This window comes from Puma concolor, chromosome A2, assembly GCF_028749965.1.
Source record: "Puma concolor isolate L17-30 chromosome A2, mPumCon1.1.hap2, whole genome shotgun sequence".
Classification (NCBI taxonomy): domain Eukaryota; kingdom Metazoa; phylum Chordata; class Mammalia; order Carnivora; family Felidae; genus Puma; species Puma concolor.
Genome location: NC_141668.1, coordinates 43,895,943 through 44,040,121, shown reverse-complemented (window position 1 = coordinate 44,040,121; position 144,179 = coordinate 43,895,943). Strand labels below are relative to the sequence as shown.

Below are 144,179 nucleotides of genomic sequence, written 5' to 3'. Positions count from 1 at the left end.
CTTACTGTCAACAAGACCAATAACAAGGGTCAAAGCCCAAAATAGTCCGACCACAGAGGTGCTAGGCTTGCAAAGTCTGAGAGGGGCTATGTGCCAAGTATCTACTACATCAAGGAGCTGTAGGATCTAATAAGTACTAGAATATCCTGGAACATCTGCACGAGTCTGTGCCCTGAGCATGCAGGATCAAGAGAGAGGAACAAGAAGTTGAATAAAGGAGAGTGTATTAATATGGGGAATTCTCCAGGATCCAACATTAACATCATGGCAAGGATCCTGGAAATGGGGCTAATATGCTCCTGGAATAGCTATTGGATGCTTGAGAAAAAAATGATGGCCACCACTAAGTGAAGTATAAATGGCAGAACTGCCATGACAGACAGGGAGGAAATCATCTAAAGACTCTGAGAAATGGGCATGTTGGAACAGATATTTCATAAGGCCAGAAAATTCATCAACTGACAAATTTTGCAGGAGGGCCTAGAGAATGTACTGGTTGGTGAGTGTGTACTAGAATTATTAAGTAGCTCAGTGGTGGCTGTCTTCATAGACCAGAGCTTCCAGAAAAAGATGCTACTACAGAACTGGGCTTTGAAAGCAATGGGGATAATAAGATCCCAAAATAATAGAGGCCAGGTGGCACAATTACTACAACAAGCAGCAAGGTCAGAATGGAGACTGGACCAAGCATGATGGACGAGCAGAGAGATGGAGGTTGATAGAATACATTGGTCCTCAGGCAGAGATATTTGGGCAACCATTAACAAAAGGCAACTATTAACAAAAGTTAATATTAACATATTGTTAATATGTACGATCAAAAGAAATCCAGGATGAATGGTCAGAGCCTGTGGACAGCAGCCACAGAAAAATGCAAGATTCCTGGCTGTTCTCAGACCTGGAACCCATTGACTCAGTATGGGCCAAGTTCCCAGGAGGAACAGTTTTGCAAGTCTACAGCATGTGTACTCAGTGGTAATTTCCCTAGTCCTTTCCTATGGCTATTTATTCAGATAGCCATGCATTGAACAAAGGGGAATATGTATAAACTGTTGGATACCCTAGGGTCTTGATCTAGGGAGTTGACATTGATGCCTAAGAACCCAAAAGCAACTGTAGTCTGCCTGTTAGACTTGGAGTATATGGGAGCCAGATAATAACTGAAGCCCTAAACCTAGTCCAGCTAACAGTGGGATCACTGGCCCATGGTACCATTCAGTATTATTCTTCCAGTCTCTGAATGTATACTTGGCATCATCATTCTTGGAAGTTGACATAACCCCTGTTTTGTTGTGGGGGTGGGGTGGGTTTGCCATCCAAACTTCTACTTTCAAGCTTAGATCTTTGTTGCTCCATGAAGACCAGCTTAGACTCAAATCCATAGGCTCTTCCCAGTCTTAGCTGTTCTGAGTAACTGCTCAATCTATCTGGCTGTGGACCTGAGACCCCAACCCTGACTCTGGCCCACTCAACTGGACTCACCTGCCCCAGGAGACATTGTACACTTTTCAGCCCTATAGTCCAACCTTACTATACAAAGACAACCCAAACCTGGCATGGACATCTTCTGGCTTTGCTTAAAGAGATATTGGAATGTAAGAAATGATATTGTACCCTGAGATCAAGGCTGACGACATCAAGGAAACAATTCCTGGGCTCCACCCGTGAAAGTGAAAACAAAATAAACACATTCTAGACAATACACCAATAAAAAGCAGGGATAGACAGTTATTTGGAGAAGGGATGGAGAGCAAATTTACATATTATTATAAACAGCAATAAATAATGTGGGCTACAATTCATTTAACAACTACTATATGCCAAGAATGTTCACATTTGTTCTCTTATTTGATCCTAATGACAACCCTGTGAGGTGAACAGCATGCCCATTTTATCGGGAAGGAAACTGAGGCTTAGAGAGCTGAGATAAATGGCCCAGAGTCATAAACCTCATAGGCAGCAGAGTGAGAATCCCAGCCTCATCAGCTGACTGTGGTTCCAGCGCTATGCCTGTCACATCAAACTGTATCTGGGTTGCACAGGTTTGTGTCTCAAGCACCTTTGAGAAACTGCTTGGCTTCCAGCAAGTGGGCTTAAGAAAATATGCTTTTTCTTTCATGCTTTTGAAGACAGAATCAGTCATAAAGGGCATTCCTTTAAGACCTTCTGCTTTGAAGTGATAAAAGCTAGATTGAGGGAAGGCTCACAGGCCCCTGATCTGGGCTCACCCCTGCCCCTGGAGCCAGGAAATGTGATTTCTCCTGCCATCCCTTTCACTTACTGCACTTGCCCTGCTTCTTGGGTCTCCAGTGATTTTTTTTTTTCCTTAAGAAAAGAAGATAGCTTGGGTTAATTTCAAGTTCTCCACCATTTATCTGTGCTGAGCTGGAAGAGTGTTGAGTGGGAAAGGGTTTCATTGTCCACGAGGGCCTCACAGCTCTTCAACACCCACCACTTCTGCCTCATGTCAAAGGAAAGCAAATAGGTTTATTAAATAGCTGTCAAGCCGAATGAGCGAGTACCGAGAACACACAGAGGGGAGATTGGATTAGAGGTAGAGGACATGCCACACTAAACAAGGGCACAGATTTATGGCCTTGGCCATGCGGCCTTAGAAATGATGCCCAAGGTGGATATGTGTGAGGGGGGAGGCTGGGCAAAAGATATGAGGTACAGAGGGAATGACTGAGGCATGAGGTGCTTCCAAAAAGGCCGGGCGTTTCCTTTCCAGCACTTGGAGGACTAGGAAATGTGGTCTTTGACTTTCCAGCATCTTCAATAATGGAAGATCCAAGAAGAGGATTAGAATGATGGAGTGAGCCAGTTTGCAGCCTCTGCTGTTATTTGTTACTTATAAGCCAGTTTATGTGGGGGTTTCTGTTACTTGAAATTTATGCATCAAGTAGTGAATATGGATCATGTTTTGGAAATCTTAAAGAGCCTTGAATATCAGATGAAGGAGTCAGAGTTTAACGTTGAGGAATAAGGACTCTGAGTAGGAAACTGACATTAATGTCTTATGTTTCTTTTCCTTACATTTATTTTACAAAAATAATAATCTCATAAAAGCGACAAACTAAATAAACCCCAGCTCGGCAATTCTCGCAAACATGAGAGGTGATATCCCGACTGGGTAGCTAATTAAGATGGAAATAAACTCTAAGATTTAAGACATGTTACCAGATTGGAATTGGTAGGACCCTGTGGTTAGAATGCTTTTAATTCTTAGAATTCTTTTAATTGTATTAGAAATATCCAGGTGTTGATTTAGGCAAAATGGGGGCTTTATGATCAGGGTCCTGTGGTGTCTGACAGAACCCAGGGCAGGGGGCCTGGGGCTCAGAAGAGATTAGAGACAGTACTCTTTGTCCCTCCTCTTCCTTTCTTTCCTCTCATCTTCTTCACCCTCCTTTTATACCTAAAGCCTGGCTTCCTCTGCATTCGTATGTCCCACGGAGGAAAACAAGACCACTGCAGGCTTCTGAGTGTAGATGGCCCTCTCTCTTCCCCTCCCTCTAAATCCCCATGGAAGGGACTCTGTTTGGCCCAGCTGAGCCAATCGATTTGGAGGACGAGGGAAGGGCTGAGGTCCCATGTGCACCAGGTTTCCTTCTGTGGTTCCGGGAAGGGGATTGTGAAGTGCACCAGCCGAGTGGGCATCCATCCTCTCAAAACTTGGTGCCACCGAATGTGGCCAGGGGTGAGTTAGCAAGGGAGAAGGATGGTCAGTGGTGACAATGAGGCTCCGGGTCTGAGTGACCGAGAGCAGATAGCACCATTTCCTTGGATGGGAGGTTAGGGCTCCCACCCCTGACTGACTTGTGAACAGTTTGAATATCGAGTGATATGGGCTGGAGGAGAAGCAGCCGAGGACTGATATCACTGAGCCTGGCGTTGAAGGCTTTACCCACATTTGACGTGACCTGAAGAGAGACAGGGCCAATTTCGGGGCAATCGGGCACCTGTGAAATTAAGAAAATTCTGAGGCTTAGGGGAGCTTCTAGGGCCTCCCTAGAGTAAAGTGACCCTTTGGTCCCAGAATATAGGGCTGAGCCCCCAGACCAGACTCAAATATGGTGAGGGCAAGGCAGGGTCTATGGCGACTCGGGCTTCTCACGTGGCTACGTGCTGGCTTTGTGCTTTGGAGAATGAGTTGCCGCTAGCTGTGGCTGGACATGAAGATCTGAGATCTGAGGAAGTGAAATGACACCTCTAAGTTCAATCAGCTGAGACCAGCTCTCCTGTTTCACCTAGAACTGGATACTCTGACCGTTGGTCAACGTGTTTTCTATTGCTCCAAAGTAGAGTTTGAGAACACATTCTTCTGCTGAGTTCCCTAGTAAAGGGGATTTTTTCCAAGATGAATATCAGGTGATCGCCCCTTGCAGTCTGGGTTCTCCAAGTCTGGTCTCAAGTCAGTAACAGCAGCCTCCACTAGGAGCTTGTCACAAGTGCAGAAACCCAGGCCCTACCCCAGACGTCCTCAGTCAGAATATGCATTTTAACAAGCTGACTCAGGTGCACAGTGAAGTTTGAGAAGCACCGTTCTCTAAGATCCTAGTCTTTTCAGTTGCCCCGCTGTGGCAGAAAAGATCTACAGGCAAATAAATTTGGGAAGCACTGAATCCTATCCTATCCTTTTTATGCATTAACATATGAAATGCTTGAGAAAGTCCTAAGGTAAATTTCATTAACTTGGCTTAACAGTGTTTTCCTAAGGTTTATGTTATTTGTATGAGTAAGAATTGCTCATATCCCATGGATTTACTGTTTAACAAAACAGTTTGAGACAGGCTGTCACAGAATAAGGCTGGATAAAACCATAAATGTTTGTGTGTGTATTAAAAAATAGCTTAAATATGCAACAAAGATTGATCTGGTAACCAATTTTTTATCAAATATCTGCAGCTGATAGAGAGCACTGCTGCTTTGAGGGCACTGATATCAGAAAATAGAAAAAAAAAGAAGGTACTCAAGTAAAGGAAAACAAACAATCTGTGAGAAATGTGGGTGGCAATTTGATGTGGGCAGGTATGTTTGACCAAGAGGAAAAGGGATGGTAGCATAGATATGTTTCAGGGTGCCTGGGTGGCTCAGTCAGTTAAGTGTCCAACTTTGGCTCAGATCTTGATCTCTTGGTCTGTGAGTTCAAGCCCCGTATCGAGCCTGGAGCCTGCTTCAGATTCTGTGTCTCCATCTCTCTCTGCCCCTCCCCTGCTCATTCTCTCTCTCTCTCCCTCCCTCCCTCTCTCTCTCTCTCTCTCTCTCTCAATAAATAAACATTAAAAAAAATCTGTTTCATTAAATTGCAATTTTCTACCTCATAGCTTTTCACACAAGTGAAGCATCATGAAATGGGATCAGGGCCTATTCTGTATTTTGTGTATGATCTCATTTAATGTCTACAACAAACCTGTGAGATAGCAGTTAGTATTCCTATTTTACAGATGAAGAAACTGAGGCTCAGGTCATTTGCTAAGGGTCCCACAGCTAATGAGCAGGAATGCAAAATCATAGCTGATGACTCAGAAGCCCAGGCTCTTTAACTCGTACATGGTCTTGCACAGAAAACACAGCGGGAGGCCTGGGCCTCTGGGGGCACTGTCTGATCTCAGCCTGCAGTCCTGGGGAAAAGGTACGGGGATCAGGAGCATGGGACCTGTTGTTCTAGGTTGTCAATCCTCTTGTGATTGACACACCGGCACGGCTTCCTGCGTCTGTCTCTGCTCCTAAAGGGACTGCTCTGGGGTCTGGGACATCACACATCTGACCCGGCAATTTGTTTCCTGTGCTTTACCCTCCCCCTCACAGTCACCACCCACCCCCCAGATTAACAGAAAGGAGCTGTCGCAGCCAGCCACTCCCAACTGAATCAAGTAAAATAGATTATTGAACAAAGAAACGAATAGAGAGAATTGGGGGGATCGGGAAGGGGTCCACCGGCAAGTTGCCTGTTTATAAGTTGCAATTGCTGTTGCAATAATTGATTGCGGGGGGAAAGCCAGACCCAGTTTGGCCTAGTTTGGTGATCATTAAGTCAATTAGCTAATTTCCAAGGAAAACATTTGTCTCCAATGAGTAGAAAACAGAATAAACCACAGACTTAAATGCCTCCTTTCAGTGAACTTGGGTTGCAGGCCCAATCTGCAAACAGAAGGCAGCTGGGGAGAACCAGACCAGGCGTGCATGGGTAACAGCCAGAGTGAGAACAGTCATAACCAATATCCAGTCACGGCGCCATGTTACTGGTCAGGTTACTGTACATGTTTTAAAGCATTTTATCTGCACGTAAGCCCCATGGAGACAAGCACCGTTATTATCCCCATTTTACAGATGATAACACCAAGGTCCAGAAACTTCACATGATTTATGCTTAAGGTTGCACAGCTAGCAAGTATTAAACACCCAGGAGATAAATTCTGGACCCAGACCGTCCTAATTCAAGCCCTGCCCCGCCATAGTTTTCTTCCTGGGAAAACGAGAGGCTGTTACTAGATCTCTTTTTGCAAAACCTCAGCCTTTTCTTAATACTTTTGAAATTTGGGGCCAATTCTCATATAACCAACACTATTATTTTCTTAGAACTTTTTGTGAACCAACTCTCTTTGAAAATTTAAATAAGCATATCTAAAACAGAAACAGGTAGGTTGAAAACCAGTATCTGTTATCTTAAACAAAAGGTAATAATAACATTAAATATCATCAGAAAAAAATACTATTAGAGTCTGCGGCACAGATCCATTTCCTCCTTTTTAAAAAGAGAGGTGAACAAATGTTGCAGAGATGCTAGAGACCTATTAGCCTCGGTCCATAATTTTCCTCCTGTGTAAAATCACATGTATCGAAAGAGAACAGAACAGGAAATGCCTTACTCACAATTGTGCTTCAGGAAACACTGCGTTGCCTGTTTCTCAGCTCTATTCTCCACACCACAAAACTGAAATGAAATGCATGATAGAATGCTGGACCTCAGAAGCTTAAAGAGCCCTAGGTGAGCACAGAGCCTTCCGTGGCTCCCGCAGACCCCTGCTCAGGTGATCTATATGCTGATCTTTAAAGGGAGAAGCTGAGTGCCCCATCTTTATCCACTCAAGAGGGATTCCCACCCCCCACCCCCCCCCCAGCAAAGTGGCCCAAGCTCCAAAACATCCAATCTTGTGCTAGCAGTTGATGACCATATATCCAACCCACCTCTCCTTTCAGTCTCACGCGAGGACTGTACTCCACCCCTCCCACTTTGACGTAAGCCATGGCTATTCTACTTGCTTTGGCCAATGAAATGTGAGAGAAAATGATGTGTTTCTCCTCCTGGTGGAGGCACTTAAGAGCTGGTGCATGATCTCTCTTCCTCTGCTACGGTGAATCCTGGGGCCTCATGTGGAGACAGCCCATGATAGGATGATAAAGCCTCCATCAGCCTTGGTCCCTGAGTGACCCAGGGGATCCCCATCATCCCATCTCTCTACTGACCCACAAGTGCGTTCGTGTTGTTTCAAGCCACTATGACTGTGCTGTCCCTTGAGATCAAAACAGAGACCAGCCTGTTCTGACTGATTAAGAGACAAAGCTCTTACAATGGCCACCAGAGCTAAAAATCCAGAGCCTGATTATCTGGCAAGCTGTTTCTCTATGCTGAAAGTCCCATGTTGGTCATCATCACTGACTCTACACCACCAGTGGAGCTGGAAATCCGCTAATAACTCTGGTATCATTTAGAGCCACGGTCCTGGCAACTCTGCAGTTCATACTCTTTACTGAGACCTGGGATCCTGAGCCCCCGGTGCCACTGTCTCTGGGTATTGATTCCTGAACTTTCACCTGAATCAACAACAAGACCAATACTCCCTGTCTCTGTGTTACCTTCTGTTAAGTGTGGCCCATCAGCAAAGGTTCTTGGGCAGCAAAGGATCCTAGCATTTACAGATGAAATTCTTTGGATACACACACGCAGTCCCTTCCTCTAGATGTAAACACAACAGGCTGGCTGGGTCACATCTTCCATGCCATGTTCCAAATCCCCATGTCTTTTTTTTTTTAATGTTTATTTATTTTTGAGAGAGAGAGAGAGAGAGAGAGAGAGAGAGAGAGAGAGAGAGACAGTGTGAGTGGGGGAGGGGCAGAGAGAGGGAGACAGAATCCAAAGCAGGTTCTGCACTGTCAGCGCAAAGCCTGATGTGGAGCTCCAACCTACAAACCATGAAATCATGACCTGAGCCAAAGCGGGATGCTCAACCGACCAAGCCACCCAGGTGCGCCCCATGTCTTCAGCCTCTGGGGGCCATCCCCACTCATCAGACATATTTATATATGTCGAACCACAATGATCTTGTCCCCTGAAGTCTCTTCAGCTGCAATAAAGAATCAGTGGACATGAATGGACACTCGGAGGGAATGTCTGAGTGCCTGCCCTGGGCCATCCAGGATACCTTGTGTGTGGTGGCCCTGTGTATAGTTTCTCTGTATGTCTACTTCTTCCTCACAGACTGTAGCCTCCCTAAAGAAAAGACGTAGGTCTTTATTGCATTTGCAACTGTCTGATTATCTTTTGGTGCATGACAAGCCACCTCAAGCTTAGTGGTGTAAAGATAATTTTATTATGCTCATGGACTCTGGAGATCTTGAATTCATATAAGGCACACAGTAGGGCATCAGGAACTCTGAAGGCACTGAGAATTTTTACCCTCCTTGCAAGCTAACAAGCCAGTTTGGCACAGTTTCATGGATGCAGGTAGAAAATATGAAACTCCTGGGTCAGAGATGAAGAACTTTATTACTCACAGCTATACACGTAGTTTGACTAATTATTTTTGTGTGTTAGTCCCTTGAGGCCCAATTCCCACAGGGTGATAGGAAGAGGACAGGTGACACCAGCACACACAATAGGTTGCATTAGAGGAGAGGAATCCCAAGTGTAGGGAACCTGAATCTTTTATAATGGGAAGTAAGCATGTGGCCATAAGATACTATCTCTATTATAAGGGATACTTCTTGTTTTTCAAGGCTGTAAGCAAACCTGTGCTTTCCTTCAGAGGATGGTACAATCTCATTTTTCTGTTGTTTTTGGCCTTTTTTTTCTGAATAGGTGTCTTATAAAAGATAATCTGGAACAAAGGCCATCTGTGCTTCTGCTTACAAGATATGCAGAAATGCAAGACACCCATGGAGAACTGTCTCTCCACATGGCAATGCCTTTTTTTTCTGTTCCAAAATGTATTGAGCCTTAGCTGAGAATACTCACATGGCTGGAGGCTGGGATTATCTGGAGGCTTCTTCATTCACATGTCTGGTGGCTAGGCAGACTTAAAACCTGTGCTCACATGGGACTGTCAACTGGTACCACACTCCTTGTGGGTTAGGATTCTCACATCATGGCAGCTGGAGAGGGAGAGGAACATTCCAAGAGGGAGTATGTGAAGAACAATTGAATGAAGGGAACCCAAGGGAAATTGTATGGCCTTTCTAGCCTCAAGAGTCATGCGGCATTTCTCTGCCACCTTCTATTGACTATAAGCAAGTCACTAAGGGCAGCCCAGACTCAAAGGCAGGGTAGTTAACTGCTTGATGTGGGGAAGTACCAAGGTCACATTAGAGAAGAAATTATGGGATGGAATATTGTTGCAGCATCTTTGGAAAGCATACCCATGGAGTGTAGAACCAACCTGTCTGTGTTCATTGTGGAAATAAAAACACTCTGGTGTGTACAAAGAATCACCTTACATTGGTCGCTATTTATGCTGCATAGTGTAGTACAAAGAACCCAGCCTAAATGTCTGCAGCGCTGTGTTCTAGTTTCTGCTATAACCACTAAACTACCTGGCTGTGGCCTTGGGCAAGTCACTTATGTAACTGAGTCCTTGAGACCCCAGTGCCCTGGGAAAGCACCTGAAACATGAAAGGAACCTGTCCCTCTCACTTCACAGGATTGTTGTGAAAGTCACATGGAAGTCCTGTGAGGATCCTGCACTGTGCCAGGCAAATAGACGAGGAGTTCTAAGGATTATCTGATATGTGACTGTCCAGGACGTAGAGTGTCTGCAGACCATCTGCATCTGAGGCTCTCCTGGATCCTTACTGGGTGAGAGGCACACAGCTTCAAAATTAATAATGTAATCAAAGCCTTTTAATTCTTATAATCAAGTTACCCATGAAGAACGAAGGGAGCACCTGGCTTTCTTCCCTTTAAGGGCTAGGAAACAACGAAAGGATTAAGTGTACCATGAAATTGCTGTGGGACGTTCCTAACCAGGGACCTCCTCCACCTAATAAAAAGAAAAAGAGAGAGGAGGGAAAGGGAGAAAGAAAATGAAAGAGACACACACACAGAGGGAGAGAAACAGCAGATAAGATTGTGGATCAAGGCTCAAAGAAGAGGAAGAATAATTGGCTCTGAATGACAGAGACCAGTATCCTACCGCTGAATACAGTTGCCAACTACTGGGGACTCAGGAGTAGGTGCATGAAGCTTCCTGGGCACTCAAATGTCCCAATTTTGGGACTGGAGCTGAGAACAGAGGGGGAAATACTTCTAGTTTAGAACATCAGAAGGTCTTGAAATGTTGCACAGTAAAGTTGTGGAACATTTGCTATGAAGCAGGAACTTCATAATTCTGGGAGCTATTATTATTAAAAGGAAGAAACCAAGGTGCAGAGAGGAGAAGGAAATTGCCCCAGATTGCATGGCTTAGAAGGGATAAAAGCAAGACTTAAACTGAAGGCTATTTGGCTCCAAAGCCCAGCCCTTTCCACTGTTTCCCTTATTTCTCTGCCTCTTGGCAGAGATGGGAGTAGGAAAGAGAAAGGGGAGGGGAGTGTGTTGGGGTGGAAACTGGAGTAAGAAGAGGCCATCCTAGCTGTGCCAGCCAAGGACTTGTTGCCATGAGGCAGTCTGCCATGTCCTAGCATCGGCCAGATATTCACAGAGGAGGAGGCAAGAGACTGGGAGAGGGAAATCTGCCTGGCCATGGGGATAAAGGGCTGCTGTATTTTTATAGTCTGAGGATGATGCATTCTGGGCAAAGTGCTCTCTCTGGAGCACCTCTGGTCTCAGTTTACTCTTCCTGATGTATGCCACACTTCTCTGTTTACAGCTTGGATCAGAAGGTATTTCTCGAGTGCTTGTTATGTGCAAGACACTTGCTGTCCTCTGATGATATAGTGATGAATACGATTTCCTTGCCCTGAATGAGCATTCAATTTAATGGGAGAAGTGATCATTTCTGTTCAGATTGATTGACGCTCTTATAGAGGAAAGCATAAGAAAAACATCCAGGCTCACCAGGATGGAGCAACAGTCAAGGAAGGCTTCCTGGAGGATTTAAGTGCTTAGTAGAGTCTTGAAACACAATAGAGCAAAGGGTAGCATGAAAGAAGTCATGGTGGCATGGACAAAAAGTTTCGAGTCACCCGCTGCATTAGGTTTTCCTACTTCTTTCCTTATGTCCATTAGAACGTCTTTAGTTTCAAGTTGTATAAAACCCAACTCAGACAGTCTTAAATAAGAAATGGACAACTAAATCGCTGTAGGAATGAAAAGGGGGCCATAACTACAGAAAGAGCAAACACTTTCAAAATCTTTAAACATCTTAAGAGAAAGTCGGAGGAAGTCCCCAAGTTTCTGGAAAATATAAATTAAGGAAATTGACAATGGAATAGCAAATCTGAATATACCCTGAACTCTTAAAGAAACTAAATTAATAGGCAAAAATCTCCTTGGCCAAAAGTGCATCAGATGGTGTTACTAGAAAGTTTTATAAAACTTACAAGGGATAAGTAGCTCTTATTTTATACAAATAATACTGATAATCTTCCAATCAATGGGGCAAACCATATGATTCCTCCCATTAAGACAGGAAAAGCATATGATAAAATCCAACGGCTATGGTATGAAGCCTGTAGCAAACCATGAATTGAAGAGAACTTCCTTAACCCGTCAAGAACCAAGGACAAATATTAGACTTGATGGTGAAACATTAGACATAGTCGTTGTAAAGCTGAGCACAAACAAGGAGGCCGGTTATTACCTTTCCCCGCGCACATGGTACTGAAGGTTCAGCCATTTTTTTCTTAAAGATCTCAGAAATGAAATAAAGACACAAATTACCATTATTTGAGGAGAGTTACAAATATACTATTAGAATGAAGCTTTTAACAAAATTACTTGATGCAGGATCAACATACAACGATCAACAATATCCTTCTGTGCCTGAAACAAATTAGAAACTATGTTAGAAAAATGTATTGTACCAAAATAAACTATAATTTGGCTAGAATTAAATGTAATAAAGTTACAAAAATCTTCTATAAAGACATATGGGACATTATTGGATGGCATGAAAGAGAACTCCAATAAATGGAGAGGTATGGCCGTTTTATGGACAAGAAGAATCAGTATCATACAAATGTATGTTCTCTCTCAGGTTAATTTCTGAATGCAATGAAATTTCAACTAAAATACCAGTGTGTGTGTGTGTGTGTGTGTGTGTGTGTGTGTGTGTACGCACACGTGTATACATCTATGTCTATATATATACACATATATATACATATATGTTTTTCCCCCATAACATACCAGTTGAGCCTAAAAGTGATAAACACAGGGCCTAGAATATCCAGGCATTTTTGAAATAGAAGAAAATGTGGGAATTTTCCTTACAGAGATATCAAGCCTTTATAATATAAAGCCTTCAATGTGAAATTTGTATGGATTATACTAAAAAGCCAGAAACAGACCACCACAAATTCCTGGAAACATTTTCTATTAAAGATTTACCATTTATAAGTCACTGACTTATTCTATTCTATTCAGGGAATAGAATAAGATATTCTATTCAAGGAATATTGCTGGGCCAGTGGGTTATTCACACAAAAAGAAATTAGATCCTTACCTTAAATAATACACAAAAATAAATTCTAGGTTAAATTAAAGAACCAAATGTAAATTTTTGATATAGTTATAGAAGAGAATTTAAGAAAAAGTAAAAGGAAAGGAAACATTTTTAAAAATTTGATAAATTTCACTGCATTAAATTTAAATCTTTTTATATGGAAAAATAAACCATAAATATAATGAAAAGATATTATATTTATGTAAGGAAATAGGGATGAGAAATGATATTTGTATATATACAACCTTCAAAGACTAGTTTTTAATACAAACAAATCAGAAACAATTTAAAAGCTTAGTGTATTTTTATCTAACTAAATATTGGTGCATCCAAAAATGGTAAACTATTCAGTATTGATGTTTATTGCTACCAGTGCATTTTTTTCTATCTTTTAAAAAGAAGCATATAAAGCAGAAATCAGGATACTACCAGCTTGTGTACTTAAGGTGGGTGCCTGTAGCTGCCTTTGTGTGTGTGTGTGTGTGTGTGTGTGTGTGTGTGTGTGTGTGTGTGTGTGTCTAGGACCAGGTCTTCATTGAGTTTGAGGGACTTCAGGGCAACAAACACAGAAACTTTGCTCAGCATGGTGTCGGGAGTGGCAATGTCTCCAGAAGTGGGTGGGCTGCCCCTCAATCAATTGCAGAGGGAGAATGACTTCCTTGGTATGACACAGGGGTCCTTTGGCCTAGCAGATGTGCCTGCACTGGAAAAAGGCTGGAGTTAACCACTTTAGTTTGGGCTAAGATGCTTATTTTTGAAAGTTTTTCAGTATATTTGAAATATTTTATAGTTGAAAAAGCTTTAAAGGAGTTATAATGGAAAAGCCCCAATTTAAAATGACTCAAAATTTCAGAGGCTAGTAATAAACTTTCTAAGAAATGTATAAGATCTCTAAGAAGAAAACCAGAACACCTACCCAGGAGCTTAAAAGAAGATGGTTAAAATGAAATCTGAGGCTAAGTCCCGATATATAGAATAGATACTAGTATTTGTTGTGCAAACAGATAACAAAATCCATTTATCAAGCACATATTTATGCCAGACACCCCACAAACACTTCATGCACATTGTCTCATTTAATCCTCTGATAACTTGCAAAGCAAGGACTATCCCAGTTCCTGTTTTACATGTGAGAACACCATGGAATGTTTTAAAAAAAATTTTTTTTTAATGTTTATCTTTTTGAGAGACAGAGAGAGAGAGAGAGAGAGCAAGCAGGGGAGGAGCAGACAGAGGGAGACACAGAATCTGAAGCAGGCTCCAGGCTCTGAGCTGAGCTGTCAGCAGAGAGCCCGATGCAGGGCTTGAACTCATGGACTGCAAAATATAACCTCAGCCGAAGTCGGAGTCTTAACAGATTGAGTCACCCAGGCGCCCCCACCATGGAAGTTTGAGGTTCTCTGTTCCTGATCTGAGAACCAGGACGCCCTGGAGTCAGGTGTCTAGCCCAGGAATGCCTGGCCGCAGAACCTAGGATCTTTGTGGCACTGTAAAACCTGTCTCATTTAAGTGGAGTAGGGTCCTGGAACCCTGTCTCTTGACACCCCTTTGCTTGCTAGGAATGAGGAACTGCTTCTGCTAAGATGGAAAAACTGTACAGCTCTAGGCAAGTTTGGTTGGTTCATTGTTTCTTATATACTGTTCTAGCCTTTATTTATTTATTTATTTATTTATTTATTTATTTATTTATTTATTTATTTTTATTTTTTTTTTAAAGTTCCAGCCTGTGTCTGTGGTGCTAAGCAGCATAGGGGTGGCAGGAAGAAATAGGTGAGAGGGTCTCAAGGGGGAAAATGAGACAGAGGCAAAGAGGTGGGTCCTCCCTGCAGGGAATCCTTCTGGAGTTAATCCTTGAAGCCTTTGTGATTTGGTTTTGTAAGAAAGGTGATTCCCTGTCCCAAGCAAGAGGATAAGAAACTCTAGAAGCCAGCACACCCAGGTTCAAGTCTCATCTCTTCCACACAGTAATGTATGAGCTCAGGAAAGTTATTCAGCCTCTCTGGACCTCAGTTTCTTTATGCCCCCTAAAGGTTGTCAAGGTTAAATGACATAATGCAGAAATAGTGCACATGGTAAGCCCAAATTATGTCTCACCTATCAACACCAGTGTCACTGTGGTCATGTCACCATCATTTCTCAGAACCAAGAGGCCACCCCCAGAACCTCAACTCTCCAGCCTTCCTGTCACTTTGGCCACACAGCCTCAGCTCGGCCAAGGTCCCCTCAGCAGTGGCTTCCCGATAGACCAGGGCCCTGGGAAATGCCCACTCCATCAGCCCCTTGCTCCTAAAGTGCAGGACAGAGTTGTTTGTGGAAGCCTGAATGAGAGACTGATGACTCAAGATAAGATAGGCAATCAGCTTGGGCTCGCCACTGCAGACTTCTGGTCTACTTGTAAAATGAGTCTTGTCATTTATTTGACAGTCCCCAGGATTGCACAGAGTGGGAGGGACCAATAAAGCCAAGCCCCCAGCAGAGTATTCCTGATAGCCTCAAGTGTGGAGTTTGCTGTTTCTGGGCCCCCCAGACCTAAACAAGCCCATCACTGTCCTGGCTGTCTCCAAGCTCTCCATTCATTTCCACCAATGTTTGTTGAGTGACTACTATGAAGGAAGGGATCCGAGTGGTTTTCCTTTTTAGAGGCCAGCAAAATATTTTCACTTCAAATGAATTCCAAAATTTTAACTCAAAGCAGAAATGTCCAATTGGTGTTCCTCTAGCTGCCAGCTGCCCTTTACTCTTCTGTTGACTAAGTGGTCAGGAATGCAGCCTTGGCCAGCAAGGATCTGGGTTCGGAGGCTGACTCCACAGTCTGCGTGCTGTTTCAGTTCTGAGCCCAGTTTTGTCCTCATTCTGCTACCGCTTTACACAGGACTGGGATGGGTAAATGAGACGGTGCACAGAGCACCCAGGAATGCATGCGCCTCATTAAACTAATCCTAAGGGAAGTACCTGGTAAAGCAGAAGACCCTTCAGTCACTTTATATAGAGTGTTTTTATACATTAGGTCACCTCAGAATTCAGATACCCCAGCAACGAGGGGAGGGAGGCCCAGTCCAGTCATGGCATATGGCAGCCTGCCATGCCAGTGCATGGCTATGGCCTCTGCAGCCGGCTTTTTAGTGACTGTCTTCTCCACTTACCTATGCTTCAGGTGTGGTTCACCGAGCTCCGTATCCTGAGCACCTGGAACAGAATCTGTCACAAAGCTGGCACCTTGGTGAATATCCACTGAATGAGTGATTCAAAGAATGAATGATAAAGAACAGGAAAAAATGGGAGACAAAAACCAGAATCCCATTGTTTATTTGTTTGCTTTTCAAATATTTTAAGTAATCTCTACACCCAATATAGGACTCAAACTCACAACACAGAGATCAGGAGTCCCATGCTTTCCTGACTGAGCCATCCGGGCGATCCCAGAATCTTATTGTTTGTAACTGCCGCCCCTTCTTCAAGAGCTGATCAACAACACCTTCTCTTGTAGCTTTCCTGGCTCCCTCACCTTGTCCCACCCCTCCCACCTGTTCTTTCCTTCTCCCTCTCTCCCAACTCTCACTTTCCCACGATAGAATGCATTTGTCTCTTTTCTCTTGGAAAACTTACAGAGAGAACTAAAGGGGATGGCATCCACTAGGCATGGAAAACACAGCTGGGTAAATGCAGCATCCTCCCATTGCTGAGCCACAGCGGACTCGACTGGCAACAGAGTGCTCTCCCTGATGCCAGAGAAACAGAATGGCAGGAAGAGAGCATATGTCAGGGATGCAAGCCTGGGAGCAAAGGCTAGAGCCTAACTACAGAAAACACTGAAGAATGTTTAGAGAGAGAGGAGAGGTATCACTGTGGAGAGCCTGCTCTGAGCACGCAGGAGGCAGAGGCCATGAGCGACACTCCTGTACTGTACGAGTACTTCTAAAATTGCAGGAGTTGTTCAGGGATCTTGTGAGAAGTCCGATTCGGCTTGGTGAGGTCTGGGGTTGGACCTGAGATACTACACCTCCAACAAGCCCCCAGGTGATGCTGCTGCTGCTAGTTCAGGAACCACACTTTGAGTAGTGTGTCCAAAGGGATCCTCTGATTACTCCTCCCTGCCTCTCATCTTCTAGCCTCTGCCTGGGCACTGCCAGGCACAGGGCAGCCTCCTTCAGACAGTAGAAACTGAAGGGGGATTAGAAATACCAACAGCTCAACTTCAAACCTCCAGCATGATCCCAGAACCATGTCGGCTCCCACAGCATAGATGACGGTAGCCATTAATACCCTTTCTGAGGGGCGCCTGGGTGGCTCAACGGGCTAAGTGTCCAACTCTTGACTTCAGCTCAGGTCATAATCTCATGGGTCATGAGCCCAAGCTCCAAGTCAGGCCCTGTGCTGACAGTGTGGAGCCTGCTTGACATTCTTTCTCCCTCTTTCTCTCTCTCTCTCTCTCTCTCTCTCTCTTTCTCTCGCTCTCGCTCTCGCTCTCTGTCTCTCTGTCTCTCTCTACCCCGCACCCCAAACATTTTGTTTTGAGCTTTCCTCAAAGAATTCTCAAGTTCTATAGAATTTAACATCACTGACTATTGTCCTTTCTTAAACCTATGATTTAAGAGTGTGTCTGTAAGTATTTCTGACTCTTTCTACCCTCCTGCACCCCCAACATACTCAAACACTAGATATTGACCATTTGAGGAAGCTCAGTTCTTTATTCCCAAGGCTTTTAACTTGGTGCTTGGTAAATGCTTGTTGAATTAATTAACAGAGTTTGACTTTTTTTTTTTACTACTTGAACTAATCAAATTGGATTTTTCTCAAGGCAGTCAAATTTCTTTTGCATGACAGCACAGGTTTCGTGAGCTTGAATGGTTTTACTTAAGGTAAGTGGCGGGGAAGAGAAAGGAACCGAAACCGTGGTTCCTGGAACAAACTGTAATACTAGCTGCTCACAGTATGCAGTAAGTAGGATTGGATTAGCCTATTTAAAAAATCACAAAATTCTATTACTAGAAGATATCTTAGACCTTGCCTAAACCTGAGATGACAAATAGCTAGCATGAAGAGTGAGTTCTCTCTCTCCATTCCTGTGCCCAGGGCAGACATTAGTAATCAACCACATCACTTTTCCTGCTAAATATAGATGTGGCTTCAGAATCCTAAGTTTGAATCCAACATTGATCCAAATGTTGAACTCTTCATCTGCCTGCTGGTGAATGCTTATGCTTCTGAAGATGTCCATCTGAGCACGTCCTCACCAGGTTACCACCTGCTTTGTGTTCTCTTGTAACACTGCACACCTGATGTCCCTTTGCCTGCCAGAAATCACGGCTCAGCCTAAACTGACTTAGGCATAAGGTAAAGAGGCAGCATGCTCCATTGTGCGGAGAACCAGGAGGACAGGGAATGCATCTTGTTCCTTCATTCATTTGTTACCGGGTATTTATAAGACCAGGTCCTGGTTTGGCCTGTGTTCACCTCTCTGTCATAATCCCCTAATATGTATGTTTATCTTTCTGTGAATGATGGATGGATGAGTAGATAAATGTTTGATGATGCCTGACAGTTCTGAGCCAGGACACTCCTCTTCTTCCTCTTTCTATCCCCAAATAGGTTATTTTTTGTTCTTCTTTCTTCCTTTTCTATACTGAGCACACTCTATACACAAGCCTCACTTGCAAGGGGTCCCCAAGAGTAGCAATCCCTTCATCTCAAGGCACTTCTAGCCAAGTCTTTTTTTTTTGTAAGTTTATTTATTTATTATGAGAGAGAGGGGGGTGAGAGAGAGAGAGAGAGAGAGGAGAGAGACGGGAAGGGCAGAGAGAGAATCCCAAGCAGGCTCCACACAGTCAGCGCAGAGCCCGACGCGGGGCTTGAACCCACGAACCATGAGCTCATGACCTTAGAGTTGGATGCTTAACTGACTGAGCCATCTAGGCACCCCTGGGTGTGTCTTAATCTGTGCTTTCTAAACTCCATTCAGTCAACCTGATCATTTCTTTTTTTTTTTTTAATTTTTTAAAAATATTTATTTTTGAGAGAGAGAGAAAGAGAGCAAGGGAGGAGCAGAGAGAGAGGGAGACACACAGAATCCAAAACAGGCTCCAGGCTCTGAGCTATCAGCACAGAGCCCGACACAGGCTTGAACCCACAGATGGTGAGATCATGACCTGAGCTGAAGTCGGACGCTTAACCGACTGAGCCACCCAGGCGCCCCTCAACCTGATCATTTCTGTAGATGGAACTCATCTTTATGGGGACTCTCACTATTGTAATATTCTCTCATTTATTATTTATGTGAAATAGTCCTTTTACATAAACCGTCTTGTTTCATCTCGAGTACAGTTGGGCAGGGCAGTCATTGTGAGCCCATTTTATAGTGGAGGAAATAAAGGCTCAGAAAGGCCTTTTGATGTGCCCAAGATTACAAAGATTACACAGTTAAGTTGCAGAGTGGAGCACGCACCCAGTCGGCCTGACCCGCACATCTATACTCTCACAAAGTGGGCTGTGGCTGGTTGGGGTGTGCTCAAGTCATAGTAAACCGTGAGGTTGCACCAAGAGGCCAAGGCTTTCTGCATTTGTGATGATCTGTTTATAGAAGGAATCACTTCCCCAGGGCTAGTGAGGAGGGTGGTCTCTCAGCAATTTCTTCTGATGCCAGGAAGGCACAGCTCCTGGTTTTTGCTGTCCCTATTTGCCCAACATTGCTTTGGACGTCTCTAAGCCTTCCAGAGAGGAAGGGCTGGGCCAGTATGGAGTTGACAGGGTACCCCATCCCCTCCGGAAAGGGACAGGGGATTCCATTCAGGCTTCACCCAATTAGGGATTTCCCAAGGAGAGAGAGAGAGCAAGTGGGTGAGCAAGGGCATGTGAGCACACTTGGGCACTATCCTTCCTTGGCCCCACCTGCCCCACCCCTACCACCAGCACCAGAGGCAGCAGCTGCTGTGCCCCAGCAGGCTGCCCCTGGGGGCAAATCCCAGAATGACCCAGGCATTGCGTATCACCTCACCCTGGAACAACCCCCAGGCCTCCTCCAGTCTGTGGCCACCCTGGCTCCCCTGCTAAAGCTGCTGCACTAGGAAAGCCCCACTTTGTGTAATTGTTTAATTATCATGTCAATGTGGATTCATTAGCATGGCAGCTGTCATTGCAAATTGGGGGCAGTGGGGGCTCCCAGAGCCCCTAGGGTCAGCCTAATTGATGTAGTGAACAGAATACTATATTTACTCAACAATGGTTTGAGTTTCTCTTCTGACCTGGGAAGGGCATCCGTGCTTACCAGGAATCAATAGCAGCGGGATGTTCGTCCACAGCGATGGGGCAACAGCCATGAGCTTAACCCCTCCAGGCCTGCCCAGAGACTAGGCAGGCGTCCCATTGCAGTGAGAGGCTGGACACTTGTACTTCTCCCAGGGAAAGAAATGACACGTAGGACCAGAGTGCAGGAAAATATATTCCTCATTTAACACAAGTCTGTGACCAGGTTCTAGTTGATCCTAACTTCCACAGGGTCCTGACCTTGGATCACATCCACTCTGCATCCCTCCCAGCCAGTACAGGGTGCAGAACAACTTGGTGTTCAACACATGTTTGTGGAATGAGTAACAATTCTCCTTTTTTGAATGCTGACTGCCAGGCACTGCCCTTAGCATTTTCCTGGCATATCAACTCCTAATTCTCACAAGAACCCTCTGAGAGGCACTGTTCTGGTTATCTCTTGCTGTGTAGCTAACTACCCTACCCTTAGTGGTTGAAAACAGCAGTTTATTGTTATTGTAGCTCGTGATTCCCTGGGTCAGGAATGTGTACAAGGCACAGCGGTGATGGCTTATCTCTGCTCCATAACGCCTGTTGGAGGTGGTACAGTTAGAGGCTGCCCGGGCCTCTTTCTCCCATACTCCATTTAGTAATTGTGCAACCCTAGAAAACCCCCCTACATGTTTTAAAACCACCTTTCTATTTGCTAAGTAGGAATCATAAGGCCTTTCTTCATAGAATTAATGGTGACTTAAATGAGACAATATGGAAAAGCCTGTCAACCCAGAGCCAGGCACACTGTCAGTGTTCAATAAAGGTTCATTGAATATGAAACCTGAGCACCATTGGGATATACGGTGACAGACAGGAGGGCCTTTAGTTACCGAAATAAGTCTTGTCAAATGTAGTAAAACCCATATTTTAGTAGTCTATGCCATTTTAGATCAACTTTAAGGCTGTAGTTAATGCTGTAGGCATGATGGAATATGGAAAGCATAAAGTAAATGCACTTTCCTCATCTAAAAGATGGAAATGAAACCTATCTATTGTAAGATGAGTAAAAGTGGGCATTAAATGAGGTAAAATGTATAAAATGCCTAATGAGGAGCAAGGACTTGGTAATCACAGGTATGGGAGAGCTAGAAGTCTTTCCTCACCCAACATTACAGAACGTAGGCTGGAGAAAAAAACCCATGGATATAATCAACATAGGAAAAGCCTTGGGTTCATCCTTTAGTCTTCACCAAAAATTGCACTTATGGGTAAGTTCCATGAATGTAAATGTGAGGTGTTCTGACTCTAAATCTGAGAACATTAGGCAAGGAAAACAGGTGATGGCCAATGGATATGCAAGTGAACATTCTTCATGGTGCCATACATCAGTAATTATAATTTAAATTCTAGTTGGATATCACATAGTGAGCACATACAGTGTGCCAGGCACTGGGCAGCTCATTTAATCCTCATAGTAAATCAGTGGGGCAAATCCTATTACTATCCCCATTTTCCAGGAAGGCACAGAGAGATTTGGAAATGCCCAAGGTCACATGGCTAGTACATGGTGGAATGGGCCTGGCAGGCCCCCAGCCTGTGCTCCCAACCTCACTGCCTCTGAGTAACAGATCTCACCATGGTGACTTCTTTTAGGGAGATGACCCAGAGTGGAAAAACTAACACTATGCTAAGCCAGGAAGGTCTCCACATTGATGGAGCCAGACAGTCCTGGGTTTAAATCTCAGTCCCAGCTCTTATCATCCCCATGACCCTGGGTAAGAGACTGACTAATCTTCTCAAGACTCAGTCTCCTCATCAACAGAGTGGGGATACAAGTCAGAGTAATGCCCACCTTGTTCTGCTTCCGTGAAGACCATGCCTGGCACATAGTAGTTGGTTAATTTTTGTCAGTCTCCTTTTCTTTAAAACAGGATTCCAGTGAACTTTCAACCACATTGAAATCATCATGATAGATCTGGGAACTAAGAAACCCCAGAAGTCTGTCAGTGTGTGTCATCCACCTGAACCTCTGTTAGGTGCTTAATTACACGGAGACAGATATTTTGTACATTTCTTTTTTTTACAAAAATATGATTTTTCAGCTGTAGAAAAGTGTCCCTATGCTCTGGGTTTACTGTTGAGGTGAAAAAAAAAAAAATAAAGCTAAAATATTCCAGGAAGAAAAATACTAAGATTCAGACAAACACGTAAATTATGCCCACAATTTCAAATTCAATATTTCTTTTCCTCACATTCTCTAGCTTTATCTGTTAGTCTCTCCAAACTGCCTTTTCTTTTCATTAGACAACACTCTCTGCAAATTATTTCTAACTTTAGGTGATTTGCTGACCCTCAGTGACCAGTGTGTCCCTTTCCCCCACCTATAACACCCACTTTGCATCATAACCAAATGCACCCTCCCCATCGTTCCCCCACCTTCCACTGGGAATGATCTCTTTATCAATAATTCGACCCCTGGAAGCCCAGCGGGTGACTCTTTAGTGCCCCTGACACCAATGCAGATGGGGGCTTCGGATCCCCAGTGTAATCCCAGCCTGAAATGTTACCAGGAGCCCCACGGCTCTTCAATTACCTCCCTTGGCCTGTCAAGACCACAGCATCTCAAATTCAGTTAGCTGGTCTTTGGGTCTCAGCCAAGGCCCAGCCTCTGCTTCTAATGACAGCCAGCTGAGGGGACACTGAGAGGGGCTAAATTCAATTTGCAGCCCTTCTAATGAGATTAGGGGAGCAGGGTTTTTTATTTTCTCCAAAGTTTGCCATGGGCAGGATGAATGATGGCCTAGGGATGAGCTGTCAACGTCAACAAAGGCCCTGAGCTGGGAGGAGGGGGATGGGAGACAAGGATGGGAGAGAGAGGGAGAGATTTTCCAGACAGAGCCAAGGAGCCCTGAGTGAGTCGCCCAGCAGGTGACTATGTCTGGTTGGCAGAGTGTCACTCTGCAGACAGGACGCAAAGTCAAGAATGATCTAGAGGAAAGGCGAATGTCAACTGCAGGCAATATTCCCAAGTAGGATCTCTTTTTTTCTCTGATTCTGAATTCTTTCCCACCTATTCTGACTTTCTAAAGTCACTAAGTAAATGGTATTTAAAAAACAAAATAAGTCAACTAAGATGCATCGTCTTAGATACAGAAGCAAGGCCCCCACTGGTCTACTGCCTGGAACAGCTCAGCCCAGCACTACTCTCAGACCTAGGGGACCTGCAAGTCTCCCAGCCAAAGAGCAATCACTGAACTAGAGTCTGGAGCCAGCGAGGACCTCAGATGCCCACACTGTTGTTGTGGCTGGTGGTAAAGAGCTGGGAGGTACTTTATCTGATGCGAGTAACTTTAGGGTGAAGCATAATGCACGAAATGTGTCTAATGAGTGTTTCAGTTAGTACCTGCCTCTGAGTAGCTTCAGCTCAGATGCTAGGGTAGAAGAAATAGGGCAAGACATTCTTCTGGGTCAAAGTGAGAAAGATGGAGGTAAAGCTCTTTGGGGAATATGAAGCGGAAGAGGTCCTTGTGTTGGAAGAAACCAAGGAAACTTTGTTTTTAGGAGGTGACCTTGACCTATGCCTCGAAGGAGGATAGGATCTAAAAAGGCTGAAAGCAGAGACTAAGTTGACCGTTGTCGCTGAAGGTCTCCATGCTTCTACTTGCAGGCCCGGCCATGCCCTGTTCCTAGCTCACTCCTGGTGGGAACTGCAACAGTCCTGCCACCCCCGGCCTGGATCTCAGGCTGTGAATGTTGATTTGTTAACTGCACTTCCTTATAGTCCCTCAGAGATGCTCCATACATACAACGGAGCTCCTGCCCAGCTACTTGTCCCACACACAAACCCTCCACTGATGCAGCAATCCTGCACTAGACCCTGGCTGTGGCCCTGACACCTTGAGTTGCTTGGCTTTACCAGTTCTTTCCCAGAGGCAGGAGTTGGGAATCACATATCTTGTTTCTTGTCCCCTAGCCACTGCCTCAAGTTGTGTTCCTGGTAGACCAATGACCATTATGGCCCTTTCTGTACTCCCCTTGAATATGGAAGCCAGCCTAGACCCAGGCCTTTACTCAGCTTCAAAACAGGTCAACATGAATCAAAATGCCTTATAGGCACACATTAGTATTTATCAGCGGAATTGGGCTCGTGGGTAAGATGAAAGTTGAGTAGGCTTGAGCATGGGAGCATTTAGACACGTAGTTACCAGCAGGAAGGCATTCTCCTTAAAGAGGAAAGCTCAGAGCCAGGATCATGTTGTTTGTGTTCAGAGAATGATAGTTTCTCTCCTCTGGTGAACTCCTTGTGCCGGAGTTTTGACCTCTATTACCCAGAAGGCCCACAGCCAGCTCTTCAGGGCCTCTGGCCACTTGGGAGCCCCAGTTATGGGCTCCTTGGTTTGCCCACTCAGAGAAAGGTACTGATGATGTCCACAGACCAGGGCAGTTATTCTGCTGGTACTACAGTCTGACCTTGGCCATCAGCCAGATGAACCAGAGGAATCCTACAAATTCCAGAACCCAGGGGTGTGTCACAGCCAGAACCTCTGAGAATATCCTGCATACAAAACAAAACACAAAACCCCGTCAGGGCCTGTAAAGGATTATGTTGGATGGCTGCGCCAGGCTAAACTGGATTATTAATCCAACCTACCACCTCACAAACCCAACGCTGGTAAGAAAGACAACTTTGGATGCTGGGGTTATGAGCCCAGAAGAGCTCTCAGTTCTATGGTTAGCCACAGCTTCTTTATTAATGTTCTTTTTATGCCGTGAGTCATTTCTGTATTGTTTCTCGTATTCTAATTATTATTAAAATTCCTTGTGAATAGACCATTCTCTCCTAGAGGGGTTTTGTGCTATGAAATGATAGAGGCATCAGAAATTTAAGGCCAAGGTCCGGGACCTCTCCAGCTCTTCTCCACTCCACCTTGGAAGACAGCCTGCTTGGGGTCAATGAGGAAGTCTTGCTCTAAAAGGTGCTGTCTGGGAGCACTGCATGGGCTCCTGAGGAGCACCTGTGGCATTTTGATAAACTTTTAGCCTATGCCCTCCCCCCCATATCAGGCTATGATTGAGATTGGAGTGTCCATCAATAGATGAATGGATAAAGATGTGAGATTTCTTGCCGCCTACAAATTAAATTTTGCTTTCTTCTTCTCTTCCTTCCTAGTCTCTTCTATTTGCTGCACAGAGTTCAGTTACACTCTGGTGTGGTCATGAGAGTTTCCAATGCAAAAGCTCACCCCAGTGTCTGCTGGGCTTGCTAAAAACACCCCTCGGGCCTGCCCCTCCCGGGGCAATGCCAGACCAGGGGGATGGAGCCCTGGGTCTCTTCACTTTGCGCCACATTATCACAGAAAGGTGGATTAGAAGTTATCTCCGCTCTGCTTTCTCTCAGAGCTCCTTGGCAACACAGCCACCTCGATATAAATACACACCAGAAACGTGCACAGGCTCATACTCAGAATCAAGGCCTTCGGAGCCCAGGGGCAGATACCGCCAGGGAGCAAGGACGTCAGGAAATCCCCAGGACACGATGGAGTGCCAGCCTTGCCACTTCAAGGTCAAATATGGCACCCATCAAATAAAACGCCTATGATCCTGATAATTCTCTGGCACCCCATCCCAAATGCTGGAGATCCTTCGTCTCTCTGGAGAGTCAAATATTTCATCGTCGAAGCTTCTTTCACATTCTTTACAATTAAACTAAGGGCCGGATTATCTTTCCTGTCTTTGTTCTTCTAACACTTTTTTTTACCCTGGTGTTGCTAATACAGCCCATTCAGGCCAGAAAGAATTCCGTTGTTTTTGATTATTAGTTGTACCAAATTCCAGTGTTTCTGATCATTGGTTGTCTGAAGATCTAAAAGGAAAGAGTGGAATCTTTCAAGGCGTCAAGATTTAAATCGAACAAGATGATGTTGTGCTTTGGGGTGTAATAATGTGTAACATTTCAGGACTGAACTAATGAAAGGAAATCATAAGCCAGTCCTTTCCCAGCCCATTGTTAGCTCTAGTGTCTAAAGTAACTTTAAATTTTCAGGTGACCAGGGCACACAAGTTCTCACAGCTAGCAGGGGGTCAGAAGCATACCATGACAGTTCCTTCCACTGGCCCTGTTCTAGGTGGGACCACACGAAATTGACGGAACCACCAGAAACCTGACTCGGGCATTTGCAGCATACGCAGGAGACACACGCACCAGCTGAAAGGACGGGGAGAAGGGCCCTCTTGCTTGGAAGCCCAGGAGGAAATTTCCCCTGTGTCTCTCATATATATGATAGTCCTCTTAAGATTTAGTTATGAGGCTCTGTCAGACATTTCAAACTACAGAGGGGCTGGAAAGAAAATACAATAAAGAGATCAGAGACCTATAATGCCAGGCCAAAGAAAAGAACCAGAAGGAGCAAGACGTGTTCATTGTAAATATTTTAAAACTGCATTCTTATCTTGGTTTGGTGGTGTGCACTGTCTTGTCTCTGATAATTGTAAATATTTAATGTGCTATAGCTCCATCTCCTTACTGATAGAGGAAAGATGAATAAATCCACATGCGCAGGACGTGTATTCTCCCTCGCGGTGCAGACTGCCAGAGAGTGAGCGCCCCAGGAGGGGCCGCTGTGGATGGCTGTGCAAGCTGTGCCTTGTACAAGGGCAGTGGGGGGCGGGTACTGAAAGACAAGCCCCGCCCACTAGCTCTGGAGTCACTGGGTCAGGTCTCATCAAAGGGCCCCTTTGCGCAACGCTGGGGGTGTTTTTCTGCAGTTCACAGTTTACTAGCGTGAGGGGGGATTAAGCAGAGCTGCTGGGAAAAGTGCTCATATTTATTAAAAAAAAAAATCTAGAAAGCTTTTAAGTATCAGTATGCTTTTCTCTAAAATAAAAGTAGTCATCTTCATTCTGTTTTCCCTTGTTTATTCCCTTAACATCTTAAGCCCTGTCTTGATACTTGGTTTTCCTCCCAAACTGACAAAAAGAAGCTTCCAGAAGCAACCATCTACTAAAAGGGGAAGGAAGGTGGGGCCGTGAGGAGAGGAGGTGGCTTCAGAAGCCCTGGTTCTATGGAAACCTGTCCTAGCTGCCATCCTGCCCCTGACACCTGACTTGATTTGCCCCAGCGGATGACCTGATCTCCATGTGTCTTTGGCTTCTCCAGCCTTCCCACTATTCCATGCTTGCTCAGTTCTGACCTCACCTCTTGGTTGTTTCATGCCAGGGCCTATGGATGCTTCAGCTCTACCACTGGGGCTGACCTCACCTGCCTTCCCAGGTGATAGCAGAAGAGTACATGGAGGAAACCCTAGAGAGTCTAACCTTCAGGGTTACTCTGACCCCCTTGACCTTGTGAAGATGAAACCTGGGAAATATCCCTGCCAATCAGCTTGCATCTTGGGGTTGTAACAAATGAAGGAAGACATCTTGGGTAGCTCTGGGAGGCACACGGCGTGCAGAGGGGAGGTCGCAGCCATGCTTAGGAAAGCAGGCTCTGAGGCCGGAAGGTCTGAATTCCAACCCAGCTTCACAGGGACCTCTGGCTGCCTCCCTGTCCTCATCTCTAAAGAGGGAGTAGCGAGAAGTGGAAGCCTCATTGGGCTGACCTCAGGATTAACGGTTAGGCTCCCAACTCATAAAGTTGCTTAGAGCAATACTTGGAAGACTAAGTGGTCAGTGTGTGTTGACTACTATGATTATTATTTCCAAAGGCTGAGAGAGCCAGGGCACGGTAGAGCCCGGAGGGGCTTTATTGCCCAGAAGAAGGCTGGAGGTAAATAAATGGCTTTTTAAATCTGGACATTAAGATGTTCAGTTTCCATGTCAGGGAGCCCCTGGGGCATAGTAGGCAAACACAACACACACAAGCACCACGCACACACAGGTATACACACACGGGCACACACAGGTTCATCCATGCTGCCACATGCACACGCAGATACACACTTGCATAGCACGAGGGGCAGCCTGGGGCAGAATCTCCAATCAAGTTTCTGTGGATGGCGGCAGGCTTTACTTGGCTTACCTACCATCCACCTGATGCCTGGCCTAGATGCCAAGGTGCCATGGTACAGACTGTGGGATGTGCCAGTGTCAGGTCTTCACAGATGGTTGTGATCCTGCAGAGACATCTGAGAATTCCAACATGTCTAGCCCTTCAACCTTCCCCTTTCCCCCAGAAGTTTCAGGGGATTCTGCGGGTCATCGTTAAAGGTTTTAGGTTGGGGGGTCCGGCTGCCAATACCCACAGATGGAGACAGGTGGTGAGGTCATTGCTGATGGCATGTTCCCCAGAGAGACCGTAGGAATGTCAGAGCACCTTGGCCTGGTACAAGTGGGTGCCTGAAAATGAGCTGCTGAATAAATGACAAAATAATAATAATAATAAATCCCAGTTCAGCCATTTATTGGCTGATAGCCTTGAATAAATTGCACACCCTTTCTTTTTTTTAGCACCCTCATGAGTAAAATAGAGATAAACATACCTACCCATAGGGCCGCGCGAAGATTAACTATTACACCAAACCAGAGGCTCAGTATACAATGTTGTGTTTCCAGTGGTGGTCTCAATATACAATGGACCCAGGGCAGTCCAAGCAAGGATGGTCTCTTTGGGATGGACACCTGGGGACTCTGCACTTGAACAGGGAGCCAAGAAGACTGGTGCCTGAGAAAGAGTCCTGTGCTGAAGATGTTTCTAGTTAAGAAAAGCCATTTTATCCATTTCCCTCTGTGGGGAGGACACAGTGCAATTCTCCCACCTTAGGAGGCTCCGTCAGAGCGGGAAGCTGCATTTCACAGCTCAGGCCTCCTGGCTAGTAAGGCATGTGCAATCCTTCCAGGGTGCCCTTTGGGAGGTGGGAATCTCCCTGAGCTTTTGCTGTCTTTATCAGTTTTATGGCCTCTTTCTGCTTTGCTCATTGAGTTAGTCTTCAGGGAGAAGGGTCTAGGCCAGAGAGCAGAGAAAGCAAGAAGCAAATGTGTCTGGAGCCAGGTCCCAACATTAACTGAACATACCAGAGACAGGGATAAATGACAGTAAAGCCAAACAGGGTCCCTTCTTGGGCTTGTCTGGTTAAAATTCTAGGAAAGTCTCTCACAGTCTGATTTTGTAGATACTCCAAGGCATTTCAAAATATTTCAGTGGCATAAAATATTAGGATATACTGAGATCTATCTATCTATCTATCTGTCATCTATCTAATATACCCACCTGTCTATCTACCACAAATTCATTTAAATTCACTATAACAAACACCCATGGACACAATGTTAGTAGCATATATTTGGATGCAGGCTATGTCAGAAAATCATGATAGTGAGCTTCAGGTCCCAGAAGGGTGGAAATCATTGTACCAGACAATTATTTAATGTCCCTCTTTGGATCTGAAGATCATAAATATTCTTCCCACAATTTCCAGCTGTGTTTCTCAAGTGGATGTGGGGAATTACTCTACAGTCATTAATTTATCTTTTTTGTGTGTGGATCGGAAGGTCATTTAATATTTTTCCAACATCTCCCAACACCTTTCTTATATGAAATGGGGATTCTTCTCCTCTTTACAGTTCTTTCTCTCCTTTCATTCTGGGCTCTCTCCCCATACCTAGAGATATGCACTCATTCATTTATCACCCATTCAGCTAATATATATACTACAAGCATATTAGAAATTGTGCTGGGGTAGGGCAAGCGCCTGGGTGGCTCAGGCGGTTAAGGATCCACCTTTGGTTCAGGTCATGATCTCACAGTTCATGGGTTCTAACCTATGTCAGGCTGTGAGCTGTCAGCCTGCTTCAGATTCTCGTCTCCCTCTCTCTTTCTGCCCCTCCCCCACTGTGTGCACTCTCTCTCTCTCTCTTTTTCAAAAATAAATAAATAAACATTAAAAAAAAAAGAAATTGTGCTGGGAACTAGGCATGTACACTGAACATGATAGACACAGTTTCTGCTTTCATCAAGCTCAGCCCAGTGGAGAGACAGAAAATGTGTAAAACTTACATGAATAAGGATGTAATTATGAGGCAGATGCTGTCGTGTGTCGTCCAGATCCCCCCTCAGGACAGCAGAAATCGTTCTCCAACCGCTGAGAGCTCTGCCAGAACATAGTCCTCAGCTGAACCCTTTTCCAGATTTCCTTAACTGAAGAGAACTGCCTCACCCGGGATCCTGCCCCCTTCCCAGGGTAGCCCCATATCCAGTGCCTTTGACCCAATGTCTACTCTGGACAACTCTGAAGGGCCATCCCAGCTTCTGAGCTCCCCAGATGCGCAAACTCACCTCAACTGCATCTTCCTCTTCCCATGGAATTGTTGACCTATGAAAGAGCCAAAGTTGCATTAGCAACCCATGTTCCTTCCTCCACCAATTGTGAGAAAATAGGGCATCTGAGAGCAAAACAGTTAAGAGGACTGGCAATGGCCTGGGATACTCTGGAGGATGGCAGTCTCCAGAAGTAGGGATAGCTAGGGTGACGATGGCAAGAACCTTGGAAGCATTCTTGGGGGTGTGACTTTTTCATACTCTGGTGTTTCAGAGTATTATAGAGCTAGAAAAAAAGAAGGCCTTCTCAGTAGGGCAATGACGTATTGGTAAAGCCTGAGAAATACTGGAAGCTAGGTTGAAAGCTAGGTTGAAAGGTGAACACCAATTCACCTTTCAACCATAGAATGAAGAACAGGAACCAACCATCACTGGTGGATAAAGCACAGAACCAAGGGCAAGCCACACATGTTCTCTGTTGGCAACACTGAGCTCAAACTGCCCTCAGCTTTTTGAAAATGAGTAATGCTTTTGAACAGCTTAGTGGTAATAGCTATTAGAATCTAAAATGAAATACATACTAAGGATTATAAAAGAAAATAAAATATATTCTTGATATGCAAGAGATGAATCACTGGGGTCTACTCCTGAAGCCAAGACTATACTGCATGTTAACTAACTTGAATTTAAATTAAAAAAATGAAATGAAATAAAATAAAGTAACTGAAAATGAAGGAAAAATCAAGGATGTATAAAACCAGGATGTATAAAATCACAAAAGAGTAAGTCAGATTTAAGATGAATCAAATGACAACAATAAATGCATGTAGGTTAAGCTTATCAAATAATAGGTCAATAGGTTCATTCAGTGTGGAAAAATCCATTTAAACTTGAGAAACAAACACATAAATACAGTAAGAAAAACTTCACTGAAAAGGATAGCATATGATTACCACCAAACAGAAAGTAGTAGTCACAGCTTAATTGTGAGCAGTCAAAAGGACCAGGGGAGAAGTTCCTGGAGTCTTTCCTTCTTCTGTCCATTTACTAGCTTCCTTTCCCCATCGCCACTTTCTGAAGATGGATTTGAAGGAGAAAAACTAAGTTAGAGAACTGCATTTCACATGGAACGGGATATTGTAAGACCTCATGTGTCCAGAACATACTGTGACACATCATTTGAGGCAAGGAGGAGACAGGCACCGGGACAAAGAGAATAGGACAAGGTGGCTGAGAGAGATCCGTTAGGGAAGAAGAAAAGAGGGGCGCCTGGGTGGCGCAGTCGGTTAAGCGTCCGACTTCAGCCAGGTCACGATCTCGTGGTCCGTGAGTTTGAGCCCCGCGTCGGGCTCTGGGCTGATGGCTCGGAGCCTGGAGCCTGTTTCCGATTCTGTGTCTCTCTCTCTCTGCCCCTCCCCCGTTCATGCTCTGTCTCTCTCTGTCCCAAAAATAAATAAATGTTGAGGGAAAAAAAAAAAAAAGAAGAAGAAAAGAGTGCTCACGGGCTCTGTTTTGTAACAGGAGATTACCATAACTCTCTTTTAAATATTTGAAAGACACAGAAGTTAAATGAATTCCAAACTTAAACTTTTTTCCCTTTAAAAAAAAAATGAAATACAGTTAGGGGCCAGACTTTCTTTTCAATGTCAAAAATTTCCAGAAGTTAAAACACACACGCGCATGCACGCGTGCATGCACACACACACAAAGAAACAGCTACAGGTCATACTCTTGACCACAAAGTAGTAAACCAGAAATTAAAGGCAATTAGTTAAATCAAATCCCCAACTACTGACAAACTGTAAACATTTTTTTCTGAAATTCTTTTCTCAGAGAGAAAATAAAATAGTAACATAAATTATTTAGAAAACAGAACCTATAAGAATAGGCCATACACTCTGCAGTGACATTGCGGAGCCTGCTTTGGATTCTCTCTCTCTCCTTCTCTCTCTGCTCCTCCTCCACTCACCTGCGTCTCTCTGTAAAGAAAAAGAAAAAAAAAAAAGAATATGCCATACAAAATGTATGGGATTTGGCCAAAACCATAATGAGAAGAATACTCGTAGTGCCAATTTTTAAAATGTTTAAGCAGAAAGAACGAAAATAAAATAATAATGAATTTGAATCATAAAGCCAAAACATTTAAAAATATAGAAAAAGAGAAAAACATTTTACACAGATAGGAACAGAAATTAATGACTTAAAAAAATAAAATTGAGAAATGAGTTGATTCTTTGACAAGAACAACAAACATAGCCAAATATCAAACAATGATAATTTAAGAAAAGTGACAAATATACAATATTAAGTATAAGAAAAAGAATATAATTACAGATTTTCTAGGTGCAAGCATAGACTTGATCATACTATACAACTGGTTGACCATTTGGAAAGCATAGAGCTACATTCTTAGCATACCAAACCCAAAATTAACTCCAGATGGATTAAAGTGCAAAAATAAAGTACATATAAATATTTATACTTATTTACAGTAGACAGGTACTTTATAAATATAACACCAAAAGCAGCAACCATAAAGGATAATTGATCAATTACATCACATTAAAAAACCCAAAACTCTAATACAGGAAAAAAAACAACTAAAAAGCAAATGACAAATTGGGAAAATATTTCTAATATATGTGACAAAATATTAGTGACTTTAATGCATAAAACATATGAATGTGATAAAAAAAATAATAGGAAAATTAATTAAATAACAGTCTTAAAAGTCAAATGTATAAATTTGAAATATTTAGAGTTTTTTAGTTGTTAACAGATATGTCCATTTTAAAATGAGACATATTTTTCAACTATTGAATTAGAAAACATTGAAAGAGTAATATTACCTTCTGATATACACTTTTTGGGATGCAATTGGGTTATGTATCAAAAAGTTTTGAAAGCGTGTACACACTTCTAGTGGAATCCCACCTCTAGGAAGCTATCCTAAGGAAATAATCTGACCAAGGTGTAACTATTTAGTTATAATGATTTTTGCTCTGTGTTTTTGAAAATCATATCCCCAAATTGGGAACAATATTAATTCTTAGCAATGGTAAGATGGGGGTGGGGGATAGAGTTAGTTATGGACCCTCTGTTGATGGACTGCTGTGTAACCCATGAAAAATAATGGGGTGCATTTATATTTATTAATCCTGAAAGATGCCATTAATATGTTTGGCAAAAGAGTAAATTACAGTACAAACAGTAATATCCAATTCTTGTTTTAAAATATGTATATGTATGTATATAGAGGGAGACACGACATACAATACATGTCTATTCTTCAGACATTTCCATTACTGGCTGGTAGGACTGGGGATTACTTTGTTGATTTTTTTTTTTAATTTTACACCCTACAATATGTTTTCTTATTTTAAAAAAGAGTGAGAGAAAAGAGAAAGAACATTAAATAAAGCCAATTACATGTTGTTAAAGCACAGGCATTAGCTATGGTAGAGCTTATATACTTCTTCCATTGTATTCTTCTACCCTTTTATTTTTTTTTTACATCTCTCAGTTTCCATATTAGTTTTATATCTCTAGCCCTTATTCCCTCGAGGACAAGGCACTTATTGTCTTTGCATGCCCAGCACTTGGCCCAGTGTCTTATATACTGTAGACATCATTAAATGTTAGTATTTCAAAGAAGGAAGAAAGAAGGGCAGGGTGGGAGAAAAGGAAGGAGGGAGAAAATGGCAGGGAAAAAGAGGGGAAGGGAGGAAGAGGAGAGGAAAGGAGGGGAGGGAGCAAGGAAAGAGGGAAGGAAAAGGGGAAAGAAGGGGGAGGAGAGATGGGAAGAAAGAAGGAAAGGAAGGAAGGCTGGGGGAAGAGGGGAAGATCATGTGGCTATAGGTGTCATTTCTGCACAAATGTACTTTCACCTCCTGGAGATGGAACCAAGATCCCAACCAGAGCTGCCTCCTCTGCCCAGTCCACATGTCTGCACGTTGCTCTGTTTCAAGTGACCTGTGGTGCTGTTGGCTCTACCAGTCTTTCAGAGCTCAAACCAGTGGGATCCAGTCTAAGAAAACCTTTTCCCACAAGGTATGAGTGCCCTTTGCAGATGTTTGCTAACATATCAACAGCTGGAGCACTACATCACACAGTTCCTCAATCATTAGCAGACATTACCTAATTGATAAGGGTGTCCCTCTAAGCACAGCAGCCTGTTCCCAGTTCTATGTGACACACAATCAAACTCTGTTCCCTTTCCCTGTGACATCAACATTCTTGGCCGGGCCATTGGAGGAGAACTTCTTTCCATCCAAGATAAACTGAAATCTTGGGCCAGAACCATCCCCCGAGGATCCCCATAGCCACATTCTCCCACCCACTCCCATCTTCCTGGTCCACGTAGAGTTCCAATTCTAGCCATGAGGCTGCTCTTCGGGCCTCATTGACATTGACCCCAGTGCAGCTGTAGCTCTTCAACAGTTCCCTGTGACAGCAGGAAACAGATTGGAGGCACCAGGCGCTTGGTGTCAGTGGACGTACACGCATGGACCCCTGAGGCTGGGAACATCCCTGCCGCTCCCTTTCTCTGTGGTGCCTCCACACAGTTGTGCATCAACACTGAAAATGTCCATCTGGTCTTTCCTGGCAGTAGGTTCCTGATGATAACATATTTCCTTAATAGCACTCGGGAATGGCCTGTGAACCCAAGAAGCGATGGGTCTTGGCCACCTATGACCAGCTCCGGCCAAGGCACAGAGAGAAAACACAAAGCAGAGCCCAAATTACAGGGAAAGCCTCTGAAATGTGGCCCTAAACAAGCCCACCTTCTGCTACTTCTTATGCCTATTGAATGACCCTCTAGGTCATGTTTGGCTAGCAAAGCATATCTTGTAAGCGCTATAATCCCTATCTGGGTTGCAAAAAAAAAAAAAAGCATATATATATATATATATATATATATATATATATATATATATGCTACTAAATCGGTCCCTGGCCCCTGAGATTAAAAGAAAGGCTTAAAATAAGTAGGAGAGAGATGAACAGAAGTTTGGTTTTGGGTTTTTTAAGGGGGGGGGGGTGGTGAGGGGAGGTTTAAATAAATGAAATGTCAATTTATCTTATTTTTGTGTTTTGGCCTAATGGGGACTTTGGAGCCAAATAGACCCAAGTTCAAACGTTGGCTCTTCCACTTACTAGCTTACAACTTTGGGCAAATTGATCTCTCTCACCTTTAATTTTCACCAGTGGTTCTTGTAAGGATTCAGTAAGAAAATGTACATAAATCCCTAGCCTGGAGTAAGTGCAAATTTTTTTTTTTTTTTTTTTACTCAATGCATGTGAAGAGTTTTTTAAGTCAATGCCTTGGAGGTATGTGTCTAGATTGCCAATTTTTCCTTTGGTCGGATTGGCATTGCATTATCTTCCCAGACCCTAGTAAATTGTGAGGTTATTAGCAGGGTTGTCTATAATCAAAAGGGAATTCTAGCAGAGCAAAGTCCTCAAAATCACCTCACCCAGCACAAGGCCTTTTACAGATGAGGTGCCTGAGGCCTAGGAAGGGAAAGTGGGGATAAAATTGATGCTGGGGTCCTGACCCCACGCCCAGTCTTGTGTCATTCATCCCTGGCACAAGCTGGGGGCAGGAGGAAGTAGGGGACACAGTCCTGCAACCAACTATTGGGATCAGGCTGTCTTGCATCCCAACTTCTAGAGCAGTAGTACAAGCCTCTTGAGGCTCCAGAAAAATTTCTCCACGCTTCCCCAGTTTCCTGTTCTCATCAAGGTTCGGTCTCCACTGGAGCATTCAGCCTAAGATTTTTGCTAAATTATCACTCTGTGGAAAGCTGTGTGGGTGTGGATTGAACTCCCATGTCCTTTGACTTGGAGTGGATGCCACACCCTGGCCAGCTAGGGGCCTGGGGGTGAAATCTGAGCCCCAGCTGGTTAATGGGTTCAACAGTCACGTCACCATGCTTGCTCCAGGAGGGTGTCTGGGAGAGCCTATTGGAACCTGGGCACCGGTGGGGGAGTAGAAGGGTCAGGAATCAGCTCTATCAGTGGTCCAGAGAGTCCAAGCCAGTCTCCAGCCCCCTAAGTGTAGAGTGCTGGCGGGGCCCTGGGCTTATCCACCTCCTTTTGGCCTTTGCTCTGACTCTGGTCTCCATCCCTGGGAGGCCTCGGGCAGTCATGGCCCTCCCTCTGGTCTCTGTCTCCCCTTCTAGGTGGAGAGGAAGGCTGCAAGGGCCTCTTTCAGCCCCAGTGTCACGGAATGCTATCCACACTGGCCTCTCTCTCCCTCCCTGCTTTGCAGGCCTCTTCCCCAGGCCTCTGCAGCCCTGAACTGCAACCGAAGCAGACAGCACAGGGTGCCCCTCACTCCCTCACCCCCACCCTTTTAAGAATTTGCATCTCCAGAGGGAAGGGTGCGGTGCACAATTTCACTTTGATTCACCTGAGCACAGACTGCCAACTTTCCCAGTCACCGGAACATTTCAGAGACCAGACTACGTAAACTGTTATTTCCATATCTCATTCTCTTGAAGAGAACACAGCCCATAGCTCCACAGAGAGTAAACACACACAGTCTAATCTTTCTCCTCGTTGGGACAGTTTGTTGAAATTGGTGAAATGATGCAGACCCCACCGAAATGGTTTGATAAGAGCTGTAAGTCTGGCTTTGTGATTATTAAACAGAGGGACCATAGCTCGACTACACCACTCCTAAGTTTAAAAAGAGCCCTCTCTCTTACCTGAATCTTACTTCCCCACCACGTATACATATGGCTTATACACATGTAGAGCTCCAATGTCTACCTGGGCATGTGCACATACGTACATTCAACTTTCTGTTCCTTGAGGAAGGTGCCTGTGCCTCTGGAGCGAGAGAAAATGCTACCTCAATTTTATAATTGCTCATTGGGTTCTTAGCGACATTATGAAAGAGGAACCACAGGCTGAGTGATTCATCCTGTACAAGAATAATGCTGAAAAAAAATAGTTAATGCAGTTTTGGATATATGCACAGATTTCCTTTCTTAGAGCAAGGGTCAGCAAACTGCAGACCACAGGCCTCTTTTTGCATGGCTAAGATATCACATTTACATTTTGAATGGTTGGGAAAAAAATCAAAAAAGGAGTACATTTTATACACATGAAATTCAAACTGCAGTGTCCATAAATAAATCTTTATTGGAACACACCTCAGCCATTCATTTATGTATTGGCTATGGCTGTTTTGGGGCACACGTGAGCCTGAAAACTGAAAAGATTCAATATCCGGATGTTTTCAGAAAATGTTTGCTGATCCCTAAGCTAGAGAATTTTTAGAAGTCTTTTTTTTTTTTTTTCTTTTCTTTTCCCAAAATTTTCTTATACCATTTCACAGATGGATGAGCTGGGAATCTGAGCGAGCATAAGACTTTAAAGAATGTTCTCAATGTGATTGAGCCCAAGAGAAGCAGACTTCTCACCCCCGTGAGGTAGGGTTCCTTTCTAATCCCTCTACCATGCACTGTTCTTCAGAAGCTGTCCCCCCACGGAAGGGCTGTTGAAATGCCCATTAAGAAAAATTGATTCTGAAGTGTGACATCATGTCCTTGAAGATACATGGTATCATGACAGGACATGATACAATGTCCTGTGCAAAAATAAATTGTATTGTCAGAGCCCCGGTTGCTTCGGGAGGCAAGATATGGCTGTGAAAACGAAATCGTAATTTATGAAACTGGTGTTTGTGGAAGGAATGTTTAGCATTGAGAACTCTTCTCTTTACAGTGAACATCACAGCCTGTGTTAGATGCTCCGTGACCACTTGCTTGCCTCCTTTGTTCTTTTACTGGCAACACCTCAGAGGGACTGAGTTTCCCATGGCTATCTTATTTTAGGCTTTTGCTTTCACCCAGTGATACGTTCAAGGAGGTCACTTTCAAATTCAACTTCTTATATACCATTAAAGCAGTACCAGGTTGAGAATTCCCAGAACGTCTCTCTCTCTTTTTTTTTTAAATCCATATTTAATGAAAACACTGTAGGATTATGAAATCATCTAATTCATTTAAGTGTTGTAGGAAGTTTCAGAGGAAATAATGCACAGCCATACCCTACATGCCACAGCAGAGATGGCCAAAAAATAGGCAGGGGGAGAAATGGTTTGCCCCTTCTTGGGATGAAAGGTATAAATTCTATGATGGTTCATAAGTGATGTTTGTTCCAGACCCAAATTATGTGTGCTGTTTTCACAGACAACACCCTAATCTTGACCCCAGATGCCTTTTTCCAGCTCAGAATCAGCCTCAAGAAAATGGAAGGAAGAAACACATAGGCCGGTCAGAGACACACAGGTGCTTTCTCTTCTGGCTGACTTTGGGCAACTACACCAAGGCAAAGACAGAGGAACCAAGGATTATAGGGACCAGGGCCCAAAGCAGCTATGGGTCTCTGTGAGCTACAAGGAATAAGCAGATGGAAGTCGATCTATCAGGCACTGGGAGGGGGTGCCTGAGTGTCCCTGTCTCTGTCTCATGTCCTAAGAAAACCGCCTCCAGCCGCTGCCATCCAATGCACCTCATATCTCATTTAATATATATTCATGTTGAACAATTAAAAAGAGATTCCAAGTTAACTGCTGTTTATTGAGTGCTTGCTCTGTGGCAGGCACTACTGTAGCAAATCCCTGGGACCTTATCTTATGTAATTCTCACAGCAGCCCTCGGTGATGGTCACCGGCATATCCACAGTGTAAAGATGAGGAACCAAGGCCCACAGAGGTTAACTATTTTGTACCAAATGGCGCAGCTATAAACTCTAGGAACCCCAAGACAATCCTGGTCTGCTGGTTTTTGCGAACCATCCCTACCTTCTCAATGAAATGCATCAGACTGAAACCACCATTGGAAGAGTTAGGGTTCCACACAAGGAAGAATTTCCCAAGAGCCAATGATATGAAACATTAGAACATAAGGAAGGGCCTTGTGGAATCTCATCAGAAAGACTCTGAGATGATCTATCTTGCTCGTCCATGGTGGACATCAACTTTTGAGTTGAACGAAGCTTTCTAGAAGTGAGTATTTCAAAATCCTTAACATCCTGAACCCATTTAGCAAGTTATGACCAGATTAACAATTTGGGGGCTCTCATTAGCCATCGGACCTAAGCAAAAACGCCCCCAAATATTCAGTGGGCAGTTGCACTGGTCCCATCCTGTCTGGATCCGGCTGCTACGCAAGAGAAGTTTAAGAGGGCTAAACTGCGGAACCCTGCCCAGCTATTACACTTCACACTTGCTTTCTCTCTCTGTCTCTGATGTTAATGGCTCTCTTTTCACCTTTTAACCACGTGTCTGTAGCCTCTGCTTGTTAATGGCTTTTGGGCATCCTGTGGCACAGTGTATCCCTATGCGGTCCCACAGAGACTCCTGCCAGCCTTTCTCCTTGGTAAGCGGTTGCTTACAACTTGTAAATCAGCACATTAGCCACAGTGAAATGTCTGCCGAAGAACTTTCCGAACAGCCTGCGAGCATGGGTTACAATGAGGGACGGTGGCAGGATGCTTCCAGGGCAGAGGCAGAATCAGCTTGTGGCCCAGAGTCGAGTCCAATCCCAAGCAACATTTGAAGAGGCCATCCTTCAAGGCGAGGCCACTCAGCACTTGGAGCACGGGGAGAGGGCACATCTATCCAGAAGAAATCAGGGAGAAAATAAAGAGATTGCTGCTAGGCATTTTCCTTCAGGACTCCTGGCTGGGTACCTACTCTTTAACGCTGAAACCTCAAATACCAGTTTGTTTGGAAAGTTTCTGCTCTACTTTTGAATTTTTGCCCAGAGCGTTTTGTTTTGTTGTTTTGTTTCATTTTGAGAATAGATTGCTGCACCTTCACAGAACACCAAGCCTCACACCTCCTTGCCCTGTGGGTATAGGAAGGAGGTGAGGAAATCCTGAACTCCTCATGCCATCCTGGAAAGCACAGACTGTGCACAGGCTTCAGTTATTGCAAGGTGACTTTCCCAGGCTTTGGGGCCTGGGACCTAGCATTAACTGGCCCCACCATTAGAGACATTCAAAATTGGACTGGGCTACCTTGAGGGGAGGGGGGATGAACTTCTCACCACTGGGAAGGTATTGTGGAGACAGTGTGACTTCCCGGCAGATTTTTTTTTTTTTTCAACGTTTTTATTTATTTTTGGGACAGAGAGAGACAGAGCATGAACGGGGGAGGGGCAGAGAGAGAGGGAGACACAGAATCGGAAACAGGCTCCAGGCTCTGAGCCATCAGCCCAGAGCCTGACGCGGGGCTCGAACTCACGGACCGCGAGATCGTGACCTGGCTGAAGTCGGACGCTTAACCGACTGCGCCACCCAGGTGCCCCCCGGCAGATTTTTGAGAGAGGGAATTTCTGTATTGGGTGAGCAGCCCAATGCCCCAGATGTTTCCTGAGAGTACCATTATTCCTGTGGGCAATAGGAAGGTGGTGCGGGTGCCGCAGGCCGCTTGCTCGCGGTCATTTGACTGGTTTGTACTAATGTTCCACGGTTGGAAGAAAGACTTAAACACCACCGTCTAGGACTGGAGGGGATGAAATTTCCATATGTTGCAGTCCTCAGCCCTGCAGTGTGATTATTGCTCCTCCCACGCACTACCATATAGTCATTGGGGGAAAATCAAAAAAACATGGCCCTGCAGAGGAAAGGGTCTGTCCAAAGATGGACAAAAATCTCCTCTCTTTGACAATTAAAGAAAACTCCTGTCTAGTAGGTTTTTTTTTTAACAAAGCAAATAGCCTGCTTCATAGCACCAACTTCCATTTGTAGAGACATCCAGTTATTCTCACTCGGGTTGGCAAAATTCAAGAGTCTGCCCACGAAGCCCCTGCTTGCCAGCAGCAGGGGGCACAAACATGCATTTCTACCAATGTGTATCTCAATATATTTAACAGATACTCGATAAACACTATGGAGTAAATGACATGGATTTCTCTTTCAGTAATAGATTTGACACACCAGATTCCTTTTTAACTGTTCAGAAGGGCGGGCCACAAGACACGCCGCATGGAAAGGACCCCAGCCCAGGTGACAGCTTAGGCAGTTCTGCAGATATTACTCTGAAAGTTCAGGTCCCCGGCGCCTGGGGGGCTCAGTCGGTTAAGCGTCCAATTTCAGCTGAGGGCATGATCTCATGGTTTGTGAGTTGGAGCCCTGCATCAGGTTCCATGCTGACAGCTCAGAGCCTGGAACCTGCTTCGGATTTTGTGTCTCCCTCTCTGTCTTCCCCTCCCCCATTTGTGTGCTCTCTCTCTCTCTCTCTCTCTCAAAAATAAACATTAAAAGTTCAGGTCCGTACTGTATTTTATTTGAACTATCATTGAAACTGGGATTTTTAAAAATTTTTTAATTTATTTTTGAGAGAAAGACAAAGTGTGAGTGGGGGAGGGGCAGAGAGAGAGGGAGACACAGAATCCGAAGCAGGCTCCAGGCTCTGAACTGTCAGCACAGAGCCTGACGTGGGGCTCAAACTCACAAACCATGAGATCGTGACCCGAGACGAAGTCAGACGCTCAACTGACTGAGCCACCCAGGCACCCCTAAATCGGGATGTTTTTGAGAATGAAAGGATTAATAATTACCCTGGAATGTCACGTGTAAACTGGCATTGTCCCCTGCAAAGTGGATAGTCAGTCATCTTTCTCAGAACTCACTTAACCTGTGACTGTCACACATCAATCATAAGAAAGTAAATGGTGCAAGCCAAAAACAATGTTGGAGGTCATTTGTCTTCAAGTCTCTTACTTTATAGAAGAGGGCACTTGGGCCAGAGAGCTTAAAAGACTTTGCCCAAGGCCGGAGTTTGGCGGTGGCACACTTGGGCTAGAAGCCAGGTCTGTCTGTCCCCCATTCAGGGCACACATGCTGCTTATCGTGTGTTCCTCTAAGTGCAATGCAGAACACTCACTTAAGACCTGCCCAGCAAAGGAAAGTCACCAAAGTTCTTACTTGTGTCACACCAAACAGAACATGAGTACTCATAAGAGTGCGTGCCATCAACTTCCTAGGTGATTTTAGATAAAATACCTAATCCTTCTGCATCCTGCTTCCTGACTTGGAAAATCAGGAGAAATAACTGGCCACTATCTATCACCACATGTAGTTAGGAGGAATAAGAGGTAAATGTAAATAAAAAAGCACATGGAATCCTTGGGGGTAAGGGGAAATTATACACATCCACGTAGAGCAGTAGGTATTCTCATACTGTAAAACTATACCCAATATCCTGATGGACGAGCCACTTAATAGTACTCTTGTGTCCGGAATGTGATCAAGTGATCTCAAATACCTAACTTGTGAAGCAAGAGCAATTTATTGAAGGGAAGGATGTGAGGGGAAACAGGGGGAGGGGGACAAACACAGAATAGTGAAAAGACTTATTCAATGCAATTTTGATTTCCCTAAATGAACACCAGAAGATTGCAGAAGAAATAGACAACATAGTTCATTTTGAAAAATTTGCAGAAAAATTTAACATAGCCTTTTTATACCCCCAAATTCCACTGTGACCATTTTACCCAAATGGAAAAACTCAACGAACTAAAATATCCCTGAGATGCTATTCGTATTGATGAAAAATATTGGGCAATGGCTTTGGCTTAACGCACTTATCTTCCACATGCCAACCTGGCAATCAGCCGCTGTGGTCCCAGAGTGATGGACCATTATGTAAATGCCGGTGGAATTTGCTTCTCAAAGTATGGATTGCTCTGTGCCTTCCAAATCAATTTCCTCCAGTGAGGACAAGTCCTCTGTAAACTTTCCAGGTATTGCTGTGTGTGGAATGTGTACAGCTTTCGGAATAAGACTTCCATCTGGAGCGTCTCCTGGCTCCTGGCATCCCAAAGTAGGGGGTTTAAGCAAAGTGACACATCCCGAGAAAGCTAAGCGTTGGGAGCATAAAGAGCAGCTTGGTGTATGGGCTTCAGGTGCTCAATGTCAGCGCCATTTTATGGGCATCTCCTCTGAACATATGGTGGTGAGTGTGTGTGAGAAGGTGACAGAGAACATGGCGGTGGGGGGGGGGGGTGGTGGTCATACGCAGGCAGCTCATTTTCATTTCATCAAGGACAAAAACTGATGATGAATTACGAAATTGCAATTTTATACCCAAACTGGAGCCGATGGGTTGCTGTTTGTGGCTGCTTTTCTTTAAGGAAGACAGCAATCCATTTAAAGCATGTCCTCCTTACTGAAACCCAAAAACTGAAAATGCGAGGGCAACATCTCTTGGGCTACTTATGACTTATAATAAAATCATATCGTGTGGCAAATAATGCTGTGGATTTCCTTGAACCCGGAAGTCTGACTCCACAGGTGAGAGGTTTATGGCAACCGAAAGCAAGAGGACTTTCCATTGCTAGTTCCTTAAAAATTACCAAGAGTGATGGGGCCTCTGGGTGGCTCAGTTGGTTAAGTGTCCAACTTCGGCTCAGGTCATGATCTTGCGCTTTGTGGGTTTAAGGCCTACGTCGGGCTCTGTGCTGACAGCCCGGAGCCTGGAGCCTGCTTTGGATTCTGTGTCTCCCTGTCTCTCTGCACCTCCCCTGCTTGCACTCTCTCTTTTCTCTCTCTGAAAAATAAATAAACATAAAAAAAAATACCAAGAGTGAAGCTGTTTTCAAGCTTGTGGAAAGGAAAGTCTTGTCTTTCTTCTAATTTGAGGCTTTTCATGCAGGGGGTAGGGGTTTGGACAATAAGAATATGAAAATAAAAGTGTGCCTTGGGACCAGCATTCTCAGCTGATCAGGGTTAGAGCTGTCAGTAAAGAAGGAAATGTGGTCAAATTAAGAAAATGGATTTTAAGAAAGGGGAATTCAACAGGCTTAAGGGATTCATTGAAAAGCCTCCACAGAAAGGAGATCAAGGGTCAGCTAGGGGCCTGGAGACGACCAGGTGTTCTTGCATGAAAACAATTCCCCAAAGTTCTTGCATTGTTGTCATTCACCAAAAAAAAAAAAAAAAAAAAAAAAAAAAAAAGATGTAGAAGGTGGAAGGCAGTCCATTGAGTAAACAGGACTTTCAAGGGATGGAGATGCACACTGAAGGGGCCAAGAAATTGTAAAACAGACTTGTTCCCGGGGAGGACGACAAAGAAATCAGAAAAACGTGTTCAAGGAAGTCAGGAAATCTGAAGCAGGAGATGAGATATAAATTTTCAGGGGGCACAAGAGGAGAGTAAAGGGAAATGCTGTCCCTTTATTAGCTGGAAGAGAAAAGGAAGAGGTAACCATTGCCCCTCTCCAAAATGTTGGATCTGGAAGTCTCATTGAGCCTGTGAGGTAACCTGAAAATAAGAACTAAGAATGGGCTTTCCTTAGAAGTTTTACACTTTTCTAAGTATCCTGTGTCATCTTATTTGAGCCACCTTACAAGCCAAGGGCCAGATATGGAAGGGGAATGACCAGACGGAGAAAAGGCATGGGCAGGTGGGATGCCAACATTCCCTTCAGTTCATCAGTGCAATTTGACTTGCGTGATCTGAGGACTTGTGACCCAGGCCACCAAGAGAACTGCCCAGGGCCCTGCCAGGTGGGAAGAAGGACAAACCATGGTGAGCTGGTGAAGTAAGCCATCTTTAGGCTCAGTCAGAAAACTCCTGACAAGCCAAAAACAATGCTAAATTACCTTGCAAGCACTGAGAAGTAAGCAGGGAATGGAGGAACATTCCTTACTCGTGCATTCATTCATTTATTCATTCATTCAACAAATATTTTATGAGCGCCCTACTGTGTGCCAGATGCTGTTCTAAACGTGATGACAACAACATAGTGTCATGAAAGGAAGCTTTCTGTAGGACCAATCGAATTAACCTTCATATGATAGCCTTGATATTTGTATTGGAACTCATCCTTGCGATTGGTCTTGACTTTGCAAATTTTCCAATGGTGCCTCATATATCATAGCTCTCCATAAATGGAGGGAGACTGTGTGGGCTCCTGCCCAGAGAATGTCCGCACATAATGAATGCATCAACCCACACGATGAAAAGGATCAGGCCTTACATCTCATTTGCTCCTCTAACAACTCTGTTCAATAGTCAGGCCAGGAGTTTAAATAAGGAGATGGGATTCAGAGAGGTCAGATACTGTGCCCATGAGCCTGCAGCTGGGGTGTAATGAAACTGGACTTGGTACCAAGTCATGCTGTGTTATGAAGTTCTTCCAGGATGGATTTTTATTGCTGTTTCATAGGATGAAGAAGACAAACACACTAATGTACAGACCACAAAAGGCCAAATGTGAGGGTATCAGAGCCTCTGGGATTAGAGCCACTAAATCAAACACAGAATGCCCAGTAAAATTTGAATTTCAAATATGTCCCAAATACTGTCCTTTTTTGTTTTGTTTTGTGTTTTGTGGCTAAATTGGCAACCCTTCCTGGGATCCACTGCTACACCACACACCAGATTCCTGGGGCCCTTGCCACACACTTCTTTTGGAGCAAGTATCAATCTCTCCTGAGACGGAAGGGGCTGTTTCCTTCCATTACACCTTGGGCTTGCTGCCCTCTTTAAAGGAGGGTTTTAGTCTGCTGCTGAAACAGATAAGCAGAGAAACTGGACGAGCAGAGAAACTGGAATCCTAATAAGACAAACAGCGACAGCTGCCACGTGCGGAACTCTGACTTGTGCTTCAATCCGCAGGATAGCGCTAAGGGTTACCTATCATTTTCTCCCTTTTATGCTCCAGTATTGAATTGATAAACTGAGGCCCACACAGATGAAGGGTGAGGGGCTGAGATTTAAACTCGTACAGATGACACTGTCTGTGTTCTTCTCATTATGCTCCCAATGAAATAACATGCATTTTCCAGAAATTGGACCTGAGCTGCTTGTACAGTATTTCCTAACAACTTCCCGCCATGAGACTCCCACAAGAGGCAAGGCTACCTCGTAGTAGGAGGACATGTGAAGAGGCCCAGGAGGGCTGTTAAGATTTGACAAGCAATGGAAAGGTGTCAAAATGACAAATGCTGTCTTGTCCCAGGAACCAGAATTTCCCTTTGGGGAGCAATCTAATGAAATAAAACTTCCACCTTGCTGGGCTGTCGCAACTGTTAACATCTCCCCAGGGAGATCCACTCTCCCACACTCCGTGGGGGATACTGTCCTCCCCAGGGGGTTCTTGATTCGGGGCCTCACTCTTCTGCCCAGCTGCATTTCCATCCATTCTCATCAGCGCCCCCAGGAATCACAATGAAACACTTGGCCTGACCCATGCACGTTTGGTGAGGGAGCAAACCAACATGGTTTTCTCGAGTGCGTGTGTTAGTGGGGAAAGAAGGGAGAGGAATAGAGGTTTCTGGTCCTTTTTCATTATCTGTTGCGTATGATAACACAAAGCAAAGGGTTATGTGCTTTTGATTCTCTGACTGTACATTCTTGACCATCCATCCTGCTGCTTGAAGTATCCCCTCCAGAGAGAAGCCACTTGCATTGCACCTCTAGCATTCATGAAATGGAGTGAAGAAGGGGGTATATTCAAAGTCAGACTCATCACAGGCCAAGCCTCCCTTCCCTGCCCACAAGTCTGTCCATCGCTCTCTCTAAAAGGCTTTCTGTGATCCATACAAATTCAATTTGCAACTCACAATAGAATGGCCACATAGAACCAATGGATAGGCTGGGATAAAAATTAAATATATGGATCACCTTCAAGTGGGGAACATTTCTCTCTTAGCCAAGGGTTGAAGGCCAAGACCAAATATTTCAAAGGTGTTCTGATCATACCTGAAAACAGTAGGTGTGTTGTAGAAGAACGAGGCAAACTCATCAGCAGCCCAGAGACGAGAATGAAATCGTGACACTGAGCCAAATATATAGACATAGAGACATGCCATCTGAAAAGGAAACAATGACAAAAATGCACCTGTGTGCTATTCCACCTAGGTGGACCCCACACATAAATTTTTATTCAAAAATATATCATTGTTCTGTATTGGGCTAGACTTCCAGTTGGGTAAGTCTCACATTATCAAGAGTTGGCTCCGTGTGGAGTTTTGTAGGCACGATCTCATTTAATCCTCAGAGCACCCAGAATTTGCTCTTCCCTCTGCCTGACACTTTCCCCCAGAAAACAACACGGTACATGGTGGTCCCTCTGCTTTGTGCAGGTCTCGGCCCAGGCAGCACCTGTTCGGAAAGGTCTTCCTTCCTGGGCCACCCCGTGTGAACCAGCACCTCCTTTACCCTCCACCTCCTTACCCTGCTTTATTTCTCTTCTTGGCACTCATTTTATATGTGTCCTTGTCTCCCCAGCATTCACATGGGCAAGATCAGACTGAAAGCAGCATCAAGGATGACTCTGAGAGGAAAACAGCTCAACTCAAAAAGGAGGCATTCAGTTCGGTGCGTGTACGTGTGCGTAAGGAGAAAACTGGGCCCTTCGCCATTTGCATCCGTGTTAGTGCTGGTTTATGGAGCTATACTCAGGAAGCTGGTTTTGTCTGTTTTCTTGCACACAGAGAATAGTTCACGATGTACAAGCAACACCACATTCTCCCTGGAACCTTACAATACTTTCCTCTTGCAGGTAGGCCAGCGTTGTCTGTTTTACAGATGACGAAGCTGAGGTGGGGTAGTCTGGAGGGCTTGTGAAGTGTTCTGACGTTAGGGAGAGGAGGAAGGGGGCCCAAGGGAACCACTCTGGTGCCTCACACGCAGGGAGCAGCTCTACGGTGAGGAAGGTGTGTTCCTAGGCTGGTAGCAGACCAGTGAAGACAAGAGGCAACTGGCCCAGCGCACCTCTTCTCACTGCACCCCAAGGGGCAGACATGTGGGCACCGGAGGCGGTGAGAGGAATCTGACTCCCAGCCCCACAGCGTTGTTGCCGTGTGGCCCTGGGCTTGTTCTGTCACTTTGTCCCTGCGAGCCTCAGTCTACTCACCTGTAAATGGGACTGGTGATGTCTGTCTTGCAGGGGTTGTTGTGAAGATCAGAAATAAGCGATATGGCATGCCTCACATGCTGCCTGGCCTGGCGCCCAGCAAAAAATGTCACAAATCCAGAACCTGCTACTAATCATCACGAATGCAAGGTAAAATCTTGCTGGCTGAGTTTTCAGATAAGAGGTATTTTAAACGTGTAGTTTCAGTGTTCTTTGATTTTTTTTATTTTTAATTTTTTTTAAATGTTTATTCATTTTTGAGAGAGAGAGAGAGAGAGAGAGAGAGAGAGCGTGAGTGAGAGAGGGGCAGAGAGAGAGGGAGACACAGAGTCCAAGGCAGGCTCCAGGCTCCGAGCTGTCAGCACAGAGCCCGATGTGGGGCTCAAACCCACAAACCGGGAGATTAAGACCTGAGCCAAACTCGGTTGCTCAACCAACGGAACCACCCAGGTGCCCCATGGCGTTCTTTGATTCTTAAACTTGGAGCTACGTCCACTACTTTGTGAGCTTCCCTGCAGGGTCCTGCCTTATTCGTCACTGCTCCAGAGCCTAGCATTGAGCATGGCTGAGCTTGCCACGGGGTCCGTGCTACAGAAATACCATAATAAATACGATGCTTTACTTTGAAGGGTTGCAGCGTATGCAGGTAGTGCGAAGTGATGGAAGGATTATCTAGAGGTGGGCAGAAAGTGGTATTATGGGACATGGATGTGTGTTTCGTCACATGCATAGTATAGGTTTGAGAGTTGTACATGTGTGTGATTGTGTGTTCCTACACAGCTCATTTCAACTGGAGGCAGTTTTCTGCTTTGCCTAGTGTTTCTCGTGGACAAAATGCTATGCTCAAATTGTCCCCCGGTATTTCAATTGCAGCGGAAGAAATTTGTGCTTTCAAAACAAGTGCCACGGCAGAACTGACTGTAGCATTCAAACAGGCTGTGACCCAAATGCTTGCCCGGATCTTTTTATACAAGGACATGTCCCCCATTACATCCACACTGTCATGGAATAGATGTTTTTCCTATTTCACCGGGATTTTGACATTGCCTTCAAAGTCCTTCCAAAAGACACGAGAAAGGATAGTTTGCTCATAGTCTACCTCTTTGAGAACCACTACTTTGTGTCCTCATTAAACTCCGCTTGATTTTCTCTACACCATCCTGGCCTTCTTTAAGGCCCATGATTTGCCTTTGTCATCTGGCCTCACCTTCTGCCAAAAAGAACTAGCTATGAACTTGAAAAATGAAAGACAAAAATTCCATATCGTCTGAAAGTTGGCCATTTCTCTTTCATAGCTCTCCTCTGCACCGTACTTAGAGAGAGGCACCCCCTCTGGGTGGGTGTAACCTTGTGACAGGGTGCTCTGTTGGGCGCATCTCTGCCTCCCCTCAGATAGCCCTCAGGCCAGGTGCCCTTGTGCAGAGGACGCAGCCCAGCTAGGTTTCCTGGCCACCCTGACTCTCCCTTGGGCTGAGCTGGTCACAAGTGCTCTGGTTCCACAGTATCGGGTGCTGGACCTGGGGACTCCAGCTGAGGCCCAGAGCAGTTAAATGCCTTGCTAGCAATCACATGCTAGCAAGTGACAGGGCTACTTTTACAAACTAGAGAACCAAGCAGGGAGGAAGAGGCCGCTGGCTCTGAGCTGCACCCCTGGAAGTGAACTGAGGGGTCTAACAGCATTGTTTACCCTCTCAAACCCCACTCGTTTTATAGCAGAGCAGCGACGTACATGTGAGAGTAGAGTCCACATCAGAACAAAATCTACACAAAGCTTAAAACGCCAGGGCCTTTTCCTGAGTGAGAAAAGCATCGATTCTGTGTGAAAGCAACAGGGACCATTGCCAAAGGTGTGTAACATGGAACCAAAACTACCTGGTTTCACTCGCCTGTTTTCAAAAGGAGGCAGAATATGACGGGGATTTGCCTCCACTCTCCAGCCCCCTTCACTCCCAGGGAGCAGTCACTTGGAGCTCGGTGCAGACTTGGAGCCAAGTGGGGGCCCTGATCTCGTCGGGCCTCTTCACAAGTGGGGCCATTGATACAGGTGGATCAAGTTAAGGACCTGAGGATTACTCTGCTGTTTTCTCTCAGCTGCAAATGGTGCCCGGATGAATGGCAGCCAGGTCAAGGAGCCGGGAGTCTGGGGCAGAAACGCACAGGGAGGGGGCACGTTCTTCAGCCTTCCACCAAAGTTATCTTTTTCCTTTAAGAGGAGAGAAATTGTATAACAAAACAGGAGAGAATGAGGTGGGGGAGGGAGAAGGAATATGATGGGGGTGGGGAGGAAGCAAGGAAGAGAAAGAAGAAATGTCTTTTTCTAATGCATGAAGTTGAGAGAACATGAATTGGACAGTAAATATGTTAGTGTTTACCTGAAAGGTGGTTATCTTTTTAGTGTCAGGGAAAACAAAGATAGGTTTGGAATGGAAAACCCCATTGACCCTTACTTAGCCATCAATCCTATCCATCACGGCCCACGCTCCCCTCCTGTCCATGATTACTCCTCACACAAGCAGGCCAAGAGCATCTGGATGTCTCGAGGGCCATGCACAGAGCAGGGTCGCCTGGGAATGGCTGCAGCCCGCAGTTCTTCCTTCCTTGGAGCAAAGCAAGGCGTGCTGAGGGGAGAGTGGATAGGGTTACAAGCGGGAGCCGAAGATGCCAGCGTTGGCTTGAGCTCTGAGCTGTGCGGTTGTCCTCTGGGGTCAATGCCATGGCACATCTATTCTGGAAATCGCTCCCAGTGAAGGGGTGAAGTGGGGCGAGGGAAAGCCCGGGGAGTGAAGGTGGCAGCTGGTTAGCACAGTCGGACACAGTCTCTGAAGCATTCCCAGGAAAACACCCACAGACACCGGAGAGAGTAGAAAATGCCCCTCAACACCAACAAGCAAGAGCGACGGGTGTTCATTTCAGGATGTTTCTACAGAATCAAGAAAAACTCATACAGATTTAACCTAATGAAACAGACTATTTAAAAAGAAAATGATACATTATGTCTTTCCCTAGTGTCTGTTCCTAACTCAGAAAAGACAGGTCTGAATCAACCACCAAATTCCAGCGCATCCTTTTCCCTTCATCTGAGGATCTGACAGTCACCAGAGTCCACGTCCCTGGTGGCCCTGCCTTCCCCTCCCCACCACAATTCTACAGGTACAGCAGCCCTGCTGTTCAATGAAGGAGCAGAGAAGCAAAAGGGATCTTCCCATAATGCAAATCATGCGTGATACCTCTCATGTTGTCCCCAGCAGTGTTTCCTAGACCTCCCCCTTTTATTTTTTTTAAACTTTTTTTTTAATGTTCATTATTTTTGAGAGAAAGAGAGAGAGAGAGAGAGAGAGAGAGAGAGCGCACAAGTGGGGGAGGGGCAGGGAGAGAGAGGGAGACCCAGAATCCGAAGCAGGTCCAGGCTCTGAACTGTCAGCACAGAGCCCCACGAGGGGCTCGAACTCACTAACCATGAGATCATGACCTGAGCCGAAGTTGGAGCCACCCAGGTGCCCCGTAAACTGTACCCTTTCAAAGGCAGGAAACTTCCCACTTGAAACGACTGAATGAGCCTGCATGAATATCATGAGCAAATGCATGATTTCCACTTGGACCCCCATAGTGGACTTCTATAGTGGATTCCCATTATTACTTTCAGGAATTACTAACGGAACAAGATCTGCAAATAGGAGATCCGAGCTTAGAGGAGTAAGTCCACTTCCTCTATTTGACCCCATAATTTTTGCTGTATTCATCTTCTGTCCCTCATACAGGATAACAAAACTATCTCTTTTTCTGTATTTATTAAATGCCAGGGGTTTCAAAGACATTCTCTCTCATCCAAATTTCAAAACAAACATAAAAAGGCAAGCATTATTGCCACTTTAAAGGCACAGACACTGAGGTCAATGGTGCCCCCACGCCTCAAATCCCGTCCACTCTGACAATCCACTCTGCCTTCACCACCTCTGAGACTATAAGTCCCAAATCTCTGTTTCTTACTCCCTCACCCCTTTGCGCGTTGTCTTTCTCCGTTTGGAGCCCCATTCCCCCTAGAGAGCCAAGCATCACTCTTTCCTCATTTAGTGCTGCATTCTCGGGGGAGCCTTCCCAGACCCCTTCTCCCCAACTACTTTCTTCGTCTTCACAGCCCTTCATCTCCCCGCTAGTTTTGAACACCATGACTGTAATGGTTTGTTTTAGCTCCTTCCGCTCCATGGTGTGAGCTCCATGGTGGTTTTAGCTCCTTCCGCTCCATGGTGGTGATCCGCACCCAGGATTTTTGCAGTTGTGGGTCGATGAAAACGCACTTGAAGTGGCCTTGTAAAGCACTACAAGAAAATGAGGGGCAGGGGCTTCTTTTAAGGCGCTGAGTTTGGGCTGACTTGTTTTACAGCAACAGACAACCAGAACAATGCCTGCCTCAGAGGACAGTTGTGAAGATCTAATGCTCAGAGATGGGCTGAACATAGTAACAGCTCAGTTAATACGGTGAATTAATTTATAACTATTCGTATCTTTCTAACATTGCTGTTTTCTTGGTAATATCTAACTGGAGAAGGGGTAATTGCCTATGTTTTTAGAAGTGTGCCATTTCGAATGTAGGTCACCAATCAATCAAATTAAAACAGAGGAGCTTCCTCCCATCTCCAACCTCTCTCTGGAAACTTGACAGGAAGCCTCTTAATGTCTGTTATTTGGAATCAGATGAAAGTGCTCACAATGCAATCTATGTGTGTAATGCCAGCAAAATCTGAGTTTCTGATGAAGAGTCATCATCACTTGGCCATTTCTGTCCTCAAAAAAAATTTTTTTTAAGTATAAAGAGAAGATACAGAGCCAGAACTTAAACAGAAGGGACTATCAACACCATCATATTTTAAAAATGTGTCTGAGGTCAGATATTCTGTGTTCTTTCTATTAGCTCTTTCCACACCATCCAGTCCTCCAGGATGGTAAAACTCCACTCTGTGCAGGTCACAGATTGATTCAGAGGAGACACTTCAATCAAAGTCACAATCCATTGGTCAACCAAAGAAAAGCTGTGATTCTCTGTCTCATTAGTCAAATTACTTCCCCTCTCCCATACTCTTAATTGGAAATTAAATGCAGCTTTTTAAGACATTGACACAAAGTTTAGAAGTGATTAATTCCTGGCTGTATTTGCAGACCTGCGCACATAAATTTAAACACACAATGAATACTGCTTAAATTGAAAAAGGCTCAATTTAATTTAACACATTTATTGAATACCCAATACGTGTTAGGTGCCGGTAATAGGGTGACAAAACATGGGCCATGAAAGTATCCCAGTTGTCCAATAAACTACATCGAAAATCTATTTAAAATTCAAAGCAACAATTTATGCTGGGTCCCAGTGCTTATGTAACTTGGGAGAAGGTTATTACGAGGGCTTTTACATTTTTCAATATTTTTAAGTATTGCAATAAATACATGTTAAATGAAGGACTGAAAGTTGTCATTCATGTTTGTTAGTTGACTAAAGTTGATTATAGCATAGATTGTGTCTCTGTTGACACATCCTTTAACAAGGCCATCGAAGTTTAACTTATGATCGTCATCTGATTTGTGGATAGTTAGTACTTCAAAATTGTGTTTGCTGATAAAACTTTGTCCTGGGACTCATTGATGGATTCTTTTTAACACCCTTTCATTTTGCTAAGAGCCCTGAATAAAGCAGTTAAGTAACTCAATCGTGAGTTTGAGAGCAGAAATATCAACACTTCCATAAGCTTTTAGCTTCTTGGTCGTGATGGACACACGGTGTCATTGGCCATTTTGGTCGTTCTATAAATAGACCCCACTGTAAACAGAAATATATGCATGCTTCAAAGCTGCCACATAAAATAGAAATCATTAAAACCAATGTAATAGGCTTTTTAAAATATAAGAGTGAGACATGTGCCTGGAAGTTCTGGGCTTCAAGACTTTCTGTTCTCTGCTGACAACTGAGGGGTGCTTGAAGCTCCTTTGGCCCCAGAAGCTGCCGTGTGATCCATGTGTGGCTCGTGCAGGAGGATGTTTCCACACACTCTCTTCCGTGTCATCACATAGGCCCACGCTTCTGGATCAAGAGGCGCACACCACAAGGGGTGAAGTTAGCCTGTCTCCCCGTTTCTCCCTATTTGAAGGCGAAGGATTAAAAAAAAACAAAAACCTACCGAAGAAGAATGTTCTCTCTCCCTTTTTGGCAGAGTAGTTGCTCTCCATCCAGCATCTTGAGAGTCTCGGACTCTAAGTGAATGGATCAAAAGCAAAAACGATTAAACTTCTCTGACAGGTGTTGGTATTGCCTGTGGCTTCCTAAATCTGAATCTGTCTCCCTTCCACTTCTCATACCTCAGCATCCTTCCAGATTTCCTCAGGCTTCTCAGCTCCTTGGTGGTCTATTTTGACATCTGCTCACCCTTATCTCGAATCATTTTAGCTGATCGACGTTTCCCTGGAAAAGTTGTCTAACAGATCTTTTTAAACTCCTTTAACAACTACCAAGTACTTAGGAAATTATCTTGGTGGGCCGGGAGAGTGACAGGCCCAAGACTTCCAGAAAGAGGATCACCATGGATGCATGTTCCCACACTTGACTATCTCCTGCATCAAATGGTACATGATCTTTAAACCTTTTATTTCGGCTACAAGGGGTACAGCATATAGGAGGATAGGCTCTGCTGTCCGAGAGACCTGTGTTTGAACCCATTTCCGGACCTCCGTAGTAGTGCAGCTTTTGAAAAGTCACAACTTCCTCATCTGAGAAATAGAGATAACACCATGAACTTCTCAGGGTTGGGAAGGAGATAGAGTCCACGCTTGTGCCCTACCCGGCACCGGGCACAAGGTTGGTGGATCAGGTGCTCCATGAGCATTAAGTCCCTTCCCCCAGCTACTTCCTTCTGGGAACGGGAGGTGAGCAGAGAGTGTCAGAAATGGCCTGACACACTCAATCATGCACCTGTCAGTGCAGCTCCATGGCTCTATCTCTAAGGGACTCTTTCCCAATGTTTCCTTTCATCTTCCTCCATTCCTCCTCCTGCCACACAGCACACTGTCAGAGTGTCTTCACCCCCACACCTCAGCCCAGACGCGAACACACATCCACAACCCTGACCTCTTCCCACAGATGTCCCTACACGGGACCTTATCGAAGGAGAAAGCCAAACCAACCAATTAAGACCTCCCCTAATGCCGGCCGGAGAAGAAAAAGGTAAAACAAACATCAAGCTCCACAGCAAATGGAAGGACTCAGTCTATGCTCGAAGATGCTAATCTAAATCAAGAAATAATCCAGCATAAGAAGGTAGAAAGGACCTTTTAATTCAGAAAAGCATTTAGAATTCTGGGAGAGTGATTTTTTTTAAAGAAATATCAGAAGCAAGAGATACTTTCCATTCTGTTAGATATGAAAAATGATGCAGACTAAAGACACAGAAAAATAAAGAACTAACAACTTTTTTTCCTCTAAGAAAAGTCACAGTAGAGCAACTGATTCTGTCTTTTCATCTTGATGCCCTTTCTAAAAATTCACATCTTGAAACTGAGGCAAGCCAATTCCAGAAAATAGAAAAACCTAATTTGATGTCCTTCCAGAAAAGTAGAAATTAAGTTCTGGGGTAATGATAGCAGCAAACGTTTGTTGAATGCTTATAACGTTGGGAGGCAAAGGATCCTGTTATAAGCATTTTATGTGCATCATTTTATTACACTCTCACTAACCATATGAAGATAGTTAGTATTAGCCCAATCTTACAGATGAGGAAATGGAGGCACGGAGGGGCTGAATAACTTGCTCATGGGCACGTGAGTTGTAAATAATGGAGCTAGGATTTGAAGTGAGGAGTTGGGCTCCAGAACCCACACTGAGCCAGGCTGCCATGCACAGAGACGGGGAGTGCCCTCTATGCCCTCCAGAGCACCCAATCCTTACCTCAGAGCTGGCAGTTCCCAGGGAGACAGTGCTTCTAGGCCACGTTGTCAGGCAACGTAAAGAAGCAAGTGTTGATGGCATCATTGGAGAGCCAGTGAGGTGAAGACATTCTTCTTTCTGCTGGGACCCACTTGTCTAGAGAAGGAAGAAAAAATGTCAAGACTTGGAGATGTCTGAATGCTTGCTTTTTGCACTGAATGCTTGTTTGAAAAGTGTGGGGTTTTTTGTTTTTGTTGTTTTAATGTTTATTTATTTTTAGAGAGAAAGAGAGAAAGACAGAAAGGGAGGGGCAGAAAGAGAGGGAGGGACAGAATCCCAAGCAGGTTCCACATTGTCAGCACAGAGCCGAATGTGGGTCTCAATCCCACAACCTAGAGATCATGGCCTGAGCTAAATCAAGAGTCATATGCTTAATCAACTGAGCCACCCAGGTGCCCAGAAAAGTGTTTTTTGTTTTGTTTTGTTTTGTTTTTTTTTATTGTGGCAGCTCTCTGTGGTTACAAGATCAAGATAACACTTGGAAAGAAAAGCAGTAAAAGCTCCTGATCCAAAAACACACAGCTGGTTTCTTCATTCCTGTTTAGCTCTACTGAGGGGATCTACTAATAATTGAAAATAATAATTAATAATATAGAACATAATAATTATCTAACATATTGGATTGATAGCATAGTAGAATAATAATTAAAAATAATTGATCATTGAAAACCAGCTGAGGAAACATTAGGAGAGACGAGGTAGAAAAAGCAATGCATCAAACAGATAGCTGAATTCTTTTTTTTTTTTTTTTAATTTTTTTTTTTTCAACGTTTATTTATTTTTGGGACAGAGAGAGACAGAGCATGAACGGGGGAGGGGCAGAGAGAGAGGGAGACACAGAATCGGAAACAGGCTCCAGGCTCTGAGCCATCAGCCCAGAGCCCGATGCGGGGCTCGAACTCATGGACCGCGAGATCGTGACCTGGCTGAAGTCGGACGCTTAACCGACTGCGCCACCCAGGCGCCCCTTTTTTCTTTTTTTTTTTTTTTTTTAATTTTTTTTTTTTTTTTTTTTTTTAGATAGCTGAATTCTAAAATGCTGTAGGTTAGGGGCACCTGGGTGGTTCAATTGGTTAAGTGCCCGACTCTTGGTTTCAGCTCAGGTCATGATCTCACAGTTCGTGAATTCAAACCCTGCACTGGGCTCAGCACTAATGGTGCGGAGTCTGCTTGGGATTCTCTGTCTCTCACTCTCTCTCTCTCTCTCTCTCTGTCCCCCTGCCCCTTCCTCCCTATCTTTCTCAAAAATAAATAAACAAGCCAAAACAAACAAACAACTAAATAAAATGTTGTAGGTTAAAAGTCTAAAACCAAATTTAAAAGTCACTTTATTATGGGGGTGCCTGGGTGACTCAGTCAGTTAAGTGTCTGACTCTTGGTTTCGGCTCAGGTCATGATCTTGCGGTTTTGTGATCCAAGCCCCGAGTTGGGCTCTGCACTGGCAGCCGGAAGCCTGCTGGGGATTCTCTCTCTCCCTCTCTCTCTCTCCCCCTCCCCCACTTGTGCTGTCTCTGTCTCTCTCAAAATAAATAAATAAACTTAAAGAAATTTAAAAGTCACTATATTATGCAGAATTTAACAAATTTCCCAAGCTAGCCAAATAATTTTGGAAATACTAGTTCAACAATACTTACTGATAACTCCATTGGATTGCTGTGTTTGATGCCTTGAAGATAAAGATAAAGAAGTGACACTTCCTTTCCTCAAGCATTGGTGCAGAGAGCAGTCAACACCCCAAAAATGCAAGGCACAGTGCATTTAGTTATGTGAATATAAAACAAAAGAAAAAGAAAAACACAAAAAAATAAGCAGAACTAAATCAAAAGACGGAATTAGGGGAATAAATTATTTTGTCTGTAGTCAGGAAAAGCTTGCCAGGATCCTGGCTAGATTTCGTTGGATGAGTGATTTTCTGCACAGGTAAAATGGTAGGGATTGGGTGGGGGAAGAGTACTGTGGAGAAACAGAGCAAGGTGAGCAAAGCCTGGTGCAGAAGGAAAACAATTCATGTTCTGGATTTGCTAGAAGGAAGAGTGTGGAAGGGAGATGGTGGTAGGGATATGAGAAAACGTTTGAGGGGGTGACAGGAAGAGAAGTTGGCTGGGGGTTACTGTACTAGTTCTAATGGAAGATAAGGAACAGTTAGACTAAGCTGGTCTCAGTAGCAATGAAGAGAAAAGAGAGCAGATTTATTGGAGAGACAATTAGGAATTGATAGTGACAGGACTTGGAAGTAACTGTGAGACTGAGGGAGAAAGGGAGACACTTGAAGGCTGCATCAGAGGTCTTGGGTGCAGGTGACTGGAAGGAAGATGGCGGCTGAGACGGTCTGTGGATGACCATGAGCCTGAGGACCAGGTCTTGCAGAAGAGAGGCCAGGAATAGGTGAGGAGTCCATCTAGAAAGGGCTAGGTTTGATCCAGTGGCTGAGAGCTTACAGCTGTTCTCTGCCATTAAAGTATTTCCTCAAAAATGAAAAAAGGGAATCCACAGTGGTGGCAGACTTTAAGGTGGCTCCCATGACCTCCAACCCGCAGTGTTCATACCTGTATAATCCCTTCCCTTTGAGCAGGGGCAGGACCTGTGACTTGCTTCTAACCAGTAGAATATGGCAGAGGGGATGGATATCACTCCCAATGACTATGTTATTTTATAAAAGACCGTCTTGCTAATGGAGTCTATGGCTGGAGATTCTCCTTGCTGGCCCAATGGAGTAAGTGGCCATGTGGAGGGATTGCAGGCATCCTTGTCTAGGAGTTGAGAATGCCCTCCCTCTGACAGCCAGCAAGAACCCAGGTCCCTCAGTTCTAGGGCTGCAAGGAAATGAATTCTGCCCCAACAACTTGAATGAACTTAGAAGTGGATTCTTTCCTAGTCAAGCATTCAGATGAAAATAGAGCCCAGTCAGTGTCCTGATTGCAGGGTTGTGAGACCCCAAGCAGAAAGCCCAACTCAGCCATGCCCAGCTTCCTTCACAAATTTATGTGTCACCCTTGCACAGGGACCATGCTAATCTTCTCTGTATCGTTCCAATTTTAGTACATGTGCTGCCGAAGCAAGCATAGCCGTGCCCAGCTTCCTGACCCATGGAAACTGTGAACTAGAATATGTGTGCTGTTTTAATCCACTGACTTGGTGGTAATCTGCTACGGTAGCCACGGGAAACTAATATAGTCACACTGTGGGAAGGACCCAGAGGGGTTTTGAGGACTTGGAGGAAACAAGGGAAAAGGGAAAAAATAGAAGCAGGTCAAGGAGGCCACTGCTGAGGTGACAGAAGAAGGTTGGCTCAGGGCACTGCCCAGTTTGGGGCCCATGGGGAGCCACACACAGGCTCACATTTCAGCTGGTCTACCTCTGGGGACCTTGGGCTTCTCACAAAATAAAGACCATCTCATATTGTCCCTGAAATTTGTGCAGGTGGGGAAGGGGTTCCAAATGCTGACATGCCCTGTGGGGTGGCATGTCTGCCTCCCAGAGGAGATGCTATCCCACGGCAGAGACAAAAACTAGGCCCTGGGGCAGCATAAACCACTCGGCCGGAGGCAGGCCAGACCTGCCTCTGTTCTGCATAGCAGACACAGGCCACTGGCTCTCCTCTGCTTCCAGGAAGCCCTCCCTGTTGTCTTACAGAGCTGTGTCGTTCATGGGTCTACAAGGAGAGAAAACTCTTCTATTCCTCCCTTGTCTTTCCCCCTTCTTGTACTCAGAACTCATACTACTTTCGACTATTCAGATATAATTCAGTGCTATTTTAGGTAAAATTTTGAGGGGAACCGAATCATACTTATACCCAGAAATACACCCCCCACACACCCCCACACACACGGACAGAGAATGCGAATGTGCATTACAGAATAACTGGGTCCTGTCTGTAAGTTCTTGTGTGAAAGATAATCATTACTTAAAGTAATTTGCTTAAAACCCTGCCTTGATTGCTTGTTATTACATGAAAGCCTGGTAAGGAACCCAAGATTTGCTCAGAAATGTAAAATGCAGAAGGTCCAAATCTTAGTGACCGACAGCCACTAGGAACCCTTACGGAAGCAAAAGAGTTCTGTCTCAGTAGCAATGAAGAGAAAAGCTCCTGAGAGCTTACGTAAGAGGTTAAATAAGAGTGAAAGCTCCTGTTTCGGGGGAGGAAATAAGGAGGAACTTATAATACTTATAATATGGCAGGCCCCCTGCCAAGCACCCAGTGCACTTTATCTCATGCAATCCTCACAATGACAACATGATAGAATAAATATTATCATCTGCAGTTGAAGGAAAGAAGGAGAAACTTGGGCTTGGGCAGGTCAGAGTGAGTGCCCAGCTGGACAGCTCCAAACCGAGGCCTCTCTCCACCACACTGGAAGACAGCAGGGCCAACAAGACTCCGACTGTGTTCATTCTTCTCTTCCCCAACTTCAATACACAAATCCTGAAGATAGAGTCAAAACCCCCATGGCCACAAGAAAACTTTCCTTGGTTTTTGAAAGATCAGAGACTGTGCGGCAAGCAGTGTGCACGCACACTGAGAACCAGCTATGCCTGCAGCCCAGCACCTTCAGGAGTGCCCACCAATACAGAACCTCCCCCAACAAGACACGGGCCCTGTGCTAGTGGAGATGGAGGCCGAAGTTGGGTCTGTCTCGTTCACCACGGCAAACTCAGTGCTGAGCACAGGCAATGTTTGTTAAACAACTGAATGAGTAAATGGATGGATAGATACATAAATGGATGGATGGATAGACAGACAGGTGGACAGAAGGAAAGGAATTGATTAATGGATGGATGAATGGATGTAAAAAAAAAAAACACAACTCAAGAGAGGGAGACAAACAAGTTTAGCTCATTCATTCATTCATTCATTCATTCATTCATTCTGAGAGAGACAGAGAAGGCATGAGTGGGGGAAAGAGAGAGAGAGAGAGAGAGAAAATCCCAAGCAGGCTCTGTACTGTCATTGCAAAGCCTGATATGGGGCTCGAACTCACGAACTGCGAGATCATGACCTGAGCTGATATCAGATGCTTAACTGACTAAGCCACCCAGGCACCCCAAGGTCAGCTCCTTTTAAATCACACTCTTCCTTTCTGGTCAGTCACCCCTGGGCATCCTAGACTTAAAAAGCAATATCAGTAAGGAATGGTTTCCCCCGTTATTGTTACCACCTCTAGCCAAGATGAATTTTAAAAATGAAAGGAGGGGTGCCTGGGTAGCTCAATCAGTTGAGCTTTTGACTCTTGATCTTGGCTCAAGTGATGACCTCGAGGTTTGTGGGATCAGGCCCTGAGTCGCTGTCAGCACAGAGCCTGTTTGGAATTTTCTCTCTCCCACTTTCTCTGCCCCTCCTCTGCTCACACATGCTCTCTCTGTCTCCCTCTCTCTCTCTCTCTCTCTCTCTCAAAATAAATAAACTTAAAAAAAATAAAAGTGAAAGTAGACAAAGGATGTTTATTTTATGAAGCATTAGTCAAAGGGTTTTTTTTAAAAAACCGCCCAACTGAAAGACAGACATCATTCCTGTCATGTTGAATTCCTCAGACAGGGCCTCACATACTTAGCCCCTGAATACGCATGTAGGGAGCTTGAGAAAAAGGCACATTGCAAGAGGTAAGCACAGAACCTTGCCATGGTCCTGCCTGAATACTAACAAATTAATAAATTAAGCCAAGCCAGGCCTGCAAAATGCCTAGCTAGACATCCAAATACCATGGCTCCGAGCCTCTCAGCCTTATCTGCATTCTTGAAGTTTAACCCAGGCCACTGGCAAGCTGGCTCCCAACAACTGATCTCGATACTGAGATAGCAAATGGGGTAATAACCCCAAGCCTGCTCCCTGGATATGGAGTGCGCAGAGTGTGCAGTTCCAAGCATGAACATTTTCCTGCCCTCTTGCATGGAGCTGTGACCACGTCCTGCCACGTCTCCTGTCTACCAAATGCATCCCTCCAAGGCCAAAGAAGCTGGAAAACAGGGAAGCAGGGGACATCATTAGCGAAAAAGGTTTCTTTGTTGTGAAGTCCCTTTGGGTAGGGACGTCTGCCAAACTGGCCACATGAAGCTGGGGATCAGCCATGGTGCTCAAGAGGGAAGCAAACAACGATATACAAAATTTTTTCCACTAGTCTTGATCCTTAGAGAAATCTCTTTCCAGATGTGGTTTTTCATCAGCTTCCTACTGAGAGACCTCAAGGCGCCTAAGCCACCTTCTGTACCATATGGATCATCTAATACAAACAGTGTCTAATGATAGCAACTCTCAGTTATCCAGAAGCTATTAATTTAGCGTGTGGGTTAGCCAGAACCTCAGCTTCCTCTTCCCCTCCGCTTCTTGCCTGGTTTGCACTGCCCTCCAGCTGCTCCCCAGAGGTGCCCCAAGCAAGGCTCAGTAGGCTGACTTTCTGTTGGCATCTGTGGGATTCTAAAAACTCAATGTCAGAACAGATCTTATCCCATTATCCATTCAAATCCTTTCATTTTCCAGATGAGGAAAATGAGGCACAGACGAGGGAAGTTAGTGGCTGAACTGGATCTCTTAATTTTTTAGTGTTTCTTTATTTATTTTGAGAGGGAGGGAGGGAGGGAGGGAGGAAGGAAGGAAAGGGGAGAGAGAGAGAGAGGGAGAGAGAGAGAGAGACAGAGAGAACAATCAGGGAGGGGCAGAGAGAGAGGGAAAGAGAGAATCCCAAACAGGCTCCATGTCAGTACAGAGCCCACTTCAGGGCTCGATCCCACAAACCTTGAGGTCGTGACCTGAGCTGAAATTAAGAGTCACACACTCAACTGACTGAGCCACCCAGGTGCCCCTGAACTCGATTTATAGTTCCCTTTCATGCCTAGCTCCAGCTGAAAACATAATTGGGGTAAGAAAGGTGAAAACAGTGGTAACCAGGAAGTTTGGGGACTCATGTCTTCTTCATTCATCTATTCTTCACCCAGTATCTCCCCACTTCCTATGTCAAGTTGAAAGATACAGGCCTGGGATGAGAATAGAAAATAGATTTTGTCTTGCAGAGCAAAGCTGATCAGTTGTCAGTGACTGCCTGGAGAGCTGTATGGAGAAGGACATGGAATGGTCAGTGATGTCCTTCTTGGACAAAGGAGTGGAGAAGTACCAATAGCCACTGACTTGGACGTGAAGACCACCGTAATCTGGTCTCATTTTACTCATCTAACCTCATTTCTCCCATCTCCCAAACAAGGTCCTCTCCTGGGGTCAGAATCTGGCTCCACCTTCCCACTGAACCACATCTGTGTCTTCCCTATGTCTGTTTTTTTTTCTTTTGTGTTCTCCTGCTCATGATTCTCTCCATTCATTGAATCAAATCACAACACCCATTTCTCTGCAGAGACTTCCCGACTACCACAGCCCACACAGAAATCATCCACATTGTGACAGACCACCCAACTTAGCGTTTAATTACAGTCTTGCTCTGGGTTAGTTCCTTTGTGCCAGTCTTTTCTCCCCAACTAGGTACCCCCAAGAATAGGGGGGGATGCAGTAAGTTTTCAATCATTGACATTAGAATCAATGTGAATAGCATGTATAGTTTTAATTTTCAAATGTACGTGTGTATTTTATGACAGTGAGACAAAAAGCAGGATTTGGGGACATCCTCTCCATTTCTTCTTTCCTTCTCATTCATTCAGCCATGACCTCCTTCTAAACTCAATCATAGTGACATTCAAACAAAAGCAACATTTCCTAAAACTCAAACCCGGTGCACGCCTAAGCAAATTAGTTTGATATAAATTCTTGGCATTTTAATAAGTCAAGGGGAGAGATTATTAAGCCTTCCAAGTACAGTCTTTACTCAAGCTAAGCAGATGTTAACTGTCATTTATTCTAGGATTTAGTCCTCAGAACTTAGCAAGGAAGTCAGATATAGATAATATCCCTAAAACATTTTTGCTTTAGGTCTTTATCCAAAAATGTTGATAATTTCTTCCCCTTAGCAAAACCCACACATTTTTCTTAACAAAAAAAGAAAACACGACAATTATCACCGTATTCTTTTGCATAAAAATAATACTAAACTGATGGATCATTTATATAGTGGCCATCTCTAAGAAACTCAGGAATTTGTGTGAGAGCTTTGGGACAGGAAAAATAAAAATTCAGCATCTTTTACTATCTATTAAGGCCTTCTCATGTATTTTTCTAATTTCTTTTCAGGTTAAAACATTCATGTTTCCCACTAGAACTGGTTGGTAGAGAACTGAAGTCCCTTCCTCTCCACTGCCCACCAACATTCCTTCATTTTCCATTTTGAGTGAAAATGTCAACAGAACCTTTAAGCTGTTTTCCTAGACATGACCTATGCTCCTTGAAATAAGTAGGAAGCTCCCTTCAAACAAACCATGGTAAATCACCCAGCATCTCCACTGCCCTGGGCTTGGGTACGTTTCTCATGTAAACTCAGCTTTTTAGGGTTCAAAAATCTTAGCTTATTTTAGAGAGAGAGAGAGAGCAAGTGAGGGAGAGGGATAGAGAGAATTTTTTAAGTTTATTTATTTATTTTGAGAGAGAGTGAGTGAGCCTGTACAAGTGAGCGGGGGAGGGGCAGGGAGAGAGAATCCCAGGCAGGCTCTGCACTGTCAATAGAGTCCAGTGAGATACTCGAACTCATGAACCACGAGATTATGACCTGAGCTGAAGTCGTATGTGTAACCACCTGAGCCTCGCAGGCACCCCAGAGAGAGAAACTTAAGCAGGTTCCACGCTCACCACGGAGCCCAGTGTGGGTTCGATCCCACGACCCTGGGATCATGACCTGGGCCGAAATCAAGAGTCGGACACTGAATTGCCTGACCAACTCAGGTGTCCCTCAAAATCTTAGTTTTGAGCGATGGGCCGGTTCAGCCTGTCCACATCATGAACAGCCGGGGAGAAGAAAGGAAGGCCTCTCACACTGGGCCAGAACTGAGGAGCCTGATGGAGGACTTGTCTGCACACACCCACCACCCACAGCCCAGGGACACACGAGGGACCCAGGCTCCCTGGAGGTGGTGGGGGCAGGGCATTTGAGGAAAAGGCCAAGAAGTCAGGACTCTGAGCCCACCTTGCCCCAAAGTCAGAGCTCCCATGCTTTAGTCTACACTGTGGTACACGCCCAAGTTCTGAGTGACTGGATTACGTTAAAAGGTCCTTCTGCTTTTAAAGATGGTGCAACTAGTGACCTAATGAATGCCTCATTGCCTTAGAATTCCAGGGTACCCAAGGTACTGAAAGCACCTTTTAACCTTGGGAGCAGTAAGATATGGAAGATATAGAAACTAGGAACAAAGATTATCTGTGTCACTTTTTCTCCAAAAGATTAAAAAAAAAAAAAAGTATGAGGGTAAAACTTTAACGAACATTTGCTGAGAAGTCTGTTTAACAACATAGTCTTACAGATTTTTGTTTTCCAGAGTCTGATAATTTCAGAGACAAACATTTTTGGAATCAATGGAAACTTCTTATCATACCAGGTAAGAGCACTGAAAACAAATAAAAGTCAAAGCACAAAAACCTTTCCTAGCCACCATCACCATCATCTCACTTCTAAAAAGGGAATATTTAGCACCAAAGACACGAGGAGGACATAAAATCAGAAAAGAGGACAGTCCTTGAAATGAAAGAGATTTAGTTCCCTGAAAAGTGCAGCACATGGCCCCTTTCTTGCCATGGTCAGGTGGAAATGCCATCAGGGCCGGGTCCCTGGAACCTATCCTTCTAGGGTGGTGGGAGATTCACAGAGGAGGGAGAAGACCTGGGTCACAGAGGCCCACGTGTGTTTCCCAGACCCTTTTCCCTCTCCTGTGACTGGCTGGAGGATCTCTGAGTGTCTGAATGTCTGGAGCCTTGCTCGCTCATTCTGTCAAGTCTGGCCGGAGTCTGGGAGCCAGCGTGGCAGTGTTTGTGGAGCCAAAGTGGAGATTAAGTCATGTTTTAGAGGTGACCTCTGTCCACCCTTTCTGCAGTCATCCCCTCCCCTCTGGGCCTCACTCCCCAGCAACTCCCCACCTAGATGCTTTTGTCCTAGATGAGCCCCTCCCTGCTAACACAAGACCCAACACGGTCTGGTCCGCACACCCACCATCACCTTCCGACCCCCCACCCACCCCCACGGTTGCCTTCTCCTCAAATGGACCTGGTCTTTGTTGTTGTAATTAGGTTATCTCTGCCTTAGGGACCTAAGGGACAGTCCCCAGCAGCTCTGGCTGGAAAGGCAGGTCGCATAATCCCTGTTATCAAGAGGCTTGTCATTTAGCATGTAGATCAACTAATTCTTTCGATACCAGGGGAGCAATTGTGCATCTTAATATTGATTTTTTTTGAGATACAATCGCCTACATTCCTGAGTCAGACTCACTTACTGAAGCTAAAAGGTTCCACTTACTATATTATGAAACTACCCCCACCCCCATCACACACTCCATCCCAATTTAATGTTACAAAATTGGACAAATCTGAAAGGCTTTGTGTTTTTCCACTTGGTCCAATTTCAGAATGAGCATCCAATCAGAAAAAATAATCCTGGCTCTTCTAAGACAGCACGTGTTTGTCTTTGGGGTAGGGGGGGCATATTCTGCCATTCCTCACTGCCCACCCAACTGGCGCACACTTCCTGTGCTCCCCAAACTTTGCAGTGCAGTGATGTTGGGCCCTTAATTTAATGAAGCCAGCTTATCAGATTTCTATGTTTCATGATGAATTGGGAAGCTGGGCTTTCAAATTAAGCCGGGGGCATTTTCTTATTAAATACCCTTCCAGGGCAGTGAGAGGCAGAGAAAGAAAAATCTGAGCTACCGCCTCAAGAAAAAGTGCTACCTCCTCAAAGGCCAAAGATGCACTCAGATTTGGGACAGGCAGAGTTGTAGATTCCATATTATGAAAGAGTATGAGGCAAAGCAAGTAGCAGCCAAGAGCAATATAAAATTTGTTCTATCCAGAAAGTTCAATGTCCCTGAACACAAGGGTGCCTGCTGCAATAGAGCACATCATCACCATTGGAATCCCAATCAACGAGGACTCTTTCCACCACTTACTAAGGATCAGCCATGGGTTTGGCACTGTGTTGCAGAGTGTGCTGTATCTTTTACGCACATGGTCCCGCTTCATCCTCACAGCAAGCTTGTGAGGTGTGTTCTATTAATCATTTCCATCTTACAGATAAAACTACCGAGGCCAGGAAAGTTTATGCGAGTTGCTCAAATTCCTGAAACCAACAAGTAGCAGAGGCAGTTTCCAACCCAAGGCTGCCCAACTCCTAAACTTGTAGGCCTACTACAAAACTGCTCTTCATGTTCTGCGAGTTACTAAGGGGTGCCTTCATTTATTCCACTAGCTGTGCGTTCATTTGGAGATGATTGCTCATCTTCCAGGTCCTAGGCACCAAGGAGAGAAAAGAACATAGAGTGCAGGACAGGAGACAGAGAAAAGTAAACAAATACTGTACCATCAAATAAAGTGATGCCTTTCTTCCATCGGGAGGGACTTTGGAGAGGGTCTTAAAGATTTCATAGGAGATTTTAGAGTATATGTTGTTTTCTTTTGAAATTCCATGTAAATGATTAGATGCTTAAGAGAGAATGGGGAAAGAACTGAGCTAAGAGAGTCTCATAAGTCCGTTCTGTACACAAGCGAATGTGGTCATGTTACTTCCCTTTGTATTTATGTGAAATCTTCTATCTTGTGGGCTCTATGTGCATATTGATGTTTTACTGACTGCGAAGTGAAATTAAATCTTCAACCAGGAGAGCAAATGTAGCAGACTTCAAAAAAAAATCTCAGCAGAGATCTGCATTGCACTGGGAACAAGATATTAACATATGACTTCTTTGTAGTTACTCTGTGCTTAAGGAAGGAAGAGTTATATTTACTTTTTTTAAGTGTATTTATTTATTTTGAGAGAGATTGAGAGAGAGAGACAGACAGACAGAGGCAGAAAGAGGGAGGGAGAGAATCTGTCAGTGCAGAGCCCAACGCAGGGCTCAATCTCACAAACTGAGAGATCACGACCTGAGCCGAAATCAAGAGTCAAAGGCTTAATCCATTGAGCCACCCAGACACCCAAGTTATTTACTTTTTGTTGTGTAATCATAATGTAGTGTGTGGTTAAGCACTGTTATAGATTTCTGTCCTAAAAGTTCTTTTATTGCATTGGTTTTCCTTACTTCTCTCTCATACTATTGAATGGCCCAGTCTTTGTGGAACAACTCAAGGGCCTAGTTCAGTGTCTGGACCACAGGAGGTGCTCAAGAAATGTCTGTTAAAATAGAAAATTGAATGCATGAATTAATTTCAATGCCTGTACAACTTCTCCTAGAAACAAATGCTATACCCATTGTAGTGTGGGTACATACTATGACCATATCATACTTTCTGGAACACTCCTGATTTGAAATATTCTCTTGTCCTCACCAACCATCAAAATGGCCATTTTAATATTTGAGCATCATCTATCAGCTTACTCCATGTGCCCCAAAACAATTACCAAGATTATTTGTCAGAATCATGTGTCTCATTGCTCTTTTTGGGAAACAAGGTTGCCACAATAACAGATAAACTATGTTCTTGAATGAGAAGGTAGACACCATTAGGGGGTGTGAAAGTGAAGAGCCATAAGTACAATCCATCAATTTGGGTTCTAAGAGTTTTTGGTGTTCTCATTAAGTAAAAAGAATACATGATAAAATTTATTCATTTATTAGCAAACACTATCAAATGTTCTGAGAATACTGAACATGTGTTATGTAAAGTTTTGGTGAGAATCTGATGGAAAATACTTGACTTGTCAGTCTTGTTGATCACTACATTTATATTCGTCGAACATGAATTCTGTTATTTTAGAGGCTTAGATGTTAAAGCACAATATAGTAGTACTAAGGGAGAACTCCAGGCCTATACCAGACATTTGTCATATTCTTACCGGCCCATCAACTTTGAAATGACCTCCCGTTACTAACTGAAATACCTATGTTTCCCAGTATAGAAGTTAGAACTGAAGTGACTTAGCCTTTTTGCAGCTAGAATACAGCATGTGACCCAAGTGCCCACCAATCAAGGACATTTGGGAGAGACTTCCTTCCAAAAGATCCTGTTGCACAAATGGCTTCAAAATAGGTGGAAGAAGCTGGTGCCGTAAAAGTGAATCTCAGGTGCTTAGTGCTCGGCAGTGGCAGAGTCAGTGACTTCCTGGCAGGCCACTCTGTCTGCAGGGTTTGGGTATTGCTTCTGAAGGGGGGTTTCCAGCTCCTTCCTCTAGCCTTCCCCCCCAGGTTCTGTGAGTTTCCTCGTATCCTTCAATAAATCCTTCTTCTGCTGAAACGTGTTCAATGAACACATTGCTTCGCAAGTAGGACCAGGGATTGTTACAAAAGATGACATCTGATCATGAAAATAATCTTGACATTCACAGTGAGTACATCATCTGGGAAGTCCAGGCTGATCTCTGAGTGTGTCTGTGCGTGCCTGAACAATGGAGTGTGAAGTCAAACTAGTTTAATCAGACAGAAATCCTGGCATCTGTTTGTTGGAATATGATTATGGGGGTTTTTGTTGTTGTTGTTGTTGTTGTTGTTGTTGTTGTTGTTGAATATATTACTATTACTTACTCAAACTGCTTGGAAGATAGTCCTGAGTTTCCTGTTAATTACAAAAACATTGATTTGGAATAAGCAAATGGTTATACATCTGTAAAACCTTTGTATGAGTTTGCTTGGGCTGCTATAACAATATACCCCAGTCGGGGTGGCTTAGACAACAGAAATTTATTTTCTCACAGTTTTGGAAGCCAGAAGTCCAAGATCAAGCCCAAGATTAGGAGTCACCAGGTTTAGTTTCTTCTGAGGCTTCTCTCATCAGCTTGAAGATGGCCTCCATCTCTGTGTCCTCGCATGGTGTGTCCCCTGTGCACATGTGTGCTAATCTCTTGTGATAAGGACAGCAGCCATATTGGATCAGCGCCCATACATATGAACTCATTTTACGTTAATTACCTCTTTAATGGCCCTATCTCCAAATACAGTCACATCCTGAAGCCCTGGTTGTTAGGATTTAAGCATACGAATTTGTGGGGGAAGAGGACACATTTCAGCTCATCACACTTATGTTCATCTAAATTGTTTAAATCTAAGGCTGATTTGGGGAAGCTAATTCAAAAAGGTACCACTACTTCTGTTTAGTTTAACATATATATTTATAGCAGAATAATACGTTGGTTATTACATAAAAACTCCATTTTAGAAAGCAAGGTTAGACCTCTGTTTCCCCAAACCCTCCCCCCTCCATCCTTCAAAGTTTACTTTTTAAGAAATTAAAGTAAAAATGTCTAAACAGCATTTAAAATCTGATCTTTTCCACAGAGTTGTCCTCACTCTTCAATCCCCCACTAAAATCCTACTTTTACACAAGGTCTCCCCTGATCTTCCCCAGCTGGAGGAGCTCTCTTCAGGACTCTGAGAGTACCAATTAAAAGGCAGAGATTGGTGGAATGGACAAAAATTATAATGTAATTAGGTGCTGTCTTATAAGAGAGATACTCTCGATTCAAAGACACAGATAGTTTGAATGTGAAAGATGGAAAAAAATTAAGCAAAAGAGAACTGGAGTGGATATCCTAATATCAGACAAAATGGACTTTAATACAAAATTGTCACGAGAGACAAAGAAGGACATTTCGCAATGATAAAAGGATAAATCCATCAAGAAGACAGTAACAAACATTTAGGCACTTAACCATCGAAGCCAAATTATATGAAGTAAAAACTATCAAAACTGAAGAAGAAATAGACAATTCAACAATAATAGTTGAAGACTTTGATACCCTGCTTTCAATTAAGAGTAGAAAAACTACACAGGAGACCAATAACAAACCAGAAGAGTTGAACCACATTACAAACCAAATGGACTTAAGGGACATCTATAGAACCCTCAAACCATTAACCACAGACTATACATTTCTTCTCAATGTAAATAGAAAATGCTCCATGAGACATCATACATTAGGCCATAAAGTAAGTCTCAATAAATTTTAAATGACTGAACCACACAAACTATGTTTTCTCATCTAATGGAATGAAAATATAAAGGAATAACAGGAGGACTTTGGGGAATTAAAAAATATGTGGAAATTAACACACTCCTCAATAACCAATGAGTCAAAGAAGAAAGTACAACAGAAATTGGAAGATATTTCAGTTAGTAGTGTATTTAGGGCTGCTCTTCCAAAACTAAGCTATTGTGCTAGAAAACTGCCCATTGTATTCATCAAAAGAAAAATCCAGTAGAATGTTACTTGCCGATTGTCTGGCAATATGCGAAAATCATGAATGAATCAGAATTTCTGTCCTAACAAATCCCTCTGGTTCTGCTTTGAATCATCCTGTCTCCATTTCTTTCATTAATGGATGGAGAAGAAATGCCATGAATGAGAAGTGGCAGCTTGCACTTTGAGAATGATTATAACACCCTTAATACTTACTCCCTAGAAGCTGTCAAAAAAAAAAGTTTGGCATTAAATACAACCTAATATTCACAATGAAGAAGAGCAATTATCTATAATCCTATTTTCGTATCTATTATAAAGGCTACCTTTGTGTCTTCTCCAAGACAATCTGCATTTATTAATGCTGTGACCAGACACGTGTAAGCAACAGTATGAGTTTACTTTACAGTTTACTTTACAGGAGGGTTTGGCCTTCACAGTTGCATTCTACGCTAGGAATCCAGTCTCCTCCAGCTCTAGTAAGAGCTGGATAAATTCCGGGCCCTTCCTAAAATAACAATGATTACTCTTCACAAAAGAATCACCAACAAAGACTACACTTGAGAAGATTTAGATTGTCTTCCCCACGCTGCACATATAGCAATGCTCCGCTTTTTAGACCTGATATAGCGACACTACAGATGAATATTTTGGTTAATTAGTACAGGTTTATCAAATTCTTTGATAATCTTGGATGGAAAAGTAAAGCAACTCAAAGATTCAGTCCAGACTAAATAGTGTAGCCTAATAGATCAAAAGCCTGCAAGAAACCAAGCTGTGGAAAAGTAATAACGTAAATAAAAATGTGATTTCAATCCCTGCTTGGCGACTGTCCTCGCTCTGGCCACGAAGGCTCAGTGCCATCAGATGCATTAATGCTGAGACACTGGTCACTCCGCGGGGAGGGGGAGATGGTGAAAGCTTTTTTGCCTGTAGATTGAGGGGAACTACTTATAAGCCTGAAATGCATTTGGCTTATGCATCAGACATCAGTTACTGAAGAAGCAGAGGCGATGAACTTCCTTTAGCATTGACCTGACCTGAGGGGATAAAGGCATGCCAACGTGCTGAGTTACTTCAACAATGCAGAGACATCCAATGTCAAAATGCCACAGGGCTGTGCGGTGTTCCAAAGCTGGAACCGGGTTTCCATGAGACTATTTTAAGGTGGTGGGATTTCTGAAGTGTCTGCAGAGGTGCAGGCCTCCCCTCCCCTGCACCCCCACCACTCTCATTGTTGGAAGAGCAGAGTAACCTTTGTCCTAGGAAACAATGACGGACTATCCCCAAAGCCCAATGCATATAAACAGTGCTAGCTTCACATGGTGGTCTGGAGACCGAGCAAGGTATAGGAGGTAATGAAGAAGACATTTGCAAGGAATTTCTGTTCTCCTCTTCTCTCTTTCTATCCTCCTGCTAAGCCATTTTCAACTGCTGACCCCCCAGCAGGGTTTAGGACTTTGGCTGGAGAACAGCATAGGAATGAGCATCTGAAATCTAGGATTCGAAGCCCTTTGTTCGGAGTTGGAAATCTTCCTGGAGCAGGGAACCTTAATAGCATAGATTAAGAGCTAGGGCATTGGAGTCTGACATCCTGGTTTCAGATTCTCATCTGTCACTTAATAGCTGTGCAAACTTGTGAAAGGTGCTTAACTTCTCTGAGTCTCGTTCCCTCATCTGTCTACGAAGGGGACTTAATAGTAATATCCGCCAGAATAAATTAGGACCTGCAAGTACCGGGAAACCTGAGATAACAGTGGTTTTAACGAGATAGAAGTCTATCTCTCTCTCTCATGTAACACGGCAGTCCAGGCCTGCTGTGGAGACTCCACACAATGAAGAAATCAGGTCTTCCATCGAGTTGCTCCACGTTCTTCATGGTGGCTTCCATTCTAGTCCAAGATGGATGCTGCAGCCCCAGCCCTCACACTCATATTCCACGCAGAGCAAGCAGGCAAAGAGAAAAGAAGGGAATGGTCTTCCCCTCTAGGGACATGACCCTTAACTTTTTTTTGTCCTGAACTTAATCACAGGACCACACCTGGCTGCAAGAGAGCCTGGGAAATGTGGTCTTTATTCTGGATGGGCATGTGCCCCACTGCAATTGGGAAAGTCTGTTCCTGAGAGGAAAGAATAATAGTGGGGGATGCATAGGATTCTCTGCTCCCCAACCTATCAAGCTATTGTGAGGATTCAGATAATGCTGGTAAAGTGCTTTGCACAGAGACCGGGCCAAAGGAAGTGCCCCATGAATGGCTGGGACCGCTGCCATCCCTCATCCATTCAGAACACCAGCGTTTGGTCCTAGGTTGCCAGGAGGGAACTGCAACTGTGGGAAGGTGGGCAGAAGCGGGACACGTACAGATGCTATTTGCGGAGCATGGAAGGTGCACTGGGCTCTCAGGCAGCAGGGCCAGGAATGGGGTGAGGTGAGAGTGAGTGCCTCACCACGGAGGCAAAATTTAGGGGTGCCAAAGAATCAGCATTCAAGAAAAGTAATGTTTTAAGGCAGTGTTTTAAAAGTAACATGAATGCAAAAAATCCACAATAAATATCAAACATTTAAGGAAATAGGGGGTCCAACACCACGCTTGTACAACTCCCCTCACCTGCTTTACCCTGATCAGAGCCTGTCCCTCCTGACAGCCTCTCTTCAGGTGTGAGAGAATTCCAGAGTTTAAGGGGGATCACTTTCAAACCTTGGAGATATATCTGCAAAATAATAGGACCTGACAAAATATAAAATCCCTAAGGCATGTGGATATCTTTACTCCATACATTAGTTTTAAAGAAAAACAATACTCTTTTTTAAATTGAAAAAAATCCATACCACCTAAGTCACGAGAAAGTTAAAAGCACAATCAAAATTGTACCCCTACAACAGAACCTTAATATTTTTTTTTAATTTTTTTTTAACATTTATTTTTTGAGAAAGAGAGAGACAGAGCATGAACAGGGGAGGGGCAGAGAGAGAGGGAGACACAGAATCTGAAACGGGCTCCAGGCTCTGAGCTGTCAGCACAGAGCCCAACGCGGGGCTCGAACTCACGGATCGTGAGATCCTGACCTGAGCCGAAGTCGGCCGCTCAACCGACTGAGCCACCCAGGCACCCCCAGAACCTTAATATTTTAATGTCTATCTTCTCAACTTTCTAAAAGCCATGGGTATACGTATATATTTTTTTCATTTAAAATTGAGCCATTCAGTATGTACTACAACCGGCATTTACATCTAACAATAGTTTGTATTATTACATATTCTTCTACAATAGAACTTCTTATGGGTCATCCCATTGTGTGTGTATAGCAAATTAGAGTGTGTCCAACTTTTCTACTCTTATAAATAGTTCTGTAGGGGCACCTGGGTGGCTCAGTTCCTTGAGTGTTTAACTCTTGGTTTCATCTCAGGTCATGATCTCACTGTTCCTGGGATCGAACCCTGAATCTGGCTCCTTGCTGTCAGCGTGGAGCCTGCCTGGGATTCTCTCTCTGTCTCTCTCTCTCTCTCTGTCTCTCTCTCTCTCTCTCTCTGCCCCTCTCCCACTTGTGTGCTCTCAAAATAAATAAAGAAGCTTTAAAAAAATATCTCTGTAATAAATATCCTGATAGTTAAGTTGTTTTCACAGTTATGTGTTTATTTGCTTGGTAAAAATTCCTAGGGGCGCCTGGGTGGCTCAGTCGGTTAAGCGGCCGACTTCGGCTCAGGTCACGATCTCAGGGTCCGTGAGTTCGAGCCCCGCATCGGGCTCTGTGCTGACAGCTCAGAGCCTGGAGCCTGTTTCAGATTCTGTGTCTCCCTCTCTCTCTGCCCCTCCCCTGTTCAAGCTCTGTCTCTCTCTGTCTCAAAAATAAATAAATGTTAAAAAAAAATTAAAAAAAAAAATTCCTAGAAGAGGAACTCCTCTTGAAGGAAGGTAATCCTTCTCAAGGTTGCCAAATGGCCTTCCAGAAAGTTTCTACCCCTTCATACTCCTCCCAGAAGCACATAAGAGTACGTGTCCCATACTCTCAACAACATTGAATATAACCAATTTTTTAACATCTCTACCATTGAAAGAGTGAAGAGTTAAAATAAAATATTTTATTTACATTTCTTTCATTGCTAATGGAAGTCAAGACTTTTTTCAGTTTGTATTAGTATTTGCATTTTTTAAGATAAATTACTTGAGGAGGTAAGGTCTGTCACAGCAGGGATTTTTGTGTATGCCCCCAAGGATCTACACCAGTTCCTGACAAAGAATAAGTGCTCAGTTAATATTTTTTATGAAGGGAAGTGCCTAACAATTTGCAAGAGTTCTTTATCTATCAAAGGAATGAATACTTAGGATGGGTTTCAAATATTTTTCTTAATTTATCATGCACCTGTCAGTTTTATTTATTGTGTTCTCTGCAAGTTTTTTAAAAATCGAATTAATTGATGTTTTTCCTCATGTTTTCTCTCTGTGTCAGGATATTACACCAAGAACATGTGTGCTGGCATATTTGATTTTTTTTAGTTTTTCCAGGCAGGCTATTATCTTCTGCAAAGTATATAATATATATATATATATATATATATATATATATATATATATATATATATGTATATATATCTTTTACTCTTTACCATGTTTATGCCTCATTTATTTTTCTCATCTTATTGCCTTTAAGTTCCAGAAAACTGCTTAATAATAAGGTGATAGTAAGTATCTTTGTCTTATTTTTTGATGTGAAAGTAAATGCTTCTTTATTTGTATGCTATTAACATCAAGATACTAATTTCATAATGCCTACTTCAGTTAAATTTTTTTGTTTCCCTTTAAGAGAATTTTTTAAATCAGGAATAAATTTTAGGTTTTTTCAAATGTTTTTGACACCAATATTTTTTTCTATTTTGCTATTTGAGCACTAAAATTTTTCCTTGTTCTGGTAATATGATTAACCATATTAATAAATATCCCAAAATTATATCCATCTTATATTTCAAGAGTAAGCACACTTGGACATAGTGTATTTAAAAAAAAAAAAAAACAGCTCCAGTTTTGACTTGCTAATATTTCATATGGGATTATTACATTTATACAGTTATACATTTAGTTGATTATCTCTTTTTGAGGTTCTAGTATGTCAAGTCTGGTATCAGGGTTATACTAATTTTCTAAAATAAATTGTGGAACTTTCATTTCCCTCTCTTTTAATAGTTTTAATAGCATAGGAACTATGTGCTCCTTGAAAATATGAAGGAACTTGCCAATAAATTTTCCTGGATACAGTACTTTAACGGTGGGTCTTCAACGATGCCTTTTTTTTTTTTATCTTTTCTATGCTTTTTGTTCTATGTAGACTTTCAACTTCTTTTACACAAACATGACCATCTGTTTTCAGTTTTAAAAATGGATTGAATCAGGATTTTGAAATTTATCAACGTAGAGATATACATTGTATTTTCTTAAAACTTTTCATAATCTCTTTTATAGCTTTGCCCAAATCCACTTCTTGTGATTAATATTGTATATTGGATTTTTTATTTTAGGGGTTCTCTTTTTTCTCTCCTTTTGTTTTCCTTACACTTGTGAGGAGTTTGCTGACTTAACTGGTCCTATTGAAGGAATGGATTTTGAATTTATTATCATTTCTCTACTTTTCTAATTAATTAATTTTGCATTAAACTTTATGCTACCTTTCTCCTGCTTCCCCTATATTTCTCTCTCTTTCTGGATTGAGCTAAATGCTTAGATTATTTTTGGTGCTGTTTTTAATAAACACACTTGGGACTACTTGAATGTAGCTGCATTAGTCAGTTTTTGCTAGGTTATGCTGCAGGGAGAAATAATCCCCAAATCTCATCAGTTTAAACATCTAGGGTTTATTCTCTTTTACATTACATGTCCTTTGAATGCTGGCTGCAGCTTTAGTCTTTTTTGTTCTGAGACGCAAGCCAAAGAAGCCACCTCATATGTGGGACATGCTTTTCTTACTGTAGAAGAAAAAGAGCAGTGGCTGAGGCACACCTGGGGTCTTAAAGCTTCTGCTTGAACCAGACACAGGTTACTCCCATTCACATTCTAATGGCCTAGCAAAGTCAAATGGTGCTGGTGGGGGTAGGTAAGGTGGCAAATCCCTATCACAGGGAGATCAGCAAATAATTGTCCTAGACTTTGAGAGGTAATACTCTTATTGTTATTTTTTAAAGTAGTCTACAACTATGGTTTTTACTTTTTTTCCAGAGTGTTTCATACTGTGTTATGAGAAAACAAGTGTTTGCTGTGACCGCACAGAACAAAGACAACTAATCCAATCTAAAGGTTAGAGATAGGGTGCCTGGGTGGCTCAGTCAGTTAAGCATCTGACTCCAGCTCAGGTCATGATCTCATGGTTCATGGGTTCGAGCCCTGTATCAGGCTCTGTGCTGACAGCTCAGAGCCTGGAGCCTGCTTCAGATTCTGTATCTCCCTCTCTCTCTGCCCCTCCCTTGCTTGCACTCTATCTCTCTCAAAAATAAATAAACATTTTTTAAAAAAAGAAAAACATTATAAATAAATAAATAAATAAATAAATAAATAAATAAATAAATAAAGGTTAGAGAGCTTCCTGATAGAGCAATGGTAGCTGTTGGCCTAATAGAGAAGAACCACTGGAGTTTCAGGACTAAAGGGAGGTTGGGTGTAGGGTGGGGGGAATCTCTTTCAATTATCTGATCAGATGCCAGTATACAATTTTTGATTGTGAACCTGAACTGTGTCTGTCCACACTGCTAAAATATTATCTTCAAAAAGTTAAAAACATGACTTCTATGCAAATATAAGAGGAATATGTGTTAAAGATTTTGTTTGACCCCTTAATGGGAGAATCTGTAAGATGTTAAGACTATTTCTCTTTTCTTAAGACTTTTTTTTAATGTTTTATTTATTTTTAAGAGACAGAGAGAGTGTGAGTGGGGGCAGGGGGCAGAGAGAGAGAAAAAAAGAGGATCCAAAGTGGGCTCTGTGCTGACAGCAGTAAGCCTGATGCCGGGCTCATGAACCATGAGATCATGACCTGAACCCAAGTCAGAGGCTCAACCGACTGAGCCACCCAGGCGCCCCTTAAGACTATTTCAATGGAGAATCTGAAGAACAGAGATATCTAAAGGCAGTCAAGAATGCCTACATAAATTTGCTAATAGATGCAAACTGGTTAATATCTGAAAGAGCAATAAAATGCACATCATATATCATGCATTTTTATATATGCAGTGTTTGGGGTTATCTTTTCTATATCTACTGGATGAAATTCATTTGCTTTGCTGTGAACAAGAGCCATTTGCATTACTATCAAGTTTTCTACATGTTAACTGTTATCCCTGTGGTTGGAAAGTAGCCTAATCAATAGAAAGCCAGTAAAAAGTGCACACCTTATAGGACATGTTAGCTAATGCCCAGTAAGCCACTAAAAGCACACTCAGTCGTCTCTTTGCTCATCTTGAAGTTTGAACAAGTTTTCTTGATAATACCTTTATAAATTGTGAAAAAAAATTAACATTGTTTTCCAACAAAGTAATTAACTCTGCTGAGTGGATCAGATATGTGTGAGCCCACTACATGGTCTTGAAACATGTATCTCCACCTCCCTGCCTAGGTCCAGGTCCGGCCTATATGTTAATAATCTCTACTATGTGTCCTGGGAAGGTCATTTGGGTTTACTCTCACTATCAAGGGTAACACATTCAGCAAATTCTTAAGCTCTTGTCATCTCCCCAGCAGCCTTTTGTGGTCCTTTAACAGTCTGCTGGGCTGAGCAGGAAGAGACAGGTTGCTCTGGGCAGTGTTCGACAGCACAGCTCTTTGTCTCTCGTTGTCAGCCAGCCCTGTCACTACATTGTTCTCTGGGCGGCATGCCTTTGATGGACTATCTGCCCCTCATGGCTCAACACTCTGAGCAGCATTTGGAGAAACAGCAGTCCTACATTGTTCCTTCTGGTACAGAATAATCCCATTATAATAGGATGCACTATCAACTCAGTTCCAATATTTGTTGAGAACACAGTGAGGGAGTCACAAAGATGTAAAGCCGTGCTCCCGTTCTCAAAGAGTTGTCTGTCTGCTGGGGAGACGCCACACACAAGAACAAATGCTAGCTAGAACAGCCCCGCAAGGAGGCCACAACCAAACCCCTACTCTGCTGCTTGTGCAATCTTGGACAAGGATTTTTTTTTAAAACATCATTCCTGAAGTATAATTTATATACCATTACCCATTGTGAGTATAGCGTTTGATAAAATTATTTTTAGTAACTTTACAGAGCATGCAAACATCACTTCAGTCCAATCTTAGAACATTTCCATCATCCCCAGAAGTTTACCTATGATCACTTTCAGTCAATCCTCATTGTCAGCCCAGACCCAGGCAACCACTGATCTGTTTTCTGTTTCTACAGATTTGCCCTTTCTAGAAATTTCTGAAGTGGAATCATACAATATGTGCTCATTGGTGCATGACTTCTTTTACTTGGCATCATATTTTTGAGCTCCATCCATGTTGTAGCACGTATTAGTGTGTATTCATTCCTTTTGATTGCTGAATTGTATTCCATTTTATGGATTTCCACATTTGGTTATCCATTCACTAGTGGATGGATATTTGGATTGGGCCTATTATGTATAGTTCTTCTATGAACACTCGCCTATAAATCTTTATGTCGATATAGGATCCTTGGAGTAGATTTTGGGGGTTTACGTATCTGTTTAACTTCTTAAGAAACTACCAAACTCATATACCAAGTGGTTGCACCATTTTGCATTCCCACCAGCAATGCATGAGGCTTCTACTTTCTTCCCATCCCCATAAGTACTTGCTATCATCTGTCTTTTCAATTATAACCATCCGAGTGGGTGGGGATGGCATCTCGTTGTGGTTTTGATTTGCATTCTCCTAATGGCTAATGATGCTAAAGGTATCTCCATGTGCTGAATAGCCATTCACATATCTTCTTGGGCAAAATGTCTATTCAAATCTGGCCTATTTTTAATTGAGTTATTTATCTTCTTACTGTTGAGTTGTAAGAGTTGTTTACATACTCTGGATACAAATTCCATGTCAGATATATGATGTGCAAATATTTTCTCCCAGTCTGTGGCTTGTCTTCTCATTTTCTTAATGGATAAATTATTTAAGCTACTGTAATCTAGCTTCAATTTTTGCATATGTTTGTGGGGAATATTAACAATATCTATTCTCAGGATTGTTGAAAGGATTACAAGAGGTAAAATATGTAAAAGATGCTTAGCCTAGACTTTGGAGATTATTAGGAGGCTTGCTGAATGTTCATTGAATAATCTGAATATAAGAAAGTGTGTGAAAAGTGCCAAACTGCAGGTAGCTGAGTGCTTCGCTTGTTCAGGGAGCAAAGAAATCAAGCAACAGCTGAAGGCCACGGTCCCACAGTGGGAGTAACACCTTGAGATATGTGTTGCGGGATGAGAAAATCGGGACACAGGAAGGTAGTCCAGGATAGGGAAACGGCCAAGAGCAGCACAGAGGCATGAGTAAGCAAAGCCGGTGAAGATGGCAGAAGGGAAACCAATTTGCTGCAGATTGTGATCCTCAGACAGAACCAAGTATTGCTAAAGCCTGGTGTTATCAAGTTACCATGTAAAGTAGGCATTTCATCCAGTTCTCTAACACTCGAGTTAGAAAAATGTGATTGCTCCGTTTTGAAAGGGGGAAATCAAAGAAAGAGCAAAAATATTTTAGCCAATGTAAAATTATGTCACCAATCCTGGAGAAGACTGAAATGAGGTGGGGACACTGTGGGGCCTGACAAGGCTGGGGAGGAGACGGGGCCCATGAGAGAGCACCCAGGCCAGCTGTCCTGGCTGTGGACTCCTGGGGGCATGGGCCACCACACCATCTTGAAACCTGGGCCAGTTTCAAACTGACATCAAATTATCTTGGAGTCAGCAACCAAACAGATTCGAGAGCCAGGGCCACCAAACGCAGGAAATCGTGTCTATCATGAGAAGAGGGTAAACCCAAAATGTCAGGAAATAAGAAGAGCTGATATCTATTTGAGCTCACTATATACTAGGGACTGGATCGACTTTTTGCATAAATTCTCTCATTAAATTTTAGCTATTCCCCGTGCAGCAGGTAGTATTACTGTCCCCATTTTATAGATGAGGAAACCAAGACTCGATGAGGTTAAGAAACCTGATGGAGCTGGACGCCTAACTTGGGCAATCTGACCCAAGCCCTTGCTCGTAAACACGGTCTATGCTGTGCCTTCAGTGGGGCTCACATCAATGTCGGTTTCTCTGAGTATTGTAAGCCAGCACAGGGCCTACTATATATGCGAGTACCTAAGAGGTGTGTATGGCAGGGACCAAAGCCAAAGTAACCCCTAGCATCACAGAATGAAGCTGATCACTGTACACATGAGGCATGATGAAGAAAACCCACAGGTATCGATGATTAAACATGAGGTGGAATGCAGGGCCTAATAGGAGTTAAGTGTGCTTTTAAAAACTTTTTTTTTTCAGTTTATTTATTTTGAGAGAGAGAGAGTGCACAAGCAGAGGAGGGGCAGAAAAAGAGGGAGACAATCAGAAGTAGGCTCTGCACGCTCAGCACAGAGCCCAATATGGGGCTCGAACCCACGAACCATGAGATCATGACTTGAGCCGAAATCAAGAGTCGGACGCTTAACTGACTGAGCCACCCAGGGGCCCCTAGGAGTTACATATTTTAAGTGATTTATTGAATATATTTATTTATTTAATGATTTATTTGATATATTTAAATGATTTGCAAATCATCTACTCTTACCTATCAATTAGAGCAGTTCCAAGCTTTTCCCTCTGTAATAATAACTTCACTCCATCCCACTTCATTTCACTTGACCTTGTGGAGCCAGTCCCATAACTGGCCCTCTGAGGCTTGTGCATGATCCAGTGTCCACCACAGGAGTGGGTTCGACGAGAGAACCATCACACATGCAGCTGCCCAGGATGGGTGGAAAACTGCTTCTCCAGCCTGCACTGGCCCCCACAGCATGGCAGTGCAATGTCAGACTACATCAGCCTCTTGCTGGCTGCATCATGGGCGATGGGCTTAACCCTTCCGGCCTCAATTTCATCTTCTTTAAAATGTAAATAATAACAGTTTCTACCCAAAGAAAGCCATAGTGCTGCAGGGACATTTAAATAAAATACAGCCTGTAAAGTCATAAGCATAGGAATAAGTCAGTCAGAGAAAGACAAATACCATATGATTTCACTCACATGTGGAATTTAAGAAACAAAACAGATGAACAAATGGGAAGGAGGGGAAAAAGACAGGAGAGGGAAACAAACCACAAGAGATTCTTAACGATAGAGAACAAACTGAGGATTGACAAACTGGAGGTGAGTGGGAGATGGGCTAGATGGGTGATGGGTACTAAGGAGAGCACTTGTGATGAGCACTGGGTGTTGTATGTAAGTGATGAACCACTGAATTCCACTCCTGAAGCCAATATTGCACTGTATGTTAACCAACTACAATCTAAACTAAAGAAAAATAAAATAAAATACATATTTTATAAGAAAGAAAGAAAGAAAGAAAGAAAGAAAGAAAGAAAGAAAGAAAGAAAAAGAAAAAGAAAGAAAATCCTCAAAAAAATGTTGGTCTTATCATTTGACTTTCCCAGGTGCTAGTTCCAAAGCCCATATCAGGTGGGGGTGTCTCTTCTCCAAATGTGTCACATCCTTCCTGTGCAATCCCAGGCTGGATACGCAGGATACCAATAGGGCCGATTTGCCAGTCTTATCCTATGCTGAGAAAGAATGGATGAACTTTCTGAAGATAAGGCATCCCTAATTCCCTTCCTTCCTCTGTAATTCTCCACCCCCCTCTTTTTTTCCCTTTCAGCCTAGTAGACAAAAAAATGAGTGTCCTGGCGTCTTGCCAAATGTAGCAGGAAGTTATGAATGAGGATTGCACAGGACAGTTGACTCTCTCCAGAGATAGGCTCCAAATTAATCCTGAAGGCTGGGCAGTAACCACAGGAAACTTGGAGCCATGAGGCCACCACTTAACACTTACATATCTCTGTCTATCCTGGAGTCTTAGGCAAACAATAGCTTAATCCACTAAAGGACTGGGGGAAGTATTATTAGTCATGGACTATCTGAGATCAACCTTTCGGAACGTACACTTGGGACCAGAATCTGGAATCAGGGCCTCTGGTGGGAGTAGGATCCTTATGTGAGTCTTTGAGGAATATCACAGCAAATTTCCAACAACTGGTTAATGTCTACCAGTGCTTAGCAAATTAGGCCTATGTTGAAGTGTCAATGCCCAAGGGACTGATTTATTGAACTACCCTAATTAGGATTTTGTATCACATCAAAGGAGCATTAAAGAAAAAAGTGTTGGCTTCTGAGACTAAGGAGTACAAATACGCACGGTCTGTCTCTGCCAGGCTTGACAAATGCCATTCTGACACTGCAGTGGGCCCCAGTGGAACAGCAGCCATCAATTAAATGAAAACATTAACCCAACTCCTGGAGCAACCACATTGTAACCTTGTCCCCCATGACAACTTTCTCCTTTGCTAGTCTTTCGTCTCTTTTAGAGGCTCAAAACTAGCTCAGAGTCAAGGCTGGGAAAGCCTCCGGATCGAAGAACTACCCAAGACAACCTGCCATTAAGGATTTGGAAATAAGCTGAGACAATTAATCAGCTCCCGGAATTATTGCCGTCCTCTCTCTACCGCTACTACTGTGTTTCAAAGATGCATCTTTCATTTGAAATCTCCTTAACCACAAATGAAACCAGCTTTCCCCATAGTCACATCTTGCCAAGCAAGCCAGTTTCACTGTTAAGAGTATAGTGCCATATTATTTCTATCCAAGCTTAAACCCCACCACTGTCAATTCACTCTCTGTAATCTTGAATAACATACTCAATCTTTCTGCTTTGGTTTCTTCATCTGTAGAGGAAAAATTACTGAAAATACATACCCTATGGGGTTGCATGGAGGATTAGAAATCTATGTCAAGTGTCTGGTACATAATTAGAACTTGATGAGCACAGTGATTGTTATTACCCTCATATGATTAGGATAAAAGGAGACCCGGATGACTGAGAGTACCTAAGAAATATTGACAAACAAGTCTTTACAGAAGGGCCTTCTCATAATCAAGACAGAGAATGCCTCGGGGTACCTGGGTGGCTTAGTTGAGGGTCCAACTTCAGCTCAGGTCATGATCTCATAGTTGGTGGGTTTGAGCCCCAAGTCAGGCTCTGTGATGACAGCTCAGAGCCTGGAGCCTGCTTCAGATTCTGTACCTCTCTCTCTCTCTCTCTCTCTCTCTCTCTCTCTCTCTCCCTCTCTCTCTTCCCTACCCCTGCTTGTACTCTCTCTGTCTCTCTCTCAAAAAAATTAAACATTGAAAATAATTTTTTAAAAGACAGAGAATGCCTCTCATAATAATAAGATGCCTATGTCAAGGTATACTTAGGTCTCCCCAGATGCAAAACATTCCACAACCCCAGTAGGATTCTATGCTTAGCTAATTGTCTGAGTTTCCCTTTTGGTTGACATTGAAGAATATAATGCATGAAAGAGAAGCAGTCACCTACTACAAGTAACAGAATTCAGGTCTGGAGCAGGAAATATGTGGGATACACCTGGAGCTTTTTATCATATGAGACAGCAACAAAGCTATCAGAGTCTATTGGGATCAAGCCAAAAGGACTCAGGGGCTGTCTCATCAGAGAGGTTCCCATTGGCCAAAGATGGGGCAAACTGAGCAGCAAATAGGATAATAACTGCTGCAATGGATTGAAATAAATTAAATGTGTTCTAGGGAATGAATTCATTATTTTTTTAAATTGGCAAATAAAAGGAAAGACTCAAACACTTATTTTACCTTTCCAACGTGAACTCTATTTGAGAGTAATCAAATCATTGATGAGTGGTTTCTCTTTATAGAGTTTCCAGCTAATAAATGAGGAGGGGTAATAGAAAATCACCATTTTGCAACACTAATGAATTAATTTACTTGGCAATGATCATCACAATATCATAAAAAGAGAGGCAATCAAACATTTTATGCCTCCTGATGAAAGTACATAGCACCATCTCTACAGTGGTCTTACCCAAAATACCACATTTTAATCTGATCAAACTCTAGATCTAAATACTAATTTTCTGGCAATTCAGAGCCAGAAAAACATGCTAAATGGCACTGTGGGGGTTATAGTCAGCAAAGTCTAGACTATGAGAACCTCTACAGGACAAATGGTTGGTTTCATCAACAAACAAAGTGAAAGGTAAAGAGAGAGATGAAGGAGAAACCTATAAATTAAAAAGCAACACACGCCGAAAACACCAGATGGTGGTGAAGATGGGGAGCAACAGGAACTCTCATTCATTGCTGGTGGGAATGCAAAATAGAAAGTGCTTGGCATTTTCTCATTAAAGCAAACAGACCCTTACCATTGCAGTCTAGCAATCATACTCCTCAGTATTTACCCAGATGAATCTAAAACTTCTGTCCACACAAAAAACTGCAGATAGATATTTAGTGCCAAGTTATTCATACTTGCCAAAACTTAGAAGCAACCAAGATGTCCTTCAGTATGCAAATGAATAAATTGTTGTACATCCAAATGATAGAATACTATTCGAGACTAAAAAGAAATGAGCTAACAAGCCATGAAAAGAACCCTAAATGCATATTACTAAGTGAAAGAAGCCAGTCTGTAAAGGCTACATACTATAGGATTCCAACTATGAGATATTCTAGAAAAGACAAAAGTATGGAGACAGTACAAAAGGTAAGTGGTTGACAGGCATTAGTGGGGAGGGAAAGTAGAATAGACAGAACACAGAGGATTTTCAAGGCAGTAAAATTGTATCTGTATGATATTATAATGTACTTATAACTGTATGATACTAACTAAGAGGGATACTCGCCATTATGTATTTGCCAAGACCCATAGAAGGCACAACACCAAGAGTGAAACTAATGTAAACCCTGTTCTTTGGGTGATAATGATGTATCAATGCAGGTTCATCAATTGTTACAAATGTACCACTCCGGTGCAGGAGGTTGACAGAGGGGGAGTTTGTTGAGTGTGTGAGGACAGAGGGTATATGGGAAGTCTACTTTCCATTCAATTTTGATGTGAACCCCAAACTGCTCTAAAAAATGAAGTGTATTTTTTTAAGAAAGCAACACATGTGAAAAGTCAACCAACTGCAATGTATAAACCTTATTTGCATCTTAATATGAACAAACTACAAATGGCAGAGTATGGGTGGAGAGAAGGAGAGGAAAAATAAGTAGATATTGAAAGATATTAAGGAATTATTGTAATAATTTTTTTTTTTTAATTTTTTTTCAACGTTTTTTTTATTTATTTTTGGGACAGAGAGAGACAGAGCATGAACGGGGGAGGGGCAGAGAGAGAGGGAGACACAGAATCAGAAACAGGCTCCAGGCTCCGAGCCATCAGCCCAGAGCCTGACGCGGGGCTCGAACTCACGGACCGCGAGATCGTGACCTGGCTGAAGTCGGACGCTTAACCGACTGCGCCACCCAGGCGCCCCTATTGTAATAATTTTTAGAGGTGATAATGTAGTGTGATTATGTTTGAAAAATAGTTCTTCTCCATATACTAAATACTGAAATGTATATATAATAATGTGAAGTCTGGGTTTTGCTTTAAAATATTCTAGTAGGACAGCAAGTGAGTAAGAATATGCATAAAACAGGATTGGATAGGTGATGGGTAAATACAGTTCATTATACTATTCTTCTGACTGCTATTTATACTTGAAATTTTCCATAATAAAAAGAAAAAGGACAGTACCAATTGGGATACCAGGCACAGCCCCATGACAACACATTTGCTGTGATATGAACACACGGACAAAGCTCTTAAACTTTTATCACCAAAGAGGAGGTCCACACAGTAAGCCAGTTAAGTCATTGCAATCTGGGAACGTCTAAAAAATTAAAGTAAACCTTATTAATTATCCCACATTACTGGCTCCTGGACCCATTAGGTCCTCTGTGGTTGACATGTTTAATGGGAATTTTAAAAGTTATGTAATAAAAATAAATAAATAAATAATAAAAATTCTCTGCAAGGGCTATTTAAAAATCAAGTACCATGGAGATCATCTCTTGATATTGGTCTCCCAAAGGGAAAGAAAAATGAACATTTGCTGAGTCTCTTCTCTGTGCCAGGCACTAGGCTTGCTTCATCTCCTTTATTACATAGAAGAGCCTGGGAAGGTAGGAATTAATAGTTCCCATTTTGAGGTAGGGAACTGAAGCTCAGAGAAGTGAAAGAGGCCCTTCGACACTAGAAGGGTGGTAAGTGGCTGAGCCAGGATTTGAACCTTGGCCATCTGGGTACATACTGTTAATCTCCACTCTGTATTTTCTTAGTGGATTCAACCTAGGTTGACTTTTAGCCATCACTTAGGGATACGACAAACCTTTCTGATTTTAGGTGTCAAATACAACCTTTTCTTTTTTCTTTTCTTTTCTTTTCTTCTTTTCTTTTCTTTTCTTTTCTTTTCTTTTCTTTTCTTCTTTTCTTTTCTCCTTCCTTCCTTCCTTCCTTCCTTCCTTCCTTCCTTCCTTCCTTCCTTCCTTCCTTCCTTCCTTCCTTCCTTCTTCAAAGTCTGTCCACAGTCAGGTATCAAAGTCTGGGTTGTTGAGTAAAAGGCTAGGGATGTATGGGGTGGGGAGTGTGGAGGGGTAGGATGCTGAGATTGGCCTGAGAAGCAGATTCAGGGATATATAGAGAGTTGTATCAATGACCAGGGATCAAATGAAAGCCTCACACCGGACACCCATCCAAACAAGAGGCCTCTATGAAGAGCTGGGCAGGACCAAGGTATGGGGCTAGAGGATAGAGCCAAGGCCATCAGCTAGAAGAAGAGAACTACAAGAAGGAGAGTTGGGGAGGAATCTGAGCTGATTCCCTGAGCCAACTGGCACAGAATCACGGGTGCCTCTTGGATCTTGACCTGGGGCTTTGGAGGCCTGCTCAGATAAACCCTGTTTTTCATGGCATTGCCCACTCACGTTTCTCCCTTAATATGATGCCCACTGTGTCACGATTTTTCTGAAATACACACTTCTCTCTAGGTCATTTGGTGCTTTGTTCCCATAGAACTGGACATATTTAAGTGTTGGGAGAAGCCTCAGGCAGTGTGTAGTTCAGAGGTTTTAAACTATTTTCAGTCATCTATGCAGCTACTTCAAATCATCCTACAGATCATGGGCCCAAGAGGTGGTCTTCTCTTTTTGTGCCCCATTAATGTAAACATTAATGCTTTAGATTTCATCCAAGTCAACAGTTATGAAATGTCTACCTGTGTTTTAAACCTCTGAGCCCAGCATGATTAGAATTTCAGACTGAGCCAGAATACATAGCTAAAAATGTGTTTTCCCTCTCTCCTAAAGCATAGACTTCTCAGAATTTGAATATAAGCTGGCTCTGCAAGAATGCTTTATGCATCCTCTCCCAAAAGTTCTAAAAGAGTTTATGAAAGCTGCCAATGCCAATGTTACACACAATGGCTTGTACAGTGTATCATTTTCTAGGTTGGATGAACCAGACCTTCTGATTCTATTAGAGCAAATTTGGGTGAAACAGTAATACTATTACTAAGAGTAAAACTCCAAAGCTGCTATATTATAAATACTGTTTGTGATTTATTGCATGTACTTGCTATTTTAGGGGACTTGGTACTCAGTAGGAACACAATTAGAGCAAATACCTTCAGGATGCATTGTTTCGTAAAGGATGAAAATAGCATACAGATTGGTTTCTCTTTCGAACTTTTTTTTTTTTTTTTTTTTTTGGGACAGAGAGAGACAGAGCATGAACGGGGGAGGGGCAGAGAGAGAGAGGGAGACACAGAATCGGAAACAGGCTCTAGGCTCCGAGCCATCAGCCCAGAGCCTGACGCGGGGCTCGAACTCACGGACCGCGAGCTCGTGACCTGGCTGAAGTCGGACGCTTAACCGACTGCGCCACCCAGGCGCCCCTGGGTTTCTCTTTCGAAAGTGATATAGGTAGCAAAACATCTTCTTCCAGGGTTCTGATTGTGGTCTGAGCTTCTCTGGGGCCTGTCTACTAGAAGCCCCATCTAAACCAGCCACCAAGAGGGAAACAGTTTAATATTCACCCTCTAGCAACTTGAGTCTATGCTTGCAGGTGACAAGGGGTTTCAGCAAAGATTGGGAGACTCCAATGCAGAATTCATGCTCTTAAGCAGTAAGACTGAGAAGGTACGAGAACCCACCTTCCTTCTTTCCCATCGTCTTTTGCCTCCTCACTGACACCCCATGGAGACAAAAGCTTCACGAGGAACTTACTGCAGTAGTTGATCTCTCGCAAGTGAACGTTTAGCAGGTTTAGCAGAACAGTCATTGGCTATCAATGCCTTACCCTAGGAACTCGCCACAGCCACCATAAGTCAGTCTGTGAATCAGCCCTTTTGAAGTTCACAGGCCCTTTGTGGAGGAGAGAGAGCTCTTTTCAGGCACTTGACCCTATCGTCTCAGCCTACAGTCAGAACTTGCTCAGGCAATAGGAGCAAACAAAGTCAGGACGGATTTTAGCAACAACACTGAAATCCTATAATCCTATTTCACAGCTTCAAAATGTCACCATCATGGACCCGGAGCAAGTGATCAATATGTTAACATTCATGACCCTAAATTAATCTTCTAAGGACTTCCTACCACTGCTCAGACCTCACAGAATCACCCTCTCCTTGCCCTCAGAGTCTAGGGCTGGAAGAAGAAACACAGAGGATGCAGACTTCCACTACTGTAGTCAGGAAGCCACCCAACTAACATGCCATCACCTCTGTCCCTCTTAATTCCTTTGGAAGCAGGCAGAAAGATTCTGTATTCCCCATCATACAAAGAAACTGAGGCACGGAGAGGTAATATTATTTGTCCACATTCCTACAGCTAATAGAGCTGAGACCACCTCCCTGGTCTCTGACACTTAGACCTTTGTTCTTTCCATTATCCATTAAAGCAACATAGATGCAAGTCCTTACTGTCACCTGTCGTTATTATCCTTTAGTCTTCCGAAAGGGATCTCTACTAAAACCTTGCCAAGTAGTGGCAGTACAAGGTCATTCCCCCATCAGAAGGTCATCTGCTAATCATTTCCCTTCTTTCCTCCCAAGTTCCTGTTTACTGTGCCCCTGTCCTTCCCCTACTTCCCATCTGTCACCACGACCTGCCTCGGGCTACCTTTCCCTGGCAGACATGCGGTGTCCCCTCTCCTGCCAGGGTGCTCAGGAGGGAGGAGGCATCCTTGGAGAGTCTCACCTCTGGTAGATCTGTCAAAGTAAGAGAAATTGGGAAATCACAGGAAAAGGGAACTTTGGGCAACGGCAGCTATCTTATCTCTCCCATCCTTGGAAGAGAGAAGGAGATTTCCGGCTTCTACAAACAACCAAGCTCTAGGAGGAGGCTTCTTTTACATACACTTTGCAGGGATGACTTAAGTAAGTCTTGACGACTCTCTTTCCCTGGAGACTAGACTAAAAGTATTGTTTAGAAATCTAATATATGGTTTATTTACTCAATTTGTGCTGAGCTCCACAGTTCCTTCAGGCCAGCCTCACCAGCCCATTACTCTATTAATGCTCCATTACTGAAATTAGTGCTGTAATTGGAGGGGGAAGGGCTGAGGAAGGGGGCACTCCTTAAAGGCACAGGTCTCATTTAATCACATCACGCACAGAGGCACGGAACTGGGGTGGGGGCCACATGAGCCGCTGGGCCAAAGTGACGCCTTACCAGCAAGGCAGCAGGCAATGGACATTGGCACCGCACCTGCCAGTCAGCATGCAGCACCTGTGTGAGGCCCGGTGGGGGTGGAGGGAGCTAAGACCTTTGCTCTTGCAGCAACTCCACGGGCTTTGATGCTTTAGTCTCAGTTCATCCTCAAACCCGCAGACCCGAACACACCACTCAGTCCCAACTCCACCCCTGATCCCCCACTCTTAGCAGGGGCGGTGAAGGCCATCTTTCTTGAGCTTCCTTCCATTGCTTCCCACCTCTTTACTTCAACACACCTGCCCACTCTCCCTCCTTTTTGCTTCCCCTTGCCTAAACGAACCCCCTCCCAACCACCTCCCACTCACCGCCACTGTACCTTCAGTCCGGGCCATGCTCACTTCCTCTAAGAACCATACCAGAAACCCTACACTCTTGCACTCCCTTTCAATGAATGAATTCATTTCTCTCCTTGCCTCTTAGCCCTCACCTCCTACTCACTTCTCCGCACTCTGGGATCTGAACTGCACCTTCTCACATCACACTGAGGTGGCTTTATTTAAAGGTCACTGGCCGTCTAATCGGAAAGCCGTTCCTCAATTCTTATCCTCCGTGGGACAGATGTCCCACAGATGTGTAGCATCTGAAATTTGCCAAACATCCACTTTCTGGAATGAACTTTCCCTCTGGCACCTGTGAATAATGGTTCCTCCAAATTCTTCTGTTCTTTCTGACAGAACACTCTCTTTCTACAGTTGTAGTTCTTGACATTTTTTTTTTAATTTTTTTTTTAATGTTTATTTATTTTTGAGACTGAGAGAGACAGAGCACGAATGGGGGAGGGGCAGAGAGAGAGGGAGACACAGAATCAGAAGCAGGCTCCAGGCTCTGAGCCATCAGCCCAGAGCCCGACGCGGGGCTCGAACTCACTGACTGTGAGGTCGTAACCTGAGCCGAAGTCGGACGCCCAACCGACTGAGCCACCCAGGCGCCCCTTGACATTTTTTAAAGAGTTACAGGTTGTTTTGAGAATCTAATAAACACACACACACACACACACATCCATTCGTGGGCCCTATAAAAGTCTGGAAATGCCAGGTTAACTACCTCTGCTCCTTACTTTCTTTCTTGGTGATCTTGACAATTCTTATTTTTAAAATTATGCAATTTGGACAATTTTCACATCTAAGCCTCCAACCTTGGTCTCTTTACCAATTCCATACCTGCATTTTGAGCTGCTTGATAGATACCCCACAGGGACCTCAAACACATCTTCCTTCCATATCCTGCTTTACTCTTGCCTATTTCTGTTGGTGGCTGGGTGACATCTCTGTGGTTGTGCAGACTAGAAAACTTGCGGTCATCATTAAGCCTTCTGATTTTCCTAAACCCGTCCCCAGGCCCATCAGACACCAAGTCCTGCTGATTTTTCCTCTACCTCATGGCCATTCCTCTCTCCTCCACCCCTCTGGCACCACCTCAGTTTGGCTTCATCCTCACAACTGATCTCCATACCTCCAGGCTGCCCCATCCACCCATATCACACCACCGCTGTGATACAGAGACTTAGAACTCACAGACTCCCGGTCTGGGACGTGGCAGGGATCCTGTAGGGGTGGTCCAGTCCAGCCCACTCTCTCCTTGTCGGTCTCTGTGACATCTGGAGAGTGGCTGTACAGCATTTACTTGAATATCTCTGATGAAGAGAAATTGACTTCATCATTAAATAGATCATTTACCTCTGGTCAATTCCAGTCACAGAAGGTTTCATCCTTACATTAAGCTAAAATCTACCTCCCTCGCGTCACTTTCAGCCCTTTAGTGATTCTCTCCGCCTACAGAAGTTCCCATCTCTTTACCTTAGCACATAAACCCGTTCACAATGAGGCCCAAATCTCCCCAGTGACAAAGATTGGCTGCAGAGTGGCCTGCACAGCTAGTGACTACATTTCCCAGCCTACCCTGCAGCCAGCCGTGGCCAGTGACTAAATTCTTGCTAACTGACAGTAAGCAAAAATGATCACACTTCCCAGTGTGAGCCATTCAAACATCGAGCACACATTTCTCTAGCCTGTCATCCTCTCCCCCGAAGCTGGAACGTGGAGCCTGCCCCAATCACAAAGACAGAGCAACACCCCCGGGGAGGACAGAGCGATCAGGCAAGGAACCCGAGTCCCCAAACAACCACCCAGAGCACCACTCCCCTGGCCACTTGGACCACTCCCCCCATGACTATTACCTGAGAGAGAAGTAAGCTTGCACATCCTCTAAGCCACTGAATTTTGTTAAAGAAACCTAGCCTTGACTCTGAATAAGCTCATCACTTCCTCCTCAAAATCTGTGTCGCAACCACACTGAACTTCTCACCATGTCCAAATATAGCATGTCTTTCTGCACACGTTTCACTGTTCATACCTCTGCCGGGAATTCTCTTCCCCACTTTTTGTACCAGGTGAGCCCCACTCATCCTTCAAGACCCAACTCAAGTGTCATCTCATCTATGCAACCTCCAATGTGTAGCCTCTGTCCCCCAAGAATTTAGTAGCATATATCTCAGTAAAGCCCTTCCCTCATTTTTAACATTTAGGAATGCTTTGGCTACTAGTAACAAAAAGATTTAACTACCTCTGGCTCAAACTCCTATTTCCTTAATAGGAAGTCAGGTGACAGATGGTCCCAGGTTTGCTTTTAATGGTTCAATGATGCCATCCAAGACTCAATTACCAATATCTCTACTTTGTCATCCACAGTTGTTGTCTATAGCTCTCCAAGTCTTCCTCTGAAGTCTTACTGGCCAGAACTGAGTCCCATATCCACCCCTAGGGCTGGTCACTGAAAAAGAGCATTGGACTTGCAGTGACTGATTTGGACCCACCCTAACTGATCCACTATGGCACAGCAGGTTAAATGGGAATACAATTGGAGTTCTATTAGCAAGAAAGAAGGGAGAATGCTATTCGTTAAGCACGTAAGCAACTAATTATACTGCCATGATACAGAATTATACTCTATCAGTTTATTTGTCTGACTAGGAGTTCCTTAAAAAAAAGAGAGATTGTGTCTGTTCACCTTGAAGTCATCTGTATCTCTCACAATAAAGATGTTTAAAGATGTTTTCAAAGCATACATGAAGAAGCCCAAATCTTCTGATTCTTTCCCTGATTTCCCAGGTGCTTAGCATTCTTGTCAGGGCAAAAAGTTGGCTTGATAGCCTCTGTCAGAAAAGGATAAAGCTGAGGAGATTCATTGGCACTTCACCTTCATGTGAAACTCAGACAACTGACGTGGACCATTCCCAAGAAGCCTAGATTATTTTAAGGGTGTGTGGGTGAAAGACTATTAGTGTCTCACATCTCTGTACCCTTATTTGCTGCTGTTGAAGCCAGAGACAAAAGTGCTAAAATATAGCTGCAAAGGCAGGTCTCAGGGCATTTGTGGCCAAGTCAAAGTTGGAAGATAAGAAATCCCACAAGATTGTTCTTGTAAAGCGTAAGGCTACGTCTTGGACAGTCTCAAGGTTTGTGGAGATGTGGTTGCCCTTCAGGGTCCTCTCTGGGTCAGGGGAGAGCTCAGAGCCACACCTTCTCTGGGCAGAGCGACATCTTCCACTGCCCAGGAGAAACTACTGCTAATGATTTTCCAAACACGGCACTTCTAAGTGCTCTGTGCTGTTCTCTGGTGGGAGCACAGCTTGTAGGAAGGTGGTGGGTAGTTGTGAGGACCAGACGGGATCAAGCATGTTGAAAGTGCTACATAAGGTGAGATTTGCGAAATGAGTCCCTAGAACAGTGTCAGCCCTGCAGATGTTAATAAATGTTAAGGATTCATTGCTAGAGGATCAGACAGTCCTTAATATTTCCAACCCTGGGAATCAAGAGAGTGGATAGGCAGTCCACCATAAATAGAGTTCAAATGTTTGATCTTAACTTACATATTCACCAAGGTGTAAGATGCAAGTTTTAGAGCTTTCTTCTATCCCCCTGATGAGAGTGGATGTCCAACTGAAATAACTGCAAAGTATGAGAGGAAGAGCATGAGTTTTGTGATTTTTCTCTGCAATCAACAGGTCAATTAATCAAGAAAATAGGAGTATTCTGTTGCAACCATTGATTGGTGGCTGGCTTAAACAATTGAATAGAATTTACCTGATTAATACAATGCACAGTTTTAGATCTATGACATTATTTAATTCAATTCTTTTGTTTAATACATGAAGAAACTGAGACTCCCAAGGAATTAAAAGACTGACCCAAAGACACCAGTCTTTCAAAGTAAAGGATTAGGTTTCCTGATTCTCAGATCTGTGATCTTTCCTGTCCCTAGACTGTCCCACTATTCTCTCTGTTGTGGATCTAAAGACCTCCAGCTCTGCAGGTACTGTTAGCTATTAATTATACTAGAGGCTTTGGCCATTCTAACAGGAGCCATTGGTGATCTACAGTCAGATGCAGGTGGCACTTTAAGGCTGTTTCTTGCATCAAGATCTTCCCATGTGTTCCAATTAAAGCAACAAATTCGTGTAAACCTGATGGCAGGTGGTGCAACCAAATCTGAAGATTTTAGGAGGCGGGCAGATTGTCCTAAGCTTCCACAAGCTCATGATATTCATGATTCCAGAGGGCTCAAACATGCTCACTAGAGTCCCACCCCTTGATTTGCCCTATTGAGAGAGAAACCAAACGTGGTCAGCACTAGGCACCAAGAATGTGCAAAATAGAGTTCCCTGGTGGGGCTTGAATACCTACCTTCTCCTCAAGCTGGACCTCTCCAACCAGGAGTTTTAGAGTCTTCCATTCTATATCCATTCTTTATTCATTCATCAAACTGATATTTACTGGGACCTAATTGTAGCAAGTACAGTGTAAGGATACAGAAGCAGTTAAGCCATGGTCTCTTCCCTGGAGAAACATGTTCCGTAGTTTGGAAATAGGCCTGGGAACAGCTTGTTCTGGCTCCAAGGGGTAAGTGCTGCGGTTTTCACGTGTGCACAGGGAAGGATGCCCCTCCTTCTGCCATAGAGTTATTTGCATTGGTGTTTATCTGGTAAACACCAGCAGGGTAAGCAGGGTAAGCATTCCAGGCAGCATTCCAGGCAGCAGGAACAGCATGTGCAAAGGCACAGAAGCATGCAAAAAGGATATTTGTTGGATTAGGCATATCCAGCTCTTTAGCTATTCAATCCATGTCTCATAAATTGAGAGGCTCACTGGAAAATGGGAGGGCTGACATCAGATCCTACAGTGAGCTTCAGAAGTCCCATGTCTGTATGGTCAAGACTTTAGCACTTTGCTGTGCCCACCTCTGCTATCCATTCCATTACCATCAACCCATGAGGACAGAAGATAGTGACAGAGTCAACTTTGATCAGATTATGAAATGGGTAATGTTTGATTTGTTTCTTTGTTCCGTCTCTTCTGCTCCTTTCCCCAGCCACCAGGTGTCCTGGAATCTCCTTTTTCCTCCTATCTCCCCCTCCTCTGATGCCCAATGTTGGCAAATTCAATTCAACTCGAGCCCTCTGTTCCCCCACTCAGGTATTTGAATGGAAGCCCTGCATTCCATTGGAATAAATGTATGCATCTCCTTCTATGAGAGTTTGAAAACCAAATTCTAACCTAGGAACTAGGGTAAAAAAAAATGCAGGGGATAAAATATGTGTATATGTAATCACAAAATCTGACTGGACTTAAAGCCTAAGAGTCATGATTTAGTCAAACATTTCTAAGTATATATTGAAACGATCGTATTGTTTTTTATTTTTGACGCATCGATTATGAAATTACTCCATTGATTATGAAATGTGCAATAATATGAAACTATTTTACATGTCTAAAATTAGACTAATGTTTGTATGATGGCAAAGCCTTTTAATAATTTGTCAAATCCAATTGGTTAGCATTTTATTTGGGATGTTTATACCTCTTGTCTTGGGGTGGAAGCCCTAATCTGAAGGTAGGCTATATTGAATATTTGGTTTTGGTTTCTTCTTCTGAGGCACGTATAATTCTCAGTTTGCAGTACACTCCTAAGTCTCGAGATCTGGTACTTACCACCATTTTGATCTTTTCACCATTTTCCTCTTTGTAAAGGAAGTTTCTCAAGTTGGTCTCCCACGTTACTGGTATCATCTTCTGCAAGATCTCTTTTACTCTCCATCGTCAGTTGAGTTTTCATTCTGCTACTACATTTGGAATTTCCCTGCATTCTTATTTCAGCCAACTACTTTTAGCTGATCCTGTTTCATAGAAGAACACTGCAAGAAGGTTTGCTCTATGATTCTCTTCTTTTTATAATAGGACAGTCTTTTTAGAACCACGAATCATCAGGTAAAGTCTCCCATACTTTGCAAAACCTTCCCAGAGGCCCCTTAGCGATCTTTTCTCTTCATTCATCCATGAAAGGAGAAATTGCTGTCTAAGCCTGGAATGTCCAGCAGCCCCCATCACTGCACATTCTGGTGCTTTAGCGGCCCTGCTAAGGTACGGAGCTAAGAACCAGCCACTAGGTCAACGCACCTGTGGGCCTTTGCTGTGAGCAAAGGCTGCTAGGCTGAAGTTAGATCTTCCTTGTGCAACCAGCAGGTTCTCTAAATAAATATAGGTTTAATTTCTGTTGTATACAGTTTAGAACATGGAAGATGACACTCCATCCTTATCCAGAACTGTGTCCAGGGCTCTTGTGACTCTCCCCTGCTTCCAGTGCTTCTCTTCAGGCATCTGAGTGAGCCACGATGCACTGTGCTTCCACTAGCTCTCCTGTGCCTTGTGGCAAGTGTGGCTTTTGAACGGATGCAGGTAGAGATCATCTGAAGACAGTGGTGAGGGGCAGGGAGTGGTGGGGGCATCCTGGGGAGAGACAGGACTCCTGCATCTCTGCCAGCTATGAAAGTAGTGGAGGACAGCCTGATTCTCTAATCGTTTTCCCTGTGGCTTGATGACCTAGGCATCAGTAGGAAGCTCCTTAGACTATTCCATCTTCTGCCTTTGGATTTGGGTTGTTTTTAAAAAAAAAAAAATTTTTTTTAATGTTTATTTATTTTTGACAGAGACAGAATGCGAGTGGGTTAGGGGCAGAGAGAGAGGGAGACACAGAATCTGAAACAGGCTCCAGGCTCTGAGCTGTCAGCACAGAGCCCGACGCAGGGCTTGAACTCACGAGCTGTGAGATCATGACCTGAGCCGAAGTCGGACACTCAACCAACTGAGCCACCCAGGTGCCCCGGATTTGGGTTGTTTTAATCAGAGAATGTGTGCTCCAAAATTATTTCTCAATTCTCTCCTATCGGTGAGGTCATCAATAACAATTATCCCCAGAATTTAACATATGACCTGTCTTATATTTTTGTTAAAGAAGCATTATATGCTTGTTTGTTTGCATTTTCATGAGTTTTACACTGCCATTTGCCGGGAGGGGGTGGGGGTGGAATATACCAGGCAGCATATACCTTGTTAAATCAGAAATCCTTACTTCTGATTTCTACATTTTACTGGGTTTTCTTAATTTTCTCCCTAACCATGTAGCCATCATAAATATTAAAAATTGTACAGAGCTTTAACAGAGTGATCATTTTAGACTATGAAGGTATGTAAGATAGTGCCCCCACACTAAATGACCCTAATCTGTTGCGCTTTTAAAAATCCTTTTGTTTTCTTTCTCTTTTCTCCGGAATCTTTCAGTAAGGCTGTCTTTTCTTCTCTGTTCTCTCTCTAGGACCACCCTGCCCTTCCCAAAGTGAAGCCTCTAAAGTATTCTGTCTGGAAAGGACTATGCTTCTTACTGAAGAGTCATAAAATCTCAAATTGGAAGAACATTTTTAAAAGGTCCAAACCAGTCACTGATGCTAATCTGGAGACCCCTCTAACTCTCTCCCCACCTGCCACCCACCCCTACATACTCATCAAGGGGTCATCTGTCCTCTGCTTGAACACCAAGCAGTGGTCAGGAACACCACCAGTTCCCTGAACACCACCAGTGGTCAGGAACTCATGACCCCTCTTGGTGCACTCAGTTCCCTCTCTGGGCAGCTCACATTGTTAGAAAGTCATTTCTTATGTTGAGCTGCAATGTAATGTTTCTCCTTTGCTCCCCTGCCGTGATCCTGGTTCTCCCACGTAAGGACTCAGAGCACAAGTCTGCCATCATTCCCACATGCGTGCCTGTTGGGGAACTGAATGCAGATTCCTCGCCACTCCCCCACCCGATCTCTCTCTTCTCTGAGATAAACACGTTCAGTTCCTTCAACCCCGCCTGTGATTCTTTGGAAATACTTAGTGGACTCACGTGGCGTTCTCAGTTCCTTTAATGAGAAGCACGAGCACCAAGTTCTCATAACCACCAAACGTAGAGGTGCCGGGGAGAGAATACTCATCGACTGGAGAATACCCATCACTGTCAAAGGGCAAGGCAGGCCTCCCCACAGAAGGTGGGCCAGAAGTGTTCATCCAGAGCTGGAGCTGCCATGGTCAGTAAGATGAGATGGTCATCCAGTTGGAAAACTAGAGAAAAGGCTAATGAAGAAGTGAATTCCAAAGGTGTAGACACAGTAAAGGGAAACCACGGGGAAGGTGCCATCCCGGGAGCTGTTAGCAGGGGGACAGGTCACCATCCCTAGGCCTGAAGGAGGAAGAAGAGGGAGTGGTGACTGTAGAACACAGTGCAGAATCTATTCGTGGTAAAAGTGGTCTATTACTTAGTTTAAAAAATAGGAACACTGATAAAAATTCTATCGCTTGTATTTTAACCCCCCACTTTTAGGTATGAATTGGTCTCTATTAAACTGCTAAGAACTCCATTAGCTTTAATTAATCATCACGCAAGGAACGAACTAAGTAATCAGGATGGCCGAAGTGGAAGCATGAAGAGAAGTGCATTCTGAGACTTCTCTTAAAGGGGCCCGTGAGCAAGTGCCAAACCCTTTCAAACACGGGACCTCACCGCCCCCCTCCCTGCTCCCAGAGGTGGCAATTCTATGTCCCTGTTTGGCTCAGGTCTAAAGCACACTCTGGCCGGGAGGCGGCTGGCACCGGCCCAGGCATGAATCCGTGCCTACCCCTCGAGGCCCCACTTCTAACAGGTCACCCGGGTCTGTGTTGTCACCTTGAAACATTCAAGAGAGTTGTGAGCTTCAGAAGGTGAGACGTGTGGGGCTGGGGGCAGGGAAGGCCAGCCCTGGAGGGTGGCTGGAGAGCTTTTGACAGCCCAGAGCAGAGCCCAGGGTCCTATTCCTGACGACGTGAGCCCCCAGGCAGGCGCCGAGTGGATAAGAGTGTAGACAGTGAGGCCGGCCGTGATGCTTGCCAGCACCTGCAGATAGCAGGCAAATAATTGGCACATGTTTAAAAAAAAAATTAAAAAGCTATTGGATGTGAGTATTTTCTAACAGTGTCTGGCGGGAGTGCCCGGGAGGAATTTAATCAGCAAGAGTTGTTTAAACGGGGCTCCGCACACGGGCCCTGGCGAGGCTCGTAATGAACTCCGTATCATGTGCCACTCCTGTCTGCTGGGGACATTCAATTTGTTAATTCTGCAGCTGGTGAGAGAGGTCAGATAGGAAAGTGACGATTGTTTTCTGACGTTCCAGCCCCTGCTCACATCTTTCTAATTAATCCTTTTAGGAGCCACGGGTAGATTAAGAAGGAGAAAAAGTGCAGGGAGCAAGCGTGAGAGAAATTGATGGAAAGACAGCCGCTGCCCTTCTCTCCCCAAATGGGATGGGATGTGAGGGCGGGGGATGAGGAGAGAAAAGGCAGGGGTTGGCCAGCCGCCCTGGTGCTCTTCTCACTCAAAGGGAAATCAGATGCTAGGAAGAGATGGAGCCCACAAGGGCCATCAGGTGGTCTCCTGTGGTGACTGTTTGAAACAAGGGCCACAGAAGGAAGGGCCCTTGGCCTCCATCACTGGGTCTTGGACTGACCACAGCCATCAGGGGCCACGGAGGTGTGAGGCTTCCCAAGCGAGTGGACCGCCACGCAGGGTGGGAGTGTGACTCGCGGTTAAAGTCCCATGGTCACTGGGATTTTGTAAGAATGTCCCCTGGGTGCCACGAGGCCCTGTTTGGTGTCTCCAGGTTGTTCTTGCCTGCCTGCGTCGAGATGCTGCTGGTGTGCATTTGTCTTCTGTTTGCCCTTCCAGATCCAGTCCCCTTCTCTCCACCCTGCTCTCTGTCTCAGAAGCAGAGCCCCCTGGACCCATCCATGGGCACCATGGTCCCTGGCAGGAGGAGCACAGGAGGTTGCCTTAGGCTGGCCAGGTTGGGGCAGGGAGGCCTGTGCCTCACCAGCTCTCCTTGCAAGCTTCTGCACCCTCTCTCCTACTGCTGACGGCTATGCTACTCCCAGCCTGGGTTCATGCACTTTCCCCTCTACTTCCCCTGAACCCACCCATAGCTTTGTAATTCATGTCTCTGTAAATACACACCCCTCAAATTATCCTAAGAGGATCCTTTGTTCCCAATGGGACATTGACACTAGTGCCTGATGGGTAAGGCAAACCTGAGCATGCATCTGACCTCTTCCTCAGGTAAGAACATGAGAAAGTTACTTCCCTCCCTAAGCCTGGATTAACATCTGTAAAATGGGAACAGTGATACCAACCCACAGCGTTATGAAATAACCAGAATTAAACACCTACTAGTTGCTATGTTAATGCCCATTTCTTTGCTTACAAAAGTCTCCAGTTTAGGAGAACCACAAAACAGTAAAGGGTGTGAAATAAAAGAATACAAGAAACAGTTGAGTCATTATCAAACCCAAAATATTTACCTACTTCTCCTACCAGAGTGACTCCAGCCAGGTGGTGCTATTTGACATAGGATTCCCCTCTCCTGGTTGACGGAGAGCCCTGCATAGAGCTGTCCATCCACAGCAGGCTTCAGCCATGAAGCATGGATGTCCCCTCATCCCACAGGCTCCTCGAATCCTCAGTTCTTCCACTCATGCTGATACATTCATTCTTCAGACATGTGCTGGGTCATCTTTTATGTGCCAGGCTCTATGCTAGGTCCTAGGGAATCAGAGGTGAATCAGACACAGCACCAGACTTCAAGATGCTCACAACTAACTGGTAGACAGGTTCTAAATCATTCATTTTGATCAAATGCCATCAGGTATCAAAGTGAAAATGATTAATTCTGCTGTGTGTGAGTGTGAGTGAGTGTGAGTGTGAGTGTGTGTGTGTGTGTGTGTATTTGTTAAGAGAGAAGGGTCTATGAAGATTCCTCTAGGGCCTTGAAAGATGAGGCCTTGAAAGAGGAGTTTCCCAGAAAATAAAGAGGAGCTCTGCAGGCAGTGGGAACAGCATGTGCGAAGGCCTGGAAGTAGGAGAGTACACAGGGCTCCACAGTGGCTGGAGCACAAGATCTGAAGTCCTGAGAGCAGAGGGATTCAGCTGGAAATGAAGACTGGCTCGGAGGCAGGAAGGAGCTGAAAACCGCCCTCAGAAATCTGGCTTCGATTTAGGAGACAAAGCAGGAGTAGCAAAAATTCTTTATTCTAAGCATTTTGGAAAGAAAACTCTGGCATGAACTCTGTGTGCATTTTTTGTAATCAGCTGCATTCTGACAGCAAGGTCCTATTCCACTGGACAGGCAGAAAAAGGATTCATAGCCATCATGGAGATTTCCTCTTTCCCTGGCTGCCCCGAGGACGATGCCCTGTTCCCAGAGACTTGCACTAAGACAACTCTAGGGAACCCCACAAAGCCATCCCCTTGAAGTCTGTCCACCTCCCCCAGGACTGCCATAATGGGAGTGGATCCCACATCACTTGTGCAAACTCACTAGCCAGAGACCATTCCCCAGGCTCGTGGGAGGAGGGGGGGTGAGGGGGGGGAGCAACTTTCTTTTGTCCATCTCTGGCCCTCAGAATCTTTTCCTCTCTCCCATCAACCTCCTCCCAGATACATAGCCTAATATGCCATAAATGTTTACAAAATACAGGAGGAATCATAGACTTTGAGCAGCTTTTGTTTATACTGTCCTGCAAAAATTCCCTAAGGCAAGGAAATGATAAGGGCCTGACAACTTGCTTGAAATGTAGAAGCGAAATCCATGGAAAGCAAACACAAATGAGTATGTCCATGAAGCAGATGTTTTTGAAAGGACTTGGACACTCATTACTAAGTAGAACACTCCACATTCCGAGGTTATGTGTATTGAAGTAATTATCCAAATAATTTGGTTCCCCAAGTGCTTTTGGCAAAATCATTCAGATAACTGAGACAATGGTGGGAATATTTAATTTGAAATTTAGAGCGAATTCATAATCATCACACCTAAAATAGTCTCTACTAGACAGTGAACTTCTTCGGGGCAGAACTACTAACTGTAATGGTCCTGAACTTCAGAGTTGGGTTTTCCTCTCTGAACTACAGAACTGTGAGCAAATTATTTTAATCCCTTGAGCCCCTTCTCTCGTCAGTAAAATAGGGCTCACCTTACGGCATTATGAGGACACAGGCAGAGAGTAGGCATCCAATAAGTGCTGACTGGAGAGTTGGATGGATGGAAGGACTTATGGACAGGAAGACAGATGGACATCTACACCCTTTGATGCATGTTTTCAATCATGACCCCAGCGCAAACTTTGCATCTTGGAATAACATCTGCGCAAACTTTGCATCTTGGAATAACATCTAAGCATTTTGTGAGCTCTTAGTCAAGAATTTTTTTAAATGTTTATTTATTTTTGAAAGAGAGACAGAGTGTGATCAGGGGAGGGGAAGAGAGAGAGGGAGATAGAGTCCGAAGCAGGCTCCAGGCTCTGAGCTGTCAGCACAGAGCCCGACGTGGGGCTCGAACCCACGAGCTGTGAGATCATGACCTGAGCCAAAGTCGGAAGCTTAACCGACTGAGCCACCCAGGCGCCCCAGTTAAGTGTAACTTCTAAAGTAGGATCTAAACTGAGGTCTCTGTCTTGCCTATGCAGATTATTGCACATAAAAAGAAATACTGAGGGTGGAGAGAGAGGAGGTGGGGGTCAATTACCTCTTTATCAGGTGTAAGGACAGCACATTCTTCCATTCATTAGCACCCACTTGTGCCTGCCAAGAGAAAGCCAATCAGCTGCCATTTGCCTGGGGCACAAATAGAAGAGGTGACCCAGAGACAGAAGATTGGGTGTAGCAGTAGAGAGAGCCAAGGAAGAAAGTTTAGACCTGCTGACCTCCAGGCAGGGGCTGGTTGTCCTGGTCTCAGAGATACAAACACGCGACCCCCGCTGGCCCTTGCAGGGTAGTCTGAAGAAGCTGGCAAATCATTCGGGTTATTACTAATTATAATAAAGTTGCTTTGCAGGCAATGAAGTACTTCTCTGAAGTGGCAGAGAAGAAAATCTACCCAATATACTGGCCAGGTAAGCATTGTGATTGTTCTAAGCAAGGAGTAGCCGCCTCCAGGGCTCACAGGTGGATGAGTGAAGCAAAAGAGAAATAAGACGATGAGGGGGGGCCTACTGTGATAAACAGTACAGCCTAAACACACAGGCTCCAGGCTATCAGGTTTCCCCCTTTTTTTTTTCAAGTAAGCCTGAAATTTGGGTATATGTGTGAAATGTCCCAATTTTAAATGTCGATTATGAATTCAAAATCTATCAAGACCCCGTGTAGGTCAAATGAAAACATGTCTGAAGGCCTTCAACGGCCCTCAGACTGCCAGTGTCTCCATCAGATCCTAAATCTAGGCATGAGACGGAGTAGCGATGTTAAGGGTCAAAGCCAGAATCAATATCAAGAATCATAGTGGAAGATGGCAGGCACCTGGTAAAAAGAACACCACAGCCAGGAGCCAAGTCTGGAATTAGCAAAGCACATGAGATAATAAGGGATGAGGTCTTGAGGCAAGGTTTTGTGAGGGATGATTTAATTCTGGCAGATTGTACCTGGTTGGCAAGAAGCTGTGCCCACATTGCACATTTCCAGTTACCCTGCAGACAGAGTCAAATTCATTGCACCGTGTAGAAGAGGGCAATGAATTTCCACTTTGTAAATGGTAGTAATTATGTGGAGGTTACATCATTAGAAACAATGTAATGATGATCATTTTTATGTATTTAGATTTTATCATTTTTCTATTTCCTGAGAGTACATATTCAGAAGTGAAATTATTGTTGCATTTGACTTATACTCTAAATTGATTTCCAGAAGGGCAGTATTCACTAAATAGTTCTTATGCTCCTTTGTAATTAGTTTGGGGTCATGTGACTAGCTCTGGCCAATGGGCTTTGAGCAGAAATGGCGCTTATCCAAGATACCTAAGGGAGACCATGCTTTCCATACCTCCTTTCCATCTGCCAAGGTGATGCTAAAAGCCATCCATTGATATAGTACTATGGACCTCTGAGTCACCAGATGGAGAAAAGCCACAATAAACAGTCACTCGGCTTTGCATATGTGAGAAATAAGCTTTTGTGTTAAGCCACTGAGATTTTCAAGTTACTTGTTCAAGCAGTGTGGTCTAATCATCCTGATTAATATATACCACTTTCTAATGTCATCAGCAACAAGTATAAATATCATTTCTACTGTATCTCTAACATTTGGCATCACCATTAAAAACATTCATTTTAGCTTATGTAAGGGATGAAGTATGATTTCTCACTTTCTTTTAATTTTGCATTTCTGAGATCATTTGTAAGGTAGAATACTTTTCATGTTTATTCATTTGCTATAATTCCTATTCTATAAATTGTCAATTGCCATTTGATGTCACCTAATTCTGTTGATTTTAATGCTTTTATTACTTTTTAAACTTTAGATGAGCCCTTTATATGAAAAAGAGATAATCCTTTGTCAATAAAATTGATTGAACATACTTTCCAGTGTGTTTTGTCTTTTTATTTTATCATTCTAATGGCAGTTAAAATTGTTGCAGTTAAATCAGTTATACTTTTTACTTGTGAACTTTTTCTATTATTTTATGTTATTTTATTTTTTTAAGTAGGCTTAACATCCAGCATGGAGCCCAAGCAGGACTTGAACTCATGACCCTGAGGTCAAGACCAGGGCTAATATCAGGAGTCAGGCGCTTAACCAACTGAGCCACCCAGGTGCTCCTCTATTACTTCTAAATTTAAAAATTCTTCCTCCACAGAGTTCTAATAAATATTTAACTCAAAATTTTAACTCTTTATATTTTAAAATAAGTCCATCTTGAATTTACTTTGGTTCATAATAAAAATGATGATCTAAATAGTACTTTATTACAAAATGCCAGTCAACTATCCCACACATTTATATGTAATGTTGGTCCTTTTTCCAAATTCATTTATATTTTTAATTTTTTTTAATGTTTATTTATTTTTGAGACAGAGAGAAACACAGAGTGCAAGTGTGGGAGGGGCAGAAAGAGAGGGAGACACAGAATCTGAACCAGGCTCCAGGCTCAAAGCTGTCAGCCCAGAGCCCGACATGGAGCTCAAACCCATGGACCATGAGATCATGACCTGATCCAAAGTCGGACGCTTAACCAACTGAGCCACCCAGGCACCCCACAAATTAATTTATAATGCCTATTTTATCAAATACTTAATGTAAACATAAAAGACTACTTCTCTGTTATTCTATTCCATTGATGTATTTACTGTTGAATCAGTGCCACCAAGTTTAAATTGTTATAACTTTATAGTGTGATTTAATGCCAAGAACAGCTAACTGGTATCATCCTCTGCTCTCATACTCACCATTGTCAGAAGCATCTTTCATAGTCCTGGTTTAGCTCTTTCGTCACATGAGATTCTGCATTATTTTTTGTCATATTCCCTACACGACGTCCTGTATATACACTTCATTGGGATTGCGTCCTGGCAATCTATTAATGGGGAAAGATGAAATATTCATGATACTTGATCTCTCATTTAAGAATGTAGTACGTGTTGCCATTCGCGTAAGTCATCTTTTATACCTCTTCATATCATTTTGTAATTGAATTTATATAGACTGAAGTCTAAACAAATATACATTTAAATAATGATAGAACTAAAACTACATGCATGTGAAGGAGAGAGAATCTTAACAGTGTGGGTGACCCTGCCCATCATCTGCTCACTGAGCACATTCTGGAGAACAATGGAGGATCAGCTTCGGTTTCTGGCAATTTCCCTGATGTCATCCTCTCAAGGTGCTGGGAATTATGCGAGGTTTATGTTGACTGTACAAGATTTTAGCTGAGAGCTCACTTTGTGGTCTCACTCCTATGTAAAATGTGGTTCCACTGAGCTCACAAGCCCTTACAATTAAGTTTACTATTTAGTTTGATTATTATTATGATTATTATTATTATGTAGTTTGATTATTATGTAGTTTATATCTCCTTTGCTATTGCAAGATTGCTCATGAGATCTCATCTCTTTCTTAATAATCCTTACCTTTTCTTATTATTAAAGAAACAGTTGTTCTTTGTATAAAAGTTGTAAATACAGGTTATGAACAATAAAATGAAAATCAGTAGAAAAATGGCATACTAGGAATTTCCAGGCTCTCATTCCTTCATAGAAACTTTTTTTTAAAAACAACTAGTGATGAGCTAAAGTAACTTTGTAGACGTTCTGGAAGACCGTTAAAGATTGACAGCGACCAAACAAATCTCCCATCAAGAAAATCTGTATGCAAAATGGTAGATTTAGTGACATGTTTACTGATCCTTGTCCCATCCCCTCCCCAGCGTGGAACATTCTTGGTCTGAAGGAGGTAGTGACCCAGCTCCCAATTCACTCACTTGAACCAGACGGAGCAGAGAAGACTTGATTTGCAGAGTTACCAGCTGTCTGGGAGCTGCCTGAAGCACTGTTCTTGGTTCTGCCTGACTTGCAGGTTAGTGGGGAAAAGTGGCATAGCTTCCATCTCAGACTGGGAAAAATGTCAAAAAGCAGTGACTATAGTTCACAAAAACTGCAGCCACCTGAGCGAGCGATTACAAATGGAGGCACACAGCTTCCCTGGGGGGCTCAGTCGGTTAACCATCCGACTCTCGATTTTGGCTCAGGTCATGATCTCACAGTTGTGAGATTGAACCCTTGTCCAGGCTCCATGCTGAGCATGGAACCTACTTCAAATTCTCTCTCTGCCCCCCCCCCCTCTGTCTCTCTCGCGCACGTGCGCGCAAAATAAATAAATAAACATATTTTAAAAAACAAATGGAGGCATACAATAAAACATCTATGGCTTTGAGGAGAAGCTGAGGTGAAGCTCTTTGGGAAATTAAAACATTCAACAATATTCAATTCCCTGTGTAGATAGGGGAATTCAAAAAGCCACATAGAGGTCCAGATAAGACACGTGTTCAGAAAAGATTGGTAAAGATCTTAAGCCTTCACCTTGGGTTGATTCCAAGACTCAAAGTATATTCTGCTAGTAAGTAGAGGAACGTCCCAGCACATAGCCAATCTGCAAAGACTAGGAGAAGTGGCTATTTTTTTAAAAATTTTTGTAAAGATTTGTTTTTAAATAATCTCTAAACCTAATGTGGGGCTCAAACTCACAACCGCGAGATCAAGAGTCACATGCTTTACTCGCTAAGCCAGGCAGGCACCCCAGTGACTATTTTCAAATACCCAATTTCCAACAAAAAAATAAATTAAATGAAAATAATATAAGGTATACAAAGAAATAGAAAACCATGTCCCATTCAAAGGAACAAAAATACATCTCCAGAAACTATCCCTGAGGAAACATAGACATCAGACTTCTAGACAAAGACTTTTTTAAAAAACTGTCTTTAAGTATCCTCAAAGATCTACAGCAAAGCACCAATAACCAAAGGAAATTTTAAATATGATACTTGAATAAAATAAGAATTTCAACAAATAAATCAACAGCATAAAGAAGACTGGAAAATTCACAAATGTGTGAAAATTAAAAAATACACTCCTAAACAACAAATGAGTCAAAGAAGAAATCATAAGGGAAATTAGAAAATACCTTGAGTCAAATTAAAATGAAACATCACATACTGAAACATGGAATGCGGCAAGAACTGGGGGGGGGTGGGGAATCTACATCTGCAAACACATGAGAAAAGAAGAAAGATCTCAGATCTACAGTCTCACCTTACACAAGGAACTAGGAAAAAAAAAGAGAGAGAACAAACTAAACCAAAAGCTAGCAGAAGAAAAGAAATATTAAAGATTAGAGCAGTGATAAATAAAATAGAAAATAGAGAAGCAAAAGAGAAAATCCACAAAACCAAAAGTTGTCTCTTTCAGAATATCAGTAAAGTTGACAAACCATTAGCTACAGTGACTAAGAAAAAAGAGAGAAGACTCAAATTACTAAAATCAGAATGAAATATGGGACATACTACTGATGTTACAGAAATAAAAAAGACTATAAGCAAAATATGAACAACTGTATGCCAACAAGTTGGATAAACTAGATGAAATGGACAAATCCCTACCAAGAATGAATCCTGAACAAAGTATTAGCAATCCCACCACTCATTACCATTCTGATGTCTACATCACCAGACGGATGAATGAATAGATAGAAGCAAAAACTGAGTCTTCCACACTAAAGTGCTTTTTATCAAACCTCTCCCATTAGCAACATTTTATGAATGTATACTGTTTACCATTTACTATCTACAATTGCACTATCCAACATGGTAGCCACTAGCCAAATGTGGCTCTTTACATGTTAACTTAAACTAAGTGAAGTTAAACAAAATTAAAAATTCAGTTCATCAATATATTGGCTTCCTATTGTAACAAATTACTACAAATTTAGTAGCTTAAAACCACATAAGTTTATTATCTTACAGTTCTGGGAACAGAAGCTCAAAATGGGTCACACTGGACTAAACTCAAGGTATTAGCAGGGCTGCATCCCTTCTGAAGGCTCCAAGGGAGAATACATTTCCTTTCCTTTTCCAGTTTTTAGGGGATGCCTACATTCTTTGACTCATGGTCCCTTCCTCCATCCTCAAAGCTAGCAGTGTAACACCTTCAGATCTCTCTCTCTCTCTCTCTCTCTCTCTCTCTCTCTCTCTCTCTGGCTCTGACCCCTCTTGTCTTCTTCTTACAAGGACTGCTGGGACTACATTGGGTTTGCCCAGACAATCCAGGATAAGCTCCCCATCTCAAAATCCTTAATTTAATCATGTCTACAAATCCCTTTTGTCCTGCAATGAAACATAATCACAGCATCTGGGTACTAGGATGTGGACATCTTTGGTGGGGGCATTCTGAGGACAGACTGCCTACGACACTCAAGTTTTCAATAGCCACGTATATTGGATGGCACAGGTCATAGAACATTTCTACCATCTCAGAAAGTTTTATTGGACAACACCGATGGAGAGTCAAGAATCTTTAACCAGTTACTTAACTTTTTGCACCTAGTTTCCTCCTCTGCAGAAGGTATGGAGAGACAGAACTAACTGCAGGGCTGCTTTAACAGTAGAGGAATTTTATGCTGAGTCTTGTGAGGTACTTACAATGTGCCAGGCACTCCTCCGAGCACTTTACATATTTTACTTTATTTAATCTTCACTACAACATGATAAAGCAGATGAATGATTAGTATTTCCATGTTATAGATAAGGAAACTGAGACACAAGAGGTCAAGTGCCTTGCACAAGACCATGCAGCAAGCGTGAGGCGGTGCTTTGCACTATATCGTATGTTCCCCATTACGCAGCGTTCTACATCTAATCCACCCAGCAACTCTGCGCGGTAAGCCCCGTTACAGACATCTCAGTACTCAGGAGTACTGAGACTTGGTTGAATAACTGAATAGGCTACATAACTTGCTCAAGGTCACGCACAGAGTGTGCACTGGTGGTAAGATGCAAACTCATTGTTCTTTCTCCCTCTGGACCGGCAGAGATATTGGGAGTAAGGGCAGTAGAAGTTCTGTTATCTCACAGAAGAAACTAAAACTGTGTCACGACAAGATAGAAAAGCCATCTTGGCTCCCCACGTGGGCTTCCTGCCCTTGTGGAGGCCCTGACGGTGAGGTGGTGGTGAGTACCAAGACCAGGGGGCCCTGCCGCCCACCCAGGGGGCTGTGGGGGACCATCCATAGCTCATATTTCTGAGCCCAGAGTGGGGAGCACAGCTTAGCCTCCTCACTAGGATGATAAAGGACAAAGGGAAGAGACCATAGTTGGAGGGCGAAAATGATTTTAGAGGCTTTAATAAAAACATGGGCTTTGACAAAAGTTAGGAAAGAAAACAGCTCCATAACAGCCAAATCAAGACCCACAGACTGAATACTGGACAAGAGTGATCGAAGGAGCCCTAATTAAAAAGCAACTTGGCTGTCTGCTGGAGGCTTCGTGTGAGGCCCGCCGTCCCTCTGGCTCTCCCCCATGACACCCTCCCCCGGCATTCACGGACATGCTCTCACCATGATGGATGGTTCAAACAGGCCTGGAAAGAGAGCTCTGCACTAAAGCAGAGCTCAGGCAGTCCACAGAACAAAACGTCCATTTGTCTTGCAAAACAATAGCAATAATGTATGTTCTCATGCAGAAAGCATTTATGTGGCACCTATTCTGTGCCAAGCATCTCCTGAGCCCTTCCTGACCTATCTCTTCCTAACTTAACTCTTGCCTCCATTCTCCATGCTTCTCCTATGCATCCTGAGCTCTGGCCACCTCAAATTCCATCAGGCCCATGCTTTCCCTTCATACCTGAAATGCCTTCCCCTACCTTGTCTGGAAAACTCCTATCTAGACTTCAAAACCTCAGCTCACAATCACCTCCTCTAGAGAGCCATTTCTGAGCCATGAGATTTCCTCGGTGCCTTCCGCATCTTTCTATTTTTATACTTAGGTTGTATTGTACAATATCTGCCTGTCCCCTCCAGACCAGTAGCTCCTTGACTCCGAAGGCTATATCCTTTTCATCTTTGGATTCTCAGGGCTGAACAAAGGGCCTGGCTCTGTGCATTGGTAAGTGAACGGGGAATACAAAGGTAAGATGTGGTTTTAGTCTTGCAGAGGAGGTATGCGATGCATACAAGTAACCATACCATAAGGCAAATTTTGCTGAAAAGACATGAACGAGTTACCTAGAGAACCAGAGGATGAGCCAATTATCCTTAGCCTGCAGGATAAGCAAAGGATACTCATGAATGAAGTCATAGAGGTGGAGCAGAATTTCTTCACATATTTCAGTTTTCTAGAACTTTGTGGGTTGTTAGAATCTCTGTTTACCCTCCTAGAGTACCAGGAGGGGAATGGATTTGACAGCCAGGATATACACATCCTTTCATAACATCTGGTCATGTTGGAGTTTGGTGAGGAAGAAAGACTGATGCTAGAAAGAGAAGGAAGGGATAACATTTAAGGCCTTCTTTCTCTTTCTACCCCGGCATTTTTTTTCCTCCCCACTCTTTTCTGTTCAGGTGACGCAAAGCAATAGTGTTAAAAACCAAGCCTCTGGAAACTGAATTCAAAGCCATATTCTGTCACATATGGCCCATGTCTGTATCCTATTTGGCACACATCTGGAAGCAAGATATAAATGCCTACCTCCGAGATATTGGAGGAATGAAATGGAACAGACATACCGTATCCGTGAGGGCTCCAAGCAGGAAGCAGAAACCACTCTAGCCAGAAAGATTGAAAACAAGGCATTATGTGAGGACAAAAGCATCAGGGGGTCTGGAAGAGTCACGTGGAGGCCAGGCCTTGAGGAGTTTCTCCCAGAACACACAAAACTGGCCCACCAATCATGCAGTCAAGAATGTGAGGAATCAGGAGCCCCACCACCAGAACGACCAAGTTCAAACACACTAGCAGCTTCGGGGCTACAGGCCAACCCAGGGCCTCTCCTGAGGTGAATTCATCTACACAAGGGTAAGAGTGGCCCCGGTTGAAGTTGGGGCATCCCACGATGGCAGGGCTTGGGGCAGGCGACAGTGAGGGCCCACGGAACTGGGTGTGAGCGCTGTGAATGCAGGCCCTTCAGGTAGGGACCGGGTGAGATAAGTGGCCACGACCGGCTTTAGTCAGTAACAAAGTGTGGCTCCATGTAGGGGACCAGGGCAATCTTCCCACACCAGTCCAGAACCCAGGGAAGACTCCAGGGCACACAGCTCAAATATGGCACCTTGAGGGGGGCAGCTTTTTGAGTCTAAGGAAAGAGGGCCTGTGCACAAAAACTACTGTCCATAATTATAGGAGTTCCTGCAGTAGCCACAGAGACATGGTCCCACTCTCTCCGGCTTTGTGAGCAGTGGGCATCATGAGGGCACATGGAACAGGACAGGAGAGAAGACGAACTCCCTCTGGCACTCCCAAGGTCAAAGCCAGATGAAGATCCTTGGAGGCCTCTGTTCTGACACGGTCATGGCATTCTCACCTATGGAAATTAAGCTAAAGGCAACACAAAACAATACATGCCCACATGTCCAGCGATGCTCATTTTTCCATCAATGACCCATTGGAGACTTTTACTTCAACATTAAAATCTCTCCCTACCTTCCCACCCCTCCAACCATAAAAACGCAAAAGCGGTAGCAATTGGTCACTCCAAGAACATGCTTGGTTGTCTAGACACTGCCCTGAAATTCTGAGAACGAACTGGACAAGACTTTGAGCAGGTGCAGAGGACCTGTGTACAGCAAGAGCAAAGGGCCAAGGAGATCTGGGCTGGAAAATATCTGGAAAATATAAAAGCCCACAGAAGAGAAGGACCTGGGGAGCCAGTCCCTGGATTAAACAGCATTGAAATGTTATCTGTGATAGTCCAGAGTTTTTCAGAGGCAATATTTTCCCACCCTGTGAAGCAAAGGAGAAGAAATTCAAGACTCTGAACTGGAATTGTCTCCTGTCCTGTGAACTTCCCCAGATTGCCCCCACCCAAATCCCTCAGAAGTCAAGTCAAAAGATGAGGCTTTGCTGTAAGAGGCATATGGCACAGGGCAGCAGGAAATGGGCCCCTGGGCCAATGCCAACCTGCCTTGCTCCCAACCTTCCCAGCACTGCTCTGCACATTCTATTAAGATCTGGATTCTGGGGACAGCCTTCAGCAAGGAGCCACGTAGATGAAGATCCTTTTCCCTTCAGTGATGTGACACCAGGAGATGCCTGAAAAGACACAAAATCTCCAGCAGGAAAATCAACCCTTCCTTCTGTTCTGCCACCTTTTTTCCCTCCTTCCTTTTTCCTCTTCCCTTCCTTTCCCTTCTCCTATCCCTCTCCGCCTTCTCCTTCTTTCCTTTTCTTCTTTCCTTCTATTCTTCCTTCCATCATCCATCCATTTATTATTCCCCAAGTATTTGTTATGCACCCACTGTGCCCCAGAAATGTTCTAGGTCCCAGCCATACAACAGTGAATAAGACAAAATTTAAACCCTCACCAAGCTCGCATTCTCGTCAGGGAGACATAGCAGAAGAAACAGTGGGTGAAATCATGGTGGGTAGTGACGAATGATGTAAAGAAAAATAAAGCAAGGTCATATGGATGAAGACAAGTGCAGGGGGATTCTTTCAGATGAGGTGATCAGGAGAAGCGTCTCTAAGGAGAAGACAGGGCAGGGCAGCAAGGGCAAAGTCTCTGAGGCAGGGGAGTTCTTGCCACGATTGCGGAGCAGAAAGGTGGTTGCTATGGCTGGAGCCAAGTGAGCCAGAAGGAATGAGGAATTGGATGCTGCAGGACCTTATACTCTACGGCAAGGGTTGAGCTTTTATTCCAAGGGTTCTGAAAGCCCTGGGGATTATGAGCAGGAGAATGAGATGACCTGCCTCTCATTCCAAAAAAAAAAATTCTATTCTGTACACATGTAACATATTTAGGGGGAAGAGTACTGACGTCTCCAACTACTCACCTTACTATGAAGTGCATCACAAAATAAGATGGTCTAAGGGATGGATAGACGGACAGGTAGGTGGATAGATCTGTGATAAAATAAGTGTAGTAACATGTTCATGGCTGAATCTAGGGGTGGTGTACAGATGCTCACTGTAAAATTCATTTGTTCTTTTTTTTAAAAAAATGCTTATTTATTTTTGAGAAAGAGAGAGCAAGAGCAGGGGAGGGGCGGGCGGGGGTGGGAAACAAAGGATCCTAAGTGAGCTCTGTACTGACAGCAGATGTGGGGCCTGAACTCACAAACCATGAGATCATGACCCGAGCCAAAGTCAGACACTTAACCAACTAAGCCACTCAGGCACCCCTAGAATTCATGTCTTGTACATGTGATATTTTTCATAATAAAAATGTTTAAAAGAGGCTCACTCTGGCTGCTGGGTGAGGAATATACTGGAGGAAGGGCAAAGGACGAAGCTGGGAGATGAGGGAGGGGCCTATTGCCAGACCCCAGCTCTAGGTAGTAAAGCCCTGGACCAGGGTAGTGGCATGAAAGGAGAGAGAGCGCTCACAATTAGTAAGTGGCAGGAATTTTGTTGGAAAGGGCAGTTAGAGGACAGCTGGGCATCAAGGAATGAGGAGAATCAGTTGTGAACAGGGATGCAGTGAGTCTACGTTGGAATCCTGCCTCTTCCACTTGCTGCGTGGCCTTGAGCAAGTTACCCGATGTCTCTGAGCCTCTGTTTCCTTGAAAGGAAAATGAAAGGAACAAAATTTACCATACAGTGTGCTTTTCAACAGCATGACTCCCATAAATTTCCAAGCAGCGGGGCAGAAACATAGTAGATGCTCAATAAATATCAGTTCTCCTGAAAGGGGACGCGAAGAGCACTTGAACGTCATTGGTGGCATGAATAACCATTTGAAACACAAACTCTGTTACTTTAAAACAGTAGATGCAAAATATCCACTCACACTGTACTAAAATATGGAATGAGATCTGAAACTGCCACGCAAAGCATTTTTATAATTAAAAAGTCCTCAGAGCAACAGCACAGGAGACCTTAGTCAGGAAGAAATAAAGAGAGTGAAGTTCCTCTTAACGAAAGGAGGGCCGCTGCACATTTTCAGGCAGAAAGGACCAGTCTGCAACCTTTAAGTTGACTCCCAGTCCATATGAACAAACTTAGCCTCCACTAGTGTATCTATCTGATGATGACATTAAAGAAAAAAAAAAAAAAATAGGTGGGAGAGGATTTGAACCCAGAGCTTGATGTCACAGACTCAACCCCTTGTGATCTCCCTACTTTCCTATACCTTTAAACCTTTACATTTGGGCTAAACCCAGGAATAAAAAAAGCCAAAATGCTACGGACAAGACATTCTTTTATAAAGGTACTGGAAAGTCCATACACGATGTCCAGTAAATTGACATTTCGGTGCCAAAATGGCTGAATCAATTGATTACTCCCAGCGAAAACATTCTGTCCGATTCTTTCTCTCTTCCTCTCACTCTCTAACTCTTCCCCCTCCCCCAAGTCCCCCTAGAATTGCCTCACTCTCCTGGAACCTCTGACTCAGCTGTATAAATAACAGGAAAAATAATTAGAAGTCAGAAGGTCAAATGCTCCAAATGCCCATTGGACAATTTGCTCTTTTCCCACCAGGACTTGGCGTCTTCATTTCCTTGTGGGAGCAGTTTTTGTGAGTCCAAGTCATTCAGGTGGTGAAAAAAAAATGGTCCAAGAGTGAGGTTTCAGGCCTGGTAGGAAGCCTGGTTCTAATTCACACCAGAGGAATGCTGGGGGTCAGTGCTGCTCGTCTGCGATGTCACTGAACAGCCAGAAAGTCCTGGAGTCCTCTGTGGGTTACTAATTGAGATGTTTGCTTTACCTGGCCTGGGCAACTTCATATTTAGTGAGTTAGGTAGTGTTTGATGACTTCAAAACTCAGAACTAAGAGCAAAAATGTGTATCATATGCCAGACCTGTATATTGATTCATGTAAGTCATGATCATGACACTAAGCCCAGAGAGTAGATGCTATTGTCTTCCCTCTTTTGTAAAGGAAGAATCTGAGGCACAGAAAGGGTTACGTGACTAGCCCAAGGCCGCACAGGTGGTAAGCGAGAGGGCCACAGTTTGGACATGGGCAGGGAAGACTTCTGAGCACTACTTTATGATTCTCCTCAAACCCAATCACCCAATATCCTCCCTCAATGCTGGTAACCTCATGTTATTTCCATCAGTGTCCCCATGGCCTGGCCTCATGGGATCATGATGTTCCCACTGATGTGTCAGGTGATCTATCCCATGGGTTAGTTACATCTCTGACTCACACAAGTGCTGAACACCTCCTTGAAGAACATAAAAGTGGAAAATAAAATAGCAAATGTGTACCTTGTCAGAATTATGGTGTAAATGCCTATGGACATGTCTGAAAGGCTAGGGTTGCCCCCATGGAAGGCAGACCGTGGCAGGGATAACAAAGTCGCTGGAGCAGAAATTCCACCACAAGGGACAAAGGAATCAGATCCTGTGGCCCAGCCCAAGCTGTGAGGCCCCCACATGAGGAGAGAGATTCTTGGTACAGAAGGATACCAAATCCCCTGCTGTCCAGGTCACTTATTTGGCAGGTATGTGTTCTGGGGACAAAGAGCCGTGTGTAGGAGCTAAAAGAGCAGTCTCACCAACATGGATGGACCTAGAAAGTATTATGTGAAGAGAAATAAGTCAGACTAAGAAAGACAAATACCATATGATTTCACTCATAAGTAGAATCTAAAAACAAAACCAGAATAAAACACAAGAACAAATGAATAAGCAAACCAAAAGCAGAATCAGACCTATAAAAGCAGGGAACAAACTGATGGTTGCCAGAGGGAAGGGGGAGATGGGCAAAATAGGGGAAGGAGAGTGGGAGATACAGGCTTCCAGTTATGGAATGAATAAGTCACAGGAATAAAAGGCACCGCATAGGAATATGATGTTGTCATAGTGATGTATTGGGACAGATGTTACTACACTTGCAGTGAAGGTAGCATAATGTGCAAACTTGTTGAGTTTACATCGCTGTGTGTCAACTATACTTAAATAAAAAATAAATAAATAATAAAAGAGCAGTCTCGCTTGGGGCTCAAGCAGCCTTGTTCTGACCTTAGCTGGTTTTAACAGTAAGGAAGGGTTCGAGTGGGTGGTGCCCTCACTTCCAGGAGAGCAACTTGGATTCCAAGTGCATCAGCCCAAAGACAGACTAGAGTGTGGGCCACCCAGATGCAGCAGCCCCCAGCGTGATCATGCTCCCTTGGCAATGAGTCTCAGAGAGGCCCAGCTCCCCAGCACCAGGGGTGCAGAGGGTCTCCGGCAACCTGCCCCCGGGCGCCAGCTTGGGCAACTGGCTAAAGTTCATCCCAGAGGGACACCTATGACCAGAACAGAGTCTCAGAATACATGCAGCACCCCTTGAGATTTCCAAGAAATAATGGGGCGTCAGGGAGGGAAAGTCTGCCAAAGATTGGAACATTTGCAGATAAGCTGGTTGGAACTTATAGCTTCAAAGGGCCAGCATAATGCAACCACCTCTGTACTCCCTGGCTTGTGAAGCCTGAGTAGTCAGGACATGCATGTTTTAAAACTGGAGAATTCTGATTCTGGTATCAAGCACACGCTGAAAACACAGACAGCAAAAGTATCCATGTCTCTGGATTATATCACTGGATAGTTTCAACCCCCATAATTGCCTACATGATACAACATAAGAATGGCATTAAAAAGCACTATAAGGGGCGCCTGGGTGGCTCAGTCGGTTTAGCAACTGACTCTTGATTTCAGCTCAGGTCATGATCTCCCGGTTCATGGGATCAAGACCTGTGTCAGGCCACGCACAAACAGCATGAAGCCAGCTTGGGATTCTATCTTCCTTTCTCTCTGCCTCTCCCCCACTGGTGCTTTTTCTCTCTCAGTCTCTCTCTCTCTCTCTCTCTCTCTCTCACACACGCACACACACACACACACACACACACACACACTAAATAAATAAACATTTAAAAAGTCACTATGAAAAAGAAAACGTCACAAACAACTTCTTCTAGGGACTGCTCCTGGCATCTCTCCATGTAGTGCTCCTAAGTTCCACAGCATTTTTGGTCCCATTTAATCCTGCCTTTGGTTCTTGTTCTTTGTCTTCCCTCTCTGGATGAATGATCCAGTTTGGAACGGTGTCCCCAGCTCCTTACTCTGCATCCGGTGTATGCACGACAACTGTGGGCAAGGCCCTCCCAGCCTACACTGCAGCCCAGTGGGCCCTCCACCTGCCTAGGTCCCCATCCTACAGGGAAGGAGAATGGAATACAAGGACCTAGATCTCCATTCAGCATTTTAGAACTAGTCGCGTGCACTGACCTTGCAAATGCCAAAGCCTGCCCTACCAACCACATCCTATCCCAGGCAACTGGCTGGTGAAGCTGCCCGAAGACTGTGGAAGAAGTCTGTGTTGGGTTCTAGCTAAGAGACTGAAATGAGGGAGTGGACCTGTTTTCATGTGCTGCTTTTCCACTTGCCCAAACACTAGCTCATACAAGGCTTCTTTAAGGATTTGATTGAATGCCTCTGCTTACAACAGAGAAAACTGAAATTCACAGTCTGCCTAGCAGGTCAGAGACAGAGCCACAGGAATTAGAACTCGAGTCTCTTCACCACTCTTAACAGCCACGTTTCCTTCTCATTCCCTTCCCCTGGGATTTGGCTAATGGGCCTGAACCAGGCTGGGCAGATAACCAGCTGGAAGGGTGTTTACTACGACAAAGGCTGCCAGGGGAGGTGGAACACGTAGACCAGTGTGCAATCTGCCCACCTGGCAACCTGCAGGTCTCGTCTCCTGTAGGAGCGCTGGGGCCGGGCAAGACCACTTCGTTCTGGTCCCTTGATCTCCCACTGAGCTTTGAAATCATCCACCAGTCTGTATTCTGAAGCATTTGTAACTCATACGTAATGCAATCACCTTGTAACAGAGGATCCTAGAATAGGATCTTGTGCTGAGTTACAAATAGGACATTATTTTTTAAATCTTTGTTTTTAAGTTTATTTATTTATTTTAAGAGAGAGAGGGAGCACGAACAGGCGAGGTGCAGAGAGAGAGGGAGAGAGAGAGTCCCTGCACTGTCAGTGCAGAGCCTGACACAGGGCTCAGTCTCTTGAACCTTGAGATCATGACCTGAGCCGAAATCAAGAGTTAAGTGCTTAACTGACTGAGCCACCCAGGGGCCCCTGTTATTTTAAATCCTTATACACAGCATCACAAATAGTTAATGCTTTTACCAGATGAAGTAAATTAATATCAACTTTTATCATAGTATGATGAATGCTAAATAACATATAGTCAAATGAAGTCTATTCCTTCCCAAGGTCCAATAGAGACATAGTAAAATTGACTGTCAGACCCTGATATCTACAAACATGGGAAAATCAGTTGCCAGCACTTTCCAGGAAGGGAAATCATCCTTCCAGGACACCCAAAGCTAGCTATGCTTGATGAGGGGTTTTCTCCATTAAGGAGGAAGATGACAAGGTGAGATGGGACCCAAATAGATGATCTTCCTCGCTGTGCAGAATGGCCTGTGCAATTTTCTCCCTCCTGGAGACCAGAAAACATCCACAAAGTAAACACAAAGCCTTGACATGTTTTATAAATAGTTGTTTTGCCTGTACAAATCCAATTTACTGCCCATCCCCTGAAGTCTAACAAGTATCTTCTTACCTTGACCTCATACCTCTTCCCCAGGGCAGCCAGCAGCTTTCAGGGTGCAACCCCTGATAAAAGGATGCCCCAGCTCCCTCCCCTGCCATGCTACATTAGCACTTCACGCCAGGGAGCTCAGGCAGCCAGCGCCACAGGGTTGCGTGAAAACCCTGCACCCACCACCCCTCAGCATCCGGGCACAGATGCCAAACAGCTTGCACAGCAGGTCTTTGGGGACAAGTGTGGTGCTGCTAGTGACTTTGAGAGAGCCGGGCCTTCAACCTGCTCCTGGGAGGTGAGGCCCCAGAGTGCATTATCTCACATTAGTGGAGTCTTCCTGCTGGCTCAGCTATCCTAGAGTCTTCCCTTGCAGCCCAGGTTACAGGGCCTGACTCAGAATCTTCCAGTATTTGAATCACAGCCCAGCCGCAGTACTGAACCACGTGGATGAGAGAAAATATACTGAAAATCTCTGTTAGAAATTATATATGTATCTCTCAGGTCTCTGGCTCTAAACTCTGATCATCATCATCATCATCATCATCATCCTTAAAAACTATGTCATGTGACTGTGCATTAGAAAGGCCAGGCATCTGCACAATAGATCTGACTTTGAACTCCAATTTTTTTTTCCATTACACTAATTTAATTTTCTTTAAAGGACTAAAGGGCTCTGTTAAATCTAGATTAAAAGGAATTCCTATCTCACCATCTGTAATAGCTGTGTTACTTAGCTCACAGTTCATTTTGTACTTTTTTCTGTGTTTCTAGACAATTAATTGGTGAAAATATCATCTTATTTTCCTATAAAACTGCCTTATAATGAATGATCGGTTTAGATTTTTTTTTTTTTTTTTTTGGCAACTATCTTTTGAGTTGTGAGACATTTCATTTGTAATTTTACTACAGGTCAAAAAGCTGGATGCTCCTTCCTGACACCTCATCTTAAGGCAAAATATATTTCTTTATCTGTAAAAGAGGGATAATCAAACTGACCTCAGCTGGAACTTGGAAGAACTCAATGAGATTATATACATGCATCACCTCCCAAAGACTTAGTTAGGCACATAATAGCTTCTCCTGCCTCGAATAATTTCCATCATAAGGGCGTATTACACAGCCTCCCTCAATTTCTCCTGAATCATGTGGGGATACAGGAGAAGGTGAGGACTAACAGTCTTACCAAAATCTAAGGCTGACAGTGGCCGAGCCCTCTTGAATCTGGGATTTGGACTGCTAAGAGTGTACGTCAGCTGCCCGCTGGATGTAGATGAGGTAAGGAGACTCCACATTACCTCCAGGCAAATGCATGTCTCATGTATGATGTGAAACACAGAGTCTGGCTAGATGTTCCTGTGACTAAGGGTGAGTACATGTGAGCGTAGATTATGGGAAACACTAGTTGAGAAAAAGTAGTTGAGACCAAGGAAAAGGAAAGGTCATATAGAACACAAAGAGGAGGAGCGTGCCTCTAAAAAGAATCTGCTACCTGAACAAGAGGAAGTTTTTCAGTGAGTGCTTGATCTGAGTACAGTATCCGTCTGTAAGAAATAGAAAGCTAAATGAGGAAGACATAGGCTGAGATAAAGAGACAATAAGATGTGAACTAAACAGAAAGATAATGGAGAAGAGAATGGGGACCCAGACTGCGATGACAGAATTAAAATCCTCACTGTAGGTGGCTGGGAGTGAAATTGGTACCACAGACAACAGGATCGCTATGTGAACAGCGAACCTGAGACTCCCCCAGAGCCAATGAGGACCAGGACAGAAAGGTGAAAAGGGAAAAACACATGAGAAATACGGAGGACAGAAAATGGATAATCAACACTGTCGCCGACGTCAAAGGCAGAACAAGATTACGGCAACGCTTTCATTAAGGTGCAGCTTTTAAAGACTCCTTGGGAGAAAATAGCAGCTTGATTGTTCAGAATGAAAGGGTCACCACATTCTAGTCTAATATCAATGAAAATAGGAGCATGCCTATATATTTTGGGGGAAATGTTTTTTTTTTTTTTTTTTAATTTTTTTTTTTCAACGTTTATTTATTTTGGGGACAGAGAGAGACAGAGCATGAACGGGGGAGGGGCAGAGAGAGAGGGAGACACAGAATCGGAAACAGGCTCCAGGCTCTGAGCCATCAGCCCAGAGCCCGACGCGGGGCTCGAACTCCCCGACTGCGAGATCGTGACCTGGCTGAAGTCGGACGCTTAACCAACTGCGCCACCCAGGCGCCCCTGGGGGAAATGTTTTAATTTCAACAATAGAGACGATTTAAAAAAAAAATAAGAAGGTAAAGAAAAAAGTCCTATGAGCGTGCTACATGTGAAGGAATAAAGACCAGGTTGGCCTCAGGCAGCTCAGCAATACTGGAGGCCAGAATATAAAATTTCCCTGCAAAGATCTGAGGAGGGAAAAGTGCTGAGTCAAGAAGGTAAAACCCACACCAGCTATCTTCAACGTGAGAAGCCAGACCAAAGGCATTCCAGCCATATGGTATCTATGGATCCTTACTGAGTACAATGATTGGAGACTTACCATACACTAACAAAGAGATTAACTGAATTAACTTCATTTTCTTCTATTTAGTTTGGCTACCAAACCCAGGCAGCCATTTGGATGATGCATCATAGGTAGATTCTGAAAATGAGCATGAACCTGGCCCTGCTAAAGGTCCCTCTTCTTTCCATTAACAGGAATTTTGTTTCTGGCACCACCATCCTTCACTTTGTTCGGAATGTTTATTGCATCTGATGACCGTGGGTGCCGTTCCATTCTAGCACTTGCTAACAACACTAAAGCATTTTACACACTTGGAACACTTTGTCAGGAGAACTGTTCAAATAAACGCTTAAAAGCAGCTTTGTGTAGCATGACAGATGAGCTGATGCTTATTGGCTGAGAACTGAAGTCATTTTGCATCTTTAAAAGTTGTTTGTTTAATTAACCAAATCATTGGTCTTCCTCATAGATAAATATCAAGAGCAGATATCATCTTCCTTCTGGAACCTATGAATTGCCTGTATTGAGTATGCTTAAAAATCAAATAGGCAAAATGATCTCGATTACATTGTAAAATGCATAGGAAAAAACAGGCTGTCAGAACATGCCAATAAATTAACAGAGATTATCCACAGGTGGTAAGATGTTGGAAATCTTTTTCTTTTTTACTTAAAAAAAAAATTTAATGTTTATTTATTTATTTTTTTTCAACGTTTATCTATCTTTGGGACAGAGAGAGACAGAGCATGAACGGGGGAGGGGCAGAGAGAGAGGGAGACACAGAATCGGAAACAGGCTCCAGGCTCTGAGCCATCAGCCCAGAGCCTGACGCGGGGCTCGAACTCACGGACCGCGAGATCGTGACCTGAGCTGAAGTCGGACGCTTAACCGACTGCGCCACCCAGGCGCCCCTTAATGTTTATTTTTGAGGGAGGGGGCGGAGAGAGAGAGAGAGAGAGAGAGCAAGAGTGGGGAAAGGGCAGAGAGCGAGGGAGACACAGAGTCTGAAGCAGGCTCCAGGCTCTGAGCTATCAGCACAGAGCCTGACACAGGGCTTGAACTCACGAACTGTGATATCATGACCTGAGCCGATGTCGGATGCTTAACCGACTGAGCCACCCAGGTGCCCCTTCTTTTTTTACTTTTAATACATTTTCTAAACTGTATATACAATATGCCTTCACCTTTATAATCAGGGGTGGGAAACAGGATTTTGACAACTATTATGTGCAATTTTGTATTTACTATCTGATTACAACTATGTAAAAAATAATATATAATTCAAAAGGATTAGAAGTATACTAATGCATTAACAGTGATTGTCCCTAGGTGGTAGCAAATGGTTAAATTGTTTTTCTTCTATATTTTCAAAACGTTTCCTAATTAGTATATATTATTATCACTAACAATGATAAATAAGAGAGATTTAATGCATATGTTTCCCTCCCCTCTCCTGGTTGAGAACATCAAGAATGAAGATGATGTGGGACGCCTGGATGGCTCAGTCAGTTGAGAGTCTTATTCTCGATTTCAGCCCAGGTGGTGGTGTCACAGTTAGTGGGGTTGAGCCCCACATCAGGCTCTGTGCTGACAGTGCAGAGAATGTTTGGGATTCTCTCTCTCCTCTCTCTGCCCCAGCTCTTTCTCTCTCAATTTCTCTCTCTCTCAACAAATAAATAAATAAACATTAATTTTTTTAAAAACAAGAATGAAGAAGATGTGAGGGAGCTGCACTTTCAAGGGTCCCATACAGATCCTGCACAAGGGGCCAGAAAACCTCGAGCCGCCTTCCTCCACTGAGCCTGGGCTGTCAGTTATTCAATCCAGGGGCCCCTCGCCCTGTGTTCTCCTTTAATGTCAGGATAGAGTCCTGGCGTCTCAAGACGACCAGTGCTACTAAGCAACCTTGAAGAATTCACGGACCACGAGAGCCTTCCTCTGAGACCCCCAGAAGGAGCCCTGCTTGGCTCCAAGTGGGAGCCTCTCCCCTCCACTGAGGTCACGGGGGCCTGTGCCGGTGGCTGCAGTGTGTTTTCCTAAGCTGGGAAAAGCACCTCACAGACAGAAAGGTGAAATGTGAACTAAAAATAGAGCGGCGCTAGCCCAGGCCACTGGGGCTGAGGCGGCAAACAGAGGCAGACACAACAGAAGGGCTGAATGAGCTGAGGACAGACGGCCCCGGCAGCCTCTCACATCTGCTCTAAATCAGACCCTGGTTTCTGTGGCTTCCACTGCTGCTTGAGGCCAAGATCCCCGACACCGACATCTTTTGCCCCATATTTTGGAATGCTGCTCATGTCCCAAGACCCTTCCAGAGCGTTTGTGCAGAAAAGAGAGGCTGTCCTCTTCCATGCCTCTTGGTGGTCTCAGAGAAAATTCATTCTTACCTGAAGAATTTAAGAAGCGCTTGCCAGAGCAGAATGTTGCCATGGCCAGAAATGTCCAGTGGAGTTCAAGAAAAATACGTTCCGCCACTGAAGCACCAAATCTGCTTCCTCTGGCTCAACTGGCCTTTCAACAAAGAAGTCCTATTGGGTTTTCTTTCTGCTCACGAACTATAATATAAGCAACAGATGGAATGCCACCTTGACCTGTCTGCCAGAGACGAGGAGCCAACCAGGGACAGGACAGGTGGCTTTTTAAAGCTTCACTGTCCTCATCTGTAAAATGGGCATGTTGCTGCCTCAGTCTCGTACTGCGCACACTGCAAATGCCCTCTCCCTTCTTCCTCTGTGAATAACAAAACACAATTACTAAAATTTCAAGTTAACTCAGCAGGACCCAACTTACCCTTCCAGTGGTTCTTTCCCTTCTTAAAAGCCTGCCACAAACTGATATAGATAAGCTCTTGATGTATGTCAATGCTCTTAAAAGAACTGCTTGCAGGAATGTCAGTCAGGGCCCTGGCAGCAGAGACAATTCCATGTGGGAGGGTTTGACTGAAGAGGTGTGAGCAGGGCAAAGGGTCCCCAAATGGATTCTGAGGCAGCCAGGGATGAGCAATGGCAGGACGCCATGTTTAGTCCTGGTCTGGAGGGACAAGGAAGGAAAACATTACTGACAGCTGGTGAGAAGGGGCTTCCCAGACAGGAGTTGAGGTCCGTAGCCACAGAACTGTGACAGCAAAGCAAGGCAGCAGCAGAAAGAAACACCCCAACCTCACTCTTTTCCACTCTCCTGTCTTCTAGTGGTGCCTGCCATTGGCCAAACCCAACCAGAAGCTAGAGGGTGGGGGGAGCCCAAGGGACGAGGGTGCTGAGCAAACCAGAGGAGAGTGGGGGATGGGGGATGAATAAAGTCCCATCGGTCCCATACGCCTTCCAAGTACACACGATGAGCAATTGCTTTGCAGATTACCAGTCGTCTTTATCCATCTATCCCCCCCTTCAGAAAGCCTTTACCGAGCATATGCTATGTTCTTGGCTCAAAATAGGAATCTAGGGTGCAAAGATGAATGGGATACCACCACTCTGCCCATGACGATCTCACATCCTAGTAGGGTGACTGAGCAGTAACAATGGCCGGGCTTATCCAGTGTCTGCACTGTATATGGTTGGATAACTCAATCTCTACGGTCACCACCAAGCATCAGACTAATTAGGTGTCTCTCCCAAAGCCTCAACTTCAATAAGCAGTGAGCAGGAGTCAAACTATCTGAACATCTCCCAAACTCATGGTTGTAACCATCACTCTGTCACATGGGAAAGGTGACACAGGTTGCCCTGGGAGCACCCAAATCCCATCAACTCAACAGTGGCCAAGACTTCGGCTGTCTAGTTCTGTATTGAAGTCTTTGAAGGGAGCCAGTCTACATGTCCTGCAAAATCCTACATCATCCCAATATAAATTAAACATTCCCTATTTCTGGACACACTGATTTTTAACCTTGACCACATGTTAGGACCAACTTCCTAGCCTAGTGACCACTTCTGGGCCCCTTTGGACAAGGGTTTGTAGCCTTAGATTAATGTCAGAAAACCTAGGAACAGTCAGTCCCTGTCCTGCTTCTCACTCCTCCTTGTCTTTAAGTTCCCAACCAGATATAAAACAAAAGACTGCTTTTTGAGTAGCTGGGCAACATCTTGATATCCCTTAATGTAGTCTTTTTGGTGGAAGCTGAAATCAGAACTTGGTGCTGAGGCTCAAGTTCCTTCCTTGGGTTTCCAATCTCTGTCCTCTGACTCTAGGGTGAGTGGGCTGCAGAGAGGACCCAGGATGCCTTTCCTTCCAAGTTACATGATCAGCAGAAGACAAAGACTAGAAGCAGAAGTGGCTGGACCTGACCCGGAGAATGCAAGTGAGTTTACTACATGGCAGCAAGAACTAGGACATGGGGGAGCATGGTGATGGGGTGCTGGTCTTTAAAGCTACTAACCCCAGCCGGTAGCCAATCAGGGCCCAGCAAGAACAGCCTCCTACAAATCAGGATTGACACTCCCCCAGGAGAAGATGGAGTTAGTGTGGGGGGTGGGCACAGGGGTGAAATCTTGGTGAGATGAAACAGAACTTCCCTCCTTAACACTTCCCTCCAGGGACACTTGCTTTGAGAACTGTGCTGTTTAAAGGACACATTCAATTTCTTTGGCAGAAAATAAATCAATTAGGAGAAAATAAAATCCATGATCAGTGCTGGATTAAACATTTTCCCAAGCCACCAAAGGTGATGCCATCTTCACCATATAAAAATATAAATGTCTTCACACCAAATGGATCTTTATAACTTATTTTAAGTGTTATTTTCCTGTGGTAAGAATGCCTAACATGAGATCTTCTTCCTTACACGTTTAAGGACACAATACAGTACTGTCATCTGTAGGTACAATGTTGTAAGCAGAACTCCAGGGCTTATTCTTTGTGCTTCGCTGAAACTTTATGCTGGAAGACTATCAACTCCTCATTTCCCGTCCTCCTTGCCCTGACAACCACCATTCCACTTGTGGATTCTAGGAATCTGGTTGCTCTGGATACCTTTCATAAGGTAAGAGGAATCCTGCAGTATTTGTCCTTCTGTGATTGGTTTATTTCACCTAACATGAGGTCCTCAAAACTCATCCATGTTGTTGAAAATTGCAAGATTCCCTTCCTTTTTATGAAAAGAACCTCCGGGGAAGTGATTTCCCACTGTGCCTCTCATCACCTGCTGTGAATGGGGTAAGGGCTTACAGTTTCTGAAATCAGTGGAGAGTTCCGGAGAGGGGGGCAAAGACCTGATTTCCAGTCCCTCATCTCTGCTAACCAGATGGTTGACCTTTGATCACCATTTACAGTCTCTGGGCGTCAGTTTCTTCAGTAAAATTAAGCTATTGTATTAAATACCACTAAGCTCTCTTCCGCCTTGGAGTGGTTACAGTTCTGTGTGGATTAGATAATGCAATGAACATGTGTCTAGGGGCGTGTGTCTACAGACATCCACACATGAAGTTTTAAATTAACATGTTTCCTCCCCGAGGTCCTTGCCATTTGGGAAAAGAAGCTCGTGTAATGGTGGTTCCAACACTGAATTCCTAAAGAATAAAAGCATTATTTTGAGTGTCTCCCACTAGTATGCTTTTTTTGCTTCCCTTTTTTATTTTCTTAGAAAATGCCATAATATAAATGTTAAGATCATTATAGAAAAGAAATCCTTCCTGATGAGCTTGGGATCCTATAGTAATCATATTAAACGAGGCCTTTTATTGCTGGTTAATGAAATTCTTTTAAAATTGAACCAGCTTCAAGTAACCTGATTTGCATTGATTTGGTGATGTATAGAGCTCAAGCCACTCTATGTATAAGCAAATTAAAAGCCCTAAGCCTGTATAGCCAAGCTGTATAGTCCCTGGCTGAAAAATTGATCCCATGGTTCCCTCCAGGGGCACCTTGCTCTGGGGTTGGTGCTGCTTAAAGGGACACAGTCAATTTCTTTGGCAGAAAATAAATTAATTAGGAGAAAAGAAAAATCATGTTCGGTGCTGGACTAAACCTTTTTCCAAGTCACCAAAGACAATCTTTGTAATGAAAAAATCATCCCGGATGCCTTCTAAGTCCATTTCACACACCCTTAAATGACAACAGGGGGGAAGCCTCACGTCCCTCCCAAGCTACCCTTGCTGAGCATCCCACAGTGTCCTAAGATCTCTAGGGCCACAAGAAGGCCGGCCCTCCTGTCCATCCCCCTGCCACAGTGCAGCCTAGTACTCCTTCTCTCTGTCACTTCCAAGGTGTCTCTCCTCCTGCCAAAGAGAATAGATGGGGGACCATGCAGAGAGCCCCCCAGGATCCAGGTTCAGAACCAAGGAGGAACATTTTTAGGAGTGTTAGAGTGTCAGTCCCACCACTTGTTAGCCATGTGAACTTAAGGTCTCTATGCCTCAGTGATTTCACCTATAAAATGGAGTTAGTAACGGTACCCACATCGCTTCTCTGCCTTTTGGCTAAGGTCAAGTGTAGTAACAGTACCTACATGATAGAGTTATGGAGAGGATGAAAGCTCTGAGTGTGGAGCCAAGTGCTCAAAAACTTACCAGGTGCTATTATCAGTGTTGTTGGTAATGTCATTATTATGTAGCATAAATGGCTTTGCCTCTGGCCTGCTGCCCCAGAACTGCCCCTCACAGGAGAGAGGTAGTCCTTCAGACTCGTACAGAAAAATCCTCACAGTTCTGGACTCTGCAACTACTTGCTCAAATGTTGGCATGTGCTAAGCCTTGGGCCTGACTCTGAGGCTACAGCAGTGAGTAAGGCATCTTTAGCCTCTGTTCTCCATGGTAGGAAGATATCAGGCAATATTTGCACAGATAATCACTCAAATCACAATGAGAATAAGCCTCTGAATGAGAAGTAGAAAATACTTATTGAGTAGGTCAGAGGAAGCCAGGTGGGGGTAAGGGTGAGGGCAGGCCTCCCTCAGGCTTCCCTTGGGGAATAGCATGAAGTAGAGCCGGCCAGGTGAAGAGGTCACCAAGAGGAGTGTGCAAGAGAAGGCCTGGAGATGGGCAGCTTCTTGGAAAGGATTGTGATATTGTCCCAAGAGCTCAGGCAGCCATTGGTGGCTTTCAGACCAGAGGTGGCATCATCAAGTTTGCATTTTAAGATCTATAGAACTACAAAAATCAGTCCATGAATCAGACAAGACAGACCAAACTATACTTTGGTAATAACCAACCCCAAAAGCTCAAGGACTTAACACAATAGCTTATTTCAAAGTCAGCCTAGCCCAAGGCTCTGGAAGCTTCCTTTAAGCACAGTCTCAAAGATCCTGGTGGTTCTCATCTTATGGTTCCATCATCCCAAAACACAACGTCCACAGTCTCAGTGGCAGGGGGGAGAAAAGAGCTAGGGGGTCTCTCCGGAGCTTTTTTTCCACCTCAGCTTGTAAGTGATGCACACACCATTCCACTCAGTCAACTGGCTAGAACTTGTCATGTGGCCCTGCCCACTCTCAGGAGAGGCTGAGAAGTATGGAGTATTTAGCAAGCATTAAATGCCTCTGTCACAGCCCTCTTCCAGCTCTGCCAGGAAAAGCTCTACATTAACTCTGCATGTTTAAACAAACAAACAAACAAACAAAAGCCCTCATCTTCTCCCTACAAATGCCCAGAGGGCTCCCCTGCTTGGGTCTATGCCCCGCCAACTTTCTTTTTTGCTTCAAGCACATTGCCATATATACTCATATGATTAAGTATTAAAATATGTAAATCATTATTTGATTATTGACTTTATGATACAGTATTCATGGTATCGTACTATGATATATATGCATGATGATAGGGTCACGATAGATATGATAGGTATTAACATCAACAACAAATGGATACTCTTCAACTACTACTATAAAAATCGAGGTAGGGGCGCCTGGGTGGCTCAGTCGGTTAAGCGTCCGACTTCGGCTCAGGTCACGATCTCACGGTTCGTGAGTTCGAGCCCCGCGTCGGGCTCTGTGCTGACAGCTCAGAGCCTGGAGCCTGTTTCAGATTCTGTGTCTCCCTCTCTCTGACCCTCCCCCGTTCATGCTCTGTCTCTCTCTGTCTCAAAAACAAATAAATAAACGTTAAAAAAAATTTTTTTTTTAAAAATCGAGGTATACCATCCTTCTAAAAACCGTCCATCCCCATCATAAATGATTGCACTATATATACATGGCTAAGGTTCAGAGTAGAATCACAGAATTGGACCTAAAATTAAACTAGTGAAACCCTGTAACTAATGAATTTATCAATGCGATCCCTTTTTAACACTTCTACTGACAAGCAATTCGGTAGCTCACACAGCAAAGCGGGGATGTTAGACTCTTAGAGAAACTTTTGAACACAAGCTCACTTTTTGGATGAAAAAAACCAATGAGCGAGCCTAAATGGCGTGTGCGGGCTCCACAGAGGCTGGCTGGGGCCCTCACCTCCTGCTCTCAGGCCTGCACTGTTCATCCTCTGCGTTCACAAACCCCGTCATCACGGCACCCTGAATGGAGAAGGACAGCATCCATTCTACGTGCAAGGACTTCCTTTGAATTCCTGTCTGTTATCTCAAAGAGTCATTTGATTTTCATATTCCACTCCATAACGCACCATTCTCTTTTAATAGAAAAATACATCGGATTCATTTAATCGATGAACTAAGAAGAGCTGCATGATTATTTATTCTGTGGCTGCTGGGTTCCCTCGCCTGCTATTATGCACTTCCAATAGCATCCATGACCTGCTTTGAGAAGCAAATGTTAAGGCTAAAGATGAAAACATCCCTTATATTAATCCCACAAATAATACTTTATGCACTCAATAAATACTACAGTTGGCCTGCCTGGGTCACATGCCTACCCCCAAGGCTGGAACGAGGGTGAGATGGAGGTAGTTACAGTAATTAGCAGCCTCATGCATTGCAGAGCCATGCAACCAGGCCAAATGAAAGGATTCTTGGCAGACAAAATACAGTAATGTCCTTTCCAACCACCCTGAGACGTGAAATGGTCTAAAAAGGTAACACGCATAATAAAAACCCAATGTATTAGTCTCAAAGCCCTTTCACTGCCCTGTGGTAGAAACAGGAGACATTATGTAGCATATAGCCATGCCCCCAATTTTACAATCATAGTTTTGAAAGATTCCCAGACCATGGAAAAGGGCAGGGAGGAAGGTGGGCAGTCCATGGTTAGTTGGCACAATCAGCTGGGGCCAATGACTCACCTGAGGGAGCTAATCGCTGAAACTCCTGACGAATGCTTTCTGCAGGAAGACGGAAAGAAAGACTATTTGATCTCCATAATCTCTCCCAAAAAGTGCCATTGCTCCGGTAGCTGTGCCTCCTCTTGACACCCCCACTATCCAGCTGTCCCTCTGTAGGGGGCTCGACCTGACTCCTGAACGTGCAGACAAAATGCAGGTAGCAGCTTGGCACCACTGGAGTCTGGGTTTCCAGGCCCAACTCCACACTTGCCAATAACCATTTGCATTACAGAAGCAAAGCACAAAGCCCTGGGCCTCACTGGAGCAGAGCAGCTGAGAAACAGGGCCTTAATGAGCCCCGAGAATCCTGCCTGCCCAGCCAAACAAGTGTGGCTCAAGGTTAATATCATCAGAATTCAGGGAGAATACCTTGTTTTGACTGAAAGATCAAAGGAAGGGGCGTTTTGTGATCAGAATTGTCCAGACAAATATTTTAGCCTCCAATTTATTCTGATTATGCAGAACCGGCCTGAGAGGGTCACAGCCAGTTAGAGAGGCGGTCACTCAGCCCAGCCGGGCTGGAGGGACAGCAACTCCTGTTTGGGAGTTCAGAAATTGTGAAACATTCTACCGGTACCAGTTGTGGGAAGTTAGAGAGAACGCTCTGGCCCCGCTTGCTGAGCTTGCTGCACTTAGATGAAAAAGGAGGTTAGATCTGGAAGGGGCCTCTGGGACCTCCTTCAGGTCACAGCCATGCTCCACTGGTTGGCCACACAGCCAGTTGATGGCCGACTTGGGAAGAGAATCGGGCCACCCTCTCCTAACCCTGCCACCTGTACTTGTCCCCACTGCTTCTGGCTGGAAATACTCACAGTGAAACAAAACCCAAACGCAAACTGTGGGCCCTGGGGAGGCATGCACAAGAAACCGTGGGGCTGTTCCTGAGAAGCTGGGGTGAGCCTGCCTAGTCACAGCTGCAGCTCTGAGGGGCCACCACAGGGACTTGAGCAGCCCAGGGAGGAAGCCCAGCCCTCAGAGCAGCAAACACATCAGAAGCAAAGTCCCCACAAAGGAGGCACATGGAATATTCCAGAGGCCGACTCTGCCAATGAGCTGAGCCTGTGCTCGGTCAGCTAAGATCCCCATAGGCGCCCAGGCCTGGAACTTTATTGTATTGCAGACATTTGATGAGCGCTTTCTGCAGCAGGCGCGGTGCTTCTACACAATTCATTTACTGAATTCTTGTAACAACCCTACAAGGCTGTCTCCGTTTTAAAAGAAGGAACCTGAAGATCAAAGGCGTGCAATAATTTGCTCAAGGGAAAGTAGCCACTACACAGCAGATGCAGGATTAGAACCCAAACCTGTCTGTCTTTAAAGTCTTTTCAGAACTGAGCAGCTACTCTGACTCTCCCGGATGAAGTGTACCTTGGATCAACAAAAGAGTGGTATGTTTTAGAAAAGAGTCTGCCTAATAGATGAGAAAGGAATGATAGATCTAGAATACCACCACTCTGTAACCACTAATGAAGAAATAGTCTTGTGATAACCATCAATGACTGAGAAAATCACCAGATAAAACATCTGAGGGGGAATTCATTATACATTGGGGGGATCACCCTAATACTGCAAAAGAAGAGACAACCAGTCATAAGGTGCCTCCCAAATTACCCCAAATGTAGCAGCTCAAAGCAGTGCGCTTTTGTTACCTCACAATTCTGTAGGTCAGAAGTTGGGGTACGGTGTGGCTCAGTTGGTCTGCTGAGAGCCTCACAAGGCAAAAAGCAACACATAACCAGGGTTGTGTTCTTTTCTGAAGGCTCGGAGGAAAACAGGGTTGCAAGCGATTCCAGTTGTTGGCTGAACCCAGTTTCTGGTGGCTGGGGGATTGACATCCCCGTTTCCTGGCTGGCTGTCAGCCAGAGGCCATCCTTGGCTCTTCTGGCCCTTTTCCCATCCTTCCTCATGAGCTCTCCATCTCAGAGCCAGTGGCCACTCATCCTGCGCCCCTCACATGCGGAGTCTCTTGAAACTCCTTTCTCTTTTGCCATCTTCCTCCTCTTCCTGCCGGTGACGGTTGTCTGCTTTTAAGGGCTCATGCGACCATTTGGGCCCACCGAAATAATCCAGAAGAGTCTCTCTATCTTTGGGTCCCTCACCTTAATTACATCTGTCAAGTCCCTTAGGCCAACAACTCAGTTTCTGGGGATTAGGCTGTGGACACCTCGGGGGTTTGGGGGATTATTCTGCCTACCACAAGAAGGAATTTGGGATTTTTCAGGAGTGGCAATGCTGTGGTGACTATGACATAAAATAAAATAGTCCTTATCCTTTAGATTTCATTAAGAAACATTTTTAGATGAAATGTTATAATAACAGACTTTCTTGGATTAAACAATCCAAGGGGGTGTGGAGAAAGCGGGGGAGGTTGTGGGTGAAGCATAATTAGCCTGTTTCGATCACTGTTAAATCAGAATGGCAGGTTCATGAAGATACATTATTTTATTCCCTCTGCTTTCAAATATGTATGAAAATCTTCATAATACAAAAAGGTAGGGGAGCCCCTTCCACCACACAGTGATCTTCAAAATCGGGCAGTGGCATGGAATCACTAGAAAGCTCATTAAACATGCATATTCCTGAGTCCCTACAGATCCTGTGCCAATAGGTTTTGAATGGATCCTGGGGGTTCTAATATGAGTGATACATACGGCACCTTAAGAAGCACTACACTATTATGGGAAGTTTCATAAGAAACTTTAGTAAGAAATTGATCAAATATAACTACTAGGCCAAAAAAAGTTAGAGAGAGTCAAAGGATTGACAGATTGGATCCACTGGAGAAAACTGGGAAGCCTTCCTGAGAGAAGTGATACCTGGGATAAGGACATGGAAAAAGAAAGTTTTAATAGTGGGCAAGTTGAAATTTTCTTTGAAACAAGGGAGGCAGGAAAGGGCAGGGCATAGCTGGGATAACCCAATTTGTCCAGCTTGGTTGAAAAATGTCAGTGAAGGGGAGGTGTAAAAAACGAAATAGGAATCGGGGGTTGTGTGCTGTGCGTGGTCCCCGAATGGTAAGATTTGTATACAAATTAGCAAGCAAGTGAACTACTGATGGCATTCACAAAAAGAAATGATGGGTTCAGAGTTATTCATTCCAGCCCAAATTCCTATTTCAGAATAACCACCACTTACCATCTTTTTTAACCTTGGTCAGAAATACCAGATTTGGACATGCTGTGACTAACAACATATTTGCCAAAAGCAAGACTGCCACTCAGAAAACCATGTGCTTCTTTCCCTGGCAGGGGGTGCGGGGGGAGCGTTGTGAGGGTAGCCAAGATTCAGATGGGCCCTTTCTCCTCTCTGCTTTTGCAAACACACAGTGCAGAATTATATGCTTGTCTCAGAAGAGAAACAACCAAAGTGGCAAATATCTAACATCGTCAGAGCTGCTATTTGAAATCCTAGCTGAATATTTTTCTTAAGTATTAACTAAGCATGCTGAGATTCAGGCCACTGTTTGGAAAGGTGAAAGTGACTTCACATTTTTCTTTGTATATTTTGAAATTCCTGAGGCATATGCAATGGAGTTGAGAAGGTTGGATCTGTGTTATCCCTTTGGGAAATGGAGAATGTTAATTATTACTCTTTCTCCTCTTCTAAAAGTACCTCTCCTGTGTCCAAGCAGAATCTTAAAGGCACAGAATATCGCACAGCATTTTTTCCCCTGTGAACCCAGAGTTTACTGTTAGTGTTTGCTATGTTTTTTATAAATAAATACAAAAGGGCAGTGGACACGCGCGCATGCACGCGCGCACACACACACACACACGTTTACCCACACTCAGTTTTGTCCAAATGGAAAGGACCACACACTTTCTACTGAATTTCATTGCATCTAAGACACTATTGATTATAAAACACATCATTAAACTATGACATGCTATTGATTATAAAATGCATCCTAATTTCAGAAATGTTAAAATGTCAATCAATGAAAAAACAATACTTTGTTTAATTCCTCCTCTAGAACAGAGCTCAAATTCCACCTTCCATAAATACTATTATTAGTCATCAGCAGCATTCACAGGAACATATAAGTCATCGCGGAGGCCACAGCAAGGTCCGTCACCAAATAGCCCAACAAGAATTCAATAAGTAAAGAGCACGAAACTTGGGTTTAAGAAGCCTTGGCTCAGATACCAGCCCTGCCATTTATTACCTGTGTGAGCTTGAGCCCTGTGTGAACTTCCTGGGTTTCACTTTCCCATCTACTAAATGGGAGTAATGAGATCTACTATCTTAATTCAGGCTGCCAGAATAGAATACCATCAACTGGGTGGTTTATAAACAACAAGTTTGTTGAGAAATCTGTTTCTCACAGAAATCAGGTTCTGGTGAGACCCTCTTCCTGGTTCCAGACTGTCAACTTCTCACTGTATCCTCATAAAGCAGAAAGCAGGCAAGAGAGCTCTCTGGGGCCTCTTTTATAAGGTCACTAATCCCATTCATAAGGGATCCAACTTCATGGCCTAATGACCTCCCAGAGGCCCCACCTCCTAATACCATCATCTTGGGGTTAGGATTTCAATATATAATTCTGGGGAGACACATTTGGTCTATCACATGCACCAAACAGGATTGTTGTAAGAATAAAATCATACAGGGCATGTGGGTGGCTCCGTCGGTTGAGCATCTGACTCAATTTCATCTCAGGTCATGACTCCAGAGCTGTGGGATGGAATCTGGCATCGGGTTCTGTGCTGAGCATGGAACCTGCTTAAGATTCTCTCTCTCTCTCTCTCTCTCTCTCTCTCTCTCTCTCTCTCTCTCTCTCTCTCTCTTCCTCTGTCCCTCCTCCACTCACACTCTATCTAAAAACAAAATTAAAAAAAAAAGAATAAAATTATAACCCACAGGAATGTTCCTAGCCCCAAATTCGAGATACACCAAGTGATTACTAAATGTTTGTTGAGTCCAAATCTAAGAGTCCGTGATACATATCAGTAATGCCATGCATATCGAGGGCAGAGAGACAGAATAAACATTTAATCAGCAAGGCAAGTTTTTATTGAGATCCCACCGGAGAGACTTTCACTCAGTCTCCCCAGGTTATGTAATGAGTTGGTTCTCAAAATAGAGTGAGCATCGGCGTCACCTAAAGGCTGGTTGTTTAAATACATATTGCTGGGCCCCACACCCAGAGTTTCTGATTCAATATGTCTGGGGTGAGGCCTGAGAATTTGCATTTCTAAGTTCCTAGGTGATTCTGAACCTGTTGTTTCAAGTACCACATTCTGACACCCAGTGGCAAGTGTGATCTCTGCCCTAAGGAGCTCTTAGTCTAGTTGAGGAAATAAAGAAAAGCTCACATGAAGCTCTGGTGAACAGCAAAGCCCTCTGAGTAATAGTATGTTGGCAGGTATGACTCAGACAATGGCTGCAGATGAAATCTAGAGGAGGGAGAGAACAATGACGGCTGGAGCAGCCAGCATGGATCCACTTCACTGATTAGATTGGTGGGGCTGGGGGGGGGGGGGGACTTGAAGGCCAAGGAGATTTTGTCCAGGAAGCAGCAAAGCTGACACTGGGCAGCGCCCATTGTTTATGGCTGATGTCTACTCCATGCACCATCCTGACACATTGGTGTCCATTGAGTGGCCAGGGGCCACACTCATCAAATAGCTGAATTTGCCAGGATGGAGCGTTGTGACAAGGGAGTCCAGATAAAGAAAGGAAACCCAGAGAAGGGAATGAGGGTTCTGGTTGGCAGGAAAAACCAGTCTGACTGGGTGAAAGGCCCACCAGGGAGAAAGGAAAAAGAGGCTGAAAGGGAGGTGGGGAAGGGAGGCATCTGGGAAGGGGGTCCTTTAAAGCAGCCTGGAGACAAGAGCTCAAGTCGGAATGGTGCATTTTCCAGGCACAAAGATTGAACACCTGGAGCAGGATCCGGGCAGTAAGACCTGAGAAGTAGGGAAGGCAAAAGTGAAATTTAAAGGGGGAAATCAAGATTAGTGCGTGGCTGGGCACAGGTTTAAATAAGGGAGCTGCTAAAGATGGGAATAAATGGCTCCAAGAGGGTACAGCTTTGGGAGCAAAATGGTTGTGCAGGATAAGGGTGTGCAGTCTGGTGTGGGTTGGTGGGGGGGGTTGCTGACTAGCAAGTGGGATTGGCTGTCCAAGCCTCTGCGATGTGCTACCGAGCTCAGAGAGAGGACAGGATTCAAGGCATGGACATAGGAAGTCATCCGTCTGACAGCATGAGGTGAATCCAGGGAATAGTGAGGGCTTTGGGTGAGGGATGCTCAGTAAGCTGGACTGAACTTTCACAAGTACTCAAAGTAAGGTAAAGGGAATAGCTTTCTGTTGAGTTCGACTACATTTATGGAGTGCGAGCTGCATGCCAGACCAGGAGCGTGGGAAAAGAGATCCCTCACATTCTCAGTGCCACCTGTTCACCTGGACAGCAGGTACATTCACAAGACAGGTGAATTGGCAGCATTGAGAAGGTGAGGGATCTCAGATAATGGGCTGCACGTGAAGTCAGAAAGGACACAGGAAAGCCTTCTAATCAGTGGGGTCACCATGATGGATGGGAGGTATTCATGGATGGTTTCCTGGAGGAGGTGATGCCTACACTAAGAATTGAAGGATGAGTAGATGAAGAAGTTAGCAGACAAAAAACAGTGAGAGGGGTGGTATTTTATTCAGAGGGAGCGGATTTTCAAAGGAAATAGAAACAATTTGGTCTCATTTTAAATGATAGCATTTGTTATTTTTGTTATCACCTTCCATATTTCTTTCCTAAAATAGAAAAGCCTAGGGCATCTGGGTGGCTCAGTCGGTTGAGTGTCTGACTTCAGCTCAGGTCATGATCTCACAGTCTGTGAGTTCGAGCCCCACATCAGGCTCTATGCTGACAGCTCAGAGCCTGGAGCCTGCTTTGGATTCTGTGTTTCCCTCTCTTTCTCTGCCCCTCCCCCACTCATTTTCTCTCTCCCTCTCTCTCTCTCTCAAAAATAAACATTAGGAAAAAAAATTTTTTTAATGAAAGAAAAAAAGAAAAGCCTAAAAAGAAAACCAGAAGAACATAATAATAGTGACCAAAGGAGATTGGAATTTCATAAAGCACAAATCAGCAGGTCCAGAACCTGCCAACCCCAAAGGAGAAGATGCACTTGGGAAAGTGGGTGTGTTGTACAATGAAGAAGTCAATGGCATCTTAAGGCAAAAGTCATCAAGGATAAAAGAGGCCACTACATAATGATAAAAGGAACAGTTCTGCCGGGAAGATATAACAATGCTGAAATGTGCGATTGTAACAACATAGTCTCAGATCATGCAAAGGAAAAATTTGCAATTACAGAAAGAAAATATTAAGCCCACTGTAATAGTAAAAGGTTTTTAAGACAGCTGTCACAGAAACAAATAGAACAAGCAGACAAAAACTCAGCAAATAAACACATTTGAACATCCTAATGAACGAACAGGATGGATATTAACTATGCTCAACAATTAGAGAATATACATCGTTTTCAAGTGTGCATAAAACATACATAGCAGGCACCAGGTACTAGGCAAGTCTCTCAAGGAATTTACAGTTTACTAGACAAATGACTGATGGTCACCAGGCTTTGGGATCTGTTTCCTGATGAAATTTCAGGAATAAGAAGCTGAACTAAATGAGATTGATTCCCTCACTTGTCCTTTGTCCCAGAAACGACTCTCCGGCCCCCATACTGGCCAGCTCTGGTTCCTCTGGGTCACCTCCAGCCAAGGCTGGGGGACTGTCCCCAGGTGGAGTTCTGAACAGAGACTGCCTCTGGGGAGGGTCGCTGCGGTACTATAAATGCTGGGCATATGGGACAAACTGCAGGAGCAAGAAAGTCACTGGCCCAATAAAGAAGAATAAAATTCTCCGCTCCACCCTGGAAATTTCTCCTTCCTGACTTGACCTTGTGCAACAAGTTTGCTGACTGCAAGTGTGGCAGGTATGGCGTGAAATGTTCCCCAAACTTTCAAATCACTTTTGTGTGGTGCTTCTGGTAATACCTTGCAGAGCTGCTTTCCTGCAAAACACAGTTTCGGAAACGGCAGGCTGGAGAAAAGTGTCTCCCAAACTGCTTTCCTTCTGCTTTCTGCAAGCAGGCCTCACCACGATAGCCCCATCACAAATAATGAAACCAGCAGGTCCCCCAACATCTTAGATGCCTGTGTGACCCTCCTCCAGACGGCCTCCTCCAGGGCCAGTTTCCCTGTGGGCAAGCGGGTCAAACACACAGAAAGAAGGCATCTGGGGCTGATGTTGCACCCAGAAGCAGTGTTTATTTTCCTTTCTCTAGTGAAGTTGACCTTGGCTTCGTCACTTCACCCTCTAAATGGTTGGATCCTATTGTGTTATTGTTGTAACCATCCACATTTTCTTTTCTTGGAGAAAATGCTAAAAATAAGTGAGCCTTAATACAATGACAGGGATCACAGGGATCCCTGTGAGCGTCCCTTCTCTTTGAGAACGTGCTGGCAACATATGCACTGCCAGGTCACCCCCTGGCATTGTCCATAATCTGTCAGTCTGTCCCCTCACCACCATGGCAGTGGAGCAGAATAAGGCACTGTCAGGCAGATGGCTCCCAAATCCCACCCAGAAGCCTTTTGTGTAGACCTAATGAAAACGCATTTCACCAGATTGTATGTCAACACAGTCCTGAGGTCAGCGTTCGGCTTTCCTTTGGAAACCAAGCCAGGGAAGGGACCTTAGACGCACCCCTTGATGTGTCCATACCTGCCAAGGAGATATGCTAATTCCTCATGACAGTGACACTGACCAGTGGTGATTGAGGAGATGGTGGCCGGGTGAATGATAGGGGACCCGGTGACATACTGTAACATAGCTCCCATCATGTTCAATCAGCTGAGAGTGCCTTGGGTCTGAGAGGCTGTACCTCTGGGGCCTTTAGGAAGTCTCCGGATTTCAGCACCCTTGTGAATGACTCATGGTGTGCTCGAGCCAGCTGAAGTGTTAAAGATGATTTAGAGCGAGTGGGATCCGTTTGTGGTTACATGGACCTCCTTAAGAGTCTAATTGCCAGCTTTTCTAGGGCTTCAAAATCTATTGAGTTTGGAACAAAGCCAGGACCAGGCAAAACTCTGGCCTCTTCCAATGCTTCATTTCTCCTTCTGGGTGCCCCTACCCTCAGGCCCTCAGTATATTTGTGGGGAGCCCCAAAGCTCCAACCAGGATAACATAACAAAATGGTTGTCACCTTTAAGTGAGCATGGTTCCAGGAGCTACACACACAGTTTCAAATCCTCACAAAAGTTCTGCATTTTAAAGATATGGAAACTAAAGTTACTTGCCCCCAAGCCCTGGTAATAGTGAGAGAGATGACGTTGGAATCCAGACTGAACAGATTCCCATCCTTATCCCCCTTCCCCACCGCCCCCCCCAGATGTGCACTGTGCACATCCATCACCCTCCCTATCAGCTTTTCCTCCCCACCTATGTTTCATTCCTTCTCAGCTGGAAACTGAGTTGCCAAAGCAGTCGTTCTTAAAGTGGGGTCCCAAACTGACATCAGCATCACCTGGAGATACAAATTCTTGGACACCAACTTACAGAATCAGAATCTGAAAGTCTGGGGGTAGAGCCCAGCCATCTGTGTTTTAACAAAACTCTTCAGATAAGCTTGATGCATACCCAAGTGTGAGGACCACCAGGCTGAAGTGTTCAAAGAGCCACGTGGCCGAGATTACCAAACTGTGGCACGGCTCTCCGCCTCGTATGGGAGAATACCTGAGGCTCTAGAAGGCTGCAATCATCTGGAGCTTCTGGGAGTGTGTACAATTATTTCCTTCAGTGTGTTGTCTTCTACATCATACTCATCCTCCACTCAAGTTCAACTTGTGCGGTGATGCAGACCTTTCCACCCTCCGCAATTGTCAGCCACTGCTGGGAGTATCTTATATCCACCCAGTGAGTAATATTATTTCATTTTCACTGGCTTTCCCAGAGGTAAATTATTCAAAACAGTAACAGCAGCAGCAGCAGCAGCAACAAAAACCTTGACTACAGACCAAGTGAAAGGGGGAGAAAGTGAAGGGGCCGGGGGACGCAACGGAAGGCTGGCTTTCATAGGGAAGTTATAGGATGGGTTCCTTTTTATTGTGGAAAAAAATTATACATAAATCTTACCATCTTAACCATTTTTAAGCGTACAGTTCAGTGGCATTGAGTACATTCACGCTATCGCGCAACCATTGCTACCAGCCATCTCTAGAACTTTCTCATCACCCCAAACTAAAACCCTGTGCCCGTTCAACACTAACTCCCCAATCCTCCTTCCCCCAGCCCTGGTAACCTCTATTCTACTTTCAGTCTTATGAATTTGACTACTCTAGATCCCTCATGTAAACAGAATCATACAGTATTTTCCCTTTTGTGACTGGCTTATTCCATACAGCACAATGTCCTCAAGGTTCATCCATGTTGTAGCACATGTCAGAATATTTTACCTTTTTAAGGCTGCATAATATTTCGTTGTGTGCATAGACCACATTTTGTTTACCCATTCACTCATCAATGGTCATGCGGGTGGCTTCTACCTTTTGTCTGTTGTGAATAATGCTGCTATGAACTTTGGGCTACAAATACCTATTGGACTCCCTGCTTTGAATTCTTTTGATTATATACCCAGAAGTGAAACTGCTGGATCATAGGATAATTCTATATTTAACTTTTTGATGAACCATCATACTGTTTTCCACAGTGGCTGTACCAGTTTACGTTCCCACCAGCAATGTGCAAGGGTTCCAATTTCTGCACATCCTCACCAACACTTATAGTCTTCTGTTTGTCTTTTTAAATAAAAGCCATTCTAATGGGTGTGATGTAGGATGGGATTTTAGGATATTTCTCCCCACCTTTCTTCACCTAAAAGAAAAAAAATGTTTGCTAATGCCCCATTGTGTTTCTTAGCATTTTATACCTGAAGGTACCTAAGAGATTGCCTAGTCCAGTAGCGTTCAAACTTTTAACAGCAGAACACTTATTTTCCCTCCCAATTGTCTTACTTGGAACCCTAAAATAAAAAAGAAATAAAAAATAGGTCTGATTAGGGGCGCCTGGGTGGCTCAGTCGGTTAAGCGTCTGACTTCGGCTCAGGTCATGATATCACTGTCCGTGAGTTCGAGCCCTGCATCAAGCTCTGTGCTGACAGCTCTGAGCCTGGAGCCTGCTTCAGATTCTGTGCCTCCCTCTGTCTCTGATCCTCTCCCATTCATACTCTGTCTCTCTCTGTCTCAAAAATAAATGAACATTAAAAAAAATTTTTTTAATAGGTCTGATTAATCCAAAGATGGAGACAGAGCCCCATCCTTTAGCCTCCTTCTCTATCTCCTAAACCCGTGGAGCTCTACACTGCTCCTCGGGAGCCCTGTGACTCTGCAGAACTCAGTGTGAAAACCAACACTAGGAATAGGTGCAGGGGATAAAGCTGGGGTCTCTGTCTCTATCCCTCACTGGACTACATACTCTGTGAGAGCAAGACACTGTCTGGGCCAGCTCTTCATCATTAGCAACTAGCAAAGTATTTGCTACATATAAATACTTCATAAATCAGCCCATTAAATGTCTGTCTGAATGGATGAATGAATGAGACCAAGTTTTAACCACAGTCTAATGCCAAAGCTGAAGCAAAGACCCAGGATTGTTGAGCCTTATTCAGGGATCTCTCTATACAAGTGATTGTCAAACTTGGGCCTGGATAAGAATCAGTTGGATAGCTTGTTAAAACACATATTTCTAAGTACCTCCTTTTCCCTG

The 144,179-nt window shown here is 44.0% G+C and overlaps 1 non-coding gene across 1 annotated transcript; it reads right to left on the bottom strand.

Moving 5' to 3' along the window:
• Positions 1–59,179: 59,179 nt before the first annotated feature.
• LOC112867148 (U6 spliceosomal RNA) lies at positions 59,180–59,286 on the bottom strand. Its single transcript, XR_003224189.1, has one exon. It is a non-coding gene; the product is annotated as a U6 spliceosomal RNA (small nuclear RNA).
• Between the last annotated feature and the right edge of the window lie 84,893 nt (positions 59,287–144,179).